Below are 144179 nucleotides of genomic sequence, written 5' to 3' on the forward strand. Positions count from 1 at the left end.
TGCATCATTTCCTCTCATTTTACCTAAGTTAAATGGAGAAACTATGTCTTAGCCCCAAACCCACACAACTAAGCTTTGTACACTACGTAATCCTCTCTCTCTTGAGCTTTGCACACAACAAAATCCCCTCTCTCTCTCGTATTGCACTTGGTTTAGATATATTTTTCTTAGAATAGAAGCAATGCCTCACTAAATACCTTACATGTTAACTTATCATTGGATCCCATTACATTTTCCAAGGATTGAGGACATTAATAAAATTTCAAAATTCAATTTCACACTTATTTGATGTAATCACCATGTTCCATCAATTTTAGGTAAACTCTACAAACAAATGTAAGTAATTATTTTGATTTTTTTTTCATTGATTCTAAATTACCAAGTGAGAAAACTGCAGATGCATATTTATTTTTAAAGTACAATCATCCAAAAAAACTCATCAAAGACTAAAGATAGGTTTAAACCTTTATGGAGTGAAAATTATTGTTGTCATATTCCAGAATAACACTACTTACAGAAGCGAGCTTCATATTTTACCACAAATTGAGGAACCAAAGTGAGAAGCTTATTTTAAAGTTTTTATGACATGATGTGTTATAAAAAAAATTGAAGAAGCACACAATACAAAAAAGCTTTGTATCTAGTATCATTCTAGATAGGGAAAAGTATTCGTTAGGCTATATATGACATGAGTAAGAATTTCTACCCACCTACTTTCAAAATCATCATGGACATTTACAGATTAAAAAAGGAATTGATTAGGCTAGCTATGACTAACTAAGATTTATTCCCCATCTTTCCAAACTATCATGTACATTTAATCTATCATATTTTATCAACATCCTTTTTATGATGCAACACATTACAACTTTCCATTATATTTATCTATTATATGAGTTGATGTACTTGTAAGGTGCATAAATTCCAAAATAATTGTCCAAATACCCATGTTTCCACTAACTTAATTGTTTAAGTAAGAGAGACATTTTATTGTAGGAAGCATGCATCAATCGAACACTACTCTACTCATAGTTTACAAAGCCAACCAAATTTGCATACATGAACACATTCAAGACTAATCCACAATAAAAAATAATGCTCAAAATAACATTCTTCATCAAACATCTATCGATGCATAAACCAATAGGAGACAAGAGACACATCGAATATGTGATCAACCAAGGCCAAAACCTCTCCAACATCAGAGGAAAACCCGAAAAAAATATTCTTCTTATAGAGACTTCAATTGACAAATACCAAGACCATGGCCTAGACCCTTGACTCAGTGACCTCTCCAAGGCCAAGTTAGAAGCCTCCTTGATTCAACTTCCTTCTTTTTCCTTGAGTTAACGATGATTAAGCTTCTTCCTTCAATAACTCAACTATCCTTCAAATTCTAGTTCCATGGATCAGATCTGTAGTTCTCGGCCCTCCTACATAAACCCTAGAACGTGTGGTTGACCAACATTTTGAACCTTGATCTTCTTCACTCGGTTGGTATGCAATCTTATTATAATTTCTCTTGTAACCTTTCTTATCTTCTTCCTTGATTCGACTTCTTGGACAACAGTAAGATATTCGACATTTTCTGCATTAGATAGTTCTTCCTCCCTTCACACACATGGAGCTATTAGCCCTAAAACAGACCCATAAACAACACCAAAATCTTCTCTTTTTGTTTCCTTCTCTTGGTTGGTTATCTTTACACTTCTTATTACGGACATACTTAACCAAATTTGCTTGTCCAAAAATGGATGATGAGCTTCACTATATATAGTTCTTTTTCCATAAAAAACACATGATAGGAAGTGTTAAGGAGTGCTAGGGGAACAAAACGGAGCAATAGGTGAAAATAATGCATGCAAATGAATGATTAAGGGTTTGTGATAGGAAGTGTTAGTAAGTTCCAGGTGTGCTAAGGATGGAGTGATAAGGTATGCTAGGTAGTGTTAAGGCATGTGAGAGGCCAGGGAAACATGCCAATATGTGTCAGGTGCCAGGGTATGCCAATGCATACCAGAGAGTGTTACGGAGTTCTAGGGAGACATAAGGGAGCACTAGTTTCAAATTCATGGAAATGAATGACTAAGAGTGTGTGCGAAGGAGTCTTTGCGAGTTCTAGGTGTGCTAAAGAGGGGACAACAAGGTATGTTAGGAAGTGCCAAGAAATTCTAGAGTGTTAGGGCGACATGCCAGGGTGTGCCAATGCATGCCAGGGAGTGTTAGGGAGAGAGACATAAAAAAAAAGGAAAACTAGTTCAAAATTCATGCAAATGAATGAATAAGAGTGTATGATAGGGAGTGTCAGTGAATTCCAAGTGTGCTAAGGAGGGAGTGACAAAGCTATATGATAGGTAGTTCCAAGGCATGCAAGAGTGCCATGACATGTAAAGGAGTGGTATGGTATGATAGATAGTGCTAAAGCATGCAATGGAATGCAGGGAATGCCAACATGTGCCACATAGTGCCAAGGGATTGTTAGACATGCTAACAGTTATGCCATGTCAAGGTGTAAACCATGTTGCTTAGTTGTTTTATGGCCATGGTTGGACGTGAGCCTTGACATGGTAACTTGTTAACTAGGATGATTTAAGATTGGGCATGAGTAGCCTAAGATGAGTTATAGGCCATTCTTAGGTGAACAAGGCATAGTATAGTTGTAGTAACTGTAACTTGGTTAAGATGTTGTAGTCGAGGTACGACTTGGTTGGTTCCCACATCTTAAAACCGATAATGGTAGTTATGAGGGCATGATAGCTAAGGAGTGCTAGGGCATGCCAAATAGTGTCAATGCATGTCGAGAAGTGTTGGGGAGTGTGAGGGCATCACAATAGAGAACTAGGTCAAAGTGCATGGAAACGAACGAATAAGAGTGCCTTCCAAGTGTCCCAAGGATGAAGTGTATTAGGAAAATTTCAAAATAGGACTTGCAATAAGTAAGCCTATGATTACGATAAGGGGATGGAAAAAGAAATTTTAAACAAAAGGAGACTTTTGTCTAGGAACAACACTATTTTTTTTCAATGACCTGGTTGGGTTCCCATGTCACAAGAAAAGTAAGGCTACCTACGAGGGCATGAAAACTAGGGAGTGCCAAGGTGGGCAAGGAATGCTAGGAAGTGACAACACGTGATAGAAAGTTACAAGGCATTTTATTCATTCCAAGACATGCCAAGTGGTAAGGCATGCCAAGAGTTGTTAGGTGTTACGGTGTGGTGCCAACGCATGGTAGGGAGTGCCAGGGAAACATAAGGGAGCACTAGTTTCAATTACATGGAACTAAATGAAAAAGAGTGTGTGATAGGTAGTGTTAGCAAGTTTTGGGTGTGCTAAGGAGGAATTGACAAGTTATGCTAGGTAGTATGAGGGAAACACAAGTGAGGACTAGTTTCAATTGCATGGAAATGAATGAATAAGGGTATATGATAGGGGGTGCCAGCAAGTTCTGGGTGTGCTAAGGAGGGATTGACCAGGTATGCTAGGTAGTTTCAAGGCATGATAGAGTGCTAGGAAAGCATGTCGAGATGTACCAAGTGCTAGGGTGTGCCAATATGTATGAAGGAGTGTTGAGGTGTACAAGGGAAGCTCAAGGGAGAACTAGGTCATAATGCATGGAAATGAACAAATAAGAGTATGCGATAGGGAGTGTCAGCCAGTTCCAAGTGTGCTAATGCAGAGTTAAAAGCCATGCTTGGAAGTGCTAAGGAATGTTAGAGTGCTAGGGTGGCATGTAACCAAGATGTGCCAACGTGTGGAAGGACCTAGTGCCTCATTTCCTCTCATTTTACTTCAGTTAAATGGAGAAACTAGGCCTTGAGCCCCAAACCCACACAACTAAGCTCTGCACAATACAAAATCTTAGGACTTGCAATAGGTAAGCCTACGATTGTGAAAGGGGGATGGAAAAAGCCGTTTTAGACAAAGGGATACTTTTTTCTAGGGACAACACTATTCTTTCAATGACTTGGTTGGGTTCCCAAGTGACAAAAAAAGTAAGGCTATCTATGAGGGCATGGGAACTAGGGAGTGTCAAGGTGTGAAAGGAATGCCAGGAAGTTATAACACATGCTATAAAACATAAATTACATTTGAAATCAAGTGTTATTGAACAAAGTTACCTATTTCTACTTGTCATTTTCTAGATTTATACATGAAATGACTGATTTTGTGACCTTAACCCTAACGACCTAATGGTGACATTGAGCTAAATGGAGACCATGATCATGTGATTGAAGTGATACTAATGATGTTTTCATGATGGTAGACTTAACTGAGTGATGAAAGTGACTGACATATCAAACTGTTGAGAGAGTGGAAATAGCCCTAGACACAGTAGCTAGTGACCAAATTTTTATTTGAAGACTCACTAAAATGACAAAAAATTGACTTAACACCCTAAAAGCACTTTGTAAGAGCATATTTGGTCATTGGTGACAAATTGAGCTGAATTACACTAACACCCTCATAGATAACCTTACTTTTTTTGTGGCTTGGGAACCCAACCAATTGATTAACAAAACAATATTGTGCCCAACCCAAAGTATCCCTTTCTTTGAAATTTCTTTGTCCACGACTTATGACAACCATAGGCTTGCCTCTTGCAAGTACTATTATGAAATTCTCCTAAAACACTTCATCTTTGGGACACCAGGAATTCACTGACACTCCTTGGCACACACTCTTATTTGTTCATTTCCAAGCATTTTGACCTAGTTATCCCTCTTGTTCCCCTGACTCTCCCTAACACTCGTCACCATCCATTGACACTGTTTGACATGTATTAGCACACCTTTTCATTCCTTGGCATGCCCTAGCACTCCTTAGCTATCATGCCATCACAACTACCCTTACTTTTTCTAGACTTGTCTGGAACCCAACGAAGCCCTGCCATGACTACAACAACTTAACCAAGTTATAGTTACAACAAATAAACTATTCCTTGTTCACCTAAGAAATGTCTATAACACATCTTAGGCTACTCATGTCCAATCTCAACTCATCCCACTTAACAAGTTACAAATTCAAGGCTCACGTCCAACCATGGCCATAAAACAACTAAGAAACATAGTTTACATATTGACATGTCATAACACATGGCACATCTAACAATCCGTTATCTCTATGTGGCATGTGTTAGCATCCCCTACATTTCTTGGCATGATTTTCACTTCCTAGCACACCCTAGCACTCTTTGATATGCCCTCATAATCTAACATGCCTTGGAACTTACTAGAATATAACCTTTTCACTCACTCCTTATAACACTTGGAACTCATTCACACTCACTATCACACACTCTTATCTCTTCATTTCCATGAATTTTGAACTAGTTCTCCCTTGATATTTTTTTCACTCCCTAACATTCGTTGGCATGCATTGACACACCCTGGAACATGGCACATCTTGGTATGTTTCCTTGGAACTCTACCACTCCTTGGCACTACCTAACATATCTTGTCGTTCCCTCCTTAACACACCTAGAACTCACTAACACTCCCTGCCATGCACTATTATTCATTCATTTCCATGTATTTGAATCTAGTTATCCCTTTTGTTTCCTTGGCACTTCATAACACTCCCTAGCATGCATTCACACACCCTAGCACCTGGCACATCTTGGCATGTTGACCTGGCCTTTAGCATGCCTTAGCACTACCTACCATACCTTGTTACTCCTTCATGACACCTATATCTCATTGATGCTTCCTATCACAAACTCTTATTTGTTCATTTGCATGCACTAATTTTATCTAGTGCTCCCTTGTGTTTCCATGGCACTCCCTAACATGTCCGAGCATATGTTGACACACCTTGTCCACTAGCACATCTGGGCTTCATGTCGCCCTATCAATCTAGCATGACTTAATGTAAGCTAGCATACCATGTCACTCTCTCCCTAGCACACTTGGAACTCGTTGACACTCTTTGCCACACACTCTTATTCATCCATTTCCATACATTTTGACCTACTACTCCCTTATGTTACTCTGGCACTCCCTAACATTCCTTAGCATGCATTGGAACACCTTGGCACTTGGCACATCTTGGTATGCTTCCCTAACACTCTATCATGCCTTGGCAGCAATGCATAGCATACCTTGTCACTCCCTCCTTAGCACACCTAGAATTCGATGACCATAATGTTCCAAACTAGGAAAAATAATGTTATGCAAAGAAGAGAATAAAAATAGCACCATAAAATTAAATCAAACCATCAAACCACAAAATTGTCTGGCATGTGTTAGCATGCCTTTTCATTCCTGAGCACGCTGTGGCACTCCTTAGCTATCATTCCCTCACAACTACGCTTAAATTTTTTGTAACATGGGAGCCCAAAAAAATCCTACCTCAACTATAGCAACAACTTAACAATAACAATAGCTTGAACAAGTTACAATACTACAACTAGACTATGCCTTGTTCACCTAAGAACTTCCTATAAATCATATTAGACTACTCGTGTATAATTTCAACTTATCCAAATAAACAAGCTACGAAGACAAGGCTCACATCCAACTGTGGTCATAAAATTAAACAATTAAGAAACAAATTTTACATCTTGGCATGCCATAACATCCGGCACGCCAAATAATCCCTTAACACTATGTACCATGTGTTAGCATCCCCTCCATTTCTTGGCATGCTTTAGAACTCCCTATCACTCCATAACACATAGCAAACCTCATACTCTCTATATAACACTCTTTTTCACACTCTTACTCATTCATTTCCATGCATTTGAAACTACCACTCCCTTGTGTTTCCCTGGAACTTGGCCCTAACACTCCCTAGCATGTGTTGGCACCACACCTTAGTGCTTGTAACTTCTTGGCATGTCTTGGCATGCCTAAAATTCCTTGGAACTATCTAGCATGTGTTAGTACTTCCAAGGATTCCCTGGAACACCATGGAACTCCCTAGCTATCATGCCCTCATAGATAGCCTTACTTTTTTTATGACTTGGGAACCCAACCAAGTCATTGAAAAAGCAATGTTGTGCCCAACCCAAATTCTCCCTTTGTCTAAAACTACTTTATACACACCTTATCAAAACCATAGGATTTCCTCCTGTAAGTCCTATTCTAAACTTATCCTAACACACTACATCCCCGTAGCACCTGGAATTCGATGACACTCCTTGGTACACTACACTCTTATTTGTTCATTTCCAAGCATTTTGACCTACTTCTCCCTTGTGATTCCTTGGCACTGGCTACAATACCTTTTCACTCCCACCTTAGCACACCTGGAACTCATTGAAATTTCATTTCCATGCATTTGAAATTAGTGCTTCCTTGTTTTTCCCTAGCACTTGGCCCTCACACTCCCTAGCATTCATGGATAAAATATTTACAAAATTTGCCCATATCCTACTATATAGGGTTTGGTTTTTGACTAGATAAACATGTGATAACTGAAGAGCTAATCATGGGATATGATAGAAAAATCCTCAAGCTTCATTATTCGAATAGATTTGAGGTCAACTATGCCAAGTTGGAGGTTCACTAAGTCGAATTTCAAGAAGTTGTAGAACCCTATAAGCAATTATAGCCTAGCGAAATTGTGAAAAATAGGGAAAATGTCACATAACATTCCTCCAAGAGGAAAAGGAGATGTGGGATCTACATTGGAGGATTTGGGTGATTTCCTTCCCTTTTTTCATCCATGTTTATCATCCTTAAGCCCTTGCATAATTCAAAATTACTCAAAAGAACATTTCAATCTCTGAAGTTTGAACATGCCAAAAAATGATTTGTTTCCAACCCATTTTTTTATAGTTGAACATCACACAACATTGAGTGCAACCATCATTCTTCCTATGTGATGGGACTTAGGTATGAACACCTTGAAAAACATAAAGGCAACTTGTGTACTAAGGCTTGGTTGGACCAACATATAGCACAACAATTTCCATCTCAATTTGGCAATGAGATAACGGAAATTGAATTTTTCCCACTACTGACATTTTTCTTGGCATTCCCAGCTAACAAACAAAACATCCTCACATGCTAGCTAAAGAATAGTGAGAAAAGGAGTTACAATCATAAATGCATTGAGCATAGAAGCAACAGAGAAATCAGGTAAGAGTCTTCATATGAATCTAGGGCACTTTGAGGCATACAAGAGCATTATCCTTAACATTGTACTAGAATTTGTCTGTTTGTGTAACTATAACATTAGGCTATATCATATTTGTAGTGCATACAAAAACTAGAGCCAATAAGTTTCTCATTATCCATGAAGCTACCAATTATAAGGTCGAAGGCATTAACATTTATTTCATGCTTGTTATGGTGTATAACACACCCCAACATCTTATAGTTGACCCATACACGAAAGTTGTGACAACCTCGAATTACCATTTTTTGCTTATTGTAAATTAAATAAATTAAACATGGTTGAGTAAAAGAGACATTGATTCCAAGGTTGAGAAGGAATTTATGCTTAGGACATACCTTGCTTTTTTTTACAAATATAAAGACTGATAGATGGCAACCAAGGGGGTAGGTGGTATTGGGGTGATTGGTCTACAAGACCAAGCAGGTAGACATGAAAAAGAAAAGGCTGACAAAGCTAACCAACATGAAAGAATTTTGGGAACAAAAGGTCAGTGGGGAAATGTTGATTGACACACACAATTTAGGCGAGGATCGGAAATAACAAGGTGGAAGTGGAAATCGAACAACTACAAGAACAAGGAGGGGATCTTCAGTTATAACTCTCATCTATGTATAATATACATATAAACATATCCTATTAGAAATCACAGGGGGGGATACTCATTGTTAAAATATTAACACTACTTGGATGAGGCAAACCATAGTTACAATGGGACTCTGGTGGGAAAATAAGAACGATGTTATCCAATTAGTGAACCTATGCTCTGTTAGCATTGTACATCAAAAGTTTAGTATCACACTGGTCTGGCTATGGTTGTTAAAATGTTATTCCTTTATATGCAAGTGAAATTATCTAGATATAGATCAACCTCTTGCATCGAGCTACGAGGAGGAATGGCCTCTTTGTATAACACATTATATACATACTATATGGTCATCTCATTCCATAACAAAAAAATTGGTTTGTATAGTGTATTAAAAACCTGACTTGTGTTCAGTAAGCCACCACACATAGTATACATGTGAACAAATTTTGGGATTAGAAGCTAATCATGGTTGAGACCATGAATAAGGCCTCAAGCATAGAGTTGGTTGAGGATCGAATGTTGGCACATGCTTGTAAAATAAAATAATGTATTGGAAGTACAGGGTATATGAAATCCTTCCTGTTTGCATAGAGTGTTGACAAAGTGAGTTGTTGTTTGACTGTGGCCAAGGCAATTCTCAATGTATTGTGAAAGCGACTATGAGTTGGCCATGCATAGGAGAATTGGGAACTGAGAGAATACAAAGGCTAGAATGGGATGCAACCATACCTTGTTCCCACTTAAGATGTATTAACTCGCTGCCAAATACTAGAACAATATGGGCATGAGGGTTGTGAAACAAGATACTTGATGTCTTCAAGAAAATTCTACAATAGTGTGGGATAGATTAACTGAGTGACCTACTAAGTGCAGTTCAAATCCTATTGGGGCATGTCTGTAGATGGAGCCTAAGATTGTTACATAAATTACTAATTATGTTTCTCACAAGGTTATGGATAAGTACTATGACCAACCTAGTAACCAATGGTGAGTGTGATTCTTATGACAACATTCTCCATCATAAGCAATCCCAAATGGGCTGGATAATTTTGAACAAAGGTGAAAATATCTCAATGTTTCTCCCAATACCGTCACCCCTTGCAAAAGCTAGGATGTTTCTTATAATGCTTTGTTTGGTAGGGTGGAGGTAATGGAACCTCTGGAATCCCTGGTTCAACTAGTAGATTAGTTTTGTCCCTTGAGAAACCTTCTCAAGTCTTGGAATTTGGCTCGGGGGTGATGGTTGCATGAGAGACCTGGTTGCAGCTCGTCTATGGTTGGGAGAAGAGTCGTAGTCCTAGACTTGGTTGTTCAGTCTATACCCAAGATAAGTTTCCATTCCATTTAAGGTGTGTCACGAATTTCATGTTATGATTAATAGTTTGGTATTTTGTTCTCTAAACACTTAAGCAAGGTCTTGTTTAAAGGGTTATTAATGTTATGCTACACCTGAAGTAGACACATGATAATTTAAGCATTTAATAATTCCATCGTTAATCTTGGTTTAACAACAAGGTTGATCACTTATTGGTGGCTTGTTTTCACAACTAGACTCTCACTCCCTCTTCTACTTGAACTCTTCTCCATTTGACTGTATATTTGTAAGCTTCTCCCAAATAGTGGATATTCAAAAGTTGTATCTCTAACTGGATTGTTGTGGCATTTCAAGTCCAAATTCCTTTCTAAGTCTTAGATGCCAAACTTTGTATATAAGTTATGGAATGCATCCAAATGTCCCACACAGATTGACCTTGACCATGACAGAGTTATGTTCCCCCCTTAGGTAGGGAAGATAGTTTCAAATATGGGACTGTTGGGTTGTACTCTATTGTAGCTTGATGAAAACTATTGGTTGTCCTCTATTCTAGCTTGTTAACAATAGATGCCTTGACCACCACCTATCCTTAATATGGAAAGCCTCTTTCAACATGGAGAAGGTAATCTTCTCTTTATCTGAAAATCTATTAACATGAAGTACCCTTTTCTGCAACCTTTGTATCTATTTAGAGGAACTCTAGTAGATTAATCCAACATTTGATCTTCCTGTCGCTTGAGGGCTTCTTGGGAAACCTTTTAATGGAATTCCTTGCTCTTGAGATTTTTGCAATATGAGGTTGTTTGAGTTGGTGTCGAGGAAGGTTCTCCATGGGTCTTATGTCTATGAAAGAGGAGATGTCTAGCATGCTCATGTGCCAACAACCAAAGAACTAAGAAAGCATAAAAGAGGGATACACCCTTATTTGCTCCTAAATTGTAGGAAAATAAGACAAGAATCAAAGAGACCTTTTTGTTATGAAATGATTTTTATACATGATGGATGAGAAACACATGATGATAGAGGAAATGTATATACTTTTGATGCTTCTAAATCCTTCTTAATGTTATTGTTAAGATAATCCTTAGTGAGATATGACTTGTTGCAAATCAATTAAGAATTGTTGAAGGGCCTATCACCAACTTTGAGTAAGTGCAACTCAGTTTTAATCTCTGATTTGTTTTCTTACGATTTGTTGTCATATCTCTTGCTTGCTTCATGATAAAATCACTGTGCTTGCTTGGAATAGTAATTGTTCACTTGAGGGGCCCTGACCCAGGTTTAGCATTAGTTAGCCAAACAAATCCATACACTACTAGCCCTTTCAGCATCAGCCTATGGAGAACGAACTGAAGTCTCACATGAAGTAGTATGGGGGGATGTTGGAAGCAAGTTTCTGCACCCTTGAGATGGTTGGGATGTTAGTTTTATTCGAACTATACCTGCCTTCGCGCAGGTGGCTTCATTGTCTGCTCTATCCTTCAGTACCTTTACAAAGTGTTACAATCGGCTTTCGCGCAACCCTAACCAAGGGCTGCAGTCCTTTCGTGATTCTAGAGCAATGATCTGCACTATCTCTCAAGCTAGGTTAAGTATCTTACTTATCTTATTAGGAGATCTTAGTTAGCTTCGCGTAAACAAATTCTCTTACTTCCATTCAATTAACCAATATATTTATACACATTCACACATCATATAAGCATTAGAAGTGAAATTCATACCCAATATAATAGATGCATAAACAAGAAATAAATATGAAGAATGATAGAAAAATTACCTTTATTAATGATTCCTGATGGTTACAAAATCGACTGTCCTTGCACACTCAACTGCATAACCTCTACCTATGCTACAACCCAAAACTTAAACTTACACTTTAGAGCTATCTCACATACATCTTCATTTCTTAGACAGTGTGTCTCTTACTACTTAGAGCTTAGCTCTGTTTATACAATCCTATGGTCTGTCGACCATGGGTAGATCTTCTACAGATGAAATTACATTATCAAAATAAGGGCAGACAACCCTATGACTCTTTAACAACTATGCGCTCCACTCCCACAAAATGCGGAGTCTCTACATTGGAATTACAAAATTGGACCAACATGTGGGCTCTAAGCCCCAAAACTACTCTTGGGGGATCTCGTGTCTAATAGGCCCCCAACAAAAACATCATGAATCACCCTGGAGTCACTCTGCAGGTGAGAAGATCTTAGCGCAAAGACCTCCTAGCTCTGTTTGGATAGCTACAACTTCGGCAACACACTGAGAGGCTACCTGCTAGACTTCCTCCACGCACTGTTTAATGACCGTTGCTATTGAACTACTGCCTTCAATCCTCTCCTGAGTTGCTTGCAGCTGCGCGAGCTTTGCTTCAATGTAGGATGCAATTGTATACGCCTAATTGATCCATGGCTATAGACGCACTTTTGATATCGCTTCTTTGTGCTGAGCACCATCCACCTGTTCCTTGTGAGCACTTGCCTACTGCATCCATGCAAGCATTTATGTAAGGGAGATCAGTTGCGTGATCCCTTTTACCTCATTGTATTTTTGTTGTAGCTTGCAAGCCTCTATCTCTAGGCACTCCATAATCAGGTCCTCCTGTAGGGTGGTTAGGACCTCGAATGATTGTTCGAATAGCTTCATGCAGTCTATCACTGCACTGTCAACCACCACGATTTCTGTCATAACCGCGGTGGTACACTGTTCCTTATCCTTTGGAAGGGTTGAAGGTTGAGCCTTCAACTATATTTCTGCGATCTCTAGGTTTAGCTCTAGCTGAACCCTAGCCATTCGTGCTCTAGTGACGCGCACCCCTATGGCCAATTTGCAGACGCACACCTCCATCGATACTTTTTCCTGAGTGTCCAACTTCGGGACCATTCGGCAGGCTTCCTCTATCACCTGCATAATCTTTTGATTTTTCTTGATTGCCTCATTGCACTGTAAGCCCAACTCTTTAATGTTGATGCATTGCTCACTCATCACCTACAATGCCCAACTCTCCCTGGCTCGAAGTTCTTCGGTGACTCCATCTTGTAATAAGTGGAGTGTCTCCCGAGGGAGCGCAACCATGTTCAACACTACCCCCTTCAAACGTCTCACCATGGGTCTGTTAGGTTCCCTTTTTGTAGTAAGGACCCCATCTAGTAGCACAATCATATTGGTTACCCTTGTGCACAACATTTCCTCAGTAGCTGAAGTGCCGACTGTGAGGCTGGTGGACACTATGTCAGCTTGTGGAGTGTGAACTTGCAGCTCCTACAACTCTATTTGAAGAGTCTCCAATACTAGCTACTGCTATACTTCAAATTGTTGGAGGGCCTTCCTCGTGATATCCATCACCATTTCTCTTATGTCATGCAAATCCCACTCAGTGAGGGTGATTGGGTCGAAAGATGTCTTTGATGCCTTTTTTTCTTTCACAGCACTATTTGCTCTCATGGTCACAGATGCTTCAGTTGGATGGATGTTGTATGTGGGTTCATGCCACCTTGTTCTGTGTCTATATCTAGTTCGGGCGAAGGTGACTTCTTTACTTCACACTCTTCTTCTCCTATTTTCTGTTGTTCTGTTAGCTTCGCAACGTCACACGCTACCTGGGTCTTAGCCGCTACTTCCTCTTTCATGTGCTTCTCTGCTAGCTATGCCATTCGAAGCTTCGTTTCTTCCTTCTTGTGCTGCGCAACAGACTTATCCATTTCCACATCGAAGCCAAATCAAGCATGTCACTCTGGCGGCCAAGACTCAAGGATTGTGAATATTACATCGATGTGCATTAGGTATGGTAAACCATGCCATGTCTTGGTAGGGTCCTTCTATGCCCTGATGAAGACATGGTGAAAATCTGCTTTGAACTCTACAAAGCTTTGCAAACTATTGTAGATTGTGGGCGATAACCATGGCTTTCAATTAATCCCAATCCGAATGTTCATCTCCATTAGCACCCAGAATACCTTTCTAGATCTACTGCGAGTCCTTGGTCGCCCATAGCGAAGCATACTTCACTGCCTCTAGAAGGTCCAGCGCGACCGAAGGGAACTGGATATCTTCGGGAAACTCTCATGCCACCGGTATGATCGACAATAGGAGCAATGCGTAATGAATTGTTTTTCCCTACTCCTGTGCCTCATGGAAATTCGCAAGGAACTCACCACATAGATAGTTTACACAGTTGAGCTGGACCCCTTCTGCGCATTGCACCGCTAGTGCAACCACTGGCGTTCAAACCTCATCTGCACGACACTTTCACATCACCTTCCCTGCCAATATTTCTGTCGAGACCGTAACTACAGGGTTGTTAATGTTGGAGATGGCATACCCTCGCTTCTTCTTCTCCAACTTCAACTTCCTTTTCATTGCCTCCATGAGGGCCAACTCGCCACCTTTCCCCTCTGAATTTTTTTTTGGGTCCTCTCCTAAGCAAGGTAGCCATGTAATCTGGTGAATCAGATGGTCTGTGATGGGGATGGGCTCTTGCATCCATAAGCACTGATCATGCATCAAGCAGAGCAGCTGCCTGATGATGAAGACGGTCACTAGGGCACTGTGGTAATGTGGTACCTAGAGTAGGTTTAGCGACTCGACCTTCTCTACACCTCTGAGACATTTGGGCAGCTCCAATTCAATTATTTTAGTTGTTGCTTAAATCTTCTAGTGCATTAGCTTCTCGGTCGCTAAATGCAAGAACTTCTCATGGTCTGCGAGGTCCCTATCTTCAACATTCAACATCGGAACTCGCCCCAAGTGTGGTCCCTCAAAGATAATATTGTCTGGGAGAAATGGATTTTGTAGAGAGATCTTGCTCTCGTCTATATCCTTCGGCACCTTGGATTTACCCTTTCGCGGAGGAACATATTCAGGTAATCAGGTAATAGGGTTCACACACTGGGTTTCAACTTCCATCTCTTCATCCTCCTCCTCCACTAAGATTTCTTTAGATTTCTCCTCATTGACCTCCAAATTAATGGCCTTCCCCTTTTCCTGCAATGTGAGCTTGGTCCTTAGTGGATTTCTGGGCGAGACGCGCACCATGATCATGGTGTGCTTATCCTTCTTAGGTCTTGCTGTTTGCAGAGATTGGGGCTTCCACTTCCTCAATTTCATGCGCGGCTTCTTCAGATTTCACTACTACTGTGTTCATGGCTTCTTCAGGTGCTGACATAGCACTACTCCACAATTCCTTCAGTGTCTCTGGTAGTTGCTCAAATAAGGAATTCACTTTCAGAGTCATGAATAAGTCTTGGTTCATGAATACTTGAGCACACAACAACTCAGTTCTCAAATTGCCATGTGTTGTTTTTTTGTACAACCACTTGTAATTTATAGTGCCTTCTGAATTTGAATTCGATCGTTCCCCCCACATTTGTTCCATTAATGCTAAATTGGTGGCATATTTCCAAGAATATAACCCATAAAGTTCACCTTAAATGCCTTTTTCCTGCTCCATTTGGCCTCAAACCAACCATCAAATCATGAATAGTGACTTTAACGGTCACTTTCTGGTAGACCTACGCACTACAGCAACTATCTTCACGCTATTGCGGACCCTATGACACTTCGCTACTGCGTGCAGTCCTGACATCACGTAGTTCCCGGGCAGAGTAGTTTATAGTCCCGCGCCTCCTTTGAGCTTCCTGGAGTGCTAAGACTATGTCACCTTCATATAGTCACATCGTCGGATCATCGGTGTATGGCTTCAAGTGACTGCCATTCACCTTTCCTGGGAAGGGTTCTCCATTTAACTTAACCAGCTGTACCCCGCCTCTGTTGGTAATATCATTAATAAGATACAACCCTAACCACTGCATCTTGATTTTTCTCGAGAATTTATTAAACTTACTATCATACAACAGAACCATATTATTTACCTTGAATGTGTGCAACTTGATGTGTTAGTTGTGCCATTCCTTTTCACGCTATTTTTGGACCTGCTCATAAAATCTAGGCAAAAATCGTTCTTCTTCAAGATCATCCAACTGCGCGAGCCTCTCCTCCAGGGCTCCGAGATCCGTCATACCTATGAGTGATAATATGCACAAACTAGGAACAATGTATTCCATAGGCATTATAGCTTCCACTCCATCGACAAGCGTCAAAGGTGTCTATCCCATCAGTTTCTTACATGTCATCTGATAAGTCCATAACACTTCAGGTATGCATAGGTCCCAATCACTTCGTTGTGCATTGCATACATTGGTAGTGTGTCTTCAAGCACTTTTTTGAATGCCTCCATTGCCCCGTTAGCCTGTGGGTGATAAGGTGTACTTTTTTGATGATACACCTGAAATTCCTCTGTTAGTGCATTGATCGTCTCATTCATGAATTATGTACCATGATCGCTCATCAAAATCTTTGGGCATCCAAATCGCATCAATACATGTTCAAATAGAAAATTCACTGTAGTTGCGCTTGTGCAATCCTTCACCAGTTGTGCTTCTGCCCAACGAGTCAAATACTTTGTTGCAGTGATAATACCTCATGCCTATCTTTCCTTGAGGTTTAATAGGTCCTACAAAATCTATTTCCGACTTTTTGAAAGGTTGCAACATCATTTGTGGATTCAAATGAATTTCGTCCCTCTGTGATGGCCTTCCTATCCACTGACATACATCACATGCCTTGCATATGCTTTTGAATCCTGATGAAGGGTTGGCCACCACAACCTAGCATGAAGAATGTTTTGTGCGATTTCTATTCCTACATAATGTTCTCCTGCGGTGCCCGCATCTGCGAGGATGATGCTTTGTTCAAACTCAGGTACATACCTTTGCAGTATTTCATAATTCCCTATCTTATATAGATGCCCAACAATGATAAAGAAATCTAGCATGTGTACCACTAATTCCCTCTTTTGCTGGATAGAGTATCCTTCTGGCATAGTTCTAGTTGTTAGAAAGTGTATTATATCTTCAAAATGTCCATCCGCTACGCAGACAACAAAGAGCTACGCGTCAAGTAATCCATCCTCTAAACTAGTAGGTTCCTCCCCTGTATCGATGCGGATAGGTGGTCTTGTCCTGCATTCAATTGTTTAGGCTTCATGACAACTTCAAAATCGTATTCCTGGAACAATAAAAGCCACCTGAAAATTTTCCCCCCGATCACAAGCTTATTGACCAGTTACTTTAGCGCGGAGTACAAGTGCACCTGCTTAGGTAGGGGATTTTCGTCATAGACGTGCATCCATGTGCGTGGATCATTCTGCCCATCATACTTGTATGTCATTCACACCTTAGGCTTCCCTAATTATGTTCGCATCATTCTCCTACATTCATGCCAATCTTCAAAGCTTCCTCTTTGCGTACCCCACCTTATTATGGGTGTAGCGCATAATACCCACTCCAAGCCCTGGAAGCATTACTTTTCTAGCACCTCCCTTTTGAATGCATTTAAGAGGGTATCTACCTCATTTAGACCATCATTAGTGGATAGATCTCTTACTTCTATCGACACATAGTGCAACGACCAGTTCATCATGTTGAAATTCAATGTAGTTACTTCGTGTAACTGATTCTGCCATCGTTCTACTTTTTCATCAGAATCTAAAGTGCAGAAACTCTCACACTCCCATGTAATCCATCCATCCGTGGTGGGATTCGCCCAGTCTTGGCCTCTCGTTGTTATCTTGTAGATGTAGTCCAGATGATCATCACTCTCATTGTGGCGGACCGGTTCCGTATAGGGTGATCCTTTGGTAGGATCCATGGGTACTATTATGCGCAATGACTTCTTCTCAAAGATCATCTTACGCTTACTCAGGTTAATTACCCCATTCACATTAGTGGCCTACTCAATTCCTAGGATTGCGGAGTAGGGATTGTTGTCGTCAAAAATATCTATCACTTAAAAATTTGTCAGCACGCTCGCTCCCTCAATATCAACAGTTATTCCCTGCAATCACCCCATGGGTATGATTTTCTACTGGTTTGCCATTCTCGGATAAATTGGAGATAGTTGCAGTGTGGGTCTCCCCATTCGCTCACATTTCTACTTCAAAAGAACATTCGCATATGATCCCAAATCCAGAATGACTTGATCCATCTCGTATTCTTCGATCTGTGTGGTGAGTCTCATTTCATGCCCCATCCTTGTTTTATGTTTTTCTATCTTGCAGACTATGCGCGGTTCTCCTGATGTGGTCCTAGCACATCTGTTGATGAGTTCCTTTAACCCTTTCACAGCCTTATTTTCATGCAGTAACTTCATACATGTTTCCAAGAAATTTAGGAGCATGGAGGGATCTGTTTCCAACTCAGGCTGATCTTCACTTCTTGAAGTGGAGGCCTTAGTGAAGCTCTTCTTAGCTTCCATGAAGGTTTCCCAAGTGCGCTCCAAATCAAAAATAACTTCTCTCATCAGGGCTTTGTGAAGCCAGGTACTGTCTTTCGGCTATTTCCAATTGTCATATCCCATCATGATTCCACTTCGGAGCACTATATTTACGTTCGGATCTTCCTCACACAACATAGACCTCATCATCTGTAGGTTCTGAGTCTGGGGAGGTGGTAGCGCTCCTTTGTCACGGATCCTAGCTATCAACGTAGGACAATCTTTTGTCTCATGATCAAACAGTGTGCAATACTTTCACGACGGGCATGTTGGATTAGTGAAATCATGGGCATAGTGTCCTAGCCCTCCGCAATTGTAGAAAATCAACTATCTACGACCTCTACCAGGTCCTCCTCCACCTCGGCCTCTTTCGCACCCTTGAAATCTTATCCACGCCATTCCTGCATTCTGGTCAAGGGGTCGTGTTTCAGCCTGAACACTATAGGTGAGCATTCTATCCATCATCAATTCATATCTCTTGCAAGTATGCTCATCATCTCCCACTAACCTACAAAAGTTATAGAACGACTATTGTGGAGTTTGTGTATACTTCTGTAACAAGTGGCAGTTATCCGTGGCATGCTTTCCGGCTACTTGATAGATAGCGCACCACAAAGTAGGCACCGTGCTAGGTCTTGCTTGAGCTTCTTGCCTTAGAGGCATCAGTCCTCCTCCTACAAGGTAATTTGTAAAGACTGAACAATGGTCTTTTTCATGACCCTGACTCTTGCATTTCATGCACCATACTTCTTCGCGTACTTCTGGTCGAGCTGTCCTATCTTGCATCAAGCTTTGCATCTCAAGGCACAAATTCTTCAGCTATACATGAATCTGTTGAACTCCTAGATTAGGATCTTCCATCGTGGTCTCATGTAGCCTTATGAAAATCTCTATGGCCTCTTCCCGAGTTGTTATCTTCTGCTGTAACAACGCACTCGTCAAGTGTGGTAGTAGCGAAGCTACAAACCACTTGTGATGTTCTCCATCCGTCAGATTGATGTCTGCTTCGTGAATTGTACATTTCAGCCTCTGATCTAGTTCCGAAGATATCTTGCCTGGTAGCATCATGTTTTCTTTGAATCCAACAATTGACTGTGCTTTAGATTTAGGCCTACGAAATTCCCTATTCAGTGCTACTTCAATGTCCTCTACTCTTGCATTTGGGTTATCGTTGGGGTATTTAATATACTAGGTCAGCACACGATCTTGCAGGGTGCTAACCAATGTTGCTTTCTTTATATTGTCATTTGTAACATCTTGAGATTCCCATACAACCTTCACTATGAACTATAATTGGTCTAGATCCTTATTTCCCAAGCCTTTGAACAAAGGCAACTTCACTTTGTTCGCCATACTAGATTGCAATGGTGGTGGAGGTGGTATGGGTGAAGATGGAGGTGATGGTGGTGAAGCCAGTGGTGGTGTGGATAGAGGTGGGATTCATGAAATTCATTGTCTTATCACATGAATATTACATCACGGAGAGACCTTGGGAACTCTTCCTCGTTCCCTCGCAGAGGTGAAATCAAGGTGCTATTTTATGGACCCTTATTTCCTTTGTTCCTATAAACATTTCCTCGTTGTGTAGCCATGAACATCAAGGTAACTGCATAACCCACTTTTCACACAACAACATTTTAATCCAACTATTCAAAGACTTTACGTAATTACCTCATGGTCCTTTGAGAAATCAATGCTCTCCCTTGCTGTAGCTATTTAAGGTGTCAGCTACGAACTCAGTAACAAATCCTCCTATAATGCAATCGAGGCAATGATTGATGATGTGCATGATCTTATCCTCTAATGCTTCCAATCTTTGCACTAGCTCCGGCGTCCACACAATAGGACTGTCAAGTTTCCACCTTCTTTGGCTATCTGCTATCTTCGCGATCCATTTGTATAGCTTAGTAGGGAAGGAAACGAAATTATTTTGTGAATCTCCATAGACAGGTAGCTATCTAACCACCATTCTTTTGACAATCGCAGGTTTACGTTTTCATGTGCCGCGAACTCGTCAATTCCTTTGTCCAACCAACCTTCAATTTCTTTCTTAGTTGGATTCCAATGATACGACATCACACATCTCTTATGCAGATTTCGGTCCCGACAACGGAACCATTTGTTGGATTGAGGGGGCGTGACCCAGGTTCAACATTATTTATCCAAACAAATTGCTACACTATTGGCCCTTTCGGCATCACCCCGTGAAGCACGGATTAAAGTATCACCTGAAGCAGTATGGCGTGATGCTAGAACCAAGTTTCCACACCATTGAGATGGTTGTGATGTCAGTTTTATTCCAACTATACCTTCCTTTGTGCAGGTAGCTTCTCTCTCTACTCTATCCATTAGTACCTTCGCGAAGTGTTACACTCGGTTTTTGCGTAGCCCTAACCAGGGGCTGGAGTCCTTTCATGCTGCTAGAGCAGCAATTTGCGTTGTGTCTCGAACTAGGTTAAGTATCTTACTTATCTTATTAGCAGATCTTAGTTAACTTTGCGTAAACAAATGTTCTTACTTAAGGTTCACTTAACCAATATATTGATACACATTCGCACATCATATAAGCATTAGAAGTGAAATTCATACCCAATATAACAGATGCATAAACAGGAAATAAATATGCAGAATGATAGAAAACTTATCTTTATTAATGATTCCCGATGGGTACAGACTCGACTCGCCCTGTGCACTCAGTTGTAGGGGTTCACGCACTCAGCTATGGACTACTAGGCCTCTGCAAAGCCTCTACCTACACTATGACCCAAAACTTAAACTTACACTTTAGAGCTATCTCACATACATCTTCATTGCTTATACAGTGTGTCTCCAACTATTTAGATCTTAGCTCTGTTTATATAATCCCATGGTTTGCAGACCATGGGTAGATATTCTACAGCCGACATTACATTATCAAAATAAGGGCGGACAACCCTATGACTCTTTAAAAACTACGTGCTCCTTGCCCACAAAATGCAGAGTCTTTGCATTGGAATTAAAAAATTAGACCACAATCTGGGCTCTAATCCCCAAAACTACCCTTGGGGGATCCCGAGCACAACATAACCATTTCATTTGTCTTCTATGCTTAGAGTGGAATTAGACATTTCAAGTGTGTGTTAAGAAATGGTCTCCTAGAAAAGGACTTTTCCATGAAATTAAGGCAACAAAGAAGTGAAATTCAGTTTGAATTTCGAGAGTAATACTCTTGTAGCATGACATCTTCAGAAAAAAAAACTCAACTATTTAATCCTTGCCGCAGAGAGCACACACACCATCTATTATACCTTCTTTATAAAGCCTATTCTTAACAACCAATCCTTGTTGGAGAAGAAGCTACCCCCAAATTGTAATTGGAATCAAAACCTTAACACTAAATTGAATTCAATATTTTTATTTTGATTTAGCTATATTTAAACTAAGAAACAAGTACTAACTACTATGTAGCACTTTTTATTATATTATAATATAGAATAATAACTTATATCCAAATAATTTATTACACATTATAAAATAATTTATTTTATATAGGAAAACTTCTCTCCACAAATCAAATCTTATCTTAAATTATAAATGTCAATAAGATAAACATGACTCCCATCTCTTTATAAACATTGACTTTGAACTCGAAATATTAACAAAACCTTTTTTAATAAACATTCACTCCACCTTTTAACAAGCACTTAGTGCCAAATTAGAAAATGAAAACTCTAAGTTGTCACATTTAGATGCATGCTTTAAAAAAACATAAAAAAAACTTCAAATTTTTTTAATAAACATTGACTTCACCTCTTCATAAACACTTACCCCAATTAGAAGATGAAAATCCTAACTTAGACATTTAATTAGGAAAACCCATATTAAAAGTAGAAAATTAGGGGCTATGTGCATGACAACTTGTTTGAAGCTGTGAGAAGGGAATCCAAGTGACAAAAATGGCACGTTATGATGCTATAAGCATCTGGGATGAAAAATTTTTTGAAGTAGAGTGAAAGGTGAGAGGTATTGAAAAGCGAAATCCTTCAATCGGACTTATGCCCTACGCCCTATAAAAGAAATATTGTCAAAGACAACAACCACCATTTAATCTCCTGCCCAACCGAGCCATTCAAATTAATCCCACATCCCGTCTTGGTTTCAATGAAAGTTAGTTTGGACTCTATAAGTAGAAGTTGCGGAGCTGTACAACAAGAAATTGATGAAAATGGCCACCAGGTTGTTGATGTCTCTTACCATGTGCAAATAAAATTTAAACACCAACTTTACAATATTCAATTCCGATGTTACATATTATAGTAGATGAAATTCGATTCAGGGAGGAGTTGTCCTCATTTGGACAAATTCTTTACAATCAATTGTAAACTGATCCATAGACATGCAAGAGGGGCATTAGAATCTGGTGATCACAACACACAAAACTACAACGCTCAAGCTTTCAGATTGCAATGGATTTCTCAAAATGAAAATGGTGTCTTGGAATTCACTGTGAGAGATTCCAACACTCTCCCTGGTAAGTCTTTCATGGCCTTAGAATAGGTGCCCATGAATTTGTATTATTTTTTTCAATTCTAAAAACCAATATGATTTATTTTAAATAAAATGCGGAAATCCCAACACATTTGTTTCAATTAAATTCATGTTGAATTACCAAAGGAGTCTTGGTTTGCTGGAGAAGTTAGGGAGGATTAAGCCATCCACTAGTGTTCCATTCTAGTATAGTTCCCACTTCCTTATCTGAATGACAGTGAAAAGATGGGATGACGTGCAAGTCCTGGGTGGATTTGGCAGAATACATAATTTATGCGAATCCATATAAAAAAGGATGATGCCAGGGGCAAGTCCCGACAGATCTCAACAGAATAAGTAACTGTTGCCTGGGTGACTATGGCAGAACAAGTTACTTTGCCACCCAAGCCTAAAGGAACTCCCTGTTATGGAGTGAAAAATCATATTTTGGAAGAAATGTGGGTGTAATGAGCATAATCCACTTGATCCATGAAACCATTTTTAAGCGCCTTTGTTTAGGAAATTAGGTGATTGGGGTTTGTTGGTTGCATGCAAGTTCTTTTATAGTTTTGTGTCTAAGTTGGACCTGTACTATTTGTGCATGGTTGGATTCCATATATTTCGGTCTTGATAGCTTGATGGCATGCATCTACAAGTCATCTTTAGATTGGTATGCCTATTATGGTCTTTTTCTTTTCCAAGGAAAACCTTCCAGGGAAATTCCTGGCACTTCCCCACATTCTTGAATGGTACCTGGTGCAAACCTGTTCATGGTGATTATGGCACATATACCCATTACCACCTAACGTATTGAGGTAGGTTTTGACCTTGTGTCCTTTTTTGATCATTGATATTCCTACCGCCTTGTGTCCACCCAATAGAATAGCAATGATTGAAACATGACACAAGGTCAAAACCTGCTTAGAAAAAGAAAATATTTTATATTATCCATGCCTAAGGTGGGAAGATATACAGATTTACAAAATTTGTTGAGGCCTCTATACAGTTGGAGTCACGAATGCCCTATCATTATTAAATAACTTCTTCATGGCTTTCATCAACAAACATAAACATTCAGAGTCTTTTTAAGTTATTACAAAAACTTTTGACCATAGAATGCCAAACTCTAATGGACTCCAACTGATAGTTGCTTCAATAAATCCATATTTAAGGAGACCATATAGTAACATACCATAACATAAGATATCTAAAACCATGGAAATGAAATAATGCACCTAATCCAGTCATTGGTGAAGTGGCATTATTCTTTTCTTCAATATTGAATGACTTGTACATGATTTCATCAAGCAACATATCCAGTTATCTATCCACTCACCTGTCCACTTCCTCAATCATGTCATACTTGTCCACTGTGCCCTTTTAATAGTAACTTGCAAATCCTAAACCCTGAGTTTGATGCACACATATTCCTTTTCTTCTGTTAGCTCCTTCTATTGTCTTCATTCCATTTCTCCTTCTCCTCCAAATAAAGTACCAAATTCTAAGCCCTGAGTTTGATGCCCACATATTCATTTTCTTCTGTTAGCATCTCCAGGTTTTCTTCATTTCATTTCTCCTTTTCATCCAAACAAATTCTGCAATCCATAAGAGACTGTTAGACCTCTTGCTTCATGGTCATGGCTACTACATAAATACTATGACAGGGTTAAGATTGTTTGTGGTCTTCAACACACAAATCCCTTTCCTCTTGAACTAGTGCCTTCAAAGCTTTCTGAATTTGTCACTAGAAAACTTCTCCCTTCTTGCTGATCTCACTAGGCTCCCTCATGAAACCTTTTTTTCTGCACTAGAGTCAAGGTGGAGGACCCCCTTTCCACATCCTCACCTCTTTCTGCTCACTCTTCTAGGAATCCCCTGACATTGCCACAAACTCAAATGAATCACAATCTCAGAAGTTCATAACAAAATAATTTCTTTCTGGGCTGCCACCCCTTTTTACTGTACTACAAAATTCTTTAAATTGCAACAATTCTTCATGGCTATATGATTGTGGATTTGTAGATGGAGACAATAAGACCTCTGTAGGTCTATACTGCCAAAGGGATGGGAAAGAAATAAATTTGGTATCCTGCAAATCTTTCACTACCCTCTGAATTAATTGTAGAACATTTGGAATTCTGACTTTTAATGCAACTCTAAAATTTCGACTCACATTGGATGTTTCCTAGATCCAATTTCTATGAAAATTCAGTCTTAGGGCTGAGCCAAGTATAAATTACAGCAACAAATAGTTGACAATATTTCGATTCACTTCAACTCCAATCCACTGGGCAAATCAAGAGTAAGGATACCAAACATATGCCAACAAATTTCAGCCTTGGGGCACACTTTCACTATAATAAATGCATATGTACATTAGTAAATCTTCCCTATTATCTTTTATATCAATGTGTAATCACTTAACAATTTCAACCTTCACTTATGTCAAATCAGCATGGCAAAGTTGCAAACTAGCACTAGAAATTAACAAACCAAGATGATGAATACTGAAAATCAAATTTTCAATTGAGACAATTTTGGACAACCAGAAATTTCATATTTATGTATAAAAATGAAGTATATGTACATACCATAGCCTCATCACAATGTTAGTACAATTTTCTAGCTCTCTAAAACCCTAGCTAGAAAACAATGAAAACCCTAGCTCTACTAGAGGTCATCTACAAATTAGTATCAAATTATCAAGACTTTTGGCTTCAAGCAAGATGTCTCCTCTTTCCTCTTCAACAGTACCACCTAAGGTTTAATCATAAAACTCTAATCTCCAAGGGATGAACCCTAACCCTAGTATTAAAGATGTTCTAAGTGCTCCAAGAAACCATAGCACCTCCAATACAAGAGGAGAATGTACCAAGAAAAAAACCAGAGAGAGAGAGAGAGAGAGATCAAAACAATCTTTTCACCATATCCTTCCTAGGGTTATCTCATGAAACCCCAGTGCTCCATCTCTAAATAGAAGTTGAACAATAATGATTGAGTGAAAGAAAAGACTCTCTTCTTCTTTTATATATATGCCAACAAGACACAAGTGGGCCTAAATCATTACAAGCAATCTACTACAAACAAGTAGGTCTGCATGTGTGAAGTGCTACACTCTAAAGGTACACATGTCAATCTCCAAGGATGATGTCCTACAAAATCAAGGTTCTAAGGTGATGTTGCTACACATGGCATGTCCACACTTTTTTTCCATAAGCCCACATAGACTCTATCCCTCTTCCTAATCCATGTGCTCCTTTTCATCCATTCCACTTACTTGATCATTGTTCCAACCTAGGTGTCCCTAAGTCAACTCCAAGCCTCAATGAAAATATCCAAGCAACCCAATGCCATCTAGGGCTAAATGCATTGCTTTAAAGTGTCCAATAGTCCTCCTCTAGTGTAAGGTGTCCTCCAAGCAAGTAACATGTTTTGACAAGATCTCCAATGCTCTAGAGAAGGAAGCCACATGAGCATTGAGTTTAGGTCTAGAAAATCAAGAGAAAACCACCTCCACATGTGCATGTTCATTACAGACCAACCAAGGGGCCATCCATATGTCATATACCTCATATCATATGGTCCAAATTCCAAGGGTTAAGTGCCCAATGCTCCTCTTCTTATGCTAGCACCTCTCCTTGTTGAGTAATCGACTCTCCCAATGTGTGCACCCAGTGGGTTACTTAGCAAGCTAATTGGAGTGTAAACCTCCTAGGAAAGAGCACCATATTGGTATTTTAACCAAGGTCAAGCATCCACTTGAACTAATCCATTCATGTGCCCATGAAGCATTGCCGAGGGGCTAGGAAACATGACGCTTTCCTAGTAAGGTGAAACACTTTTGGAATAATATGAAAAGCTAACACTTCCTTCTCATGAGAAAAGTGTTTTATGAACACCTATCAACTCCCTCTAGAAGTCCACCAAGTCTATTATTTGCAAATATGTAGTTGCTACACTCTCAGAATTAACCCAAACACCTCCATCGAGGTATCACACCTCTCCTCCTTAAGATACTTGGAAGACTCAGATGGAAGAAGCCAATGCAACATGGCTAAAATATCTCGTGGGAGGTATACTTTCCCTCATTAAACATTTGGGTGTTCCTACATGCTTTGGAGCCTCCTACAATGTCTAGGCAAGTCGTCTTCATCTTGTACATGCTAGGATAGTGGTTGAGGGCATATTTACTCTCAACCTCACCTCATCTATTTCCAAATTTGACTCATCTTGAGTCTTTGAACCTATCTTTGGAACAACAACCTCCTCTTAATTCTTCTCAATATTTGAAGGAGAATCACATGAATTGGAAGAGCTCACATCCTTATCAAACTTCACATCTCTACTCACCATAGTCTCCCGACGTGTCAAAATATAGATCTTGTATGCTATAGAAGTATCACCATATATTAGATCTTGTATGTTGTAGAAGTATCACTATATATGTTAACACAAGATGTTATCGTAGCATCTCAAACCTCCAAAGAATGTTGACCACCTTTGAATTTGAAGGAACATAACTTTGGATCATAAGGCACATGCCAACCTCCATCGTCCCTCAAGTCATCATCACGGGGAAAAATCCTATGGAACCACATCAAGAGCTACTCAAGATATCCTACAAAGATAACCATATCTTCATAGAGGACCAAGACAAGTAGACAAGGTCCATCAAAGCATAAGATGAAATCTGCATACATCTCAACTCTTTGATCCTAAAATATCAAACTCAATGGAAAATGGAAACAACAACAATAGAGTCATCATCAAATATGAACATGAGAATCCTCTCATGTACCTCAAAAATGCTATTAGGGAATCTCAAAGCAAGATTAACATCATGGTCAACTCCGTTTGTCTGAGAGAATCCAACAACCCTATCCCTAGTACTCATCACTACTTCCAACAACTACAAGCTTGGTATCAGTGATTGATTCCACCACCATAGGAGTAGATGCAAAAGTCACCAATATCCTAACATCACACTAGCTATCTATTGAAAATGTAGCGAGTAAAGGTCTTCTGTCTTGTGCCTTAGCCAGTGAAGACCTCAATTTGTCTTTCTCTAGCATGAGTGTGAGCTCATGTGTTAGACTTTAGTTAGGAAAATTAAGCATAAACCAAAGAGACCAACATTCATATGTATCTGGAATCCCAAACTCAATAGTCAATATCTCTTCTATATTACATAAAAGAAAAGAAAAGGAAGAGCATCCAGAAGCCTTCTTCCTGTTGTTGTTTTTGATTGCCCCCCCAATAAGAGCAATCTAATGGAAAACAAATAGTCGTTAGATGCTAGGGCTCTCTTTTGAGTTGACTTGTAGGAAAAGGCCAATTATGAGACTGTGCTAATGGAATTTAGAGGTTCCTTTGAATGATAGTAGAATAAACTGTATTGTGTACCATTTGAATAGAATTTCAATTGATCAAATGAAATCTGTTAGTGAGTGTTCTACAAGACAATATACAAACAAAAGAAATATTTACTTGTTGACAATTCCAAGCTTGATGGTAGTGACCATGGAAAGTACTTCTATTTATTTGATGCCTTTCATATTTAAATAAGAAAAATAGGGAAAAATAACTATGAAACCAACCAAATGCAATTCACTATGACCTCACTACATACTGCTAACAATAAAAATGTATGATGCATTTGTGTACATGCCTACAGGATAGAGATAGAGACCAGTCATCCTAGTAATGTGGATATTCATTATCATGATTGTAGAGTATTCCAAGTTGAGATGAGTCCTGTACAAATCTCTGAACTGTAGAACAAATGAAGAAGCCACCATCAGGCATTGATATTATATAGTATGACTTTGTTGTGAGATTCTTTGATGCTGGATAAAATTCATGAACCTGGCAATCAAACGTATCAAAAGATGGATTCAAGCCACTACTTATGTACCAGTTTCCACTAAAATCTGCTTCCAAAGAACCATGCTTTAATTTCTAGCAAAAGGATCAACCTTTGAAAGCTTAAGTAGTTATTTTGAGGATCATATCAAACATATCTAAGTGGTTAATACCAGACTATTGTCAAGCAATGACCTAAGAAATTAGTGTTGTCAGCTCTGTTAATGAAAATAAATAGTGCACTTATTGTTTGAATGTGCACTTCCAAATTGCACATATATCAATTATAACTTATAATACACTATGGATTGAAAGTGCATATGCATCGCTCTACTTTGTTGTGGCAGCACAAGGAACCATCTGTAATTTTTCCCATCCACACATATTTTTCATAATCTTAGTGGACAAAATGCATGATGTTTTTTCTATCCTCGTTAGTAAAAAAAAAAATTCCACTTTAGCCTCCAAAAAGTGAACAATGGAATAACTCTAAGGCAGTTCCAAATCCCTGAGAGGGTTGAGAGCACAAGATACTAGTAATTTCCAAAGTTTGCAGTATCCAATGCACTTTTTACTAGAAGAAAATTGATTGTTGATCCTCAATGTCCTATTAGTAGTCTCTTGCAGATAGGCAGTCCAACAAGATGTGTTTCACTTGTCTCTGGTTTGCCACAAATATAGCAAAGCCCATCTGTCAACATGCTCTTATCCAAATAGGTCTTTGATGGCCTTGGATGGTTGCTGACCAACTATGCAAAGGCCCATAGCCAAACACTATGAAGCCTGTGAATCCACTTATCCTTGAGATTGAAGAGTTGAGAGCAATAAGAATCAACTCAAACCCAAAATAACTAACAAAAGCACAACATAAAAGTGAAAAGGACCCCATAAATGATAAGAAATAAGGAACCACTAAATAATCCCCCTAATGGTTGCCACAAATGCCTAGTTATACTATAGAAGTATGGTATAACTGACCAATGAGAAAGATAGGATTCTTATAGTAGTACTTTGCAGCACATTGGGTAGTCATTTTTGATGCCCTGTTTGATGCTATGCCAAGGTAACTTGAGGTCTGTGAAGTATTTAACACACTTATCGACATTATTTCTCATCATATGAGACGTTGTTACCCAATGAAATATTCTTATACCCAGTTGCAAGTTATTACATTACAATATATGTAGCTATGGAATCATACAATTTCAAAATAACCAAGGATGCAATGTAAACGTATCCAAGTGTTTTTGTATGTCTTATGACCCACTCTTTACCTTGATAAATGGTAGAGACAAGCGGGCTTGATTCCTCACATTGGTCTTGGTTCCTCACATTGGGCTTGGTTCCTCACAGTGATTGAAGGTAGAGGATCATTCCAATAAGATTATGGTTAAACAAAATGGAAAAGAATAACATTGTAGGTCGTTAACACCTTTTTACGTATTCTCCTGCAATGTTCAACCATTTTCAAACTATTGTCAATAATCTAAACTTGGAAATTAGCATAAATTCCTTGACAAGAAGTGTAAACTTTGCCTAATACGGCTTGCTGTGAAGCATATGAATTCTAGTCAAATTAATCAATCATTATATAGGTGCATCCATGTTACCTGGTATGTAGATATCGGTAATGATGAGTTGTCTCGGAGAAGCTTAATCACATCCAAATAGGGCATAGCTGGCCTGACCTATCCTTGAAAACATTAAACCCATTTGAATCTCACAATAGAGAGCTTGAAAGTGAAAAAGAGTAACAAGATCATGTTTGTTAAGGAAAAACACACAATAGAAGCATGCATACTATTAGAATATCAACTCCCTTGTCTTCATCAGTACCAGATTCAATAAGAGCTTCTTAGTGGTTTCTAGGATTCATCTGATAACTGCTTATTGAAGTTGAATTAGATGGAAGTATTCATTCAAAAGTAATCCTGAATTCTTACAGCATACCAAATAAAACTTAGAAAATGGTAAGACATCATATGTTTTCTTGTCTCCAAATCGTGGGTTAGAATGAAGAGCTTTTTTGAAAGGTCCATAATGCACTTGCATATCTGTTTAAAGACACAAGTTCATAACATTCATGGAACTGTGATCTCCATAAGTCTTTATTGAAACATCACATTCTACAATTAAGAGTAGGAAGTAAGTGTAAGAATAATAATGAGATGGTTTAATGAAAGGTCAAGAAGGTACTTTGTTGTATATGACATAATAGACACATCTTGAAAGCCTTCTCTATCTAATGCAACTCGAATGGCTTCAACACACCCATCCATCATATCACTTGGACTTACAACATCAGCTCCTGCCTGAGCCTGTCTCAACATACCATTTGCAAATCACTAGTGCTATGCAATCAAGGAATAAGAGTAAGTAAAATAAAAGTCAACAAGAATATTTGAACACAATGCACATTAAATGAAGTGAAAGAACATGAGGGAAGAATATTTACCTGGGCAACGACCTGCTTACATAGCTGATGGATTGTTTCATCATTCATAATCACCCCTAAACAAAACATGCAGATGTAGAAACACTGAAAGTTACATCCCAAGGGAAAAGTAATAAACATAGAAATGGAAAAAGAAGAAATTAAGTAATTATAAGGCTTACCATCTTCTCTAAAAATTCCATCATGCCCATCAGACAAGTATGGATCCAAAGCAACATTAGTGTAAATCACCTAGAAACAAAGAAGCATAAATTCTTTGTGCCCTACATATTATACACCATGTCAAGTTTTGAAGAAGAATTAAAGTGTGATGGTAAACACATTAAGATCCAAAGCTTACCAAATCTGGATACTTGTCCTTGAGAAGTATTATGGCTCTAGGTACAAGCCCATTTTCATTGTAGGCTTCATCCCCTATGAGTGACTGATTAAAACAATGTTCAAGAAAAGAACAAACCATGCACAAAAAAATACTTAACATTCAAACCTTCAAAGCATTAGAATTTTTAGGGAAAATTTCCACGCTATTAACACCAGCATTGCGAGCCTTATATACTTGAATAATACTAGTGAATTTGTCCTTATATTCAACAGTGTCAAAAAGGTCAAAATGAATGGGAAAAACTCTTGTGAACAAAATAAATTGAATATTCTAACAAATTGACCAGCTAATCATGCATGAATATGAAAGCATGACCATTAAATACAAAATATCCATTAGAAATTAACATTCTTAGAATGTATTCTTGTGAAGAATCAAAATAAACAATCTACATGGTGATTACCTCAAATATTTATTATATCAAAGATACCATAGAAACAAATTGTTAAATTATATCAAAAATACAAAGCAACAAATTGTTCACTAACCTTCATGAATGGAAAGGGGAAGGATAAAATTTTTAGAAGATATAGTGGTTTCTGAGAAGGCATCTCTCAAAGTAGATGATTTGTGGTTGCAATCACAATGATTTTTCTGGTCAACATATCAATTGTTTTCCTTGATGAACAGATCTGAAAATGGTGTTTGAATTCCCGCTGGAATTTCAAGTGAGAATTGAACATTGAAACAGATTGGAGAGAAAGCCATATCCTCTTCTCATCAGTAGAAAAATTGATCACTCAACACTTAGAATGCATTACAACTGCTACTATATCTCATGTTACCTTTTTTTTTTCTAAATTCTAAGTATAGTTTGTTGGTAGTTATTAACTGTTAACTAGTGCCTTGGCCTCTTAAAGTGTGTAAAAACAGATCAAGCTGTCCTCAAATATTTTCTACAGGTTGTATAATTTTTTTTATTTGTAAGAAGTGATGTGTTGATCTAGAAGCAACCCTCCTACACTATTTTAATTTCCACATCTGATGAATTCAAAGTAGTATGGGCCTTCTTCATTTTGTTTTGGATCTCTTAGCCTACATGAACTTTGTCTTGTTTTTATTTTTTTTACTTTGAAAATTTTTAGGAAATTTTCTTTAGTTATTTTCATTGGAACTCATTAGGCTCTAGAATATGTGCATAAATCTTCTCCTTCCATGCTTGAGAGTTAGTTTTGATTGTAGAAAATTTCCAATTTTTTTCCAAAACTCTCTTTTCACAGCATGCAAAAACTTGCATTCCCATGCATTTTGCGAGAGTAGTCAATCAACTAGTAAAATACCATAGTCACTAATGTCCTCCTTCAACAAACTATATGAGTCAGCTTCAAATACTAGAATAAAATAGCTTATAAAATGTCCCTATTAATTAGCACTATCTACTCAATTCATATACCGCACACTTCACAGTCTATGTTGGAATTTTACAAAGGTTTTGTTTTTGAAAAAATAATAACCACACTAAATATGAATCTCCATTTCCTTCAAAAGGTTTTAACTTACAATGTGAATGAAATCCATTCTACCAATTAACAAGGATATCAAATTTAGAGTACATAACTTCTTAACAAGTACTAAACTTGTGATTGCAACTATATTGCAACTATTGATTGATCAGTGGTGAAAAATAAAGGGACATCTAATGCATGTCATCCCCTACCAAACAATAAATCTAAATTTTTGAAACTGTATTGTCCATGAAGCTTTGTCTTTTCTCCTATTGAATGTTTTGGAAAATTATCTTCAATGTTTGTATGTCCTTCTTTCCTTTTCAAATTTCTATTGTTATTCCAGACCCTTCAACATTTGTTGCAACTTAAGAACTATGAGCATGCTGACAACAATTAGTGCAACCTTTTCCTAGTTTCAATATTCTCTGCATGGAATACAATAAAATATTACCACTCAAAAGTACTCAACAACTATATAATAAAGATAACAATATTATGTTGAGATCACCTTTCTACTCCAAGAAAAATCATGAAAATATGTTATAAAAGACTACAATAATTCTCTCAAACGACCAAATCCATGATACAAGTCAACAATAACATGATAATGGAGTTGGTTTTGCAACAACCCTCCTAACATGGCACCTTGAAGTAGGGTTCCTCCTCCAAGTGGTTGACCATTTATCTACCTTCAAGAACAATGAATGAATCCTACATAGAAACATGTGTGGCCTCCTCCAAAGTGTATTCATTGTTCAAACCTTGAATGAATGCACAAATATGATGCAAAACTCCAATAAAGTGGCACTTGTGGCATTGTGAGTAGAAATTTCCATCACTAGTCAATGCAGAAGGCTCCATTTGGCAAATCATAAGGTAGAAGTACAATATAAGAAGGAGAAGATGAAGTAAAATTAGCAATAGATGGATATCCTCATCATAACATCTTGGAAATGTGTGTAACGTGACTTCCTCTCAATATATAAGGTGTCCTCTGCATTTACTAACAAACTCCTCAAAGGGGTAATGACCCTCAAAATATTTGTTGAAATTGTGAGTGCATTATAATCATATGTCTGGCCAACATATCAATTGTTTTCCTTAATGAATAGATTTGGGAAAAGTGTTGAATTTCCACTAGGGATGCAAGTGAGACTTGAACTCTAAAATAAATCTGAGATAAAGTCATATCTTCTTCTCATATGTAGAAAAATTGATAACTCGACACTCATAATGCATGTGCTACTACTACTATATTTCATGTTACCATATTTGTTCTAAATGTTCAGTATAGTTTGTTGGAAGTTATCAGTTATTCACTAGTGGCTTGGCCTCTTCAAGTGTGTAAAACCACATCAAACTATCCTCAAACATTTGCTACAGGATGTATAAATTTGTTTATTTGTAAGTAGTGATGTGTTCAGAAGAAAAACTCCCCTACACTATTTTAATTTCGACATTCAATGAAGTCAAAATAGCATGGGACTTCTTCATTTTGTTTTGGGTTTCTTAACTTACATGAACTTTGTCATGTCTTTATTTTTTTACATTGAAAATTGTCATGAAATTTTCTTTATTTATTTTTGTGAGAACTCATCGGGCTCTAGAATATGTGGATCAATATTTTCCTGCCATGCTTGAGAGATATTTTTTTCTGTAGAAAAATTCCAAAATTTTTCCGAAACACTCTTTTCATAGTGTGTAGAAACTTGCATTCCCTTGTGCTTTATCACACCTTAATTGTTTTTGGTTGTCACTTATAACATCACTATAAATCTTCCAAAAAAATCTTTTTGAATCGTGTAGGAATTTGGTTTACCTATTATGTATCACTCCTCAACCCCTTTTGGTCACGAAATATCACATCACTATAAAATTTCCTTGGTTGTCAAATTTCAATCTTCGAATATTTCTTTCTTAGTGATGTAAATAGGCTCTAATGCCTCCTTCCTTCTCCTATTGTGTCATATTTGTACATCCTTCAATCCTCTCCCAAGGTTTTCTTAAGGGGGGATGTTAGGAAATTCCCACACATAGGAAATAGTTAAGTATAACTTGGTCTAGTGTAGAGTTAGGTAAAGTGTGCTTCTTTACTATGTACATTTGTAACTTACGATTTGATGGTTCATTCTCTCCTCGGTATTACAGACACTTGATCCATGGCTGAACACCCGATTGGTCCATGATTTCTATTTAAAGAGCATGGAGGGTCATTTGTAGTGTAACTGCTCATGAGAGAAGCTTATGTAAATTTTCATTCTTTTATTAATAAATTTCCTGAAGTGGGCGCGTTGGCTCAGGCCGTGGACTCTTTCCCTCTTTGAGGGTTTTAACCATGTCAAGAATATTGGTGTATTGATCTGTGATCTATTTGCGAGTGGTCTAATTTGGTGTTATGTCTGAGGAACTTACCCTGCAAATCCCTACACGATATCAGATCTATTTGAGGGCTACATCTATTGGTGATCCAAATCCGAAGCTGATATAACTGCATCTGATTATCATTTCCTAGATCTATTATTTCTCACTACTTTCATGTCAAGAGAACTGCTCCATTGTGTTAGGAGCATCTGTTCCAGTGAGGGACCCCTTTCGTTTCACATGAAAAGGTTTCCGATTGCCCTAGCTACGTTAGTTTTAAGATCTGGAGGTATACATTTTTTTTTGCAGTTTTAGTTATTCATCTCTCTATTTAATTCGGTTTATTTAGCTCTCTTTTTTTATTACTAGATCTATACCTTTCATTTCTAGATATGCTCTTTGCCCCACGACTCTGTTCAATATGAGAAAATCAGAAACAAAAAGGAAAGATTTTTCTCATGTGTATGCTCTTTTCTGCTGTGCCTTAGTGTGATCTCGGAAAATCAAAAACATTGAGGATACTATTTAGTTTCTAGTGAAAGCTAAGTTCAAGCCATAAGGATTGGTCTTTTTGTATGTTCGTGTTGGGTTGTGTGTTTTTTTGTTTTCTAGCAAAAACAGAGCTTTTTCAAGTAAGCACGCACCCTAAAGCTTCAGTGACTAAAAAGAAAAGAGAAACCCATTCCTCTTTTCCAGAAATTACTAACCTTTTAAACTAGCTCACTTGGTCCAAAGTTACTTTACGAGAATAGCGGTCTTGGGTTCAAGTCTTTCTTCTTGTTGAGTTACTTTTTCAAAAAGCACATGTAACTTATGTTTTAAAGTTACTTTATGGAAAAGTGTTCTAACCCATTATAAAAAGTGAGTCACTTATAATTCTAAAGTCTCTTTATCTTTTATTTAAGTTACAATTTATTGAGTAGCTCATAAATTACCATTGTAAAAGTGACCTTCAATTATCTATAAATGTGGGTCACATAATTTTTTTTTTTTAAGTGAGCTAATTAGATTAAGTTTGGAAAGGGTGGAGATTTTTTTAAATATAACATTATCATTCACTTCCGCACATTCACGTGCTTCGTCATCATATTCAACAACTTTTTTTCAAAAAGCCATAACTTCTTCATCCAGAAGTCATTTTCAGAGCCGTTCCTTTTTAATTTGCCTAATGTTTCGAGATCTTTCCATTGGAACACTTAGTTTCAACATCTAAAACTTCAGTTTCTGTTAAAATGGAAAGTCCATGCCAAGTTATTCTTGACAGCACCAACTACTTCCAATGGTCGTCCTACATTGTTGATTTACTTAGAAGTAAATGTATTTACAGAATAGCCTCAGGCCAAGAAACTAAACCTAAAGATGAAGATAAGGCATCCAAATGGGAAAATAGGCAAGATCAAGCACGTGGGTTGATAGGGATGTCTAGTTATCCATACCTTAGATTCCATATTGCAAAACTTGATACCCCTAATGAAGCATTGAAATAGCTCACTAAAGTTTTTGCAATTAAAAATGAAATTAGGGCCCATCAACTCAAAAATGAGTTGCTTATGTTGGACCCCAATAATTTTTCTTCTATTGAAGATTTTTTTTCCAATTTCAAGACCCTTATACTTCTCTTGGAAGGTCTTAAGGTTAAGAAAGAAGATGGTAGCCTTATCTATTCCATTCTTACTATGTTGGGATGAGCCTACTCTGTGTTTGTTTCCACCTTCCATTCTACTAGAGAAGCCTTTATTTCTCAAGGACAAGACTACAAGTCCCCCTCTTTTCATTCTTTTTGTGATTCTTTAATAAGAGAACAAGAAAAACTCTTACATCTTGGTCTTCTTAATCTTGTAAACTCTTCTAAGAAAGCCTTAGCTGCCTAGCAACAACCAAATTCAAAGAATCCTAAGAAGCAATATCCTAAAAACAATGGTCCTAAACGAAACAAGGGTCCTAAGCAGTTTCATTCTCAAAATGAAAAACCAATTCAACAAAATGATAAGCAAAATAAAAGCAAAGGGAAGAAGACTGATGGGCATTGCAACTTTTGCAATTGAGATGGCCACTTCGAATCCAAATGCTTTAAGAAGATGGAAGCCTTTAAAGCAACAATGAAGAAGCATAACATCCATTTGGAATACTCTTAAACTTCATCTTCAGGAATAACACTTTCCTCATGTGGTTGTCAAGCATCTCGGTTTGGTTATGCACTAAATGTATCTTCTTCTTCTCATTCTCATCAGTGGCTCATTGATTCTAGAGCTTCTTATCACATGGCCAAAAACAAAGCCATGTTTTCTTCTTTAAATGAATGTGACACCAAAAATATATATGTTGGTGATGATAGATCTCTTAGTGTTGTAGGGACTGGAACTTTTCATCTAGATAATGGTCAATTTAATGATGTATTATGTGTTCCAACCTTATTCTACAACCTTCTATCTATATATCAGATAACTCATTCAGGTGAAGGTAAAACCGTTGAATTTTCACCTCACGATGTTGTAATTAAGGACTTAAGAGATCATAAACATATTTTACCTACTAACATTGTTGATGATTCTACAAGGTTGTATAAGTTTAACAACTTTGGCTCGTCAACTCTTCCCTCTGTATTTTTTTCTCATAATGATGAAGTGAGCAAAATTTGGCATGAGCGATTTGGTCACATAAACTATCGTTCCCTTCAAAATCTATGTAAATAAAATATAGTGATAGGTCTTCCTATGGTGTCCTGCAGAGACGATGTTTGTTCCAGATGTGTACTCGGAAAACTTCATCAGGATAGTTTTGAAAAATGTGACTCTTGGCACGCCTCGGCCCCTTTACAGTTTGTGCATAGTGATTTATGTTGTCCACTTCCAGTTGTTTCATTCTCTGGCTACAAGTATTTCATAACTTTCATTGATGATTTTTCCAGATGCACTTGGGTATACTTCTTAAAAATCAAGAGTGAATTATTTAACATGTTCTTGGCCTTTAAGGCCTTTGTTGAAAAAAAATCTAGACATAAAATCCTTAAGCTAAGATCTGATAATGGTGGAGAATATGTTAGCAATGAATTCATCAACTTTTGCACTGAGCATGGAATTAAAATACAACATACTATTCCATATAATCCACCATAAAATGGTGTAGCTGAAAGGAAGAATCACACCTTAAAGGAAATGACTAATTCTATGCTTCAATCTAAAAAACTTAGTCCTAATTTTTGGGCACAAGAAATTAACTATGAAAATTACATAGTAAATCACACTCCTACTATGGTTTTAAAGAATATCACTACAAAAGAAGCATGGAGCTCAATTAAACGAGATGTCAATCACTTTAGTTTTTTTTGGAAGTGAAGCATGGGCCCATATTCCAAATTAGAAACATAAAGCCTTAGAACCTAAGAGTGAAAAATGTATTTTTGTTTGATATTCTGAAGATGTCAAAGGATATAGACTTATTCCACTTAAGTCCAAAAATGTTATCATTAGAAGAGATGTAATGTTTGCTAAAAACATATTGGCCTACGAGCCTAGTTCGACGAATGTGCCACCTCTCTCTATCCCTTATACTTCTGAAAATATTTCCTCTTCAGATGATGATAGCGACGATGATAATCCTCCCGGACCTTCTCAGGATCCTCCTTCATCTCCTCAGCTTCCAAAATGGGTCTGTCCTACTCGGGATGCAGCAGGTGCTCTTGCATGTGATTCTATAGATCAACATCACACTCATTCTCAATTTGATAGAGCCTCTTATTTATTAGCTCAAGCTCCAATGAATTATGATCCTGACACCTTTTTAGAAGCTCCAGGCCATCCAAATTGGGATGCAAATATGAATGAAGAATATAGTTCATTATTGGCAAACGATACATGGGATCTTGTTCCTCTTCCAAAGGGATGAAAACTTGTTATATGCAAATGGGTTTAGACAACCAAGTATGGACCAGATGGAAAAGTTTATAAACATAAAGTTGGTCTTGTTGCTAAGTGTTTTTCACAAATTGAAGGCATTGATTATACTAAAACCTTCTCCCCTGTTTCCAAAATGAACTCTATCAGACTTTTTCTTTCCCTTGTTGCCTCTTTCAAATGCGAAGCCCATTAGATGGATGTTAAATCTTCCTTTTTGCATGGGGACTTGCATGAAGAAATCTATACGGAACAACCTCCTGGCTTTATACAACCAAACTCTAGCATTGTATGTCAACTTAAGAAATCCCTTTATGGTCTCAAGGAAGCCCCTTGGGCTTGGTATGCCATAATGGATAGGTTTCTTCTAGATAATGGCTTTTCTAGGTGTCATTCTGAGAATACTGTCTACACCAAGAAAGTGGGTAAGTCTCTTATTGTTCTTTTTCTTTATGTTGACGATCTTATCTTTATTGGTAGTGATCCCAACCTTATAAACCATGTGAAGTATAGCTTTAAAAATAAGTTTGAAATGTCAGACTGAGGACACTTGCATTATTTTCTTGGTCTTCAAGTCTTGCAATCCAAGGAAGGTATTTCCGTCTCCTAGTCCAAGTATGCATGTGATATTCTACGCCACTTTCACATGGAAGATTGTATGCTAGCCCCTTCTCCCTTTCATTCTAGAGCCAAAATTTTTGTCGCTTGCACCTCCCCTGAAGTTGATGCTACCTTATACCATCAACTTGTAGGAAAACTTTTGTATCTGACCCATACCCATCCTAACATTTCCTTCGTTGTTGGCCTTATTGCTCGATTTATGAAAAAGCCACATGAAATTCATTAGAAAGAAGTTAAAACAATACTTTGTTATGTTCGAGGTACAGTTCATTTAGGATTCATTGCAGTGCAGAAGCATATCTCTATTGGCCTATTTCACTGATTATGATTGGGCTAGTGACCCTGGTGATCGGAATTATACTCCAGGTTATGTCTTCACTCTTGGTTCTGGACCTACTACATGGGTTTGCAAGAAACAAAGTGCCATTTCTCTTTCTTCAGTAGAAGAAGAGTATCATGGCACTGTAGAAGCTAGTAAGGAAGCCCTGTGGCTTCGTCACATACTGTCAAAGTTTGGCTTTCAGTAGACACATTCAACTACACTTTGGTGTGATAATCAAAGTGCTATTCAACTATGCAAAGATCCAGTCCAACATTAGCGTAGAAAATAAATTGAACTAAACATGTAATTCATCAAAAAGATCATTCATGACCATGTTCTTGAAGTGCAATATTGTTCAACCGATGATTAAGTTGCAGACATCTTTACAAAGGCTCTTAGAGAGGCAAAGTTTACTAAATTCGATTTATGATTGGAGCTCAGGAAGTTGTCACTAAGGGGGGATAGGCTCTAATGCCTCCTTCCTTCTCCTATTGTGTCGTATTTGTACATCCTTCAATCCTATCCCAATTTGTTCTTAAGGGGGGATGTTAGGATATTCTGACACAGGAAATAATTAAGTATAACTTGGTTTAGTGTAGATTTAGGTAAAGTGTGTTTCTTTACTCTGTACATTTGTAACTTACAATCCAACTGTCACAATATGTTCTAGACATGAAGTGATCCAACATTTCATTCTCTACTCGGTATTACCAACACTTGAACCATGGCTTATCACCCAATTGGTCCATGATCTCTATTTAAAGAGCATGGAGGGTAATTTGTAGGGTAACCATTCATGAGAGAATCTTAGGTAAAATTTCATTCTTTTATTAATAAATTGCATGAAGTGGCCACATTGGCTCAGGCCATGGAATGTTTCCCTCTTTAAGGGTTTTAACCATGTCAAGGATACTGGTATATTGATCTGTGATCTGTTTGTGAGTGGTGTCCTTTGGTGTTCTATTTAAGGAACTTTCCTTGTAAATTCCTACATCACATGTACCAAAATTTTCCACTTGTGCAATATATTTCTTCACAAACCATTCTCATTACAAGATATGACATAACTTCAGGCTTGGTTTGTGAATATAGAAAATAATATACCCTGGACGATTAAAAATGAAAGTGGAAACACAAAAGAAGGAATAAGAAAGAAAGGATTAGGTAATTATATATTGTACATGACGTTTAAATACCTAATTTGTTAGGGTAGAGAACCATACAACATTGGACATGGGGCCAGCAAGATGCCATACATTGCTAGGTTAAACTTGTCTGCAATAATTATACTCTTCATATTGTGGTGTGACCAATGTTATCTCTTAGACAAGAAATCCTGCTAAGGTACAACTTTGAGGAACAATAACTTGGATGGAAACCTTTTAGAAATGTCAACTCTTTGTTATGTTCTAGATAAAAAACAACTTATCAAATTTTCCATGAACATAGTGGGTTACTCTATAATGTATGATACTGAACCTCAAAAAATATATTTTTTTGGTGGAGTACTTGGAATTTGGAAATGACCATAATAGACTGTAGGTGTTTTTAGAACATAAAAAATTAATGCCATTTCACTACACATAAAATACAAATTTTAAATTAACATAAAAACGTTGTTACAATATTGCCACTAAACCAAAACATTTTTTCTTGATTCCAAGCATCAAACATAAAGATTGCATTTAATAAACAATCAAAGAAAAATCATTTCCTTTGGGAAGAGGTTCTTAATGCATGATTGCCTAGATTTCTGATGTCAATCTAACTAGACAAGAAAAAGACCAAAACTAATTTTTAGCTTTTCCAATTGTGTAAATAATAAACTCAAATCCCTAAGCATCATATCTATTTTGATTACTAAATCCAAGTATTGCAAAACCTCTACTGATGTATATGTTTCTTTTTCATTTTTTAGTCTTCTTTAAATAGGAACCAAACCTAGAGAAATTCCGCAAAATTTTGGGATGTAAAGGGGTAGTCAATCAGCTAGTAAAAGAGAAAACCAAACCTTGAGTGATTATGCAAAACTTTTGGATGTACAGTAGTTAATCAGGTATTAAAAGACCAAAGTCACTTATATCCTCCTTTGAAAAGCTCTATGAGGCTTCTTCAAATACTAGACTACACTAGATTAGAAAGTGTCTGTATTAATTATCACTATATACTCAATTTGTATACCGCACACCCCACAATTTGTATTGGAATTTTGCAAAGATTTTGTTTTTAAAAAAATAACTGCACTAAATATGAATCTCCCTTTCCTTCAAAATGCTCCCATCTACAATGTGAATGAAATCCATTCTACCAAGTAACAAGGATAACAACTTTAGAGTCTATAAATTCTTGACAAGTACTAAGGTTGTGATTGCAACTATTAATTGATCAGTTGCAGCAAATAAGGGGACATCTAATGCATGTCAGCCCCTACCAAATAATACATATAAAATTTTGAAATTGTATTGTCTAGGAAGCTTTGTCTTTTCACCTATTAAATGTTTTAGAAAATGATCTTCAATGTTTATATGTCCTTCTTTCCTTTTCGAATGGCTAGTGTTATTCCCAACCCTTGAACTTTGTTGCTACCACTTCTTTCTAGAACCCATGGTGTTGTTTCTTGTAACTGAAGCACTGTGAACATGCTCACAACTACTAGTGCATCCTTGGAAACTACACCAACCATTCCATGCATAAACTCTGAATTATTCATGAATTGGATACTAAAGTTAAGAAAACAAGGCCATTTTTCCATTTCTTTTGTAAGTTTTTACTATTTTCAGTCGATTTTATAATTTTTATTACTGTAGACTGTTTTATTTTCTTGTCTGGTTGAAGAATTTTGGAGAGAACAATGGTTCGAATGTATATACTCTACCTCATCTTTGTCACTAGAAAATGATAGAGCTTCTTGAATAACAATTAATTCTCTACCCCAATGTTCTCTAAGCCTTCTTAAAAGCATGAGCCGACTTTCTTCCAAACGCATTAGGTATGCACCTTCTTTTAGTGTGTTGCTGCAATTACAGGGTTTTCTAAAGAAAAGACAATTTTAGAATGCAATTCTTATAGAATACAATTTGTTATAAGGGTAATGGTGAAAAGTTGAAGATCAATTTATAAAGTGTGTGTTCTTAGGTAAATGAATATTCTGAAAATAATGATGGAGAAACACCCTCCTGAATAGATCTACCACATTGAGAAGCACTCCATTCTTGGTGTTTACTAGCGCTTTAAAATATTACATTACCATTCTGATATACTGGGGATTTACATTATCAATTTTAATGTTCTTGTGCTTTGTTAGGTATTGTCCATCCATGCAGTGATTTTTTTGATCCATCTGATAAATTTCTTCTTCCAACAGTTAAAAAAATAAAAATATCACTGTAAACTTTCCAATAGAGCATAATTGTTTATTACCTTGGAAACTATGTAGGTGCTTGATAGGGATGGTGGATTTCTTTCAAAAGGTAACCTGGAAAGTGGTGGAAGCTGGATAGTGGAATTGGGTCTTCAAACTATGGGGTGCCCTATCATAGTGGAGAATATGAGTCGGCCCCAAGAATTGCTTATATAGGTCAGTTAATTTCTTCGATTAACAGGGTTTTTATATTGCATTCAATAAATCATTTTTGTTATTTTGAGACATGTTTTAACATTTTCGTGTTATCTTATATTGGTTTTCACCAATATTGTAGATTCTTGGTGAGGAGCGGGGGCTCTTCCTTCATATAGATGACATAATTTGAGGCTTGGGAATTATGATTTTAAAGGGAGTCATGGAAGCTCACAGTGACAAGATCTGGGCTCGCCTTGTTGTTAAGGTAATGTCATGATTACAAACAAGATAATTAACTCTCAGAACTCTGATTGCATGTAAAGATTCCTCTTTCATTTTCTTTTTGGTTTCTTGAGCAGACCATAGACTTCAAGGATTTTGCATTTGGATTTATAATGAGAACAGGGTATGAAATTTATTTTAAGCCTATGTATGTTTCTAGAGTTAGAGAAAAGTGCCAAACCAAATCAATTGCTATGGTTGATGCTTAATAAACAATGATTAGAGATTGTTCTTTGGAATTTCATTATGTAGGTTTGTAGACAATAAGATATCGTAGCTATCAACCTCTATATTTCACCTTATGTTCTCTATGTTCTGGCATATGAATTCTGAAGGCACCCTAGCCTGATTTGTCATGTTGTGGAATTTGGCAGTTTCACAATATTTTTGCACAGTAGTGGCTTCTTGGATTGGAAGTGAAACTCTAACGATGTAAAAATATTAATAATGTTCTAAGAACCACACATAAATTTGAAAATCACAATTTTGATCTTTAGTGAGCCCTGGACATGCATGTTACTAAAGACTACTTGCACTTAGCAAGAGACAAGGTAAATCAGTGAAATTGTTTTGGTAGACTTAGTACTCTCACTTGAAGGTGTACATTAGAATTATGGAAGTGTAGGAATATGCACAAGGAGAAATAATGTAGCACTATATTTTATGACTTCTCCATAGGTACATCTGCAGGAGGTTGTGTGCAATTAGGTATGGATGTAATGCAGATTTTAACCTGTGAAATGCAATTTTTCCACTCGGAATGAAATTTTGACACGTTGGGATGCATTATAAGTATGGAATATGATGTCTCATGGCATATAGGATAGCCCATTTTCCTTATCATCCATCAAGTTTGCAATTTATGTACATGGCATGCAGTTTTTATGCAAGTGGACATTTTGGTACTATGAAATTAATAGGTAGAAAGCAAATTTGACCTTACAAAAAGAATATTTTGGCTCATGGTTATATCAATCACGGTAGGAATGGTGTTGGTGAATAATATGAGTAGGTTCCCCCTTAGACATGGCATGAAAAAAAATCAGCATAGAGGCTAACATGGAAAATTTCCCATTCCAAGGACCTCCAAGCATGGGATTCGTGATTAACTTTGACTTTTCCAAACTCAAAGATGACATATTGCATGGTAGGATACTTAACAGTTTGGGAACTTGTCTTTTAATGATTAAGGCCTTGGAGGAGGATTGTCATCTTTGACATTGTAAAAAATATCGTTGTTGAGGGCTGCAAATTACTTCATTAATTACCAATGGATGAGAGGAATGATGATCATCTTTGATTTGATCAAAGTGATAATATATATTTATTGGAAATAAAGTTTGACTTTGCCAGATGGTAAAGGTTAGAAATTAGATAATTGTTTAATACTTTTTTAAAACAATCTACATTGAGGATATTGTAAAATATGTAACTAAGGGGATGAAATGATTATGTGAGACAGATCTTAACGTGCCAGAATGATCACATCTTGATGATGCTTAGATTGCTAATAAAAATATATACGAATGTATGGTATAGCATTTATGAATGCATCTTTGAGTGTTGTTGTGTTGATGTGTATGTTAGTGACAATATATCTCCGAGTTGGGCTTTTATCTGTCTTGCTTACAGGGATTCCCTCAAAGATAAAAAAATTGGTGAACATAAGTAAATAATCTAAACTATAATGAAAAATCTGATATGGATCAGCTATTAATTAGGATTCTAATACCAATGATTTGAGCCAACTCAGAATTATGCTATTATAAATGAAATTTGAAATCCAAAAATTCCATAACTAGATATAAAATATGAAGAATAAAGCTCACCAAAAATCAGAAATTAAGAAGACGCAACTGTAGAAAAAACTTGAATAATTACAAAATAATAGCAAAGTTATGAAGACAAGCAACATCAAAAAATACTAGTGATTTCAAGAAAAACTGGATAGTTACTTTGAAGAACAAATGTAAATGCTAGCAGGTAGTAGTTTGTAGCTGAGTAACCCAGAAAATAAATATGATACAAAGGAATTCTTCTAAGAAGGTATGGATTCAAACTTAGGTCAAATCAACAGTAGAATAGATGTTGCCTACCCCAAATAGTCTCTTCCAAAATCCATGCAATAGCACTCTTCACAAACAACTTCATCAAGTTATGGATGCCAAGTCAGGACCAAGGCAGTATGGATAGGACCCTTGTTATGAAACCAGCTCACAAAAAGATAGAAAAGATAGATCAACACCTTAGAAATAAGACTCTTCGAGGTGGAAACCTCCTTTACATTACAAAAATGAACAATTCTTTGATGATACAAGTGACAAGACCTCCTTTCTATATACAGGAGTCTAAGGGGTCATAAAATAATTAGAGCCGACATAACAATAATAAAGTAAGGGCACAATAATAAAACGAGTGGACTTCTATGGGACACAATAATAACAATATGGGAACTACATGGGCACAATAATATAATAAGGGGGTTGTACCAATAACAATAAGTGGTTACAGTAGTAGTATAGGGACCTATCATGCCCCTCTCCTTAAAAAAATATTGTCCTCAACGCTTGAGTAGTTCTTGATGCTTCTGTATAAAATTCTTGTCCTCCCATGTGGAATATTCAATGGGTAAGTTCTTGCACTTGATGAGATACTCTAAAATTGATTGATTTCATAGCTGTCGGGTTCTTGTTTCGGTGACTGCTCCAAGTTCCAATATGAATTTTCCTTCCTCGTCAAGTTCTGGCAATATTGTTTGAAATGGGATCTTCTACAACTTTTGAATGAGTTGACATACTTCTTTTTCGCTCTTCCATTCGTTCCTTGCTTCGTTTATCCAATATGGTTGGATAATAGAAATAGCACAAAACAATGCTTCCACATCCTCATACTTTCTTAAGAGTGCATCTGCAACAACCTTGTGCTTCCCTTTTTTGTAGATTATTTCAAAGCCATAACCCAACATATTTGTGACCCATTTTTTCTGTTATTCTAAAGATAATCTTTGCTCTAAAGAGTATTTAAGACCATCATGATCCATTTTACCTTGAAGTGTCTTCCCATTAGGTAAGATCATCGTTTCTTAAGTGCATGTAGTATTGCCAACATTTCCTTCTCATAAATAGCTTTCTTAAGATGTAGCCGTAAAAATACCCAATATCCTGCATCAAAACTTCTTTCACTGTGATGTTGATCTACCTATTGTTTCATTCGATTCGGCACCAAAGTGTTGTTATCCTTTAAAGTTGGAGAACTTCTTGTTCATGATCGACGTGATCTTTCAGTGCTTTTACCTTTTTCTTCTTGATATGTCCTTCTGTCTTGAGAGTTTGAGGAGTGGTAATTTCTTCCAATGCCTTACAAGATATGGTTGGATTCATTTCTTGATGCTCGATGTGATATTCCACTTCTTGAACAATTTTCTTCTTGATATGTCCTTCTATCTTGCTAGCTTGAGGTGTGGTAATTCTAGCCAATGCATTACAAGATATGGTTAGATTCATTTCTTCTTTCTCGATGTGATCTTTCACTTCATGAACCTTTTTGTTCTTGATATGTCCTTCTATATTGAGAGTTTGAAGAGTGGTAATTTTTGCCAATGCCTTACAAGATATGGTCAGATTCATTTATTCTTTCTCTGGGGTTGGTTCCTGGTGTATAACCTCTTCTTTTGATGTTTCTTGATCCTTTTCTTCCTTCTCTTCATAATCTATGTAAAATAATTTCTTCTCAACACACTTATGATCTTTAGTGTATTTTCTATCACAATTGTAACAAAGCCCTTTTTCTATTTTTTCTTCCAATTTTTGTGGAGTAAACCGTGTATGTTGTCGAGGGCTAGGAGAAAAAACACTTCCATAATTATAGTCGTGAGTGGTGGGATTCCTTGTTTCCATAATTTCTCTTTCAATTTTTCTTGCCAACTTGAATGCCTTCTCTAATGAATCAGGTTCCCAAAGATGAACCTCATGTTGAATGTTATCCTCTAAAGTCCCTATGAAAACCTCAATCATTTTCTTCTTTGAAATATCATTTACCATTATATTCAATTTTCGAAAGTCCTCAATGTGCTCTTATTGGCTTGTAGGGGCCTAACCTAGGTTTAGAGGTGATTTAGCCAAACAAATCCAGATAATACTGGCCCTTTTGGCAACAGTCCACGAAGTGTGGACTGAGGTCTCACCCGAAGTAGTATGGGAGGGTGCTAGAACTAGGTTTCCACACCCTAGAGATCTCTGATGATTTTCAGTGGTCCGCGGTTTGACCCTACGTGCACGTTGCTATGCGTACCTATCAGTACCTCGTAGCCTGTGATGTTTCCCTCACGCAGCCCCAGTCAGGGCTCACTCCACGTTAGTACCTAATCCCTTACTATTAACCCGATATTAGTTGATCACTTAGCTTATCTGCATGGGTTTAGTTATACATAACAGTGTTCATCATTCATACCAGTGTGCGTGATAAATAAAATAGTATAAATGGAAAAGATATCAAACAAGAAATAACACAAGATTAGATGCATGAAATTTAGATAAAACTTCTCTTTATTATTCTTCCTCCTTGGTTACAAACTTGACTGCGCCCTACGCACTTAGCGGCAGGGGTCCGCGTACTCGGTTGCGGACTCTACTAGGCCTTTACGCACTCAGCTGCAGAGCCTCTTCCTACTACTATGACCCAAAGCACTTAGACCTTTACTCTATGCTCGCTATCTTCTAGACTCCATTCACTACTCCATGTATCTCTAATTTTATTTACAGCTTAGAGCTTCTCTCTATTTATATAATCCCATGTTTCGTGGACCATAGGTAGGCCGACATTACATTAAAAAACTTAGGGCATAAAACCCTATGACTCAACATACATTTCGCGCTCTGCGCCTACAATTCGCGAAGTCTTACAACATTATTTGACCAAAACTTGGGCTTTGAGCCCCAAAACAGATTGTGAGGAGATTCCATGCCCAACAGGCCCCCAACACAAACATCGTGACTCATGATCGACTCACTTTGTCAATGCGGTGATCCTGGCGTAGAGTCCCACCCACTTTTCCTGTACGATGCTGATGTCTGCAGCACACTGAGCTACTTCTTGCTGAACCTACAACATCCATTCTTCAGAGAACTCTGTGTTTGATTTGTGTCCTTACATCTATACCAACATCTGTTATGTATCTTTATAGTCCCGCGCCCTTGTCTGACTCCTCGGGTTGCGAAGACTGTGCTTCATCTGGTTAGTCAGATAGTTGACCCACCCATGTAGGGCTTCAGGCAACTGCCACTTACCTTTCCTGAGAAGGGTTCTACATTTAGTTTGACTAGTTGGACTGTGCCTCCGTTTGTGACCTCCTTAACCATGTATGGTCCCAGCAAGTGCATTCTAAATTTTTCCAGAAAATTTTCAAAGTTACTATCATACAGAAACACTAATTCGTTTACATTAAAGGTGTGGAACTTGATATGGCAGTCATGCCAGGCTTTTTCACGCTGCTTTTGTACCTATTGATGAAATCCAGCCAAAAACTGTTCCTCCTCGAGTTCTTCCAATTGCGTGAGCATTTCCTCCAGAGCTTCGCGGTCCGTCATACCTATGAGCATTTCTATTCGCAGACTAGGTACGATGTATTCCATCGGCATGGCAACTTCCATGCCATAAACTAATCGGAAAGGTGTTTGTCCCATCAATTTATTGCACGTTGTCCTGTAAGCACATAGTATGGTAGGTACGTGTAGGTCCCATTCATTTCACTGTACATTACACACTTTGGTCAGCACAGTCTCCAGTGTTTTGTTGAATGCCTCTACTGTCCCATTAGCTTGTGGGTGGTACAATGTAATTTTCTGATGATACAACTGGAACTCTTCTATGACTGTGTTGATGGTTTCATACAGGAAATGTGTTTTGTGATCACTCATTAAGATTTTCAGATAGCCAAATCAGGTCAACACATTTTTGAACAAAAAATTTGTAGCCATAGCGACCGTGAAATCTTTGACTAGTTGCGCTTCTGCCTAATGTGTCAGGTACTCCGTCACGGTGATGATGTAGCGTGCACCCATCTTTCCTTGAGATTTGATCAGTCCCACAAAGTCGATTGCCCATTTTTCAAATGTCTACATTGTCATTTGTGGATTTAATGGCATCTCGTCGCTCCACGATGGTTTTCTAGTCCTTTGACATATATCGCAGGCCTTACAGTGCGCTTTCAAATCCTAGTGCAGGGTTGGCCACCATAACCCTGTGTGAAGAATCTTCTGTGTGGTCATGCATCTTGCATAGAGTCCTCTTGCAATGCCCCCATGTGCTTCAGCGAGGATCTGGGTTCATTCGAATCCAAGTACATATCTTTGTAATATCTCATCATTTTCCATTTTATACAGGTGCCCCGCAATGACAGCAAAATCCACCGCACGCACCACCAATTCCTTCTTTTGTTGGACAAAATATTCCTTCAACACCATCATTATTGTCAGAAAATGGATTATATATTCGAAGTGCCCGTTCGTGATGCACACCACAAAGAATGGACGAAATTAGTTTTGTGATGTGTGGTTTTCCCAATTTCAGTCCGTACTAAGAGAAACATAAAGCTCCCTAAGCACGTTTTTCTCAGATTCATTGTGGTGGCCGTTTTCCAAATTATCTGCGCTGCAACAACAAATATGACCTGTTCCTGTTGAATGTTGATGGAAATATATTTCAGATATGATCTTGTTGATCAATTTGTTGTGAACAATCCAATTTTGTAATGTAAATCACATTGTAATCATCTCTGTTGTAAGAGCTCTCTGCTCTCTATGTATTTAAATGAAAATAGAGATCAAAGCAGAGATGGGGAATTATGGGTTTTCATGATGGATGATTAGAGAGAGAATTATATGGATCATTAGATTAGAGATAGATAGGATATAATAGGAGGAATGGGAGAATTGCTATTGAAATTGTAACTTTGATCATCAACTCTTGCTATTCAAACAATCTATGATTGCTTGTAAACAATTTCACATGATTAATATATAAGTTGGTTATTGTTCATTTCCTTTATATTGAAGTAGTCCGGCTATGCTTCACTAGCGGCTAAGAGCTTGGTCTTGGTGGATCCACTTGCTACCTGTAGCATTATTTTACAGTTCTAGTTGTGTGATGGTTTGATTTAATTCTTGTTTCTTTGAATCGTATCCCTTGATAGTTTCTTGCTTTTACAGTGTGTTGTTCCAACATTGTATGAACTTTCTTTATTGCATAAGTTGTGGTTGAATTGCGTTGTTTTTCCTTTCCACCATAACAATATTACTATTCATTACAACTCAAATTATTATGATATTCATTCTAATTATAAAGCTTTGTTGTTCACTTCAGATTATGTCGTTCATTATAGATTGTTGTTCATTTAGTTTTTCTATTCATTTCCATTAATTTAGTTTTGTTGTTCATTTCCATTAATTTAGCCTTGCTATTCATTTCCATTAATTTAGTGTTGCTATTCAAATAGGATTTGTTGTTATATCTTTCATGCAATGATTTGGTTTCGCCTTTTAAATGTTATTGCAGCAAGTGTGTTTATTCCATTTTTACTAGCAGCATTATTGATTGAATTGTCAATTTTCCAGTTAATTGTTTTGGTGTGCAGTGTAAGATCAACAACTGTAAAGGACATGGACTATCACTGTCTAAGTTCTCAAATTGAGGATCTTGTTTTATTTCATTTGTATTAGTGGACAGCGGAAAGAGTTACTACTGTTGCATCCTTCACTGATAATTGTTGTAGTTTCTTGAGGGAGTGATTGAGTTTTAGAGTATTAAGTTTCTTGCCGTTGCAATTAGATTGTATTTCAAGCATCCATTGACTCTTGTATTTGAAGCACTGTACTACAATTTAGAAACATTAATCTTGAGTAAATGACTGCCTCGGATTGAGTACACTCTTGAAATAATAAATCGTACCTGGATTGATAATTAATGTGAAGATAATTAGGAGTTAAAAAGACACCTTTTATCACTCAACATTTTGATGTCATTGCTAGGGAGAGTGTAGCCATTTCTAAAGTGTAGTGTACAACTGATGGGTTCCTGTTAGGAAATAGTTGGGTATTAATGACGGAAGGTAAGAACCTACGTACGGAGCATGTAAAAGCCCTTCTCCCCCAGTAGAAATAAATGTTTGAATTTCTATGTGAATGACTACGGAAAAAAAAAATAGAAATTGTGAAAAACAAATCTCATGAGTTCACTTAAGTGGTGATGTAAGCACCACCCATTTCACTAAAGAATTGACAGGAACATTTAAAGGAGGAGCCTCAAATAAACACATGAAGAACATGTTATATTATGGTAAGAAATGGCTCAAATTTCTACTTTTTAATTCCCTATCAAAGATCTAGGAGGAGTGACACAAATGCACATAACTCCCCCATGTTCTCTACCAAATTTTCATGGCTTGATAAATGAAGATCGAGATACATTCTTATTTGAGTTTGAAATACTTTGTAGAGGATATGATTATTGTACTAATGATCAAAGGTTGAAAGTGTTTTCTCTTACTCTAAAAGGAGTAGCTCTTCGATGGTTCATGAGCCTATGTAGGAACTGCATCCAAACATGGGAGGACATGAAGAACATATTCTTGAAAAAATACCAAGACTATTGCAAGGCCGATGAAGATATTTTCGATATGATACAAGGGGGAGATGAAAGCTTGGAGGACTATGTAGAGCAATTTCATTACAACCTTCAAAAATCAAAGCATAAGGATTTGAAAAAAGAGATCTTAAAAACTCCTACTCAAAGCAATCAAAGATGAATTTTTACAACTCTTAAATTTGATAGGAAAAGGTGATGTTTTTCAGTTGTCATATGATGATGTTTGTGAATTGTGCATAAGGTATTCAAGAGGAATCTCCAAAGCTGGTAAGGATTCTAGAGAATTTTCTTCTTTCTTTTCCAAATCTGCTACAAGAACAAAAGACATAAGAGCTGAAATCAATGTTTTATTTGAAAATTTTAAAGTTTATTTTATTAGCTCTCTAAGTTCAAAACTGGATGTTTTGCAGGTTCAGAAAAATCAAGAATTTGATAAAGTGCTTTGCCCTCATGATCGAAAGGAGCATCCCATAGATAGTTGTTCTTCCTTATCTAGGATGGAAGTAGCATATCAAAGAGATGAGAAAGTTGCAACAAGGTCAAAACCATGGGAATCAGGGCCTACAGGTATGGTTCAAAACATTTATTCTCCATTCTATTACTTACATAATCCACTATGGAATACTAATGTGTTAGGGCAGCCATGTCAATCTCAAGATAACCACCACCAATCTTGTCTACAAATTTGCCATGGTTCATCTTACGATTGCATGACTACTCTCCCTCATATTGTAGCACAAACACATTCTCCATATTCTTCACGAGCTCTTCCATAACATCATGCTTGCATATCAAAATCATTCACCCAACCCAATCATCTACATCATCAAAATGATCCATTCCATACACAATTTCCTGCTCAACTCATTCGACACCCTCGCCATAATAAGCCAGCAAAACATGCTTACAATGTTGAACTGCAAAATTTACCCACCCATCCCACCCATTCTATCTCACATGCACCATTGGAGAAAACTCATATTGAGATTCAGAATGTTTCAAATTTAAAAATTGTAGAAGTTATGGAAAAAAATGAGGTTTCTTCTAGTTTGCATCAACAAACCATTTTAAAAGCTCAATAACTTCATGATATGATGGATATGGGAAATCAACAAATTAAAGGATATATTGAAGATTGGTTTCACTCCATCATTTGTTTGCAGCATCACTCCATACTTCAACAATTTTTGACACCATCTTTTCAAGGGAAGTTGGCTTCTCATACCCTAATATTCATTAATATGCAATTTTCAAATTTGGGTATGTGCATAATTGAAGCCTTATTTCGAAAATGGCTCCACCGGAAGTACTCTTATACGTAATCATATTCTTTTTTCAAATCAAAGCAGGTTAGTGTAAAAAAATAAAATAAATAAGGACATAAATAAATGCATTTTGTTTTTAATGCAAAAATAGTTGTTTTTGTTCCAACACGTTTTGGAAATGAAAATTGGTGAAAAATGTTTTAATTCATTTGTGTATGTAGATGAATTATAATGGAAATAATAGTTCCACAAACACTCATATTCATTTTTATCACTGATTTGGAAAAAATGCTTGAATATCATATTTTTTAGCTTGTGGGCTTGATGAAATTTCTGAAAACACAGTCAGACAGTCATGTTTTGAGAGACCAAAAGGGAATAATTTTGAAACCTATTTCTATCATAAGTAGTGGTTGATTTCTACTTTTCAACCTAATTTGAATCACTCAATTTGGATTTCAAATGAAACGTTAGAACCAAAACATTGACAAGGTGTCTAGTATGGATCTCAGGAACAGAGTTGGGATAGTCCATTTTTGAAGGCCTAAATGACTACATTTTGAAAAACCTATTCTATGGTATATTCCCCTATGAATCTAGTCTACAAGGAAATTAGAATCACTCATTTTCAATATCATATGAGGAAGTTATGATCAACAAACTGACTGTCTATCATAAATCAACACTCTTAAAACTCTTGTCTTTCTGGCTATTCCTTAGAGTATTTGACCTATCAAGTCTTCATTTCTTCAAAACCTATTTCTATTGGAGATAACTAAATGAATCTAATTTCATTTCCAATTAGAATCATATGAATCTGACATCAAACGAAAAATCTATGCTTAAAATATCGACTGTTGTTCTAAGTGGGGTAATCGAAAACGACTCTATTATGCAGGCTGTTATAAGTAAAATGGACATATCATATCATTAAATTTTTAAAACTTGTTTCTGTTGGCGATATACCTTTAAATTCACTCTCGTCTGGCTTTGGAATCACTTAATTTGGATGAAAGACAAAGAATTTGTGATTAAAACACCGTTGGTTAGTATGGTCGACTACTGCTCTCCCACAGGTGACAAATAAATTTTACTTTATTATTTTCTCCGTGGATTTGTTTTACAGAGTAAATACTTGTTATTTTTGCATAGTTATTGAATCAGAGAAGCTCGATCACCTCTCTTTCTCCATGATTTAATGTTTTATTGCAGGTAGACACTCATTTTTTGCAGGTCCTAGGAGAATAAAGAAGGTCAATTTATGGACGAGTGATTTTTGAAAAAAAAAAATTAATGAAACAAGAAAATTTCATCCAATTCATTACCCAACGGATTCATAATAGAAGAAATGAATTTATTTCCATTTGAAGATTCATGTCATGTCACTGCTACCAAAACATTTTTCAAAGAGATCAATTTTTCCCTTCCCTTAAGAAATAACATCATAGCTGTTGTAACTTAATTTATTTATTTACATACTGTTTTTAAATAAAATGTTGTTTCTTTTCTGATTTATCTTATATTTTTGTGTTTTAGGTGTTGCTTCCTTCAAATTGTAACCCATCCCCAGCATCAATGCAGTGAACAACTAATTCCTTTTGCGTGCCTGCATTTGTTGTGCAGCTGCTGTTCCTCTTAAGGAACAACAATCATTCCTCTTAACGAAAAACAATCTTGATTATTCAAATTTATTTGTTGTTCCTTTTAAGGGAACAGTTGTTGTTCCTCTAAAGGAACAATAACAATCCCTCTTTAGGAACAACAGTTCTGCACACTTTATATTTTTATTGTTCCTCTCAATGGAACAACACTTTCATATGATTGTGCATTTTTCTATTCCTTTCAAAGGAACAACACTTTCGCATTTCTGTACATTTTTGCATTTTTGCTATTCCTTTCAAAGGAACAACACTTTCGCACTTTTATTGTTCCTTTCAAAGGAACAACGCTTTCACATTTCTTTTGTTCGTTTCAAAGGAACAACACTTTCACATTTCTGTTGTTCCTTTGAAAGGAACAACATTTTCGCATTTCTATTGTTCCTTTCAAAAAAACAACATTTTCAAATTTCTGATGTTCCTTTCAAAGGAACAACCTTTTTGCATTTCTGCTGTTCCTTTCAAAGGAACAACACTTTCATGCTTTTTCTATTCTATTCGAAGGAAAAAAACTTTTGCACTTTCATTGTTCCTTTCAAAGCAACAATACTTCCACATTTTTGTTGTTCCTTTCAAAGGAGCAACACTTCCACATTTTTGCTGCACTTCTAGATTTTTGCTATTCCTTTCGAAGGAACATCACTTTCACATTTCTCGAATAGCACTTTCACATTTTTGCTGTTCATTTCAAAAGAACAACACTTTCACATTTTTTTTCCTTTCAAAGGAACAACACTTTCGCATTTTTGCTATCGCTTTCAAAGGAAGAACAATTTTTGGGCAAACTGTTCAAAAACGCAGTGTCGCTTTCCACCTACTTTTGGAGACCTTCCCCTTAGCCAAATTGAGTGTAAAATAGCTCGGTGGAAATCTTTTCGAGTCTAATTTCTATAACATCTTCAATTTTTCAATTTGGAATTCATCTAGCCAGCCAAACGTCCAATCTCCCAAGACTGGTCAAAATGAGTAGAATGAGGCTGCCAAATGCATGGTGATGTTACAGTCAGCGTTTTAAGGCCTTACACAACTCCAAATTGAGCTCAGGATAGATCATTGGAAAGCTATTTGTATCTACGTATCATTTGACTCATCAGGAAAGTCATTTGGGCATCTCATATAGGAGAAAAATTGATTTTACCAAGGTCACTCCAAAGGTGCACTAACCCTCTTGAGGCAAATGATGTTTTTGACATTTCTCCCAAACCATGAAACCTATGTCAAAAAAAAGAGAGGTGTTTTCTCATAAATCAATTATGGACAAAAACCTCTATTACTTTTTTCAAATTCATATTTTCTTTTGCAGAAACACAGTTTGAAGAAAATTGTCCCTTATGTGTGGTGAATGGTTTGTTCCTTGTAATGACTTCTTGACAAATGATGGAGGCCTAATGTTTGATGATATGAAATGGCATCATAACTTCTGATATCCATCATATCTCCTATGCTTAGATATATCTAAAAAGCACTTTTGTGTGTATTTTCCTTTGTTGTTTCCTACAAGGAACAACACTTTTTTGAGTGTTTTTATTGTTCCTTCAAAGGAGCAACACTTTGGGAGTATTTTCGAGAACAACCCTTCCTTCCTATTGTGAGATTATTCCTAGTTCATCTCAACCCCATTTTACTGATTCCCTTTCATCGCATAAAGTACACTACTTTACGAGGACAAGAGCTATGGAGTCTATTGAGGCAGGTGAATACTCTTAACGTTATGATCCTTAACAAGACAACTCCTGGATGAGAGATTCTTTTTAAGAAAATGGACACAGTTATTTATATACTACTTTACTGCATCGATTTCTGCTGTACATGATAGCGATTGATCCTCTTAAAACCATGCTAGTTACACCCTTCCTGGTTATAATATTCTCTGTCTGTAATAAATGAGATTATGGGTATATTTTTTTCTATTGACGTCTTCAACTTCTTCCACCATCCCTACTCTTAAGGAGTACTGAGCCTCCCTCTTTTTATCATAAAAATGTGTAATAACAACAAAATTTTGTTTCCAGATGGAGGATAGGGTGTCTCATTACGAGCCAACATACCATGTTCATAAGGCTGTAACAAAGTGACATTCCCAATATGGCCATCACACGAGGGTTATGATCCATTGGATAACCAAATTATCATTGGAACATGAGGTCTCATTACAAGCTGGCTTGATCACTTTTTGCTACATCCTAGTGAATGGTAGTGTTGTTATCTGGTTACCACGCCATCACACTGATCTCTTCTATAGAACAACACTGGAACTCTCCATTTATAAATTGAGGATCTTGGCTCATTTGGGTTAAAAAAAAAACATTGCCGAGGCTATGGATGCCTGCTTCCAGCAGAGGCTCTGCTTATGGTATTGAAGTTATATCTTATCGTCAATTATTACTGTTCACACCTAATCTTCAACGGTTGGGTGAACTGGAACGCGAACAGTCATCAAGAAGATGAACTGATCTGTCCCATTTTATGTATATAAATGATAGTTAGCTAATGAATTAAGCAATCAGTTTTCTTCTGCCCATTCTGGAGTTACCGTGGCCTGACATGGTATCAGAGCACAAGTCCCAGATTCCTTGTAACTCCTCTGGCGCCTCTGCCTGAACGTTTGCCTGGCGCCTCTGCTTGAACGTTTGCCATAATGCCTCTGTCCTGCGCTGCTCTACCTCTGTCTGATATTCCTCTGACAGATATCTTTGCGCTCTCTGACTAACATGAACACCTGAGACTGCGCACTGCCCGGTTGAACTCCTGCGTTATTTGATATGCTGGTTACCGTTGAACACACTCCTTGTATTCCCATTCTATCAGTAAGAAGCTCGTAGGCGGTTTGTATCAGAGCTTCAAAGAACTTTTCTGCCTTTTCTTTTTTCCCGCTCTCGGCTTCGACCTTTTCTGTTGGCCGTCAATGCTTCCAGGACCTTTTTCCGGTCCTCAAGCATGGTTGCAGTAACGTAAGATCCCTATTAGCCGATAGATGCTTCTAGACGCTGGAATTGAGCCTGAATTGTTCAGATATTCACCGCGGAGACGAGATAATTTGCATGCAAAGACTCGAAGCTAGCTTCCGACCAAAATGAAAAGATACCAAAATGCCAGTCTCGTGACTACAGCCATGCTCAGATAGTCGTAACCCTTTTCCAGAGCTCCAGTGAACGAGCACCGACGAGACAGCGCATTTCCTTCTGCGAGGAGGTATAACGTGTCCCCAGCCTGGTAAGCCTCTGCCTGAGGTGTTGCGACTTGGACATCACATGGTATCCATTCATTTGATCTCTGTTCTGTGTATATAACCCTGACATGGTCTCGGATAGATCCGCATAAAGATATTGGTTACTGAGGGGGCTCGGATAGGTCCGCATAAAGATATTGTATGTGATTCATAAAGATGATATTATTGTATGCATTATCATCTATGTATTTGAAACGAGTTATTAGCTGTCAGCTGTATAGACATTGAATATTATAGTATGCAATATCATCTATGCCACACAGATGCTTATACTTGGAGCGGAAAGGATCGAGAGGGTCGTTTTCCATGCATTCTTGACACGAAGCTGCTGGGATAGTTGAAAGTGTTCAGTATTGTTCAAAACATTTGTATCATTCAAAAGTTTTATATATTGCGCTGCTTTCTTAATAGTTTTGCATTGATATATATATATATATATATATATATATATATATATATATATATATATATATATATATATATATATATATATATATATATATATATATATATATATATATATTGAAGTGATATATCCCTTGCGCATTTTTAATATATTGAAGTGATATATTAATAGAATGAAGTGATATATTGAAGTGATCCATTGCGCATTTTTCAAAACATAGTAATATGGCAGTGATATAAGAAATGTTGATGCTTCTATCAAACGTTAGAAGAAAATAAAGTGCATAAGGCTGTGGCATAAGGATTTTTTTAGCAGAAGTTTTTTTTATCAACAAAAGTTTTTTTTTTTAGCAGAGACATTCTTTTACAGAATGCATTCAATCATTTCTATGGTAGGAATAGTTCTCACTGGCAAGGAGAACTATCCTGAATGGTCCCGGATGGTAAAAAACACCCTCATCTACAATGAGTTGTGGAAGGGAGTGTGTGTCGGAGAAGAAGACAAAGACCCTATGCAGCCTACATCAGATAAAGAACTTGTCATTTGGGAAAACAAGAACAGAAAATCCTATGCATTGATCGCAGCATCTGTGAATGAAGAAGTAAGTCGTCATATTTCATCCTATTCCACTGCCTTTGAAGCTTTACAAAAGCTGAAAGAACTCTATGATTCACATTCTGCACTTGAAGTTGTTCAGCTCATGATTAAACTCTTCACTCTTGAACTGAAAAATAATGATCCTCTTGCTCTTGCATCTGAAATAAAGTCTATAATGCATGATATTAAATCCACTAAGGTTGAGCTCGATATCTCTCTTATTGCCTTTCTCAAAGCACTCTATCCTACCTACTCTAATTATCTTGAGTCTTTACAAGCAAATGGAAATCTTAAAGACATAATCTTTGAGTCTCTTGTGAAAAAGTTTGCTGAAAGAGAGAAAGCCTTTGGAAATAAAACAGTCCCTGAATCTTCTGAAGAGACTATTTGCCTTGCTCATAAAGAAAAGCATCCTGCTCAAGATTCTACAAGAGGAAGAGGTGGACGAAGAGGAAGAGGAAGATACTTCAGAGGCAGGGGGGGCAGACATTCTCAAGGAGAAAAGGCAGATCTGCATTGCATTCGCTGCAAACGAAATGGATCACATGATGCTTCTACATGCAAGCTACCATGGGACAAAATTGAGCAGAGAAGAAACCAACAGAAAGGTAAAACTGATGACACAGACAAAGGTAAAGCACCTGAATCCGCTCACTATATTGAGGCACAATGTAACATCGGAGTAAATGAAGATTTGTTTAATGCTTCACTTGCTTCTTCGAAAAATGACTGGTTGCTTGATTCAGGAGCAACCTGTCATATGACTCATAGGAAAGATTTTTTTGAAGATTTAACTGACAATGTTGATGGAGCAGTATACTTTGCAGATCAGTCAAAAATCAAGCCATCAGGGCTTGGCACAATGAGGCTTAAACTGCCTGGTCTTCCAAACTTTCTTCTGGATCATGTTCTATATCTCCCACAACTCAAGAGAAACTTGTTGTCCCTGGTCCACATCTGCCAGCAAGGTCACTCCATTCATATGTTTGATGGAAAGCTTGAGGTAAGAAAGGCATCTGACCACTCACTTGTCATGAGGGGTATAGAAGAAGAAAGACTTCTTAAACTGCAAGGAACCTCTGCTCATACACAACATTTCTCATATATTTCTCATCATGAAGAAGGTACACTTTCGTCAAGTTTATTATGGCATGCTAGATTTGGACATTTAAACTATGATAGTCTCCGCTTGTTGAAGAAAAATGGTGTTGCTGGTTTGCCTACAATTCCTAGAAAACATAAGCAATGTGATGTTTGCATTCTAGGAAAGCATAGCAAACAGTCTTTTCATGATTCACATTCAAGAGCACATAGGAAGCTTGAACTCATTCATTCACATTTATGTGGTCCAATGACTGTTCCTTCTGCAAATGGAAATAAATATATCATGACATTTATTGATGATTACACCAGAATGTGTTGGGTTTATTTATTGAAGAACAAATCTGATGCTTTCCAAACATTCAAGAATTTTCATAAATGGATTGAAAATGATGCACAATCTCATATTGGGTCTATTCGCACTGATAATGGAAAAGAATATACATCAAATGAATTTGAACACTATCTTCACCAACATGGGATTAAACATCAAACAACTGTGCCTTATAATCCTCAACAGAATGGTGTAGCTGAAAGAATGAACAGAACAATCTTGAATATGGTACGATCCATGCTTTTCTTCAAAAATGTAAAGATAATGTTTTGGGCTGATGCTGTTCTATGTGATGCATATATAAAGAATAGATGTCCATCTAGTGCTATAAGAAACAGGACTCCTTATGAATTGTGGTATGGACATGTTCCTTCCATAAAACATCTCAGGATTTTTGGTTCCACCTGTTATGCTTTAATACCAAAGGTACATAGAAACAAACTTGGTGCTAGAAGTCGTAAGTGTATCTTCCTGGGGTATTCAAACACATCTAAAGCATACCGCCTCTATGATGAAGTAAATAAAAAGTTTGTTTTATCTAGAGATGTCATTTTTCTCGAATCATCCAAATCTGACAATGTTGTTGAGCGGCAACTTGATCGCTTGGAAAAATTCGCAAAAACAAAATCATTTCAAGAATTTGATAATCAGATTCCACATCTTGAAGGGGGGATTCCTATACTAAAACAACATGTGGAATCTTCTTCTGAAGAACAATCTCCTCTACATGAAACTCCAACAACAGATGATGCTTTAAGTGATGTAATTGATAGAATTGGGAGACTCAATCTTGATTCAGTCCCAACTCAATCAACAGAGCAGCCTGGACCATCTCAGAAAGGTCCCCCAAAGTGGCTAACAAAGACACTTGAAAGTGTTCATCCTGATGAAATTGGAAAAACAGGAACCAGAAATACAAACCGACAAGATGGAGGTGATGTAGATAACTCTAATTCACCTGTTGATATGGATGTTACTTATGATTGTGAATTGAACTTGTCTACAGATTTTGAACCAACTTCCTTCAAAGAAGCTGCTTCTCATGATGAATGGAAAGAAGTGATGTAGAAGGAGTATGATGCCCTCATAAAGAATGGCACTTGGAAGCTGGTTGATCCTGCATTTGGAACCAAACCAATGGGCTGCAAGTGGGTCTACAAGAACAAGTACAAAGCTGATGGCTCATTTGACAAGCACAAAGCTAGACTTGTGGCAAAAGGTTTTGCACAGAAGGAAGGGGTCGATTATGAGGAAAATTTTGCCCCCACAGTAAAATGGGCCACCATCCAGACACTCTTTGCACTAGCTGCTCAGAACGGTTGGAAAGTCCATAAATTGGATGTAAAAACTGCATTCTTGAATGGAGATCTAAAAGAGAATGTTTTTATGTCCCAGCCTGAAGGATTTGCTGTGAAAGGACATGAACACAAAGTATGCAAACTTGTGAAGTCCTTGTATGGCCTCAAACAAGCACCACGAGCCTGGTATGAAAAACTAACTGAGCATCTTCTGAAACTCAACTTCAAACATTTTGATCTTGATGATGCAACTTTATTTGTCAAGAAAGTTGGCAAAATAGTTGTATATCTTGTGGTATATGTAGATGATCTTTTAATGACAGGGAACAATGAAAGCTATATTGCATCCATAAAGAAAGAATTAGGAAAAAGTTTTGAAATGGCTGATTTGGGCTATGTTCATTACTATCTTGGCATTGAAGTAAGCCAACATCCAAAATCCATATTTATTTCTCAAAAGAAATACATTGGAGATTTGTTAAACAGATTTGGCATGACAGAGTGAAATCCTCTTTCTACTCCAATGGAACAAAACTTGAAGCTCACATCTATTGAAGGAAAGGAATTTGAGGATGCAACAAAGTATAGACAGCTTGTAGGAAGTCTCATCTACCTCACTACTACCAGACCAGACATTTCATTTGTTGTTGGAATCCTTTCCAGGTTTATGCAAAAGCCTTGTGAGGGACATTGGTCTGCTGCAAAAAGAGTTCTAAGGTACTTGAAGGGAACTCAAGACCTTGGAATCAAGTATACACAGGTGGAGGACTTCAGCTTGATTGGATACTCTGATTCAGACTTCGATGGAGACAAAGAAACTGGGGTATCTACTTCAGGATATGCTATGAGTCTTGGATCAGGAGCTGTCTCCTGGAGATCATGCAAACAATTAGTTCCAGCAAATTCCACAACAGAAGCAGAATACATGGCAGCAGCTGAAGCAACGAAAGAAATTGTGTGGCTCAGGAAAATTCTTGAAGATTTGCAGGTAAAACAAGTACAATCAACTCCACTCATGATTGATAACACCTCTGCAATAAAGTTGGCCAAGAACCCAAAGTTCCATGATCGTACTAAGCACACCAATACTAAATATCATCTGATCCAACATCATGTTGAGGCCAAAACAATCCATCTCCATCATTGTTCCATAAATGAGCAAATTGCAGACATCTTCACCAAAGCGCTTGGAAGAGAAAAGCTTGAAAGATTCAAAACGATGCTTGGACTCACCAACATCCCTTCATATTAAGGGGGGGAATGTTCACACCTAATCTTCAACGGTTGGGTGAACTGGAATGCGAACAGTCATCAAGAAGATGAACTCATCTGTCCCATTTTATGTATATAAATGATAGTTAGCTAATGAATTAAGCAATCAGTTTTCTTCTGCCCATTCTAGAGTTACTCTGGCCTGAAAATTACTATAATACCTTTTTCTTATTCTCTATTTTTATCGTAGAAGTTATTTCCTTAATTTTCCTTGTTTTGAACCTTTATGCATGAGAAATTGTTTTATGATCAATCACATCATTTTCAGCTCGAATACCGTCAATAAAGCATCTTTTTGGCATATTTCTATCTTTTCTCTTTTCCATAACTTATCATCAATCCAAAGCGTCCTATCCCTTATTCATAACTATCTTTATACACTCTACTCTCATTATATCCGTAACTCTCACTGTCCTAACATTGATATGTGTACTCTGCTTCATTTACTGTTGTATTGTTCATTCCCTTGCCTTGTCGTCAGCATAACACCTTTCGTAGGTTGTATGGTCATGGAATCCCTCTTCAAATTGGAGGGGGGAATGTATGCATTATGGGATAGCATGCGATATAATTACTACACTATGCCATAACTTGTTGATTTGACAAAATATTATTATTGCATGTATAAAAAGTTTTTCTGATTGAAATTTTTGCATGCATCTTATCTATTGCTATTCAAAACTAACATTGTGGATTCAAGAACATTGTATGCAAAATAGTGATTTCTTTACAAGAGAACAACAAGTATTGGAGAGGGGGGGGGGGGGGGGGGGGGGGGGGGGGGGGGGGAGCGGAACTCTATTCGCAGCATGACCACACTATCGCAACTAACAGAAGAGTCTCAAGCAACTCGCGAATGTGAACAATTCTTCAGACATGATGTGCTTTTCTGAATTCCAACTTTTGCATCACTTTTAGCATCAACTCTACCTACATCAGATTCAAAAAATTCCAATCCATACATGCCATTCCACATTTTTCTTTTTGGAGGTAAAACTTGAGGTAAAATAGCATAATTTTATGATTTATTACGAATGCAGGAGAATTTCATGACAATCCATTGAGCATCATTTATTGTCATACATTCCACATCTTTAACACTTCCCATTTTTCAAAGACATATCATCCTTCAGTTTGGGGGAGTGTTTGTTACATTCACTTCTTTCTTATGACCCTGTCATTAATATTCTTTATCATCCATTGATCTTCTTATTTATTCTCAACATTGTCTTATTCCATGTTGTTCTACACCAAGCATAGATTTCAACAGATTGTGACAACCACTCAATTTGTTTTCTAGCAATGCTTGAGGGCATGCTAATTCTTCAGTTTGAGGGAGGAAATGCTACGCATGATGGATGTTTTCTACTTTCTTTCTCATTTAAGGCATACAATTTCATTTTTATATAGTGCAAAAATTGATTTCCATATATTTTTAAAACTCTAAACTCAATTTTTGTGATTTGTGGAAAACACACACGTATTATTAAAATACACAAACCCAGATAATTTCAAGTTAAATTAGTTCATAAAATTTCTGAAATCATACACTATCACCTACAGCCATTTTTTTTATCTCATGATCCGTGCATCAAAACGATTTGATTTTTGGATCATAGAGGCATTCATATATTATAAATTCCCTTGCAACATTTCAGTAAAATCTAGTTTGTAGTTTTTGAGAAAATGGTTAATGAAGTTTCTTGTTACTTATATCATATTTTGCTGCAATGTTATATACACATAAGTTGAATGTCAATGTAAAAATTGTTACGCCTTCATCAAGATTGCTAAAATTGAATATTCGTTATTTGAGGAAGAATTCATTTGTTCCATCCATTTTATGAGTTGGGATGAACATTTTTTTATTGCTTGGTTAACACAAAGTCTTTGGGTTGCGTAAGGACATGCAATATATTCAATTTTGGGTTGCATGAGGACATGCAATATATTCAGCTTTGGGTTGCATGAGGACATGCAATATATTTAGTTTGGGGGTATGTTGGGCCTCTAATATGTCATTATTATTATTACTTTTTAACACTTATTTCATCCATTTCTACTCTTCTTTATCATGTCATTTATCATGGTTTATCATATACTTTCGTCTTATAATGATATACGCTCTTATGGATAAATATTATTTCTTTTCCTTTATTTTTAATAAATTGATGATTATGACCCATTCACCTAAATAGGGAGATATCATGCGGAAGGAGCGATGGCGGGTTCTCGAGAGATCAGGGTTTCAGAAGGTCTATTATGTGCCGCCGCTGCCCTCAAAGATCAGCATTACCTTGGAATGGCTTGGGGCCTAGTAGATGGGTTCGCAGTGATTGATCTTTCCCTTTGGGTTTGGTCTGGATCTTCTACCGGAAAGGAGTATTATGATTCGAAACAAAGCAAACAGAGTCTGGAGATTCTCCTTCCCTTCTCGGCTCAAGATGTTTCTCTCAGGATGGATCTGGGTACCATTTTTCACTGCCTTCTGCGTTTTGCCTCAAATTAGTCGGACCCCAACTAGTATTCGATAGTTGCGTTCTCCCCAGCGAGGGTTACGCCTTGGATAGGAAGTATTGCCTGCGTCCATAAGGAAAAGATCTGGCAGACTGTTCCTCTACCCCCTCTCGGAAAGTTGTGGGCCCTATCTGTCACATTCTGGAAGCCCTCAAATGGATTGTTCGAAGACCAAGCATGGGGCGAGAGCTTGGGTCTGGATTCCCTGAGGTTTACAGTACTGGATAGGGGAAGAATAGAAGGAACCTGGAACGCGGCAGGGTTGGTGATTGCAGTTTTCCAAAATGATTCAGTTGTTGCATTCAAAGAAGGGGGACTGCATGTTGCAGATCTGCTCCCTCTCACAATGGATTGGCACAAATACTGCAGATCCGGGCTGGATCCATTCGATCTGACCAATATTCAAAGACAACCAGAACCCAGGTAGCAGATCGGTGGAAATTTGCATCAATCGAGCAGAGGGGATGCAGATCTTGACATGCAAATGGAAGATCGACCCAATAAGAGGTTAGATCTGGAAGACTGCCTACAACCAGAGCACATGGCAATCAGCAGTGACATCGGCTTAGGCAGATCAGGAACTCAGCCAAAACCCAGACTTCAGGTAACAACAACTCGTTTTCAGATTTTTATTAAAACCCCTGAGGGGAAATCCTGTATAGTATGGGTACATGCAGGAAGCACTATCATGCAGCTGAAACAACAAATTTGGGCAATGATCGGATATCCTATTCAGATCCAACACTTTGTCAGTGGTAGGTGGTCTCTCCAGGATAGTATAACTTTGGAAAGCTACGAGATTAGTTCAGAAAAAACCATTGTTTTAAACCTCAGGCTGAGAGGAGGGGCTCTGCCTCAAGGACAGCCAAGCTTCTCAGGAGGAGACAAGGGGAAAAAGACAGCATCTCAGCATCAACCCAAGGGAGGGTTCTCCTACAAAAACATTCTGCAAGGTAACAGAGATTTAGGGTCCTCTCCAGATCAAGGCGGATATATATCCAGGCCATACATAGTAGATCAGCTAGGGAAAACTCCAGCCCTTAACTTTGATTCTACAGGGCTTGATGATTTCATTAAGTCTTATGAAACGCAGGCCCTAATCTGTCGTTTCAACAGTTTTTGGCCAAAACCATCGGATCTATTTCACTGGATTTTCACCAGTTGGACCATGGAATGTGATATACATTTATGCTCCAAGGGGTTCTTCATAGTTATATTTGCATCCAGGGAAGTCAGAGACAAAATCATCAGTGATGGACCTTGGTTCTGAGGAACGTCGTGGTTGTTCATGACTCCATGGTTTCTAGATTTCGATCCAAACAAAATGACTGTATCCAAAGTGTCGGTCTGGGTCCATCTATACAACCTTCCCCTTCAATTTTGGAGTGAACGAGTTTTGGAAGGAATTGGGAACAACATAGGGAAATACATCAAAACAAATATGGAGAGGATTGATGAAAGGGTCTACACTTTTGCACGCATTTGTGTGGAAGTAGATCTAAGTAAAGGGCTGCCAGACAACATAAGGCTGATCTACAAACAAAAAAATTGGCTTCAAGCACTAGACTATGAAAATACAGCTTTCAGATGTAGGCTATGCAGGTAAGCAGGACACTTGCAAAGCACATGTCCATAAGCCAAGAAAGCAAATAGTAAAAGAAAGCAGAAAGGGAAGCAGAGGAAAGGATGGCAATTTTCTCCCCCCAACTCTGAAGACGAAGAATCAGAAGTAGAAGAGGAAGATACACCCGCAGAGAATGCTGAGGTATCCCAAGAAATGGAGACACAGAAGGAAACTGCATCAGACAACAAGGCTTTACAACTTCATCCAAATCAGGCAGAGAAGACAAACGAGGATCAGAGCATGGGAGGGATCAAACGGCATCACCACTCAGATACTTCGGATTCAGACAAGGAAGCAGGATCTCAGAAAGCAGAAACACAGTTAGTCATAGCTTCGATCGAGCCCACCCAAGGAGAGTGGCGCAAGGTTGAAAAGAAAAAGGGAAGAGAAACTTGAAGTGTGAGTTTTTACTCACTACCGAACTCAGTTTTTCTTGCCTCCTCCTTTTTTTCTCTTTTTTCCCTTTCTTCTTCTTCATATGCACGTTAGCTTTGTAACGTTGCGTGGGGTGCGAAAGCACTCGAGCCCAATGGGCGTCTTATGGAAATGCTTCAAGCATCTGCTAGTGTAACTTTTCATTTTTTAAATAAAAAGTTACCGATTTTTCCGAAAAAAAAATAAATAAATTGATGATTATGGATAATTTTACTAGTGGTGGTTTATTAATAAATTGGTTGTAACATCACTCGCCGTTTTATCCTTCAAGATATTTTCCAGATGGAAGATTTGATCTCTAGCTCATCATTAAATGTGCTAACTCAAAAATTCACTGGAATAAGAAGTGACAGTTTTGCATTGGACGTTTTGGGAAAATGGAGAAAATCTGGAAAATTCTAGACATGGGTTTTGTCCAGAACGAACTAAATTAGTTTTTTGGTATGCAATTTTCCGAAATTCAGTCTCTACTAAGAGAAATGGAAGGTTCTCTGAAGACATTTTTCTGAGATTCACTGTTGTGGCCGTTTACCAAATTATCTCAACTGAAACACCAAATTCAACCTGTTCCTGTTGAATGCTGATGGAAATATATTTCAGATATGATATTGTTGACCAATTTTTTGTGAACAATCCAATTTTGTAATGGAAATAACATTGTAATCATCTCTGTTGTAACAACTCTCTGCACTTTGTTTATTTAAATTAAAACAGAGATCAAAACAAAGATGGGGAATTATGGATTCTCATGATGGAAGATTAGAGAGAGAATTAGATGGATCATTAGATTAGAGATAGATATGATAGTATAGGAGGAATAAGAAAATTGCTATTGAAATTCTAACTTTGATCATCAACTCCGACTATTGAAATAGAGTACGATTGCCTGTAAACAATTTCACATGATTAATATATGAGTTGGTTGATGTTCCATTCCTTTATACTGAAGTAGTCCAGCAGTGCTTCAATAGCCGCTAAGGGCCTGGCCCTGGTCGATCCACTTGCTACCTGTACCATTATTTTACAGTTCCAGCCATGTGATGGTTTGATTTAAGTCCTATTTATTTGAATAGTATCTCTTTACAATTTCTTGCTTTTACAGTGTGCTGTTCCAACATTGTATGAACTCGCTTTATTGCATAAGTTGTGATTCAATTGCATTGTCGTTCCTTTCCACCATAACGACATTACTATTCATTACAACTCAAATTGTTATGTTGTTCATTCTAATTATAAAGCTTCGTTGTTCACTGCGGACTCTGTCGTTCATTACAAATTGTTGTTCATTTAGTTTTGCTGTTCATTTCCATTAATTTAGTTTTGCTGTTCATTTCCACTAATTTAGCTTTGATGTTCATTTCCATTAATTTAGCTTTGCTATTTGTTTCCATTAATTTAGTGTTGTTGTTCAAATAGGCTTTCTTGTTATCTCTTTCATACACGGATTTGGTTTTGTATTTTAAATGTTATTCTAGCAAGTGTTTTTGTTCCATTTCTGCTAGCAACATTATTGATTGAATTGTCATTTCCAATTAATTGTTTTGGTGTGGAGTGTAAGATCAACAACTGTAAAGGACATGGACTATCACTGTCTAAGTTCTTAGATTGAGGATCTTGTTTTATTTCATTTGTATCAGTTGATAGAGGAAAGAGTTATTACTACTGCATCCTTGACTGATGATTGCTATAGTTTCTTAAGTGAATGATCTAGTTTCAGAGTATTAAGTTTCTTGCCATTGCAATTAAATTGTATTTCAAGCATGATTCTGTTTACTCTTGTATTTGAAGCATTGTACTGCAATTTAGAAACATTACTCTTGAGTAAATGACCACCTTAGACTGAGTACAATATTGAAATAAAAAATATACCTGGATTGGTAATTAATGTGAAGATAATTAGGAGCTAAAAAGACACCTTTTATCACTCAACAGAAAGCAGCCCCATTCTGTTGCGAAGGTTATTTTGCTCTTGTCTTCTGGTGTGATATTAATCTGATGGTACACTGAGAACCCATCCGTGAATAAGTATGCTTCCTGACCGCAAACATTCTCCAGTACTTCATCTGTGAACAGTGTCAGGAATGGATCATGTACACAGGAGTCATTCAACTTCCTGAGGTCCACACATATTCTTATTTTACCCTCCTGCTTTTTCTCTTGTACTACCATAGGACTCACCTACTTGGATTCTTCCACTAGCTCAATAATTTCGGCTGTGATCATTTTGTCTAATTCTTCATAGAACTTTTCCTTATATTTTGGATTCAAGTGGTAAGGTCACTGCTTAACCAGCTTCGCGTCGGGTTTTAGGGTGATCATCATCATCCCTAAGTCACCAATGATCCCTTTCAAGTACATAATTTTGGTTGGGAACAAGTCTTGGTATTTGTAGAGTAACTCAGTGACCTTATCCACCATTATATCATCCCAATAATCCCCAATCAATGCATACTTTGGCTCCGCCGCTGTTCCAATGTTTACCTGCTTTTTTTTTAGTGATGCGATGATGTCAGGATCCTCAATTGATGGTCCTCGAACCTCGTGATAGCCTTCTATTTATGGAATGTTAATATTTCGTGGGTCCTCATCATCCTCTTTAACATTTACATTGTGACACTCTAGTGCGCAACTCAGTTCTCTCACCCATTCTGGCTGAAGTAATTCCATTGGTTCCTGTGGTATTTTGAAGATAGCTGCTTTTACTGCCTGTAGCGCATCGTCAACAGTATCCCACCAACAATATTCAAACATAAATGTTAATAGAAATATCTCGTGTAATATATCCCATTCGCTCATACCATGGTGGAGCTCTGTCTCAGTATACCAATTCATGGGTATGACATCTAAGGTATGATAGAATAAATGTACCCATTCAAGCTGTGGCTCTTCCCCGTAGACCTTGGTCCATTTTGCGAGGTGTGTACATGCGTCATCCCGTCCATCATACTTATCTACTAGCTGCATCTATGGTTTCCAAAATCGTAGGTGCATCATCCTCTTGCATCCGTGCTAGTCCTCACAACTTCCTTGATGTGTCCCCACCACCTTGCAGGAGTCGCACGTAGTGCCCATTTCAGAGCATCGAACCGCTACTATTCTAGTACTGTGCTTTGAAATGTGTTCATGAATTCATCCAATGCTATCATACATAGGCAAATTCCTTACCTCTATTGTCACCCAGTGCAATGATCTAACCATCATGTTGAAATTAAGCATTTCTACTTCGTGCAACCGATTCTTCCATAGCTCTATTTCTTCGTCCGAATCTAACATGTAGGAGCTTTCGTGCTCCAACAAAGTCCTATCATCTATTGTCAGATTCACCCAATCCTCTTCTCACATGGTTATCTCGTAGATGAAATCAAGATTGTCATCACTATTATCGTCATGCACCGGTTTAATCATAAATTTGAAGAAGCGCAATCAGTTTCACGTCCTTGGTGGCCCAGAGCGAAACGTACTTTGGGAGCATACAAAAACACTAAATGTATTGGACTATATCCTTGAAAATATAGTGAAACGGGATCTGAAATTTGGGACTGAGTGTCACCACGTTTTTCGTTCGAATGGGTTTTAATTTCAGAGTCTGAAACTTCGTAAAAAGACAATTATAGTGAAAATTCTATGATGACCTATTTGAGATGGAATTCTGGAGCTTGAAAAAACCTTAACTTCCTCATATTAAGTCCCCGCAAATATAGTGATACAAGATCTAAAATTCGAACCCAAGATTCAGTTCGATTTCGCCTCAAATGGGTTTTTGTTTTAGCTTCTTAAACATCGCAAAAAAAATGTTATAGCGAAAATTCAATGATGACCTATTTGGAGCAGCGAAACCATGGAATCCAAAGCTCTCATATCAAATGTTATGAAACAAGCTCACAAATAGATAGAAAAGATAGACCAACGCCTTAGAAATAAGCCTCTTCAAGGGATAAACCTCCTTTATATTACACAAATGAACAATTCTTGTATGATACAATTGACAAGACCTCCTTTCTATATATAGGAGTCTAAGGGGTCATAATATAATCAGATCCGACATAACAATAATAATGTAAGGGCACAATAATAACAATATGGGGACTACATGGGCACAATAATATAATAAGGGGGTTGTACTAATAACAATAAGGGTTTACACTAGTATTATAGGGACCTAACAACCCTTGCCCCAAATGGTCTCTTTCAGATCACCTTCATTAAAGGCCTCTACTCCAATTTCTAATGGTAATTTTATAGTTTTTCTTCCCACTTTTTTTAGAAAAGAGAAGCTGCAAACTTTGATTGGTGATACTTATGAGTGAAAGTTGTAACCAAAAATGCATGGCGTTACAAAGGATTTTATGATGAGAGGGACATAATTTTTAGCTTTTCAGGTTACTTTGAAAATGTTTACAGCATGTTTGGGCCTTCGGGGTGCTTTGTGAGATGTGGGGTGTGTTATCACTCAAAAAGTTTCCCTAGAAGTTTTCATAAGAAGGAAAGGACAGAGGTAACCACAATCCAACTTTTAAGCATAGGCTCTAGCCAACCTATGGCTCAGAGAGGGCTCTCTCTATATGATTTAGATTTATTTGCTAGGATTTTAGGCTAGTTCTGAAGGTTCAAGGGGTTTTGATTTCTATTGAAGGTTGGATGGTGGAATCCTTAAAACAGATGGATAGAATTACGTCTTTGGACCATTGGGATATGGAGTTAAAGAAGGATAGCAAAACTGGAATTAACTCACTAAAGGGAGTGTTAAAAGGGCAAGCTTATAGAGTAAAGTACAGGTCTTTGGGCCAGATGGGTGAAATGATCTTAATCAGGGTGAGAGAGCACTTAAGAATTCTTAGAACGGGATTAAAATGAGGAACAAATGATAATCATGAACCAAGGGCAATTAAGCATCCTTTGCTATATATTATAGGGAGACTACCTAAACTAAGGAGCAATCAAGAATTGCTTAACTTAGATAATTAGTAGAAAACATTAAAATGCATAATAGTTAAAATAGAGTGTAATGAAGCAAATTCTGAGATATCATTCCATATTATAGCATTCAGATTTCAGATACATTAAAGATTGTGGAAAAACTTTTAAATAAGGATAACAACACAAGAGAAAATAATTCTCTGCACTTCGCTCTACACATGAATCCTATTAAATGTTTTGTCTTTATTCATTAATCTAGCTTGCTGGTCCAAACATTGATACAATAGCTTACAGTCTTTTGATCAAAAAGGTCTATAGAAATGTCTAAGAACCCACCCTACATACTTCGAATTGTGGAGTATTTATACAAAAATTATTATAAAATATCTCAAACTAACATGAGATTAAATCTGGGAAATACAAATATCTTCTTGCAAGAAGATAGAGATAAGTATTGAACTGTTTCATGTTGTCCCTTTTATGTGGTACTGTTGGCTTTTATGGTTGGATCTGTAGCCCTTTATGCTGGCTTGCAGTTGTCATGTTTTACGCTGGAATCTTCTTTAACTTTTATCTTTCAGCTGATACTCTTTGACCCTAATAATCTTTAACCATGTTGTCCTATTTTCATCTCTTTACCTAGCTATTCTACTTTTACTGTGCAATAACCTTTTACTGTAAATTTCTTACAGTAAATCAGTCATCTTTTCCCACCATTTTGCATCAGGTAACTTGACATTCAACATCTGCCTCTATACCTCATCGGCCTCAGTATACTTGGCAAAATTGGGTTTAGTGGAACGAGTGTTTTATCTCGTGCTAGAGAAAAAACAAGTTCTTGAAGGTGTTATACAAAACTTTGCCTATTGGCAGTGCTTTCATAGATGAAGTGATATCTTATTCTTTAGCCATCTTCCTAAGTCTATTATCATATTCTAGTTGTGTCATAAGTTTTTCATTAATGACCAATGGACTAGGAAATCCTTTCTCCCTCAAAATTTGGAATTTGGCGATGAATCTATCAATGGCCACCTGCGTGTTGTGACACTTTTCTTCTAAGTTCAACATTATGTTTCTCTTCGACAAGACCTTCCTTATTTGAAAAATGGTTTCCATCTTGTCTTATATATTTAGCTACTGAAGCTCATATATGTTTTTGTTGTTAAGGAAGTGGATGAGTCTATTGGCATCCTTAGGCATGTCACCCAATTCCTCCTTGACTTTCTGAATAGCTACTGTAGCTATCTTTATCAATTCTATCTGCTCAAAAATAACTTGAATAGATGGCCAAATATCCTTGGCGGAGTCAATGATATGGGCCCATAATAGTTCCTTGGCTTGCCGAAGGGGTTTCTCTAATGTCAAGTCTTTCTCCATAGCTTTGACTCTTTCACTCATTCTGTTGGCCTTTTGTGTCTCTTCCTTTTGCATAATTTGGGAAAGTTTTTAGTCAACCTCTAGACTTGCCATCTTTTCCTTCAGTTTGTTCATTTATATAGCCCGAATTGACATCTCTTCCATGGCCCTAACCAACTATGCTACTTTTTCTCCTGACGTACTTGCTGCTAACGTAGACTCTGTTGTGACTGGCAATTCTATGGCAGGTGGTGTTATAGGTGGTAGTGAAGCTTCCAGTTTATAAGGGACTATTGTAGATACTATAGGGATGACATTTGTAGAAGTTGTGGCAATGTTAGTTTTCTTTAATTGGATCAAGCTATCCAATTCTATCTTTATCTTTCTTAGTTGATCATTAAGTTTTAGGACCAAGTCCATCAACTCTTCATGTCTGGTTTGGCTGTCTAAGAGTTCAAGTGTTTGAGGATGTTGCAGATGAGGTATCTTCAATTACTTCTTTAGTGCATCAATATCATCATTCTTCTTCTTTATCAGCTACTCAATAGCTTTTATATCTTTGGGATCATGTCCCAACTCAATAACCAAGTCTTTCAAAGACTTAATCCTTGTATCCTTGGCATGTGAGGAGGCCTTCTCCAACTGAAATTGTGCCAAGATGTTGTTTAATGAGCTTTGTCGCTGATGGACAACTATGGCTTTACCTGTAAGGGTGGAGTATATCACTTATATAGCCTATTTGTGTAGTTCTATCTGGTCTATGGGATGAATATCCCTTGCGAATACTTCAAATTCAACCCTCTTGAAATCTGAAGATGTCTTTGGCTGCTGTGTTATAGGTTTGATGAAGGACATTTGAAGTTTTCCTTCCTTGATGTCAAAAGTTGACATTAGTCTTGTTTGATTTGTGGGAGTGAGTTTCAGATATTATGCATAAGTCTGAGATTTGAGTTTCTCATTCCCCATTTTGATTTATTTATACTTGTCCTTTATGTTTTGGTCTTTGTCACCAGGTCTATTGAAGGAATACACTTCCACACTAAGTTTCCTTTCCAACATCTGAGTTTGTGTTGTGGAAGGCTCTTGTATGTCTTCAGATGGAGTTGTGGGCCTGCTTCTGTCTACCTCTGTGTTGGTTACCTATGCTGATCCTTTTGTATAGTCCTGTTTAGAGGCTGAATTGAGCCTTTGTATCTTGCTGTGATTTGTTTCCTCCTGCAAATTAGAGGTGTCCTTTCCTGAAGTGGAAGCTCCCTCTTTGTTTCTTTTAGGATTTTTCTCGTCATTCTGAGGAGTCTGCATGACTGGAGAGGTGCTCATTGTTCTTTCTTGCTCTTCTGTTACGTGCAGAAAATGTCTCTCATCACACTTCTTTTCCAAATCAATCAAAGAATTTTCTACATCTACCCTTGTGCTGTCCCTGTCTACTAAGGTATTTTCCACCCAGTTTGTCTGATTTGCATATGCCTCTATTTCCTATATAGGGTGGTGGATAAAAGGTACTAGCTTAACCTTTTGCCTTTTCTTCATAATGAACTATAAAGGGTCATATCTCCATACAAAAATCCTTTGGAATTTCATGCCTTGCAGGGTTAGGTCTGCCTCTTTCCCTACCTCCCTGGAGTTGCATATGAAGGGACCTAACTGGTCTTTGATTTTGAAATAGGCCTTCTTCTTGGTAGTGACAAAGTTGAATTCATCTACATTGATGATTTGTCTATAATATTCTAAGGCAAACAACCTCATAGGGAGGTATCTTGGCAATTTATATGGCACAAGTAGGCAACCATATATTCTGATTTTTGTGTGGTTTTGGTAAAGGTACCAATCTCCCACTTTGGCTTGCTTGGAAAGTTGGAGGACACTTTTTATCTTTGGACTTATCCTAGGTGGAGGATTTCTAGTGAGCATAGTCATGATTGGATACACAAAAGAATCTATGAAGTCTGAGTATGTATATGGTGATCTAAACTCATGGAAAAGTGGGGTCCAAAAAATGACAGATCTAGGCTAGCCCCTGGTGTCAAGCTTCTAGAGAGTAAAAGGAAACCTATCCGACTGATAATACAAAAATGGATGGTACAATCCATAGGAGTATTTGAATACTCTCTTATTGCTCATTCTTTTGAACTGCTCATGCATTCTATCAGCTATGAATTTCCCAAAGTCATATGTGGTTTCAGGAGGCTTCCCTAGGGTATAAATGTACATGAAGGCAAGAATAAGTTCATCAATGTATTCACTTGTAGTGTAGCCCAAAACACATGATATCATGGTTACAATGTACTAGCCCCATTTAGAGAAAATAGCTGATACATATGAAGGGGGCTCCTTAGGGATGTGTTTTTCCTCTACAATGAAGGTTTGGAACAACTGGCCCAATCTTGATGGGCTTAGCTTCAGATACTGGTCCAACAGGTCTCTAATTGACAGTGGGGTTAGGTTTGGCATTGGTTGGAACTGTAGAATTTCATTAATGGACTCAGCTGTTATAGTGAATAGAACCTTCTAGTCATGAGACATTATGGCTCTATGGTTGGGGATGTAACATGCATAGCACCTATGAACAACTTCTGGAAAGATATGAACTTGGGGGAACTTGTATCTGTGTAAATTGGACTGCCAGAGGCCAATATCATCTGTATGGTTCAGGTGTCTGTCTTTTCTTAAGCAATGAATTTTGAGCAGCTCCAACTCTGTTGAAGTTGTATCTTTGATTTGGAAATCCCTATTAGCCAGTGGAAGGTGGTCCAGGTCTAAGTGTGGATTGGCAATGGGTCTAATGTCCATGGCAATAGGGGCAGGCATAATTCAGTTCTTATGGATTTCAATTAGGATCTGCGGGTTTTACCAATGGTTTTGGTATTTTTAGAAGGTTTAGGCAATAAACTCTTAAATTGCTAGTATTTTTAATCAATTTTTTTAAATTAAAACACTGCATAGACTGAAAGGTCAGCTAGGCTGTTTACAGTGTCTTCTATAGCAAACTTGGAAGTCTGTTTAGTAAATTCAGTGTTTGCAGGGATTGTAATCGTTCACAGAGTTTACAAAGAGAATGCGTGAAAAAAGGGTGAAAGAGGGCTTGGTGGCCTTCTATGGAGAAAATGGTTAGTTTTGGCAGGTTATCTTTTGGATGAACAGTTGATAGTTTTTTGGTTAAGTGGGGCAAATGGTTTTAGAGGACCATTGCATCGCTTTTGTGGTGCGAGCGATTTTTGGGAGGGTTCGTCTGATGTACCTTAGAGCATGATACATAGCATTCGGGGGGTCAGGGAAAGCTACTTTATCGGGTGGTTATCGTTCGACCATCGGGCGCGGAGGATATGGCGTGCGCCATTGGATGAGGGGGAACGATGATCAAATGGTAGTCTAGCGGAAGAGTTGTGCGGACGGAAATGAACAAGAGTTTATGGGGGGTCCATGGGTTTAATCACAATTATTTGGAATTAGTTTAGGGATAAATCACATGTTTAAAATGATTGGGTCGGGCTTAATGAGGGATTGGGGAGTTTGATGAGATTAATAATGGGACTAACTTAAGTTTACGGGCATTAGGTAAACTAAGTAAGGTTATATCGAGGTATGGGTAATTTCTATTAGTTTTTATTAAAACCAAAGGTTGGGGTATTTTATATAAGGATTTAACTATTATACAGGAAAAGGGTTTATAATGGGATTTCTATAATAATGTTAGTGATTAATATGAACATGCGATGGCAGAGTGGCTTTTTTCTTAGTACAAGGGTAAAGTAAAACATTCGAGCACTTATCTTTATACTGAGGAAAAATGGCTTTTTTGTGGGTTTTTTTCTGTGAAAAGGGTTTTATACGGGGGGGGGGGTATTACTTTTCCTAGGTAAAAGGTGTTTAAACCTTAGGAAAAGGGATTTACATGGGTGTTTCCACTTTTCCTATGTAAATGGTCTCAACCATAGGAAAGTGGGGTTTTATTAGGGAAATGAGGGGAAATTAAAGGAGATGAATTTTCGATGAAGGAGATTCTAGCACTTGTGCCCATAAGTCATCAAGCCAAGGGTATGGTCCCTCAAAAAGTCATAGAAATGCTCTGAACCTCTCTGAATTAATGGATTTGAGGACTTAAAACTTATTTGCGGTAAATTAGTAGGTAAAGGGGTGAAATGAATGAGGGGATGTTAAATAAACTAAGTTATGATTTTTTTATTTTTTATTTTTACTGCTTATGCACATTTGAAATATGCATTTAAACATGACATAAGTGCTTTAGTGTAGTCACTTGATATTTTTTCAACCTTTCTACTCCTTATCCATTTACTCATCCTACCATTTTTTCTTCATTTTATTTGGGTGCATTTAGGCTAGGAAACCCTTATCAAATCCTTTTCTTTTACAGAGAAAACTATCTACTTCTAACCTTATATCATCCAAGGGCTTAGATTAAACCGATGAGATCCTTTTATTTACTCTACCTATCTAATGATCTGCCAAGATTAAACTATTCAGACAGATTTTATTCTCTAACTATAAACATAAAATTCAAAGCATGGTATAATCAAGATTAAACAGTTTGATTGTCATGGATTGTGGCATGAATAACAAGCTCGACATAATCATTATTATGCATAGAAGTAAATAGTAGTGTCATTTTGACTTGCACACTTTCATGGTCTCTTTTGTCTTTTGGGGTTCATATATTTTCATTTTTTGACCTTTTCTTATTCTTTTCGTCCTTTGATTATTCTTTAAGGAGATACACTCTTTACATTTTCTAAGTTTTTAATATGGAAAACATTTGCAGAAAGCAAAGGTATGTACAATATTACAAGGCTTAACCTTAGTCATTCAAAACTATGACTCCTATTGGTATAGGAACCTAATAGGGTGCATGGTGTATGGTTGGACCCTTCTCTTCCATGATGAACTTGGACATTGGAGGTGGTTTACTATTTTCTGCTAGACCTTGTTCAGATGTTTGAAAGATGTTCTTCCTCGAAGTGTTGGATAAGTATGGAGCTTGGTGACTTCATGTTGTTGATGCATGAAGGGAGTTTATGTGCTTGGAGTAGAGTTAGGTATTTCAAAGGAGGTTATTGAGCCCTAGATACCATGGGGTTACTTGGTTGCTTGCATGGAGGTTTACACTAGACACGTGGATTCTTATGTTGAGGAAGTGGATATGTAGGCATGGGAGTCCTTAAGGTGACACATGACCTTGGATATGCATTGTCATTAAGGAGACACATGACCATGGAGATGCATTGTAGCTTTGGACCTTTGGAGGATTGTTGGACCTTGGGGAGTAGTGCTCATGCCATGGAAGCCTTGCTTGTTAATCATTTTCACCTTTGAGCCTCACACATGTCACTTAGAGTAGAGTGGTCCACATGGGTGGACCTACTTGTGTCTTTCAAGTTATCTTGTAGTGGACTAGGTCCACTTGTTTTTGTAAAGCCCCTTTACCTCCCATATAAATAGAGGAATGAGTGAGTTTCTATTATAGTCAAACATGCACTTGTGCATATTCCATTTCACACTTGGGTTAGAGACATCAGAGTAGTTCTACTTTATATCTCTCTCTCTTATTCAATGTTCTTTGTTCTTTATGATTTTTTGTCTTAAGGTGCTAGTGTTTCTTGGAGCATTCACCCGAAAACTTCATATATATAAAGAAGAAATGAAAGATGTGGGGTGCATGGTGTATGGTTGGACCATGCTCTTCCATGATGGACTTGGACATTGGAGGTGGTTTACTATTTGCTTCTAGACCTTGTTTGGATGTTTGAAATACATTCTTCCTCTAAGTGTTGGATAGGTATGGAGCTTGGTGACTTTATGCTGTTGATGCATGCATAGTGTTTATGTGCTTGGAGTAGAGTTTGGTATTTCAGAGGAGGTTATTGAGCCCTTTATAGCACATGGTGGCTTGGTTTCTTTCATGGAGGTTTACACTTGACACGTGGACTCTTGGGTTGAGGGAGTGGATATGTAGGTGTGGGAGTCCTTAAGGCAACACATGACCCTAGATATGCATTTTCCATAAGGATACATGCAACCATGGAGATGCATCGGAGCTTTGGACCTTTGGAGGATTGTTGGACCTTGGGGAGTAGTGCTCATGCCGTGGAGGCCTTGCTTGTTAACTATTGTCACCTTTGAGCCTCACACATGTCACTTAGAGTAGAGTGATTCACATGGGTGGACCTAATTGTGCCTTGCAAGTTTGATTGTAGTGGACTATGTCCACTTGTTATTGTAAATCTCCTTTACCTCTCATATAAGTAGAGGAAGGAGTGAGTTGTTCTTATAGTCGATCATGCACTTGTGCATATTCCTTTTCATACTTGGGTTAGAGATGTAAGAGTAGTGCTACTTTCTCTCTGTCTCTCTCTTGTTCAATCTTCTTTGTACTTTATGTGTTTTTGTCTTAAGGTGCTGGTGTTTCTTGGAGCATTCACCCAAAAACTTCATATATATATAAAGAAGAAATGAAACCCATGAACACAATCACAACCTATCATATAATTGTCCATGATTTCAAAAATCCTAAATAGGGAAAACCAAGAGAAACCATAGCTCCACCAAAGATACTCCAACAATCAATCGTTTTGAAAATATTTTTGGTGGAGTTAAGGTTTCTATTGGTTTTCTTATCTAGGGTTTTGGAGAACGTAGAGCATTACATGACGAGTTGTGACTCTGTTCATGGATTTCAGCTCTTATATACACATATGAAGTTCTCAATTGTCCAAAATTATGTTATTTCAAATTTGACTTCCAGCTTACCACTGCCATAAATTCTGTTATTTCAAAGATTTGACTTCCATATTTTCATAAATAAAATATCCTCAAAAAGATAGCTGAACACTTCCATATTCATAGTTAGATCATAATCCAAGAATATATACATTTGTTGTATGGATCAACAATTGTCTCACGAACGACAATCACATCACAAGTGGAAATTGAACTTTGTTGGGGAGGATACTAATTTATCCTCTCAAGTTACTGAGTTCTTTCTCCTATCAAATCAGATCGGAACTAGATAAAAACCAGATAAAAAAACTGGTTGACCAAAAAATACATAAATTATTCAAATTTTAGAAAAAAAACATATATATTAATGTGAATCCATATGAATCAAAACCATTATATAAAAATTCTCCATTTAACTTGAGCTTTCCTAGAAACAGATTTGGAGGTTTCCCAAAATGAAATTCCTAAAGAATATGTTGTCTTGAAGCTAAGCGTGCACCATATCATAGTTAAAATCTAAACTCTTTGGCACCCTTAAAACTACCACTAGTCTGAGAATCCTATACCATACTAAGAGCATATTTGCGCTAAGATATTTCAGCATGCATTTACAACCACATTTTTTCTTAAGGGTGAAAGTGGTTCGGTGACACATAACTTTATTTGAAGGAAAAATATCCATATCATAGAGGCAAGCTCGAAATGCTTGTTATATAGCTAGAGATATTGTTATGAAATTGTTCACAACTTTTAAGTACTTTCTTGAAGGACTTCAAAAGGATGTAAAAGTGATTTAGTGGGTTAGAATGTTCAATGATGGGAATTATTGTGAGATTATTTCCCCAACATGCTCCTACTAAATTGAAAATGGGTTTTTCTTATTTCTTGTTTGGGCCAAATATTGTAACAATAGCACTAGTGCATCAACTATGCTAAAAGATCACAAAAAAATAGATAAAATATTCAAATTTAGGACAAAAACATTTATATTAATGTGCATCCATATGAATCACAACCATTATATAAAATGATTTCCATTTAACTTGAGTTTTCCTAGAAACACATTTGGAGGGTTCCCAACATGAAATTCCTAAAGAATATGTTGCCTTGAAGCCAAGTGTGAACCATATCATAGTTAAAATATAAAGTCTTTGGCAACCTTAAACCTGGCACTAGTCTAAGAATCCTATACCATACTAAGAGAATATTTGTGCTAAGAGAGTTCAACATGCATTTACAACCACATTTTTTATTAAGGAGTGGTTTTGTGCCACATAACTATGTTTGAAGGACAAATATCGATATCGTAAAATAGAGGCAAGCTTGAAATGCTTGTTCTATAGCTAGAAGTATTGTTACGACATTGTTCACAACTTTAAGTACTTTTTTGGAGGACTTCAAAAGGATGTAAAAGTGATTTAGTGGGTTAGAATGTTCAATGATGGGTATTATTGTGAGATTATTTGCCCAACATGCTCCTACTAAATTGAAAATGGGTTTCTTCTATTTATTATTTTGGCCAAATATTGTAACAGCGGCACTAGTGCATTAACTATGCTAAAAGGTCACTTTCTTGTTAATTTGGCCATGAATATCTCTTTTACAAAGCAACATTAATTAGCTTTGTTTACGTTAGTGGTTTGATAAGAATATTTCTACAGTCCCTTCACTGAATTTCTTAAAGTTTTCACCTTTATGATTTTTGACCAAAAAGGGCTAACATTTTACCCTGGATAAGTAAGGATTCTTTAAATAACCTTCTATCTTGCTTCATTTTTCTTCCATCTAAACTTGGGAAAGTGTCATGAATTTACGTTGAACAATGTAAGAATCTAGTATTCTCGAGAAACAATCAAGCCAACTCTTTCATTTTGCAAATTACCTACTAGTTTTGGACATATTCTTTGAAATTTCTATGCTGAAGGTGTTGTATTTAGGTAAGTGATGTAGAATTCACACCTACAGTTCTATTGTCACCTATTAGACCAGTGCAAACTATAGGAAAACTTGGAAGGGTTGGACATTACTGTTCCAACCATACTCTTATTGGCCTGCAATACATATATTCATAACACATACCTACAATAGTATTCTTCACCTATTTGGCTAGTGCATATTGTAGACAAACTGTTAAATGTTGGACTTCGTTGTCTCAAGTTCACACACCAACACTAAAGATGCAACATATTGTGTGCATCCTTATATATGTTTGAGATTGCAAGCTAACTGTTTAAATAAATGCATGTATAAAACTTATATATTAGTAAAATAACCATTAATATTATTTTCTAGCATTTTGGGTTGAATTCACAATAGTATGCTAAAAAGTGTCATTTCAATGTACGGAAATTAGGATATATAAATGTGAGATATATACTCTACATCTTTGGGTTATCTCCTTTTCAAATCTAAGATTTTTTAGGTTACATGTTAATTGTTTGAACTTTGAACTTTGAAGAAATTCTTTAATGGACTTCGTAAGGAAATGATACTATAAATTGTGTTATTTCAAAGATCTGACTTCCATATTTTCACAAAGTACAATGTCCTCAATAAATACTTATATGTATAGATACTTATGTTTAGGATTATATATGTGTTGGAGTGGTTCCTTTATGTTTTACTATAATCCTCATGCTAACAAGATTTAGGTAACATTTTTCATCAATTGTTCATAGAATATGCAAAAGATTTCATTGTCAAAATGTGGAAAAAATTACATTTCTCCTGATTTATTTTTTTATTGTTCATGACAAGATAATCATGTTGCAGGAATGAGGTATCTTACAATCTGTTTCAATTTGTGGATTATTTTTCCCCCCCATTTTCTTAGAAGGATGTAATTTCATTTTCATGTTGATGGTTTTTGCATGTATCTTATCTAGCCCCAAATGTTGGTAATGGAGTGGATCTTGAGAAGTAGTCACGGAAACAGACTATCAGAGATTAATTTTACAATACCACTTCCACTTGGTATCAGAAAAATTTTAATGGTAAGTAACATAAAGAAGAGTTATTTAATGATAGGATTGAAAGGGAAACCTCATGTCTTAGTTCTAAGTCATTTATTTGTGTTTCTTAGTTGTAAGTCATATTTTTTTGAGCTTTACCAAATCAATTATTTAACTAATCCAATATGCATGGCTTCTATTTCTCACCTGATGTTAGTTACTTGACATGGCTGATATAACATTCAATTCTAGGTCACTTTTGCTTTAAGTCAGAGATTTTATTGATTAAAAGGATGTTCATATTTTCATTCCTTTACTTGGAGCTTGATTTAAAAATCTTTTGCAAATTCCACGTGGATGTCATTTTTTCAGGGTGAGCTCTTTGCACCAGTAAGGCTAGATGATTCCTAGAGCATAGGTATATGACAAACACATCGTTGGCCTTTGTTGTGTATCCGTTATTCTTTATATCATTGATGGATGGTTATTGATGATGTAAAACAGAGGATGGGAAGGTCCTACCAATTCTCTTGACAAAACAAAATAAAATGGATTGGTAGAATTATGTTTTAAACAATGAGCCAAAAATCAGTGCTTGAAAGGTAGAAGTTAAGAATGGCAAGCTATTTGATCTAGATCTAGAGACACAAGAGATCATGGAAAAAAATCGTGGTATTGACGGGTCTTCCCAAAAAATAAGCTCTAACTGTTAGGCCACTACCAAAATTTTAGTTATCTGCAATAGCAATAGTGACTAGATTTATTTGTATGAATAGCGAATTTGGGTATTGTCCTATTCATTTCCTATGAATGATTTTTATTTTCAAACTCCAACTAGTTTTTTGTTAAATTATTTAAAACTTTGATGAAAAACTTATAGTTTTCAAAGCTCTTTTCTAAATCTATTTTCTTGAGAAAATTTGTCCTTTTACTTTAGGTACTATAGATTGCTACTGTGTGACATATGCTATAATATAATTTCCTAGATTAATAGATAGAATTGTTGTACAACATAGTCTTTTTTAAATATAAAGAATAAATATTTCCAAATAAAAATTTTATTAATTAAGAACATATTTTAGATTTCTTTTCTAAGTTATGATTATATTTTGCTAGGGGATTTTGTGTTTGATATTGTGTTGTCTCTTTGGTTTCTATCAGGTAACAATGGTTAATAAGGAATGTGTTCTTGAGCAGCGGGAACATATGTTATTCTACTATTGAATGGAAACTCCATGGTTTTTAGGCATGGTAACAAAAACATAGATGTCAGTGGGATATCCAAAGTCTGTGTTGGATGAATTTAATACTAGTGATGATTTTGATTCCTTGTCAGATAAATAATGTCATGAGTCAAATTCAAATAAACAAAAGCAACTCTAGAATGAAGTTGAAGATATTGCTTTATGTCCAAGTCAATTTCTTTTATTTGTTGGTTGCTGTCATGTTTTGAGTGTGGACTTGTGAAATTCCAAATTTCATATTGGTTTATGTAATGGGGGAATATATATATATATATATATATATATATATATATATATATATATATATATATATTATATATATATATATATATATATATATATATATATATATATATATATATATATATATATATTATCATATGTCATTCGTGGTTTCCGAAGATCTGTGTTACATTTGCATAGAAGTTTAGATATCATTCAGATATCTAAACACAAAACAACCACAACATTGAGATTTTTCTTTCACTCAACCTATAACATATTGCATCTGTGTTCATCAATGTTCTTCTTCCACATGCTATCCACTTATGAGATTTCCTTTGCAATATTTGGTGCATTTTCTAGTTATAGGTCACTTATAGATTATAAATGTCTTTAGAGTTTCACTTCTAATTAAGTATCAACTGAACATATTGATTCTATTATACATAATTATTTTTCCCTCCACTCCCTTTTCATAACTTCCATAACCATTAGGAAGGGACCTGCATCTTCTATTTCTTTTGCTTGTTTAGTAAAATATTTTTGAGACTTTAGTTTATTGGAAATTGTAGAATTTAAAATTTATGAAGTTTCAAGGTCTAATTTTTAAAAGTGTAATTCTTTAAAGGGTGCTAACTCAATGGAAGGGTACCTGCTTTACAAGCAGGATGTTGGTGGTTCAATTTCATCGTGCCCTGACATCCATATGGAATGGCGGCGATCAATTTTTAGTGACCAAGGCTCTTTTGACCATCATCAATGAACTTTGGTGACATTTTTTGACCCTCACCAAAATATAAAATGGTGACGGTCAACGAATGCCACCATATATACGCATCAATAGTGACAACTCTTAAAGGTCTATAACCATAAATATTTTTGTTGTTGATATGAAATGGTGATGGTAGTTGTCCACAATTATAGTCATTATTCATAATAGACCTCAAATTTCACCACAACACCTATACTTCTCGCAATGCAGCTTTTGGTGACGGTCAACGATTGTCACCATATATATGCACCAATAAAGATGGCCATGAAAGATCCATCACAATAAATTTTTGTTGTTCATATGAAATGGTGACGATCACTATCCATTATTATAATCATTATTCGTGACATACCTTGAATGTCACCGTAAAACCTATACTTTTGGCAATGCCACCTTTGGTGAAGTTCAGTTTTTGGTGACGAAGGCTATGGTCTATCACCATTCCTCATATGAAATGGTGACGCTCATTATTCATTAATATAAATCATTATTTGTGACGAAATTTGAATGTCACTACAACAACTATACTTTTGGCGATGCCACCTTTGGTGACATTCAATTTTTGGTGATGGAGGCTATGGTCTGTCACAATTTCTCATATGAAGTGGTAACAGTCGTTATCCATCTTTATAAATCATTATTGGTGATGGACTTTGAATGTCACTACAACACCTATACTTTTGGCGATGCTTATTTTTTGATGACGAAGGCTCTTTTGACAATAACCAATGAGCTTATGGTGACATTTTTCACCCCTCACCAATGTCCTTTTTTATTGTAGTGTGTAAAGGGATTATGGGCTGAGCTTTTGACTTAGGAGCATAAGCTTGGGAGTTTTGAGCCTTGGCTTATCTGTAGCATAGAGGGGGTATCCTTCTTTGCAGGAGAAGGTGTTGGCTTCATGTTCTACTATTGGGACTATTGGTTAGTTAATTGTATACGTATACTTGGGACTTTTACATTAATAAAACCTTAGAGCCAACACGTTTTCATTCATATGTTGTGAATATAGTAATATTATTATTGTTATGTTTGTAAAATATTTCATTTCATTTATGCTAACGCTTATGAACTATTTCATTTTCATTATTATGAATATTGTTGAGTGAGTTCCATTGTGTATTTCGATCATGGATAACTTGTGAGCTATTTTGCAAGATAACTTGTGATGCCTTTTTATTCTCATGTGTTCCTTTCATGTTGCGTACTATTATAGGCTTCTAAGGGGCTCACTCACTTTCATTTCATCGTGTTAGAACCTTTCATGGATTTCACTTGGCCCTTCACAAAGTTATAGAATTATTTCACCAAAGTCACGAATATGTCATTCTGTGCATTATCGCACCCAAGGAATAACACTAAATCCCACTATTTTGGAAACCGATCCATATTCTAGATGGCACACCTATTCCAAACAGTGTGAAGTATAATTGGGACTTCATATTGGGGAGACCCCCTAAATGTTGGTGGGTCCAACACTGTCAACACTTTGATACCCTCATGGAACATGGAGGGACTTTCCCGAAACCTAAAACTTATACCATTCCCTCAAGGTAAATGAAGGCTTCTAAAACAAAGGTCATAGGTTAGATAAACAGATACAGTTTGAACACATTCAACATGTGGACTGGTTTGCTCATAAATAATTAATATGCTTCAGTCAAATGTTCAATCTTGGAAGAAAATCACATCAAGGCTCCAAGTAGGTCTTCATGTTGAATATCACTAATAGTTATGGTTTCTAAATAACATAGTTGAAATTTCATCTACCATCCAAAATAGGTGTGAGATATTCCTTTGGAAACAGTGAAATAGTGTGAAAGATATTTCAATTCCCTTAGATATGAAATTATCATGAATTGAGGCAACAAATAGCCTAACTCTTTGTCCCACTACCAATGTTCATCATACAAGTAGAGTGTAAATTCGTCTGAACTTGAGCTGGAGTGAGCATAGTTGATCATGTGATGTCACAACAACATTGGTGGCTAATACCAATCTATGCAAGTCAAAAGAAAAACAAAAGACGAGGAAATATATCCCTCCTACCTAGATTAAAATGGTTTTCAATGTAACGATGGGAAAATTGCAAGTAGTTGCCTATTAAACCCATCAAAATACACGAGTAAAATTTATCCTCCTAAAGATGAGAATAAATCTCACCTCTAAGGCAAAGAAAAGTTAGGACTATATGATTTTAGATTTTTTCATCGTCGAAATATATTTTTTGCCAAATATTGACCTTTGTTATTTAAAATTTCTTTTTAACTCCATGTATGTATTTAGTAGCATGAAAAACCATTGTAGCACTCAAACTTTAGATTCTAACAAATACTTGTCAATTCTGGTAAAATTAGACTGGAAAATACACTGAAAATCCCTCTGAGACATATAATGACATAAATATCACTCTCATTGACTAGAAAAATAGTTTCTAAGTTATGTATATAAATGCATAATGACTACAATAAAATATTTCTATTCGAATTAAAGATGGAATGAATTTACATTCACTTCATAATAATTTTGTTTCAAAATTAATATCAATACAAGCTGAGGAATCATAAGAATTATGTCTTTTCTCTGTGCACAAACTATATCAATTATTCTTCAAATAGATACGAATCTCTCACAGACATTGCTTATATGGTGAAAATTGTTCCTATATTCCTAGAGTGGTAGCTATAATTCTTTGATAGGGGAAATCTCTTACGAATTTAAGATGGCAATTTCACTTTCTTACAATTTAGATTTCTTGATGGTGGCTTACAAAACACTCACACAAGGGGCGTTTCCCTTATCCTAAATGTGAATCAAACATGGTGATGCTATTACAAATAATAACAACATTAACCTTGTTCTAGATCCTTTTCACAACATTCCAATAGCATGAAAGAGAGTTCAATTTCATGAGATATGGGATTACCATGAATTAGGACAAAAAAGGCCTAACACTTTGTCTCACCACCATTTTTCATCATACAACTGAAGTATATATTAATCTCAACCTCAATTGGAGTGAGCACAATTGAACATGTGATCTCACACCAATGTTGTAATTAATTGCAAGTGAAATTCCAAGAGTCAACTGTGGAATGTGAAGAGTCATTTTCAAATGAACTCCAAAGGTCATAGTTGAAGGATGTCAAGTAGTCATGAGGGAAGTCAAAAGATCACAAAGGGAGATGAATAATCACCCCTTTTGTTATAAAAATACCCTCATTATTCATGTAAATGGATTTTTGGGCCGGACTTTTGGCTTAGGAGCAAAAGATTGGGAGTTTTGAGCCTTGCCTTTTCTATAGCATCAAGGGAGTATCTTTATTTGGAGGAGATGGTGTTGGATTCCTGTTCCACTATTGAGAGTAGTGGTTTGTCATTTGTATATGTATTCTTGGGACTTTCACTTTAATAAAATCTCAGAGATGTCATGTTTTCATGCATATGTTGTGAATATAGTATGACTATTATTGTTATGTTTGCAATATATGTCATTTCATTTACGCTAATTCTTATGAACTATTTTTTTTGCATTAGTATGAATCTTGTTGAATCCATGTTATTGTATATTTCTATCATGGTTAACTTATGAACTATGTTGCAAGCTAACTTGTGATGCTTCTTTATGCTTGTATGTTCCTTTCAAGTTATGTTAGAAGCTTCTAAGGAACCCACTTCCCTTCATCATGTTACAACCCTTCTTGGATTGCACTTGAACCTTTACAAATATATACACTTGTTTCACTGAAGTCATGAATACGTCTTTATATTGGTTATCATAGCCAAGGAACAACATTGAATCCCACTATTTCAGAAACTAGGCCATATTTGAGATGAGGCTTCTCTTTAAAAGGGTGTGAAGACTAATTGGGACTTCATATCAGGGAGACCCCCTAAATGTTGGTGGGTCCAACACTGTCAACATTTATGGTGCTAGAAGGAGGGCTAGATGACAAGCTGAGCTCATGAAGTCTATTGCCATCTTCCCTATATTTGAATGACTTCCCATATCTTAACCCGAAAATTTTTCTCCAGAACTAAAAGTCTGAAAGTGCCCAAGGGGATAATTGATGATTTCTCAAATATTATTTTTAATGGCAAGGGTAGAAGAACCATTCTTGAGCACAATGCTTGCTTTCTTAAATTTTTCACTAATCATGAAGTTCAACGTGAGGGTATTCTTGTAGGTTGTTCATCCTTATGTTTGAAGCACACATAAAAGAAGGGTGTTACACTTTACCAACCACTTCGATTTACTGCTTCGAACATCTTGTGAAGGATATCTATCGCACCTTTGACAGGGATGATTATAAATTTTTTTATAGAAAAATCATGTATTTAATAAAATCACTTGATGAATCTCTTAATGATTTCCATGATCACTTCATTCATTTTTGTTATGAATTTTCTGAAGATGTAACAACCCTAGTGAAAATTTCATGAAATAAATGTCAATAAAGGAAAAATAATAACAACAATTGATGGGACACTTATTCCAAGATGAAGTTGTGTTAGAAGCTTCTAAGGGACCCACTCACTATCCCTTCGTCATGTTAGAACCTTTCTTGGATTGTAGTTGACCATTCATAAATATATACACTTGTTTCACTAAAGTCATGAATACGTCATTATATGGGTTATCATAGCCAAGGAATAACGTTAAATCCCACTATTTCAGAAACTGGGCCATATTTCAGATGGGGTTCCTCTTCAAAAGGGTGTGAAATCTAATTGGGACTTCATGTAACGGAGAACCCCTAAATGTTTGCGGTTCGAACACTGTCAACATTTATGGTGCTAGAAGGAGGGCTAGTGTTTTTGGGAAAACTAGTATTCCTAAAGAATGTTAGCCCTGTAGGTTTGGCAGCTACCCTAGAAGCAACAGTTTAAAGCAATTCAATGATTTCTCCTTTGTGTAACAGATAAGAGAAAGATAATGGAACCAACCTGGAACTTCCACTTAATCCCTTACTTGATCTCTCTCTCCTTTGACGGATCCCATAACTCCTCCCAATACTTAACATGCTTGGAGGGTACCTGCACAAGTACAACAGCAAAGAACCATCAGAGCATCGTGATCTATTACAACATAAACATTACAGAATTAGATATATAATGAACTAATGATAGCATTCACAAATGATAACATTCACAATTGCACAATCATATGGAAGAAAACATGAAGAGCTTTATTAATAGAAAGCAGAATTACAACCCAGTTGCCTGATCTAGCATCATCCTCCCAGCTTCAATCTTCTTCACCTCGTGAAATAGCAAGATCATTCCAACAAGAATATAATTCTTTCTTAATTACAAACTATCAACACTTACTTGCAATTCACAACATTCCAGCCTCTAGATCTCTTGGATGAGGGATCCATTTATAGATGTTTGCAAGGGTGTGAGTCATCCATAGGGTTTGATTAGTGTCATTCCACTTGTTACAATTGGTTCCATAAGAGAAAGAATAACAGATGGTTTTAAATCCCTTATTCATTCTTGGGTGAATTTAGAGAGGCAAGTGGCACATGATAAGTTTCTAGAAGATGCCATGAGCATCCACTTAGGAATTTGTCTCAGAAATTTGTCCATCCTCGCCCATCGCACCCTATAGAAGGCCTAAATAGTATGCATCACACTTTGGCAGTGTACCACTTAGTATGCACATGGTTCAATTTATGAAATTTCAGGATGGTTTCTCAAATGAAACTTTTGGGGAATGATGTATTCATATGACTATGTTCTTTTAGGGTATGAAACAACTGTTTTAGGGGTTGATGAGCCCTAATACATAGACATAGAAGTTTGGGGTTGATGTGCCCAAATATGTCTATAACATTTTCCCCCTAAAGCATGAGGTCGTAAATATTCATGTCGGGTGAAATGCTTTATCATGAGGATCTGAAGTTTCGAATTGGAAGGTGACCTGCATTAGTTACAGTACAATACATTATCATAATATGATTTTCATGATCTAGCTGAGGGAGGCATTCCCATGCTCAGCTTTATAAATTCCATTTCATGTACATGGATCAGATAGTCGTCTATGGATACGGACTGGTGATTCTTCAGATATAGAGTCATCATCCACGATTTGGATGACCATCTATGCAAAGCCTTTTTACTTTTCATGTTTTTATATCCCTGAATATATCACAGCTCAGATGGATGAAACTAGTCTGGGGTATTCAAAATCATTCAATCTTCACTTGATGTACAAGTCAATCCATGTGAAGAGATGTTCTGAAGTTGAACATGGAAAGACATTGCTCGATTACCAGCCAATGATGTGAGTTCTTAGCAAATGCGAGAGGAATCTTCGATAATGGTAATGATCCTCAAGGTACTACAGTACAATTCACATGGTGTGAATACATGATCCGATGTCGAACACCATGAAAAATATTTCGGTCGAAGGCCATTGATGTCAACTTGCCGTCGGAAGTGAGAAACTTGGCATTGATGTATGCAAGCTTCAAAGCACTGAAAGGATTGTTTGTAAGTCAATTTCTTGGATAATGAGCTGATGTCGACAAGAAGTGACTCATCATAGGAGGGCCTTGATGTATCCCACATCTACAACACAAAACAAAGAAAATGATTTATGGAGGTGAAAATGAGCTGACGACAGAAGGTTTAGGAATGGCGATCATGAAAAAATGAAGGTCGGAGGTATTGCAGTATATAAGACATTAATTGGATTGTGATTTCTCAACTGAATGACTTCTCCTGAACATGTCGGTGAAACTAAGATGAATTGGTAGCATTAACCCCAAAATATGGATGGTATGAAAGACCAATGGTATGATGATCAGTGAATGGAATAACCCAACCCAACTCAATAATGGAGATGAAGAAAAAGTGTCATGTTCAAGAGTGACTTGCTACCATAAATTCTTCAATTTTTTTCCGTTTTTCCCCAGTCATTACTGACCAGTGCTCTTTATTTTTTTCAAGCCTGAGGAGGATAACATATGCTTGTTCTATAATTCACCCTTCAAGAAAACCTATCACTATATAATGTTTTAATGATTCTAGCGACAATAAAACTCGGTCTCTTCTAGATGGACAAGTTTGTCGCTATCTTTTTAACAATTTTAACGACAAGGATAACTCGGTCCTTTTCATGTTTAGAGAGTTTGAAAAGGGATGAAAAGAAAACTCCATAAGTTATTTTTCGTAAAGTAATCCCTCAGGTCCAAAAAAGGATAAAATAACACAGGAGGGATGACATTTCCAATACTTTAACGAGCTGGAAAAGACAAGCGCTCGTCAATCTTTTCATGTTTAACGAGTCTGAAAAGGGTTTAAATAGGACTCTATTTTGAGGAACGAGTGGCATCTAGGGTAGCAACTGGTTCCAGTGATGTTGGAACTTCTCTAAATAGGGTGAAGAGGCTAGCTAATAAGACTACTCATTGCAACTGTTCCTGAAAACGTGTAAAACAAGCAAGTGAAAGTGTATGATCGGCTAAAGAGATGGTGGTGATGAGGTCAAAAAAACCAAAGCTCAACTGACAAAATGGAAATCACACAATCATTACATATTTAATGAGCCTGAAAAGGGTTTAAAGAGGACTCTATAGTTTTCTTTTCATTTTTTAATCAAAGCTCGAATAGAAGAGAAAAAGTGTGCTTGGTGGTTAGAGATGTTCAATTCACTATTTAGCACATCATATTCTTTCATCGGTCGTTTGACCTGCTCAAAACTCCATCAACTTGATTAGATATATATATATATATATATATATATATATATATATATATATATATATATATATATATATATATATATATATATATATATATATATATATATATATATATATATAGATATAGATATAGATGTATGTATGTATGTATGTATGTATGAAAAATAAAATAAAACTAACATTTCATTTCAGATTCGGGATTCGGAGCTCTTAAGCGGTTTCCCCCTCAAATTTCACTAGTCGATTTTGAGATATCCTGTGGACCATTCTCCACGCCGTCAAGACCAGGTAGGAGCTACCCTCAAGCTCTTCATTTTCATTTTCTCTTTTCTCAATTTTGGGCAATTTTTTTAACTTTTTTGTGCCCCTAGGGTTTAAAGATTTTGTTACCCAATCATCACACCTAGCTCATATCAAAAGGTGCAATGCATACTGAGCTTCCAATAGGCCAGTTAGTATGCATCTCACCTTGCTCAAAGGCAGGGTGCGATGGGTGCAAAAGGGAAACTTTATACAGTGTTTTTTCATCAAGCTTTTAACTGTTTTTGCTCAAAATTGGATCCTAACTCATCTATTGTTTGCATTTTAGATATTTTTTGGATCAAGTTGGTTATCACATGGCGTGAAGGAGAACATGAATAGGAGGATATAATTTCTTTACATGACCAGGGCACAACAGATGCATTAAGAAACTGTGGTTTACTGAAGCTTTTTCTCATATCCAGCATTAGACAATAGATCAGTTTGTTCTAGTATCTTCTCAATGATTGGGATCCTATTGACCAGGTATTCTAGATTAGAGGTAAATATATTCCTTTCACAGTTGAGGATATTTATTTTCCCACAGGTTTGTCAAGGAGTGGTGCCCCTCTTTCACTATCAGGATTTGTTGGTGGGGGCAAATATGTGAAAATTACATTCGTCATTTCTAAAGGGATGGATCTCAACCCAGTAGAGATGGTACGATTAATATTTGGGATGTTACTAATCGACCTTTGAGGACCATTCTATTTACCTTTTCTAGATTGGCTGGTAGCATGGCCTTACATTTAGCGAAAAAATCCTACATGTAGTATGCCTTGGAATGCCTGGAACTGATAGTGTTCAATTGGTGTGAGGTGATACTACCCATCATAAAATAACAACTATCCAAGGTAAAGAATGGAATAACCAAGAACTTTGGTTATGGATCCATTGACTACTTTTTATTTGGAAAGAATTCCACTGATGCAACCTTAAAACATTTCACTGGGATTGCCGACACCTAGGAAACCCCAGATGCAGAGATGGGTGGACCTTATGGCTAGACATGTTGGCCAGTCATAGATCTCCTTCTCAGATGCCTCTTTCAAGTGGTTCAACCACCAGGAGATGGTATTTTCGAAGTATCCATATACCAAGATGGATTTCCAAGGCGATCTAGATTTGGCTTTACCAGTTGGTGAACAGTGGAGTGCTATAGGTAAAATGATTTGACCACATCTTTGTTTTTCAGTTTCATAATGTTTTCATGTTTTTGATGTTACCAAGACTAAACAAACTCATATGTGTGTGTAGATATTGGACCAGTGTGACCAGTGGAACGTCCATGAGGCTGTAGGGAGGGCCATCCTTCGAGATCTAGATGTATCAGAGACCCTGGCAGTGCTGCAGGATCAGATCGAGGGCCTCACTCTTGGCATTCAGGATGTCAGGACAGATGAGTTACCTTTGAGGTTACAACACCATACTACTGGTGTACCGAGTCATTGGACTAGGCACCTGTAGATGGTAGCATAGGCGGTGACATGTTATTACCAGGATCACTAGTCTAGGATGTCTTTCTGTGTTTACTTTAAGTTTCTTGGTTAGATGACTGATTTTGTCTTGGACACGAAACATTTTGTGAAAACAATATGTTATATAAATTTTTGGGCACTACAACCCCAATCATTAATGTCCATAAACCAAGGGCTCCTGAGTCCCTAAAAGTGTTGTTCCAACCCCTAAAAGAACAAGGTCAACTAATTATAGCATCTCCCAAAAGTTCTCCATGAAAAACTACTCAGAACTGGTCAAAACTGGACCATTTTAGCTGCTCCATGGTCAAAGTGCATTGCATCCCACCTGAATACACACATTAGGTGCGATGCATGTTGAAATGCCCTTCTATGGGGTGCGATGGGCGAGAGTGGACAAATGCCAGGGTCAATCCGCAAGGTGGAGGATCATGAAATCTTCCAGAAACTTTTCCTGTGACACTTGCCTCTCTGCATTCGCCCAGGGATGAGTAAGAGATCATCAATCTCCAAGTGGAATCAAGAACTATCAGAGAGAGGACACTAATCAAATCTCAGAAGCTGACTCACCTCCCTTGCAGACATTTATATATGGATCCCTCATCCCAAAGATCCGAAGGCTGGAACTTTGTATCTTGTAAGGAAGTGTTGCTGGTTTCTTGGTGTAACATAATAGTGTTGGGTGATCTAAGCTTTTCATGAGGTGAAGAAGGGATTTCTTTCAGAGAGGATGACGTTGGGTCAGAATAATTGGTTGTAATCCTCTTTTCGCTTTCTTGATTATCAATAAAGCTATTCAAGTTTTCCTCCACATTCTTGTATGATTGATGATTTATGCATTTGTGTGGTCAATATACATCTGGTCCTATATTGTTTATGATAATAGATCTATATTCTTGGATAGTGTTATGCTGCTTTGATTCTATAGGTGCTCCTTGAAGCTGGGTAGACGAAGAAGCGAGTGGCAAAGATCTATCAGAAGGGAGAGGAAACAAGCGCAAGACAGAGGTTGGTCTCCTTTATTGACCTCCTATCTATTTCTCATAGAGGAAAACGAAAGTAGTTTTAGTTTGTTTGTTTCTAAGGTAGCTACTAGCCTTAGTGGGACTAGCAGCTCTACATAGACACTAGCTTTCCCGATAACAAAATGGCGACTCCGCTGGGGACCGAATAGGTTGTTTGTTTATCTACATTTGTTTACTTTATAAACTTACAGATGGAGCCTGAAGTCAAGCCAGCTAGCCTTCGAATTGCATTTGCTATGCAAGTGCAAAGTAGATCAACGCTGCTTTAGTATATCTCTGGGTTTTGTTTATGAATTAAACCATTGATTTACAAGCTCTCTAATTGCCCTTGTGGTGGCTCTAGTAACCTCCTTAGATCTACCCCTGTGATTCATTTACTGATTATAACTTGCCCGACCTAAATCCCTGAACTGAGCTGCAAGCTGTGACCCGGAACCCAGCTAAAGTCTTTTCCTTGGTCCATCGCACTGTCTCTTCTTTGAAACCTGAATGCATCACACTTCTCGAGTGTAGTAGGTGCGTTGCATTTCAGTTTCCCTGTGCTACAGGGGCGCTGATCAGACCTATTCTGCTCTTAGATTTTAGCTTCTATGTTCACTCTTTTCAGCTCTATTCAGGAGTTTTGTTGCCTATAGTCAGTACACCTCTGTTGAAACCCCCTTCCCTGCCATTATTCCACCTCCATTGTGCAAATAACTGTAATTTTTTTTTATGTATTTTGAGTCATTTTCAGTTCTCCTTTTTGTTGCCTATAGTCAGTACACCTCTGTTGAAACCCCCTTCCCTGCCATTATTCCACCTCCATTGTGCAAAGTGTCGCAAGTGTCATTTTCAGTCATAGAAGAGAATCTAATTGTTCTTGATAGTCGATTACACTGTTAATCTTGTATTTGATTTGCATTAGTAGTTTTTCAAGTGTCTAAAGCAAGTTTACGATTCCGAATAGCAAAGTGTCGTCATTGTCCTCATTTTGTCTTGAAAAGAAACTTGTTAGTAATGTCGCTTTGAAAAATAATTCAGATTTGCGCTTAGATTTCTTTTATCATTCACACAATAAGAAGGCTGAAAACAAATACATGCATGTGAATTTGCATTTAGACTGTTTGTTGGTTTGATTTAGGACAGTGCATATAGTGTGTGCTCTCTGCTCTTTGTTGAAAGAACGCCATCTCTGTTTCCTTAGTAGCTAGGATTTTCATTGCAAAAAGAAGATTAAACCACTGTTTATCATCTTAGATTGCATTTTAGGAATTGTACATCTACATCACGAGGTGAACCTGAAAGTCAAATTTCTTAAGCAAGATCAACTATAAAATAAATTTAATGAATCTAAAAATGCTTTGGAAGCTAACACACAACATCTAGAAGTCTAGGCTAGAGACGTATTCTGGCGTCGTAAAGCCTGGTCACTGTTGTTTTCACTGTTGGTTGGGTGATTCCTCCACTTTGAGACGACAAGTGCCAGTACGAACTTGTGCTCCCATGTATCGTCGAGTATATTTTGGGAGACCACAATAGGCTTTATCCTTTATCCATAGGAAGCCGTGTCTGCTGCCCTATCAATCGCAATGCATTGAACACAACATTCGGGAAGATTGAGTGTCGTACCGTAAAAAGTATTCTGTAGTTTTGTGATTGGTTTGGTAATCCCTCTGTCTAGATTTCCAGAGCAGTCCCTTTTGTTCCTTCTCAGACTCCTTAACGGAAAAGGTCCATCTGAGCACTTGTCACTTCAAGCTCATTAAAAATCGAAGGTGACTAGTGTCATCTTTTGTTTTATCTCGACTCTTAAAAATTGAAAAAACAAGTTGTGTCAAAGCGTCTAAAATTTATTTTAATCGGAATAAACATCACCTTTCCTACGTTGGTCTTAGGTTGAGAAAAATGGAGTCCACCAACCAAGGAGTTCCCCTTGGAGGAAATCCTAGTCCCTTCTCCTCTTGGGGAGATGTTGGTGCACCCCATATGGCCACATTGTCTCTTCCAGGATTGACAATTGGCTTGCCCGTATAGATCTTCTCAACTTCTGTCGTTCAGAACACCGTGATTCCTGAACAACCAAGTCAGCAACTAAACGATACCAGAGTCACCCCCCAACCCTCTACTTCGTCCAATTCTTCCTCTCCTCCTTCCTCTTCGCTTGATGAAGCTGGTAAAGCCAAAAATCAAGTAACCAAGAAGAAGAAGGAGAAGAAGAAGAAAGAGAAGAAGAAGAAAGAGAAGAAGAAGAAAGAGAAGAAGAAGAAGGAGCCAAAGGCGAAAAGGGGCGACCAGGCATCTTCTAGTGAAAATCCACACACTGCACCATCCAAGCCTAAATCACCATGTGTCATTTGCAAAGGAGACCACTATCATCAAGATTTTCCTTGCATCACTCGGATCTTAAGGGACTGGTCTCCTCGTTTGCATAATCCGGTGTCATCAACCTCTGATGATCATGTTGGAAGTACACCGTCAACTAGTGAAAGTGAAGCCCCTAGACAAAAAGGGAAATATAAATTTCCTTGTAAATTGTTTGAAGGAGATCACGCCGTCCACCATTGTCCCTTCTTAGATGAAGCTAAAAGAGTCTTGAACGACCGTCTGGTTTCACCGTTACGGCTTCCTCCTAGATATAAGAAACTCTTGCCGAGTCCATCACTAGTTCAAAATCTGGCTGACACGCCCTTGTGGTTGGCCGAAGCGTTTATCATTGAAGATAAACCATCTGAATCCACACCAGACGAAAGAAAAAAGGCCGAGGCGGCAGTTGACCTGGTCTTGCCTTCAGAGGATCAATCTTCAGAGGATACAGTCACCAAAGTGAACAAGAACGACACCGTTCAAATTCTCTTCATAAGCACAAACTCCGATGAACATGGGGGCAGTCTACCTATTCCTTTATCGCATGAAGGAAGTTCGTCAGATTCATATCCGGTCATTTATTCGATCCAACCTCCAAGCAACCTGGTTGTTTCCTTTGACTGGAATCTACTAGGCAGACCCCATTTACCGGCTAGTGTACCATTTCGAATCATTGCAAAAAGATATAGAATGGTCACAACCGGTACCATCATAGATGAAGGGGCTTCTGTGAGTATCCTTTCCTCAACTACTTGGAAAGCGCTTGGTTCGATCGCTTTTGTTTGAGATGAGAATTCCAACAGGCTTTGACAAAGGAACCAATCGACTGTTTGGGATCCTTCCCAATGTGCCGATAACATTGAGAGGGAAAACCGTTCACATGAATGTAATGGTAGTACAAGGACCCCTGGATTATAATCTACTTCTTGGATGAGACTATATTTATTGCATGGGAGCCATTGTCTCCTCACTGGTTAGAGTAATGTGTTTTCCACACGAAGGAAGAGTGGTCAAGCTCATAGACAACCTTTCATTTCCCGGTTCACACATAGCAAATAGTCATATACGAACCCTGAATGGTCTTTTCATGCAAGGAATGTCTCATCAGTCCCCAGACCGTCCTCCTTATGAGTGCGATTGATTCAGAGGATATGACTGAAACCCAGGGGGCATGCACCCTAGCCTGTTTCGACAGGAAACCTTAGGTATAGGGTGGGTTTCCGCGGAGAGTATATGACTAGTCTGACACACCCGTCCATTTTGGAAAATGGGATTAGATCGGAATAAGATACCTCTGTTAAGGTAGGCCTTTCCTGATATAAAAAATGTTTTGTTTGCAAATTGAGGGGTAACCTGAAAATGTAGGCCTTTCCCGATAAAACAAATGTTTTGTCTGCAAATTGAGGGGTAACCTGGAAACTCTACTTTGCTATACCTGTGGGCATGCAAACCTTTTGGCGTGAAAGTGAAGAGAGACCATTTATTTTTTTTAAATTTATAGGTCCTCTAACCCTTTAAACTCATAGGATTAGTCATTTCCTAACTTGCATAAAGAAAGGATGCGGGGCAAAGCTTTGAAAATATGTCATTTATATATGAGACATCCTTATTATACGACTGGATAATCGAGAAGTTTCAACGTGGAATTCAAGATCGTTAAAAAATAAACATAAGCAATGAGCAAATGTTCCCCCAAAGTTTAAGCTCATTAAAAAATGAACCAATTTCCGGTAAATAACCATCCTGAATGTATTATCATCAGCCTCTGAAGCCTTGGTCATGTTCTCATCATCACCTCCACTCTGTATTGGCCAATCATTCAGACCCATTTGATTTTTTACCCTTTTTGAGGAACAGTTGCGAAGAGTGATCCTGTTAGCCATCCTTGTGACACTGCCATGATTGGAAAATTCCAAACCTTACATGGAATCAGCTGCTACCCGAATCTATCACTCGTTCCTCAAAAAACGAGTCTCCTTTAAGCTCTTTTCAACTGACTCATAAAATATGAAAAGATTGCCAATCCATTGGCCTCTCCAGCTCGTTAAAGTGACCAGAAGTGCTATCCCTCCTTTAGATTTTAATCTTTTTTGGACTTGAGGGATTATTACACAAAAAGATCGAGCGCTTGTTTTGTTCGGTTCGTTAAAAGTACCGAAAATTCATCCCTTTTGTATTGTTTTATATTTTTTCAGACTCAAGGGATTATGCGACGAAAAAGGATTGTTGGAGTTTTCTTTACGTCCCTTTTTAGACTCTCTAAAATTGAAAAGTACCGAGTTATCTTTGTCGTTAAACTCGTTAAAACCGAATAGCGACAAACTTGTCCATAACGGACAAGAACGAATTTCACTATCACTAGGCTCATTAAAACATAGTGATGGTTTTGCCCGAAGGGAAAATTATAGAAAAAGCATATGTTATCCTCCTCAAGATTGAAAAAAATAAAGAGGTACTGGTTAGCAATGACTGGGGAAAAATTGGGAAGAAAACATGAAGAAACTTTATTGGTAGCAAGTCGCTCTTGAACATGACACTTTCACTCCGCATCTGAGTCAGGTTGGGTTGTTCCATTCACTGGTCGCATCACCATGGTTTCATCACACCATCCATATCTGGGGTTAATGCTACCGATCCATCATGTTAGTTTCACCGATATGTTCAAGAGAAGTCGCTCAGAGAATTCACCTGTGTCTCACCCACTACAATACATTTACGCTCCATTCTTTCATAATCACCACCCTGAACCTTATATCACCAGATTGTTTTCACCTCCATTAAAATCATTTGCTTCATTCCGTGTCATTGATGTGGGATTCACTAAGGCCATCCTATGACTGATCACTTCTTGTCGACATCGGCTCATTATCCAAGAAGTCAATCTAGGAACAACCCTTTCAGTACTTTGAAGCTTGCAAGCCTCAATGGCAAGTTTCTCACTTCTGGCGACAGGTTTACATCAATGGCCTTCGACCGAAAGATTTCACGTAGTGTTCAACGCTAAGTCCCTTATTCACACCACGTGAATTGTACTGTAGTACCTTGAGGGTCATCATCATTATCGGTGATTCCTCTCGTGGCTGTTAACAGCTTACATCATTGGCTGGTAATCACGCCATGTCTTTCCATGTTCGACTCCAGAACATCTCTCACATGGATCGACTTGTACTTTGAGTGAGGATCGAACGAGATTGAAGACCCTGGATCTAGTTTCATCCATCCAGGCTGCGATATATATTCAGGAAAATAAAGACATCAAATGTACATCATTGCTACACAGATAATCATCCAATCTAAGGGATGATGACTCGACCAGAATCATCAGTTTACACTCAGACGATTGTCTGTCTCATGTACATGAAAATGAATTGATAAATCTAAGCATGGGAATGCCCGCCTCAGCTAGATCATGAAAATATTATGAAGATAATGTATTGTATTGTATCTTATTAGAGGTCGCCTTCTAGCTTGAAAAAACTTCGGATCCTCATGATAAAGCATTTCACCCGACATCAAAAGATTAATGACCTCATGCTTTAGGGGGCAACTGTTATAGACATTTTTTGGCACTGCAACCCCAATCATTAATTTCCATAAACCAAGGGCTCCTAAGTCCCTAAAACTGTTGTTCCAACCCCTAAAATAACAACGTCAACTGATTACAGCATCTCCCAGAAGCTCTCCATGAAAAACTACTCAGAACTGGTCAAAACTAGACCATTTCACCTGCTCCATGGTCAAAGTGCATTGCATCCCACCTGAATACACACAGTAGGTGTGATGCATGTTGGAAAGCCCTTCTATGGGGTGCGATGGGTGAGAGTTGACAAATGGCAGGGCCAATCCGCAAGGTGGAGGATCATGAAATCTTCCAGAAACTTCTTTTGTGACACTTGCCTCTTTGCATTCACCCAGGGATGAGTAAGAGATCATCAATCTCCAAGTGGAATCAAGAACTATCAGAGAGAGGACACTAATCAAATCTCAGAAGCTAACTCACCTCCCTTTTAGACATCTATATATGGATCCCTCATCCCAGAGATCCGGAGGCTGGAACTTTGTATCTTGTAAGGAAGTGCTACTGGTTTCTTGGTGTAACATCATAATGTCGGGTGATCTAAGCTTTTCATGAGGTGAAGAAGGGCTTTCTTGCTGAGAGGATGATGTTGGGTCAGAACAATTGGTTGTAATCCTCTTTGCTCTTTCTTGATTATCAATAAAGCTATTCAAGTTTTCCTCAACATTCTTGTATGATTGATGATTTATGCATTTGTGTGGTCAATATACATCTGGTCCTATATTGTTTATGATAATAGATATATGTTCTTGGATAGTGTTATGTTGCTTTGATTCTACAGGTGCTCTTTGAAGCTTGGTAGAAGAAGAAGCGAGTGGCAAAGATCTATCAGAAGGGAGAGGAATCAAGCAAGGAACCAAGAGGAAGAAAGAGGTTGGTCTCCTTTATTCCCCTCCTATCTATTTCTCATAAAGGAAAACGAAAGTAGTTTTAGTTAGTTTGTTTCTAAGGTAGCTACCAGCCTTAGTGGGACTAGTAGCTCGCATAGACACTAGTTTTCTCGATAACACTATAAATAAATATCTATTTTTTATTTTTGGAGTTTTATTTGGGCTAAGTGATGAAATCCTAATGCAAATGTTGATGTGAAATGCTTTCTTTACAAATGCTGCAAATGTCTATTTAACACATAGTTCGTTATGAATTAGTCAATGTGTTTAAGTTTTTGGAAATGTGTTGATATTGAATGGAATCAAATTGTCTTTCCAAAATCCTAACTCTTAGGAGCATGCAATGAATAGCTGGGTTCCGAACAGAATAAATGCCAGTAAGCTGTAGAATGAGGAGTTGTGAATCTAGCTTGACAATGAGTCAGTGTATGCCATGTGAAATGGCATCAAAGAGAAGTTCAATCAATGCACTATACTTAGCGATGTTGTTCATTTATTGACCAATACATACCCCCCTAAAACTTACTAACTCGCCATTTGGAGAGAAAATGGCCCAGGCCACAGAAGATAGGTTCTGTGTACTACGCCTAGCTCTGTCATCATACCCAGCAAATGGTTCCAAAAATTCTGACATCTGCAACAAATGTGAAGTGGATTACCTAACCAAAATGAAAATTTTAAAAGAAAACACTAAAAAATGCAATAAAGGCATATGTATAATGACTTTGCTATACTTAATCAAGCATAGTAACGTTTAAGATACAACCCATTTTGGGGCTACGACAGTGGAATCCCATCATAATCAACTAGCTCGTAGGCCACTTTTCTTAATATTAATTTAACAATGTAAGGGCCCATACATAATGGTTCAAATTTAGCTGCTCCTAATTTGTTAGAGTCTTGATCGTAAAGAAAGACCAGGTCACCTTCTGAGAAGACACGAGGCTTGACATTTTTGTCATATTGTGCCTTGATGCGTTTCTTATGTGCTTCATTAGCTAATGCGGCATCACGACGGGTTTCATCTAGATGGATTAATTCCAAGAAACAAGCTTCTTTTTCATAAGTTTCGGGAAGCAAATTGATTGCAATCTTGAGGGATGAGATTTCACACTGAATTGGTAAGATTGATTCCAGACCATACACCAAATGAAAGGGCGTAAATCTGGTCACATTTCTCACCGTAGTCCTATATGCCCATAGAGCTAAGTACAAGATTAATTGCCAATTCCATTTATGGACTCCAATCATTCTCTGCAGCATGCGCTAAGGACTTTGTTGATTGCCTCAACTTGTCTGTTAGCCTACGGATAATATGGAGTAGAACTATCATGGGATAGTCCTAATTTGGCAGTTAATTCGAGCATCATCTGATTGAAAATGTGACCCATGATCTGTGACTATAGCTTGTGGTACACCAAATCTAGAAACTACATGATTGAAAATGAAAAGAGCAGTCGTTTTGTCGCTGTTGTTCAATGTAGGCATCACCTTGGCCCATTTTGTAAAATAGTCGACAACGACTATAATATACCCATGCGCCCTGGCCGAGGTGGGGTTACATTTCATGAAATCAATGCCCCATTTATCGAATGAGCCAACAACAATGACTAGATGCAGTGGCGTAGGTGGTAATCTGGTTTTGCGATAAAAAATCTGACAAGCATGGCAACTTCTGACTGGAATTATGCAATTTTTGAATATGGTGGGCCAGAAGTAACCAGCTCATAAGATTTTTTGTGCAATAGCGTAACGAGATAGATGCCCCCCACAAGCAACTGGATGACAATCATTCAAAACTTTCTTAGCCTCCTCATGCGTGAGGTACCTTCGTAAAACCGCATCGACACCACTATGGTAAAGTTTATCACTAACGATCAGATAGTCTTTGTCTTGGTATCAAGTACATCGTTGTTTAGAGTGAGAGGTGCTAGGCCTAAAATTTTGGCTCTGGAGATAGACCAGTATATCCCCGTACCATGGATCACTTGATGATATCAGAAACAGAGTCTCATCCACAATTGATGCTTTTGATGTTAAATCGTTGGAGGACAAGGGAAGGTCGCAAAGTAACTCTGCAAAGACGAGAGACTTCTTTGATTTGGATTTGGTGAATTCTAGATCAAACTCCTGCAAAATGGCTATCCATTTGGAATATTTTCCCCCCAGCAATTGACGTGACAAAATGTATGTCATAGGGTTGCAATCTGACACAATGGTAGTTTTGCGAAAGAGTACATAGTGTCGAAATCTCTGTACTACTTGAACGGCTGCTAAAGCCAAATTTTCAACATAAGAGTACTTGCTTTCTGTATCATTAAGATTATGACATAAATAATATATAGGATGTTCAATTCCATCATGTTTTTGTATTAAAACCATAGTGATGGTTGTATTTGCAATGGCGAGATACACATTGAAGTCTTTTTGATAGTCAGGAGCATACATTAATGATGCTTTTATCAGGGAATCTTTGAGAGCATCAAAGGAATCTTATGCAACCTGATCCTAATGGAAGGGTACCCCTTTTTTCAAAAGGCATGTATAACCTTTAGCGAGCTCAGCATAATGTGGAATGAACCTCCTCAGAAAGTTAGCTTTCCCTTGGACTCTCTGAATTTGAAGAAAATTTGAAGGTGGAGGCATGTCAAGGATTGCCTGAACCTTAAATGGATTGAGTTGAATTCCGCCTTTAGAAACTACAAAACCAAGCAATCGACCAGAACCAACAAAAAACACACATTTGTGCGGATTGAGTCATATCTTGTAGTGTCGGAAACATAAAAATATGGCTCTCAAATGCTACAAACAATCAATATGTTTTCACGAATGAGCAGGCAGATCATCGAGATATGGTTGAACGATGTTTTTGATGTCATGGAAGGCATAGTTAATTGCCCTCTGAAATGTTGTCCCTACTTTCTTCAAACCAAAAGGTAATTTATGATATGCAAATGTGCCCCATGGACATATAAATGCAGTTTTTGACTGGTCCTGTGGACAGATATTGATTTGATTATAGCCCAAAAATCCATCCATAAATGAAAATATTTCGCATCTGGCACATTCATCAATAATCTGGTTGAGAAAGGGTGTAGGATAGTTGTCCTTCAGACATGCTTGATTTACATCCCTATAATCGACGCACACTCTAATCGTTCCATTTTTTTCCATCATAGGAACAATATTTGATACCCAATCAGTGAGAGGTACAAGGTAAATGAAGCCAACACGCAAAATTTTTTCAACCTCTGCTTTAATGGCAGTGGCTTTCTTCGAATGAACAGGTTGAAGCCATTTTTTTACTCGTTTGACATCTAGATACATCTTGATTTTCTATTCAACAATTCTGGAGTCAATGCCTGGCATTTCTGCATATTAACATGCAAAGACATCTCTGAATTCGCGAAAAAGAGCACAATACTTATCAAGTTCTGATGGAGAACAAGATTTTCCGACGTGAATATTCTCTACAATATTAGGTTTGGTTGAAATATTAATTGTCATATTTTCTTCAATTTTGGAGAGATTTCGCTTCGAATCCACTATATTTACAAAATTTAATTAAAAATCAACAATCGAAGGGTGATTGAGGTCGTTTGAATAATCTTCATTGTCATCTCGAAGGTGGGAACGATGATGATATTCTTCCCATAGAGTCTCTCCTATCATCATTGATTGGATGATTCCTTCATCTGTAGAATGTATACGAGAGCAATGATCAGAAGAGGTACCATATTCTGAAGACCTATCTACCCAAACACTTGTTGAATGTGGACTCTGATTGGTCATACAAGCCCAAAAAAATGATTGCTACAAAGCTTCGATGGGGCTTGGTGGCAACTCCTCATGATGATCCTCACTATAAAGATAGTCGGAACTCTTCTTAAACTCAGATGATGTAGAAGAGATCATATGACAGGTTTCCACTGTGGCCACTTCCTTGAAACTACATGGAGATGGGAGGGCAAAAGTACCCATTAAAGAAGGGTCTTTTAGGAGACCTACTCCAACATTTTGAAGTGATTGTGAACTTCCATGGATCAATGGAATGCTTCCAGTAGCTCGTGAACTGTTAGCAAAATAGGCTAGTTGGTCAATGATTGTGATTCAACCTATTAGGTTCCTATACAAATATGTGTCATATTTCATGATTGACTATGGAAATGCCAAATATGATCATCCTTTCCATACTGAAAAGGTTCCATATTTTCAAAAAAATCAAAAAATTTAAAAAATGTAAAGAGGGTATACCCTAAAAGAAAAATCAAATGGCAAGAAGAATGAATTGGTCATGAAAGAAAGAAAATGAACCCCAAAGAAAAGACGAGGAAAGTGGCTAGTCAAAATGCCACTACTGTCTTATTTTTTGCAAAGAAGTTCAGAATGTGCAATAACTAACTTTTGTCACACTTGATGGATGGCCCAACAGCTTAATCTTGGCCAGTCCATGTTTAAATTTCTTGTTTTAGCATTAGAGAATAAGGTCTGTTCAAACAGTTCAAGCTTGGAAGACAAAAAGCTAGGTAGAGAAGCAAAGGGTCTCAACAGCTAAATCTGAGCCCTTAGAAGAAATAAGGGCAGACTTAGATAGGAGGGCAGCTAAAAGAAAAGAAGAGAATCAAGGTTTTCTAGTTCAAATGCACCCAAACAAGATAAAGAAAAAATGTTAGGTGTAGCAGAATGGGTAGGTAGTTTTGGTGTTGCAGAAGCAGGTTCATGAAGAATATTGTCTTTTGAAGATGATTCATCTCAAAGGTATCATATTTACCTAGCAAAATATGATGACAAATCAGAGGTTCCATGTCTAACTTCCCCTTATTCCTCTCACAACAATTACTCACTAACCTCCCCTAAAGAGAATGAGATCTACTCAATACTCTCAAGTACCTTCCATCTCCATGTAAAGATTTAAGTAAAATGACATTTTGCTTAAAGAATAAAGCCACATTTCTTGTGTAAAACATTTATCTTCTCTTAAGCCTAAGTTATCCAACTTTGTTGCTTAAAAACCCTTTCATTTTCCTCAAAAACCTAGGTTTTACCTTATAAACCTAGTGTTCTCCATTCATAAAACCATATTAACATCCTAACTCTATTTATATAACTCCTATGTATATTTCCCCGCCCCTATTTTATAAAAAATACATAAGAAATCCCAAAAATATTATAAATACCCCCCCCCCCTTGCGGCTAAAGTTATGGCCATATTTTAATTTTTGTCGGGATTATTGGTCCACCCGGGGCCAATAAGAACCCTCCACGCACTCCACCGGGATTTGTTTAACATTTGGTTAAACAAATAACCAAAGCCGCCCACATAAACCATACAAAACCTCGATAAAAAAGGTTTTATAACCCAAAAACATTACAAAACGTTGAAAATATATGGGCAGGACCCATGCCGTACCCCTCTGCCAACTTACCCCTCCGCCAACTGTCGGATCCGATCCCCCAGATCGAACGGCTCACATCCATATCAGAACCCCTCCGATGTCTAACAAATAGTGTGCGATAAAAAGCGGCTTTCCCGCCGTACTGTGGGATGCGTGTCACTCCCACATTTTATTGCATCCGTTTGGTCGAAACCCGCCGCCGTACATAAAGCGGTGCGATAAAACCATAAACCGCCTCCCATTTCCCACTGCTGACGTTGTCACCCATGTCAGCGCCCACGTCAGCGCCCTTATTAGCGCCCACGTCAGCTGCCACCTCATCATTGTTCCGTCTGTCGCGTCCGCCACGTCAGTGCCAAGTCACCTTCCGTACTCCCTCGCTACCCGAAAAATATGATGTCATGCTGACGTCACCCGACCAAAGCGCGCCAAAAACCCACCAAAATCAAAATTTTGTTAAGAAATCGTTTTAACATTGTTTTTTTCCATTCTTCTTTGTTTGTTTTGCATGAGCTTTGCATGGTCATTTACGTTCAAAACACCATTTTAGCCGCACAGTCCACCACCCAGGGAAATTCACTCCTCAGCTCGGCCCCTCAGCTCAGTCTTCTACCTGCATTTCGCACCAGGCGCCCATAGAATAGGTATTTACCTGTAATTCGCCCATAAACCCTGTTTTTTCGAGTTTTCTGTAAAAATCACCCGATGAACTAAAATTCTAGTTAAATTGCGCTACTACCTCTACACCTCTGCATTATAAATCACTATTTTACCCATTTTTCCAAAGAAATCTTGTGAATTATCTTCTCCTTTGCGAAATTGTCCATTAAACAAAAATTCAAGCCTTTTCGCCTGCAAAATCACCAAAAACGCCCAAATATTGAACTAAATTCATCAAAACACCTACAAAAGGAGCACCATTTCCACTGTTTTTATCCAGCTTCCCTACTAAACTCTTCAAACTCTATCTTCTACTGTGAATTTTACCGAGCTGGGCAGTTTCTAAATAAAACTCAGTCTACAATTTCCTGGGAAAATCCCCAGAGCTAGTATTCCATTTTTTATTGCTGCAAAAGCTCTAACTCCAACTAAAAGGGTCGTAAAATAACTTGAAAATGGAGGCTTCAGTGGCCTTGAATGTTACCCCCTTGAATGCACCACATAAAGAATTGGAATGGATACCCCTTGCTGACAGGGATTTCCAGATTAAGGATATGATGGGTTACAAGCCTCACCTTCAAGCCTTTTGTGAAATTAGAAATAGCTACAGAAGCAACACCGATATCTTCAGAATTTGAGAATCCAGCATGCCTATCTATTGCCTCCCTTCAGTGAATGTGCTCCCTGATTTCATCCATTTATGCTGTGAAAATTATGATCCCACACAAAGAGCAGTTATGGCTCCATCTGGGACTGTAATCTTCTATATTACTCCTCAATCCATAAATGAGATGCTGAACTTTAGGCCAATTGAGCCTCTGGCTCCTCTCACCATGAAATTTTTGCTTGACCAAGGGGCCAAACTGCCCAGTTAAGAGATAACCAGAATTGCTCAGTTATTCATGAAATGAAATTGCCAGCCCGAGCAGCCTCCTCCTTATCTCCAATGTTGGTTCAATGAGGCAGGGAGACTCATTGTAGACATGATATCATACATTTTAGGATTCAAAACCAGTGAGTTTGTTGATGAAATTGTTTTAGTATTGATATCCATATTCGCTCCAGGACAACCCCCTTCTGTCAAGTATGATTATGCCACCTTCATAGAAAATAAAATGCATGAGCAATTCATGAACTTGGACAGAGAAAGAGTGTTCAAATACACATCCTACATATATCATTTCCTGTTGTACTATCAACCTGATAGTTTCCAAATTCCTCTTAGAAGATTGGACCTCAAAGGAGAAAGCAGGTCTGTAATTTTCTGGACCTTAGTATTCCATGAAGTCCACAACTCCCCTTATACATATTGTGAGTTCATTGACCTATTCATATATCCAGCCACTTCTTTGTTGATGACAACTCCTCTTGCCAGGCTCTCTGCTGAAATGCAGAAAATTCTACATCTCTCCAAAGACTACAGTATAGGTGACTGGTATTTTTACCAAAATCACAAAGTGATCAGTATTTATGACTGTGAATTACACCCATACAAGCTGCCAAAGTATGTCCCTATGAGACTCTTTTCCCTAGAATACTTCCGGAAATTTAGTAGTTCAGATTTGACTCATTTCTATGGTGCTACGAAAAAGGCACAGCTCAAGATAAGACATCAATTGGGCCCTTTTATCTTCAATAAAGGGGAAGACGCCTGGGAAGAAGCAGTTAAGATTTTAAGGGAACAAGTTATGTTGAAACAAAGTTTTCATTGGTCACCATATGACCCTGTACATTTCATAAGTTTTAGAAGAGTCAAAAATAAGCGTACAGGATATGTTCACCACAAAATCCCTAAAATTCAACAATATGCTAATCAACAAGAATGGGTAGAAGGCACATTAGTTGAAGAGGTTACTAAAGAGGAGAAATTAGAAAAAGCAATGAAAGGGCTTGAAAAAGCACTTGACCTAGACTCTTTTGGACAGGTCTCTTTCATATTGCCTCAACACATTGGAGCGGGCACATCATCTGCCACAACTTCACAACAACCTGCCCAAGAGAGTACTCCACCTGCAGGGACATCCAAAGGCAAAGAAGTACAACATTCAGAACAACAATATATAATGGTTGATTGGCTAGATACAACAAAGCAGCAAAGCCAAGGGAATGGTCCTTCAAGATAAACAAATGTACCTGAAATCCATGTGCTACAAACTCCTCTCAATGAGGAAAGAGCCAAGAAAATAGACAGACAAGAAGACACACCTTTAAGAGGATTAGCAGAACAACAAGGTGAAAAGAGGCAAAGGTTAAACCCTTACTCTGAAGAGGAACTGGCAGAAGAGACAGCATGCAACCTAAGGGGTGAGGGAACAACTGAACAACAGATTCCTCCAATTTTGGAAACATCAACTAGCTCATATCAGCAAGAGCAAGAGAGGCAGCATGGTGTGGAGGTTACATCCACCAGGCCACAGAGCAAACAAGGCTCGGATATCAAGAAAGCCTTTACTGAAATAAAGGCTAGAAATGACCCAATAAGGATCCAACTTTATAATCAGTTGCTGAGAACAACCCCCACAAATCAATAAAGGCTAATGGCAGCCTATGATATTCAAGAAGGGAAAATGACTCTTAGTCACTTTAGGCCCACAATGCAGTAGCCACAGTCAGCTGCTAATTATATTAGGACCAATCTGGAAGTTCTCTCTAAAGAAATCCACCCAATGGACCAGATTGAATTACATAAAAAAAACTAGAGAAATGGTGTACTCCAGCTTGGCAGACAAGGCATTATTAGCTCAAAAATTGCAGAATTCATTGCACAATACCTCTGCCCAATTAAAGTTGGAGAAGGCCTCTTCATTATCCAAGGATAACAGGATCAAATCCTTGGAGGAAATTATTATTGAGCTGGGACATGATCCCAAGGATCCCAAAGGCATACAGGCCTTAATAAAAGAGAAAGAAGAAGTTATTGCAGCCCTCAAGAAGCAGCTCAAGCTGCCAATTACAATGCACCCTCAAACCACAGAAGTTGCATAGCAGAAATAAGAGGAGGACGTGGTGAGTTTGTTGATGAGGATGAATGAGAGACTGGCAGAAACAGAGAAGGCATTGGAGGAAGAACTACAAGGGAAACAGGGAGAGTTGGCCTCTCAGCCATCTCAAACGGCTCCAATTGTCACAACAGCTCCTCCAACAACTACAACAGTAGTCCCTCCTACTGTCCCAGAATCAACAGCAGGTACCTCACCATCAGCAACAGTTTCAACAACAATTGCAGCAACAACAGCAGTACCAGATACTAGCCTGAGCATGGAAGAGATGATGAAGGAAATAAAGGCTTTAGAACTCCAAATGGCAGAGCTAAAGGAAGCCAAAGAAAAACTGGCCAAGCTAGAGGTGTGCTATGATAAATCAAAAACAACGGTGGCTGAGAAAACAAGAGAAGTAAAGGCCTTGGAAAATAAGGTAAAATCCTTGGAGAAAGACCTTACTCTTCACAAAACTCTGGCAGAAATCGAAACAATTTTGTGGACAAAAATTGGCCAGTCCATCACTGATCAATGGACATAAATACAGACTATCCATGACCAAATTGAATTGGTAGAAATAGCTCAAGTTGAGATTCAAAAGACCAGAGCATTATTAGCAAACAAGCCCGAACAAGCCAATAGACTAATTCATTTTTTGAATACTCATACCAGAGATCAACTAGCAGCTCTGGATATTAAGGACAGAGCAGGCACCATTTTGACAGTGAAAAAGGTGCTGACCATGAGGAATTTTTTACAAAATATGGAAAGAAAGTGCCAAGAAATGCAGACATAAATAAATGCCTTTACAGAAAAGTTTGCAGTCTTGTAGAGCAAAGGGTTACCCAGCTTATTGACTAGCAATCAGAGACTATTGGCACATGAACAGTATGCTGGCAGGGTTAATACCTATGTTACCAATCAAATTACAACACCATCAAGCATTTCAGAAGACACAATACCTCCCTCTGGACATAGCTTATATGACAAATTAGAAAATTTCTTCTACATTGAACATGAGATGACACATCTTTTTGAAGTCCATCACAATTACTACAGGTATACTGAAGTTGATGAAACATTAATAAAATTACAAAGGCACCAGCTGCCAACAGACCAATGGTGGCAGGGCATGTTGGAGATTTTACCACCAAGGTAGTGTTAGTGCTTTTTCTTTTTGATCATCTGCATTAAATCAAATTCAATGCACATGCCACCTATCAGAAAAATGAAAATAACAGAGAAAGGAATTCACGCTAAAAAGCGTTAAGGCAGAATCAGGCACAGATGGAAGGGTCGGGACAGCAACGCAGGAACGCGGAATAAAGAGACAGCTACCAGCCGACTGGGTGAGTCAAAAAGTCAAATATATCAGACCACCTAAGGCAGCCAGCACAACACAAGTTACTCCTACATTCATTGTGCTCTGTTTTCGATGTCATTTATTGCCTTTGAAGAAGTAGATGGATAAATTTATTGCTTGATATTTTCTCTATGAGATATTTTGTAACTCTTTTTATAAATACCTCCTCAAGATATATATTGTTGTTGGTTGGTGAATATCATTCTGGACCTGCACTATAATTTTGAGAACCCTTCTGAATAAAGATTGCTGGAATGCTTTGCTGATGAACTTCCTGGTTGTGGAATTAATGGCAGAAGAATATGTTACAGAATTCTCGTGTTACCTCATGGATCAATAAGTTTTCTAACTCATGTTTTACTGTTTCTATTTTTTATATATCATCTAAGTATCATGCTCTAAATTGTAGGAAAAAAGCATAGCCCAGAATTTACATTGATGTACTCTGTGTTCAATTCCTGTCAATTTTTATGTTTTCTTCAGGACTAGCATAGGCAGGAATTCTTGACTGCTCCTGTCTCCCTTGTTCTTGCACCCTAAATACAGTTAGGGAATTCTTAACTGCTCCTTGATATTATTTACTCATCTTCCCTCTGTCAGCATAATGAAAGATTCTTAACTGCCTCTCATTCCCTGACCTCATTTCATCTTATTCCAGCTTGACAATTGTTCTATGTTTAATTATCTTGTTCTATAGTTCCTCCTTTTGCCTAAGAAACCATACCCAGAAATTCATTTTCATTGACTCCATTAACCCAATGGTCTGAACTTCTCTTATTTTGCAGCCCTGTTTATTGAATGTCACCATCCAAACGCCAAACAAACACGTGTGCTTCATAACTAGCCTAACACATAGCAAAACAAAGCTAAATCATAAAGAGAGAGCCCTCTTTGGCTGTAGATTGGCTAAGATCTGCATCCGAAAGACTAGGCAGTGGTTACCTCGGTTGTATTCCCTTTTCTCATATATTTTGACCAACAACCTGAGTGATAACACCACCTTGGAAGGGAAATGAAATCTTTTTGAAATATGTAGAAACAATGGCAGCCATAGCATAAACCCAGGGCCTTCCTAGTAAAATATTATAGTCAAGGAGTCCATCAATGACCTTGACTTAAATATCTACTGTCTTTCCCCCTAGTTCAACTTGCAAGCTACTTAAAATCCCATATGGAGTGTACGTTCTTCCATCGAATGCTTTTAATGATTTTTGGTGATCGTGACAAGGGTGGCGAACCGAGAGTTTTCCAGCAAATCATTGACATAATACAGGTAGATGCCCCCTCATCAATGATGATTCGATGAACATTTTTATTGAGGGCTTTTACCTATATAAGGAAAGTGAGTTGGGTTGATAACTGTGGTTTATATCTGTTATGATCAAAGGTCACAAGATTGGAATCTGTTGGATCGATTCCACCTATTGTTGATAACAAAGCCTACTTTTGGGAGGGACAATTTTGCAATACCTCAAGTGTCAACATAGTGGATGGCGATTAAGCTAGATCCTCCACTATATTATAATTCTGAGCAACTCGAGCATGAGGATTAAATTTCGATTTATGTACAACTCCCTTTGGTGGCTTTATAGTTAATTAAGGAATAATTGGTGGAACAACTTCTGGAAAGGTCGTTGTTGAAGCACTAGGTTGATCAGTAGCCCGGTTGTTTGACGATGATGGATTCACATAATCTTTACTCCTTATCGATACCAAAGCATAATTTTGCTTGTTTGCGATGGAGAGCTTTAACACTTGGGATGCAGAAGCATTATCGGTAACAAGCATATTAGTTTATGGGTTTGGAAATGGATCAGTCAACATCGCTGAGGTATTCGAAGCCTTCAAAAATTTTGAAACCTCATATTGATGTGGATAGTCTCCCGTAAAATTCTCCTCGTTACATATGAAACATGGATAACGAGGAGGTTTTCTGATGATTTTTCAGGAGTGGAATTCTCCTGTTTCTTCTTATTATTTTTCCCTTTCTTCTTACCCCCTGGTTGCTTTGTATTTTTTCCTTTGTCAGATGACACGACATTAATCACCAAGGCAATAGAATTGTCATTTTCATTTTGACTAGAAATAGCAAGAGCTTGATGAGATGGACCTCTTGCGATTTGCGTGGTTGATGCACCGATCACACCATCACCGGCATGAGAGTCCTATTCAATTTAGGAGGAGGTGGAACAGAAAAAGCTGTTCTAGGAGCATCATGAATTTTGTCGTAGAGTGTGCCAAATTGAGTATAGATCAAATCTAAATATTGTACATGAGAAATGACTTGCTCTTCAGTGACAACTCCACCTTTCGCCGCGTCCTCAGTGATAGATGGCAATAAGGACTTAATAAACCACTCAGCTAAAAGCTGATCAGGAACATATGTTTTTACCATTTGACGACGATGTCACCACTCATTAATATGATAAGATATGTGAGTGGACATGGTCTGTTTAAAATTGGTAAGGAGTTTTTTTCTAGTTTTGTACCTGATGGGTAACTGAAAGTGGGTTAGAAAAGTAGTGGCAAGGATGGTGAAGTTATCAAATGAAGCTCTAGGCAATTCAATATACCATTTCACTGCTGGACCAGTGAGCGTTCTCTTAAAAATGTGAAGTCTAATCGAATCATCATTCAGAGTGTTAGATGAGCACCACAAATGAAAAGTCATTACGTGATTCAGTGGATATTCACCTGGATTTCCACTGAACTTAGGAATATCATAAGGGAGTTTATGAGGAATTTCCAGCCACTAAGTGGTGTATGCAATTGGATCATTCGCTAGCCAGTTCAAATCTGGTAATTCTAGAATTGCTACAAAAGGCAACTCATGATTCAGGTTGGGTGCAACATACCTAGGATAAGATGGAATTGCCTGAGCAGTAGGTCTTTGAATACGAGCATAATGCATCTATTGCTAGTAACTTTGATAAGGTTGTTGGACATAACCAATATAGTGTGGTTGTTTGTTGTGGGGAAAAGTATCCGACTCGGAATGACCCTATCCCTACTCTAAGGGTGATAGTTCCTTAGCAACAACTGAAAGTAAAGCTTTGATATTTTTCCTTTATGAAAGTATAGAGAAGGAAGAAAAGATTGACCAACCGATGTCTTTCGCTTTTGTCGATCATGTCTTCTCTCTTTGCCTCTTGTTCCCAGCTCCTTGCTCCCTTTGCCGGCCCAGCTACACAAAGATCCTGCAAAAACAAGCGAGGGAAACTACAAGAAACATGTACTCATAACTGATGCATGGATTAGAATGAATCAAATATACAGATAAAAACAATACATCATTGCAATACAAGTATATAGGAGAACATCAAAGCTTTATTGATAGAAGAAAAAGGTTCTGAGAAGGTTACAACCATAAATGGCTCCAATCCAGCAGCACCTCCCCAACAACAAGAAATCTCCTCTTCCCCTCTATAAAAGCAATCACCCAATAGCTCTAACTGTAAACCAACAACACTTCCTTGCTTTGCACAAAATTCCAGCCTCTCTAGACCTCATAGAAGAGCTCTATATATAGGAGATTTGGAGAAAGGATGAGTCAGCTTGAGACTGACCTAAAGCTGCCTTGTGTCCTCTCCCTCTTCAGTTAAACTTCAGTTCTTGAGTCCACTTGGAGATCCTTGCTTCCACATGGAGATCAAGTACCTTTTACTCATCATAGGGCGAATTCCTTGAACCAAGTGTCAGTTTGGAAGCTTCCTGGGCAGTTGACACCTTGCAGAATGACTGTGCCACTTGGCCAATCTCGCCTAGCGCAGGTAGCCTTCATTGGTTTTGACTTTCAGCGCAGGTACAAGGAGGAGCAGTTGACATTCAGCGTAGATGCTCAGTGGAGCAGCTGACATGATCCAAAAATAGCCTGTTTTTGAGTGTTTTCAGGTGGAGAACTGATAGGAAGTGCTGTGGTTTGCTGACCTTGTTCCTCTAGGGGTAAGAACAACATGTTTAGGGACTGGGGATCCCTGTAATTATTGACATTTCATGCTCCATGCTGCGAGGCACAAAAATGTCTATAACAGTTGCCCCCTAAAGTATGAGGTCGTTTATCGGGTGAAATGCTTTATCCAGAGGGTCCGAAGTTCATTCAAGTGCTGAGAGGTGCCCTGTAATACAATACAATACAATATATTATTTTTCATTCTGTTTTCATGATCTAGCTGAGGCGGGCATTCCCATGGTCAGCTTTATAAATACATTTTGGTACATAGAACAGACGATCGTCTGATGGTAGACTGATAATTTTCTGCTGAAATTATCATCCTTTGAATAGGATGATCATCTGCTGCAATGATGTACATGACAAATGATTTTATATTTCCTGAATATGTATCGCAGCCCGGATGGATGAAACTAGATCTGGGGTCTTCAAACTCATTCGATCTTCACTCTAAGTACAAGTCGATCCATGTGAGAATTTCGCTGAAGTCGAACATGGAAAGACATCGCTTGATTACCGGTCAATGATAAAAAACCATTAACAAGCGCGAGAGGAATCACCGATAATGATAATGACCCTCAAGGTACTGCAGTACAATTCACGTGGCGTGAATAAAGAACTTGGCGTCGAACGCCACGCAAAATCTTCTGGTCGAAGGTCATTGATGTATACCTGTCGCCGGAAGTGAGAAACTTGCCATTGAGGCATGCAAGCTTCAAAGTACTGATGGGGTTGTTCCTAGATCAACTTCTTGGATAATGAGCTGAAGTCGACAAGAAGCGATCCGTCAAAGGAGGGCCTTAATGAATCCCACATCAATGACACGGAACGGAGCTAATGATTTTAGTGGAGGTGAAAACAAACTGTGACATATGATTCAGGGTGGCGATCATGAATGGATGAAGGATAATGTATGGCAGTGGATGGGACACGGTTGACACTTTCAGAATGACCTCTCTTGAACATATAACGACACTGATGCGATGGATCGGTAGCATTACCCCAAAATGTGGATGGTTTGGCGAAGACCATGGTGAATGAAACAACCCAACCCGATGTGGTACGGAAGAAAAGTGTCATGTTCAAGAGCGACTTGCTACCATTAAGCTTTGATGTTCTCCCAATTTTTCCCCAGTCATTTCTGACCAGTACCTCTTTATTTTTGTCAAGCTTGAGGAGGATAACATATGCTTGTTCTATAACCTGCCCTTCGGGCAAGCCCATCGCTATGATTTAACGAGCTTAGCGATAGGGAAACTCGTTCTTGTCTAAAGACAAGTTTGTCGCTATTTAATCATTTTAACGAGTCTAACGACAAGGAAAACTCGGTCCTTTTCATTTTTAGAGAGTCTGAAAAGGTACAGAAAGTTAACTCCATAATTCCTTTTTCGTCATCTAATCCCTTAAGTCCGAAAAAGTATAAAACAATACAGAAGGGATGGGTGTTCGGTACTTTTAACGAGCCGAACAAGACAAGCGCTCGATCTTTTTGTGTAATAATCCCTTAGGTCCAAAAAGATTAAAGTCTAAAAGAGGGATAGCTCTTCCGGTCCCTTTAATGAGCTGGAAGGCCAGAACTCGGCAAACTTTTCATATTTTACGAGTCAGAAAAGAGCTCAAAGATGACTCATCTTTTGAGGAACGAGTGATAAACAGGGATAGCAACTGATTCCAGGTACAAATTGGAATTTTCCAATCACGGCAGTGTCACAAGGATGGCTAGGTGAAATCACTCTTCGCAGATGTTCCTCAAAATGGGTAAACACACAAATGGAAGTGAATGATCGGCCAAATGACGGTGGAGGTGACGGTGCACAAACACGACCAAGGCTTTTATGGCTGATGAATTTACGATCTCAGAAGGTTATTTACCGGGATAGGTTCTTTGTTTTAGATAAAAATGAGCTTAAACTCTGGAGGGAACATTGCTCACTGCTTTTATTTATTTTTTAACGAGCATGAAGACCGCGTTAAAACTGCTCGGATCTTGCGTTTATTTTTTAACGAGCATGAACCATGTGCTAAAACTGCTCGAAATACCAGTCATAAAATAAGAATGCCTCCTCTAAGGTTCCATTTTTTATAGAGCTTGCGCCTTACCAAAGCTATGCTCCAACTCATCCTTCCTTTATGTAAGTTCGGAAAACGGTTAATCTTAAAACTAGATAAATAACCGCCCCTAGCTTACACTCCAAAAGGTTTGCATGCCCCCAGGTATAGGATAGAATTTCGAGGCTGCCCCTCTTCTCCCCCACTTCTGCTCTTCTTTGGGTGTTCCCAGCTACTTGTCACCTTGCTAATCTAATGTTTAACGATACTAGTCTTCTCGTTATTTTAAGGGGTCTTACGCGGTACTTGTCTTCCCGTCGGCCCAACTTTTAACGAACAGCTGTTTGTGACAAGAGAAGAACACTTCTCAAAGACAAAACATTGGTGTTATTGAAGGAGGCTTGCCTCTTTCTTATTATCCAAAGACGGTTCTATTTGCTGCCGCAAATCAATCTCTTTCTTTGGCGATGTCTATCATTAGGTTACTCAAAGATGGTTACCCTATGTCACAACAATAGAATCTCTTTCTTTGGAGGCTGCCCCTACTTATCCTTCAAAACATTTGTTTTAATGGGTGAGGCTTGCTTCAAATATCGTTACTGCTTGTCGCAATAAGGGAATTCCTACTTGGGCATTGCCCACTTCTTTAGACAAAGGTGAATGACTCTTTTGCCAAACACATAACTTTAACAAAAGAATACTATTCTAGAACAACCCCTCTTCCATCCACGGACGGGGTACGGACTAGTCATATTCTTCTGCGGAAATTCTACCTTATACCCAGGGTTTCTTCTGCCCGAAGCAGAACAGGGTGCATGCCCCCTGGGTTCCAGTCTTTCTTTCCAAATCACTCGCACTCATCGGGAAGGAGGACTGGGGGTGGAGGCATATCTTGAGTGAACAGACCATTTAGGATTGGTATTTGACTATTTGCGATGCGAGATCCCGGAAATGAAAGTTGGTCTACGAGCTTGACCATCCTTCCTTCGTGTGGAAAACACATTACTCTAAAGAGTGAGGAGACTATCGCTCCCATGCAATAAATATAGTCACGTCCAAGGAGTAGGTTATAATCCAAGGGTCCTTGGATGACCATCACGTTCAAATTAACGGTCTTCCCTTTCAATGTAACAGGCACATTGGGGAGGATTCCTAATGGTCGACTGGTTCCTTTATCAAAACCTGAGAGATTTCTTAACTCAGGTAAAAGCGCCGGGGAACCCAGTGCTTTCCAAGCAACAGAGGAAAGGATACTCACAGACGCCCCTTCATCAATGATAGTACCAGCCATAATCATTCTATAGATCTGGACAATGATTCTGAATGGTATACTGGCTGGTAACCGAGGTCTGCCTAGTTGATTCCAATCAAAGGATACAACCAGGTTGCTTGGTGGTGGGACCGAATATACGGCCGGGTATGACCCTGATGATGTTCCTTCCTGCGATAAAGGAATGGGCGCATTGCCCTGACGCTCATCAGAGTCGGTGCTAATGAAAAGAACCTGGATGGTGTCATCCTTATTCTCTTCAGTGAGGGTGTCGCATGAAGATGACTCTTCGGCGACGGTGTCATTTGAAGATGAAACTTCTGAAGGTAGAACCAGGTCAACTGCCGTATCGACCTTTGGACTTTCGTCCGGTCTGGATTCAGTAGGTTCATTTTCAGTGACTGACGCTTCAGCCGACCACTTGAGCGGGCCAGCTGTATTTTCAACCAACGAAGGACTTGGCACGAGTTTTTTGTATCCAGGAGGAAGTTTTACCGGAAACCGGACGATCTTCCAAAACTCTCTTCGCTTCGTCTAAGAAGGGACAACGGTGGATGGCATGACTGCCTTCACACAACTTACAGGGGAATCTTACTCCCCCTTTTTGTCTTGATCCTTCACTTTCGCTGGTTGACGGAAAGCAATCAACCTGATTGTCACAGGTTGATGCCCCCGAATTGTGCAGACGAGGGGACCAGTCCCTTAGTATCCGGGGAATACAGGGACAATCTCTATGGAAATGGTCTCCTCTACATATGACACATGGCGATTTAGGCCCGGTCTGTGCAGTGGGTGGGTTTTTGTCAGATGTCTTTTGCTTGCCCCCAGTCGCCTTAGGCTCCTTCTTCTTCTTTTCTTTCTTCTTCTTTTCCTTCTTCTCCTTGGGAGGCTGACTTTTGCCGGCTCTACCTTGCGAAGACGAAGGATCGGAGGAAGAACTTTTGGAAGTAGAAGGCTGGTGGGCAGCTCTAGACTGATCTAACTGTTGACTCGATTGATCAGGAACCATGGTGGCCTGAACTACATTGGTTGAGAACAGCCAAACTAGCAGGCCTATTGTCAGTCCTAGAAGCGACAATGTGGCCATATGGGGCGCACCAACTTCTCCCCAAGAGGAGAAAGGACTAGGACTTCCATCTTGTGGACTTCCTTGGTTGGGGCGTTCCATTTTCTCAACTTACAGATCAACGCGGGAATAAGAGGTGATTATGTTCCGTTTAAAATGAATTTTATAACGACGCTTTATTAGACACAACTTTGCTTTTTCATGTTTTAAGAGTCGAGAAAAAGCTAAAGATGACTCTAGTCGCCTTCGATGTATTAACGAGCCCGAAGTGACAAATGCTCGGTTGGACTTTTTCAATTATAGAGTTTGAAAAAGGCCAAAAGAAACTGCTCTGGAGATCTAGGCAGAGGGTGTGCCAAACCTTTCGCGAAACCGCATAATACGTTTCACCGTACGGGTGGTCGATCTTCGTGAATGCTGTGTTCACTGCATCGCGATCAGTAGGGCGGCCGACATGGCTTCCTAAGGATAAAGGCTTTATTCCTATAGGGGTCTCCCAATATACTCGACGGTACGCGGGAGCACAAGTCCGTATTGATACTTATCGCTTCACCGTGGAGGAATCACCCAACCACTCAACGCTAAGATATCACGTTTAACGACGCCAGAACACGTCTCTAGCTTAGACCTCTATGTGTTTGCGTTATGTTTCAATGCGTTGTTATGTAAATTCAATTCATTTTAATGTTGATCTTGCTTAGCAGTTTGCCTTTAAGGATCACCACGAGATGTATATATACAACTTCCTAAATGCAATCTAAGATGAGAAGCAAAACTTTTCAATCTTTCAACTTTGAAAACCTTAATCTACTGAGGGAAAAGAAAGACATCAGCTTTTCACACAGATCATAGAACACACACTAAATGCACTTTTTCCTAAATCAACATGCAAACTGTCAATAATGCACATGCACAATGCAGATATTTCTTTTCTTTATCCTTAATGTTGATGTAAGACAAAAAGGAAACTGTTGTATAACTTTGAATCTAATTTCAAGCAAAAGTAAACAAGCTTGTCCAAAATCAAAAGACACCTTAAGATCGACTTGTTTAGACACTGGAAATGTATAGATCAAACCACAAAATGAAAAACAAACAAACTCAAACAGCCATGAACAGTAATAAAACTAGCTCTTAAGATCACAAAGACACTTTTACAGTTCAGGATCTAAGAGGCCACAGCTATACTGGTTTGCTTTTCACAATGGGAAACTGTAACTGAAACAAGAAATACTGAAAGAAAAATCACAGTTTCATCACACAACTGAGGCGGAATAATGTCAAGGAAAGTTGGTTTACAGCAAGTACAAATGACAAGCAATCAGCAGCAAAATAACAGTGAAAACAGGGCCAAGACTCAGTGGGAAACCTCAGGAAGACATAGCCTAACTGGTTCAGCGCAGGCTCTGGTCTGTCAAACTGACTCTCAGCATAGTTCCCGAAGGGAGTACCTGCGCTGAAATGCAGACTGCCTTTGGACAGCCTGCACTGAGACACGAGAGTTGCGTTTACAAGGGTTTCCGGGTCATAAAAAGCTCAAAAATTCACTGTTTTTGCTGAAATAAAAAGCTATAGGTCAAGTACAAGCTAAGGGATGATCAAGAGGATGAAAAGCTATCACAAAGAGCACAAGAGTCCTTGTGGATCAGCTCTTCAAATCATAAACTTGCTCAGAAACTGAGCCAGAGCAGCTGCCCTCTACTTTGCAATTGAAGGACTCAATTGCAGTTCGATTTGGTGCTCTCCTTGTTTATGAGATGAATAGCAAGAAACACAATAAACCAACAAGATACTAGTTCCCCAGCAGAGTCGCCAGTTTGTTGTGGGGAAAAGTATCCGACTCGGAATGACCCTATCCCTACTCTAAGGGTGATAGTTCCTTAGCAACAACTGAAAGTAAAGCTTTGATATTTTTCCTTTATGAAAGTACAGAGAAGGAAGAAAAGATTGACCAACCGATGTCTTTCACTTTTGTCGATCCTGTCTTCTCTCTTTGCCTCTTGTTCCCAGCTCCTTGCTCCCTTTGCCGGCCCAGCTACACAAAGATCCTGCAAAAACAAGCGAGGGAAACTACAAGAAACATGTACTGATAACTGATGCATGGATTAGAATGAATCAAATATACAGATAAAAACAATACATCATTGCAATACAAGTATATAGGAGAACATCAAAGCTTTATTGATAGAAGAAAAAGGTTCTGAGAAGGTTACAACCATAAATGGCTCCAATCCAGCAGCACCTCCCCAGCAGCAAGAAATCTCCTCTTCCCCTCTATAAAAGCAATCACCTAATAGCTCTAACTGTAAACCAACGGCACTTCCTTGCTTTGCACAAAATTCCAGCCTCTCTAGACCTCATAGAAGAGCTCTATATATAGGAGATTTGGAGAAAGGATGAGTCAGCTTGAGACTGACCTAAAGCTGCCTTGTGTCCTCTCCCTCTTCAGTTAAACTTCAGTTCTTGAGTCCACTTGGAGATCCTTGCTTCCACATGGAGATCAAGTACCTCTTACTCATCATAGGGCGAATTCCTTGAACCAAGTGTCAGTTTGGAAGCTTCCTGGGCAGTTGACACCTTGCAGAATGACTGTGCCACTTGGCTAATCTCGCCCAGCGCAGGTAGCCTTCATTGGTTTTGACTTTCAGCGCAGGTACAAGGAGGAGCAGTTGACATTCAGCGCAGATGCTCAGTGGAGCAGCTGACATGATCCAAAAATAGCCTGTTTTTGAGTGTTTTCAGGTGGAGAACTGATAGGAAGTGCTGTGGTTTGCTGACCTTGTTCCTCTAGGGTAAGAACAACATGTTTAGGGACTGAGGATCCCTGTAATTATTGACATTTCATGCTCCATGCTGCGAGGCACAAAAATGTCTATAACATTGTTGATAACCATTTTGAAAATGTGGCTATCCATAACCTATAAAGCCTTGTTGCCCAGGTCGTCGGTAGGCTTGATATTGACCAAATCGAGTCTGAGCTTGTTAAACAAGTCCATACTAAGGTTGGGTTTGCTAGAATTGTGGTTGTTGATATTGTGCCAGCCATGGTTATTGGACCATTCGCTATTTCCCAATACCACAGGATTGATCAAGTTGCAGATTAACAATACCCATTGGTGCTTGAGTCATTCCAGATAAATTAGCACTAACCTGAGGTTGCAGTTGAGTCATTGAGACAAGTGGCTATTGTATCCCAAACTGAGAGACTTGAGTCTTATGCCTTGAAACTTGAGGTTGTGAGGAAGAAGGAATAGGTTGAGGTTGAGGCACAATCGTAATAGCAGGTGTAGGGGGAATATTCGACACAGGTCGGATCGGTTGCATTAGATATACAACCCTTGGTTGTTGTGGCAGTATTGGTATCCAACCACTAGATGTAATTCCAGCTTGACCTAAATATTGTTGGAAACTCTCGTATTGTTGTTCCCTAGGAGGAAACAGTGAAAAGGCATACTACTCTCCATATGGCGGCAGCGCAATATTTAAAGGATATATCGGTCTTTGAAAACTGGTTTGCCCAAATTCATACTGGTTTGCAAGATCAAATTGCTGAGTTTCAACATAAGAAAGACCAGATGGGACTCTTGAATGAACAAATAGGAGTAGACCATGGTGCCGAAGAATTCCCTGAGTGGACTCTAGCTAGTGATTGATAACCAGCTGGAACAGATGGTGTGATGTATAAATATGACTCAGGTGCACCAAAAAACATTGTAGGAATAACAGCAGGAGGTTCTATCAAAGCTGCATCAGCTGACACATTCCTAGATTTTGATGGTTGCTCAGACATATTTAGTCTATCCAAAAGCTCTCCAAGTTATTTGACAGGAACTTGCGATGAAGCAGGATTAAAAGAACCAAACTCATGAGTAGAAGGATACAAATGAATCCCAGTTCCAAAATGAAACGGGGTACTAAATGGTGGATCGTCTACTATCTCCTCTATAGAAATCACACCAGGTGGAAGAGGTAGACCGTCAGGTCCATAAAATATTTCTGGAGCTGAAGACGGTATAACTTCTGCAGTGACAGGTACTGGAGGGGTGACACCTTCTGAATATTGAAACTCCATGTCCAGATGTTTAGGTAAATGAACCTCAGTCTCAAAGGAAGGTTCTTGAACAACTACTAGTTCCAATTTAGTGTCGGTTTGAACTGAGATGGGTTCTGGATCAACCTTACATGGAGTCGTTTTAGGTACAGAAGTGTATATTGTTACACTAGGTTCAGTTCTAATGTCCTCTTGTAACTGTGGAACTTCTTCTGTGAAGGAAGATGTACCAAAAATAATTAGAGTAACTGGAGTCTCTGACGATGTTGAAACAAATGTCTCAAATAAACCAGATGAATTGGACTCAGTTAAATGAGACCACTTTTTCCGGATTGGCTTCGCTTCTGGGGGAAAAGATGGTTGACTCGCTAGTATCTGTGAACGACAAGGTTTTTATTGACTTTCTTTCACGTTTGCGGATTATTTGATCAACTCAAAGTTAAGGGGAAAATGATGTTATTCCAAATTCAATTAATTTTAATGACGCTTGGACACAACTTTACTTTTTCATTTTTTAAGAGTCGAGAGAATGCTAAAGATGACTCTAGTCTCCTTCGATTTTTAATCAGCCTGAAAGTACAAGTGCTCAGATGGACCTTTTCTTTTAGAGAGTCGAAAAGGAACGAAAGTGACTACTCTGGAAAATCTAGACAGAGGGATTACCAAACCACTCACAAAACTACAATATACACCTTGGTGATAAATTAAAAAGAAATTACCAAGGACTTATGTACGGCTGTCAATCTTCCTGAATGTTGTGTTTAGTGCATTGTGATCAATAAGGTGGCATACTTGGTTTCCTATGGATAAAGGATTTAATCCTATTGTGGTCTCCCAATATATATGCAACTGTACGGGGAGCACAAGTCCATGCTAGCGCTTGTAATTTTAAGGAGGAGGAATCACCCAACCTTCAATGAAAATGATAGCCACTAGTTTTAACAATGCCGAAACACATCACTAGCCTAGACCTCTAGATATGTTGCGTTAAGTTCCAAATTGTTGTTAGGTTCACTGAAATTTATTTTAAGGTTGATCTTGTTTAGAGTTTTCCTTTCAGTGGTTCACCACGTGATGATGATCTAAAATTTCTAGAATTCAATCTACAATGATAAACAATCTTTGTTTATTTGAGCAATGAAAACCCTAGCTACTAGGGAAAGAAGATAACAATGCTTTTAAGCAAAGAGCAAAGAGCACACACTAGTGCATTTCCCTAAATCATCTTTCTACACACAAATCAAAAAATGCTAAATGAAAATGCATGTATTTTTTTTCGTTCTCCTTAATGTGAAAAATGTCAAATGGAAAGCTAAATGCAGTAAAGATCTGAAATATTTCACTCAAAATGACATTTTTGACAATTTCTTTTTCAAAAGAGAAAGGAATACTAAAAAAAAAAACACTTTTCAATTTTGAACGAAAATGATTTCGACACTTTGAATGTAAGTAAATCAAATCAAATGCATCAAGAAAATTTCAATCGATAATCAAGGGAAGGAAGAATTTACGAAACTTCTCGTTTCCACAAAAATGACAATTACAACACTTTTTGTACCAAAGTGACAAATCAACTAAAACAAATTTTCGACAAAGGATTGTAAATGATGAAAAAATACACAAAAATAGTCACTAATCCTAATGTACTTTAGGCTGATCTAAGTCATGCAAGTGAGGTTCAGTAAAGAGGCACTATTCATATGCAGCAAAACAATCAAACAAAACCAAAAACAAGGTCAAAAAACCCTCCATTTCTAGATGGAAAAAGAGTTCAATCAATCATCGCACCTGGGCTTCATAGAATATGAGATGCATCGGACTTATTGCACTCAAGAGGTGCTATGCATACTTTGTCATAGTGGAAAACAATGTGATGGTCCAGGGAGCGCAACTGAAATGGGTTTCAGCTCAAATGTGGAGCTGTTTTCAATGAGTTAAGGTGGGTTTTGATGAACAATTATGAGCAAAGTATGATGGAATGTCTTGAGAGGTCACTAAGCTACCAAAAGGGCATCTAGATGTGCTTGCAAGTCAAATGTTTAATTCATAAAGATCAACTGAAGTGACATTCATCTACTATGCAATTGCAGAGCAAAAGCAGTTCAAAGGCTACCTGGATGACTTCAGACTCTGTCTATAGTTTATCAAATTGAACATAAAACAAACAATAACAAAAAATGAACATCTGTTCACTCCCCAACAGAGTTGCCAATTTGTTTTTTGGAAAACTATTATTCCAAAGGAATGCTAGCCCTCTAGGTTTGGCAGCTACCCTAGAAACAACAGTTTAAAGCAATTCAATGATTTCTCCTATGCGTAACAAATAAGAGAAAGATAATGGAACCAACCTAGAACTTCTGCTTAATACCTTGCTTGATCTCTCTCTCCTTTGACATATACCGCAACTCTTCCCCATACTTGACACGCTTGGAGAGTACTTGCACAAGTACAACAACAAAGAACCGTCAAAGCATCATGATCTATTACAACATAAACATTACAGAATCAGATATATAATGAACAAATGATAGCATTCACAAATGATAAGATTCACAATTGCACAATCATATGGGAGAAAAATTGAAGAGCTTTATTAATAGAAAGGAGAATTACAACCCTGTTGTCTGATCCAGCATCATCCTCCCAGCTTCAATCCTTCTTCACCTCATGAAATAGAAAGATCATTCCAACAAGAATACAATGCTTTCTTAACTACAAACTATCAGCATTTACTTACAATTCACAACATTCCAGCTTCCAAATCTCTTGGATGAGGGATCCATTTATAGATGTTTGCAAGGGTGTGAGTCATCCATGGGGTTTGATTAGTGTCATTCCATTTGTTACAATTGGTTCCATAAGAGAAGGGATAACAGATGGTTTTAGATCCCTTATTCATCCTTGGGTGAATTCAGTGAGGCAAGTGGCATAGGAGAAGTTTCTAGAAGATTCCATGAGCATCCACTTAGCAAACTATCTTAGACATTTGTCCATCCTCACCCATCGCATCCTATAGAAGGCCTAAATAGTATGCATACTCTTGGAGTGTACCACTCAGTATGCATGCACTTTGCCAGTGGAGCAGTCAGTACAGTTCAATTTAGGCAATTTCAGTACGGTTTCTCAGATGGAAAATTTGGGGAATGATGTATCCAGATGACTATGTTCTTTTAGGGTATGAAACAACTCTTTTAGGGGTTGATGAGCCCTAGTACATTGTCATATAGTTTTGGGGTTGATGTGGCCAAATATGTCTATAACAGTTGAACATAAAACAAAAAACAACAAGAAGCAAACATCTGTTCGCTCGAAAGTGGAGTCGCCGATTTGTTTCTGGGAAAACTAGTATTCCTAAAGAATACTAGCCCTCTAGGTTTGGCAGCTACCCTAGAAACAATAGTTTAATGCAATTCGATGATTTCTACTATGTGTAATAGATAAGAGAAAGATAATGGAACCAACCTGGAACTTCCGCTTAATCCCTTGCTTGATCCCTCTCTCCTTTGACAGATCCCGAAACTCCTCCTTGTACTTAACACGCTTGGAGAGTACTTGCATAAGTACAACAACAAATAACCATCAAAGCATCATGATCTATTACAACATAAACATTACAGAATTAGATATATAATGAATAAATGATAGCATTCACAAATGATAACATTCACAATTGCACAATCATATGGGAGAAAACTTGAAGAGAGTTATTAATAGAAAGGAAAATTACAACCCAGTTGTCTAATCTAGCATCATCCTCCCAGCTTCAATCCTTCTTCACCTCATGAAATACCAAGATCATTCCAACAAGAATACAATGCTTTTTTAATTACAAACTATCAACACTTACTTGCAATTCACAACATTCCAGCCTCTAGATCTCTCGGATGAGGGATCCATTTATAGATGTTTGCAAGGGTGTGATTCATCCATGGGGTTCAATTAGTGTCATTCGACTTGTTACAATTGGTTCCATAAGAGAAGGGATAACAGATGGTTTTAGATCCCTTATTCATCCTTGGGCGAGTTCAGAGAGGCAAGTGGCACAAGAGAAGTTTCTAGAAGATTCCATGAGCATCCACTTAGCAAACTGTCTCCGAAATTTGTCCATCCTCGCCCATCGCAACCTATAGAAGGACTAAAAAGTACGCATCACACTCTAGCAGTGTACCACTTAGTATGCATCGCACTTTGCCAGTGGAGCAGTCAGTATGGTTCAATTTAGGCAATTTCTGGATGGTTTCTTAGATGGGACTTTTGGGGAATGATGTATTCACATGACTATGTTCTTTTAGGGTTTGAAACAACTCTTTTAGGGGTTTATGAGCCCTAATACCTTGACATATAATTTTTGGGTTTATGTGCCCAAATATGTCTATAATAGCTAGATGACAAGCTGAGCTCGTGGAATCTATTTTCATCTTTCCTATCCTTCAATTGCTTCCCATATCTGAACCCCAACATGTTTTTGCAGAAGTAAAAATATGAAAGTGCCCAAGGGGATAATTAATGACTTCTCAAATATGAAGTTTAATGGAAAGGGTATAAGAGCCATTTTCAAGCACAATGCTCGCATTCTTTAATTTGCACTAATCATGAAACTCATTGTGAGGGTATTGCTTGTAGGTTGTTCATCCTTATGTTTGAAGCACATATAAAATAATAGTGTTACACTTTGCGAACCAATTTGATTTACTATTTCAAGCATCTTGTCAAGGAGATCTATCGTGCCTTTGATGAAAAATCATGTATTTAATAAAATCACTTGATGAATCTCTTAATGATTTTCACGATTGCTTCATTCATTTTTGTTATGAATTTTCTGAAGATGTAACAACCCTGGTGAAAATTTCATGAAATAAATGTTAATAAAGGAAAAACAATAACCACATTTTATGGGAAACTTATTCCAATATAAATGTTGGGAAAAATCCTAGTGATGGTGATCACTTGTGATTGGTTTACGGCTAAGGAAATTGGCAAAGGAAATGGATAAGGCTTTGAAAAGAAAAAAATAGAATTTTGACACATTTAGTTATGAAAATAATGGAAGTTAGGAGAAAAGGGAGGTAAAAGGTAACAGGTTTCAAGTCAGGAGGAAAATGAAGGAAAATAATGAAAAATGAAGAAAAATAATGGCCTCATTCATAAAAAGGCTTCTGTGGATCAGCTGGTAGCCTTTTGTCAGTTCTATTTTGGAGCTCTCTCATTATTCTCTCTCTCTCTCATATTCTTGGAGACTTAGATTTTTCTTGGAGCATTCTTGGAGGGTGTGGCATACTTGGAATTTTGGAGCAAGAAGGAAAAGGATGAGTAAGAAAGTGCAACAGGACATCAGGAGCAATAACTATAGTGGGATTTGCTTGCAGGTACCGAGTTGCATGTGTGTTTTATTCACTAGTTATGGCATTCATGGCATATGCCTGTGGAGTTTTGGTCATGATCTGTCACTCGCATGGAGGATTTCCTCTATTTACAGTGGATTTCCTAGCATTTCCATTTCCTAGATAGTCATGGAGATTATGGGTTCATTTCATTGTTTTGTTTTGGCTAGTTCTCATGCTTCATTAGCTTGGGTTGAGTTACTAGTTCTCGAAGCCTTTGTTAGACAAACGCTTTGGAGCATTGTAACAACTTGGGTTGAGTTACTAGTCCCATCGCCTTGGCTGGACAAATGCTCTCGAGCCCTGGGTGGGTTGAGTTAGTAGTCCTAGAGCCTTTGTTGGACAAACAATTTAGAGCCCGACAACAACTGTGGGTTGAGTTACTAGTCATCGAGCCTTGGCTGGAACAAATGCTCTAGAGCCCTGGATGGTTGGAATAGACATCGATCTGATGATGGTTTTGGTGATGTCCAACCATGAGGTGGAATATTCGTTTGATGGGTTGAGGTGGATGGCCTCTGGAAGCCCTCGATGGTTTTGGATTGATGTGTTTTATGAGATCCCTCATTCATGCTTGGAATATGGCATGGGGGTGAATGACTAAAGAGAGATTTGGCTCAACCATTCTATGGTTGGTTGGAACATGGAAGTCCCATCCCAGGTTTGGATTTTGCATCATCAATATACGTTTATTTATCCTTGTATTTCTATGAGTATTATACTGGATTACATGTGGTTTATATGGCTTTGATTTCATGAATATTTCCGCTACTATTATGTGGGTTATTTATTTGTTTTATGAGAGAAGCTATGTATGGATCTCATCATGTTTTTACTTTTAAATGAATGATCAATATATCTATGACCTAATGGATGAAATGATAGTTAATATGTTGAGGCATAAATGTATCTTAGTGAATCTCAACTATATATGAGACCCATATGCTCAGATTTGTTATTTGCACATGTAGATTACATATTCATGATATTTTTGATGAAATTCTTGTCATGGCTAGTACGGGTCCACTCATGGTATTATTCAAGTAATTTCTTTTGCACTATCATTTCCCTATTCTCTTACTATTCTAAATATGTCATTCAATTCTGGGTAGTGACCTGGGCTCTCGACCTGAAAAAGTGGCTAAAATCCTGGGGGTGCTGGCACAGAACTAACAATAAAAGTCCCTCAATGCTAGCTTACAATTCAGTGAGAGCATCCAGAGGTCCCTGGATGTTGGCATCAGAGCATCCAGAGGTGAAGTTGTCCAAAAGCTCTGTGGGACCCAGGGGATGGTTGGCAAAAAGGTTGGATTGGTTCCTGAGGGTCCTAATGATGATGTTGAATGTTTGTAAGATGTGCTTCAATCGGTTCCACTTCCTTAATGTGACTTAGGAGGTTGAATCATATCATAATGGCCTCTCATGGCATGTTTACCCTGACTGGCCAGTTGCTTGGGTAGATGTGGGAGGAGGGTGTTACATATTGGTATCAGAGCATGGTTCACCCCTCATATTAGATGGGCTTTATCTTGGTCATGCATGTATGTGAGTTTCATGTGTCTCTCTTAGGCTTGCATTTCATGTGATTATTGCATTTTCATAATGTTGATAATGGTTGTAGTGATGTTGCCATGTGGAAGTTGATGTTGTTATTATGCAATGAAATTTCATGACTGTATGACTAGTTACATATTGTTATGTGTCGCTTACATGTATCATTGTTGTATGCTTGGTTGCATGTATCATTTTTGGAGGTTTGGTTTCAAGTATTGTTCATTTATGCTTGATTACATGTGCTTATGCATGTGTGTGGTTGGTTACGCATTTCTTATGCATGTTAATGTTTGCATGTGGTCAGGTGTACAATGATGTAGTGATTGTCGTCATGAATGGGTTCGTAGTGTGTGTTGTTGTTAAGGTCATGCAACGATGACTGTACCCTTTTTAGAATGATCATTGCATGGTTATATACATATGTGTTATGTTTCTATATGTTGTCATGATTATCTTATACATGTATCACACTGATTTGGTGTTCTTGCAGACAAGGTATCCTCTGCGAGCTACATTAAGGTACATTGGTTTATTGTGATTTAGTTTAGTTGACATCATATACCTTGTAGGAAGAAATATAAAATGGTAAGAAATATGGTAGACTAAAAATACTCTCCCTATGAATCAGAATACCAATATGGTGTTGGGAACTCTCCCGATTTGGCAACTACACTAAGAAGCTTAAAGGAAGAAATAAGGAGTTGTAAGGTAGATAATGATAGAATCATGCAGGCACAAGAGAAACAAGCAGAGGTAAATGCAACGATACCTTAGAGTTTGTCAGATTTGTAGTGACAGGGAGCACATCACACCAACTATGAGAATGAGGAAAAACCTAATGGGGCATATGGTAGTAGGTCACATGGTGGTCACAGGTCAGATAGAGATGACACAGTTAGAGATGGAAAAATGTTGGATACTCTAGAGAGGAGAAGGGATATAAACATGTATTATTCTAGTTCTAATTCAAATAGGCACTATCATCTTCATCATTATCATCCTTACAGGAGGAGTGATAAGGGATACTTTCTAGATGACTTTAATAAAGGAAAGAAACCTACTTTTAAAGGAGAGGTGAAGAGAGCATAGGATGTAGAAGAATGGTTGCTTGGCATGAGGAATTTCTTCAGGTTACGTGATTATTCAGAGAACATGAAATCCAGAGTAGCTACATTCAGTCTCAAAGGTAAAGTAGACATTTGGTGGGAAGACGTGAAAAATGTTAGGTGTATTCATGAGGAAGACTTGACTTGGAGTGAGTTTGAGCAATTATTAAAAAAGAAATGTCCATTGGAGTGGTAATTTGATGATAGAGAGAAATAATTCTATGAGCTAAACATGGGATTGATGACAGATGAAGAATACACTAGCATGTTCTTGGAGCTACTGAGGTATGTGCCTTATCTCATAGAGAAGAAGGTGATTATTCATAGTTTCATTAGTGGATTACTAGTTGCATTCAAAGAGATGATTGAGTTCGATGAGCTTAAATCATTGGAGGATACCATTCTAAAGCTAAGGCATTGATATGAATAATTGAAGCATAGATCTGTGACTGAGACATACTGGAAGGGTAATGTAGGGAGCAAAGCGAAATGGGATGAGAAATGAAAAATAACTTAGGGTACAGATAATAAAGAGAATGTTGCGCCATCTAAGAAGTTTAATGCATCAAATAGAGGACAACAAGATCGATCCAAGGAGAAGAATATGGAACCCATGTCGTGCTAGACTTGTGGAGGGGATCATCATAGGAGATATTGTCCATAGAATAAGGGTGGTAGGCCTTGGATATATAGTTCACATGACATAAAGACTATTGGGGATGTTCATCAGAGTGTTCCTCATATTTATGCAACACTGGATAACAAACATGAAGACCATTAGGCATATATCATTGATATGGATAGTAAGCTTTGTGATCAAATTATTTCTATTTTGATTGACTCTAGATCTAATTATAGCTATGTTAGTCTTGACTTGGTTGATAAGTGTGGTTTGAGTAAGGAATTGCATGAAGAATCTTAGTTAGTGTAGTTGGCTACAAGTACAAAGAAGAAAGTTCACCATTGGGTAAGAGCTTGTGCATTTGATTTGAATGGTATTCCTACCACAACCAATTTGAATGTATTTAATATGGGATCATACACTATGTTTTGGGGCATGGATTGGTTGTATCTTAATAGAACCAATAAGGATTGTTATGACAAATATATTGAGTGTGTTGATGACAATAGAGAACCAAGAGTCTTATAGGGTAATAATGAATCCACATCAATTATGATGGTAACAATAGTGTAAAAGACAACCATCGACACGAAAGTGTTTGTGTTATTTGCAGTGCACATTTCTAGATATAAAGGTAAGGAAATTGAGGAAGAAAATGTGTTGAGTAGGTACCCAGTTTTACAATATTTCAAGGATATATTTCTTGAGGATATTTCAAAGTTGCCACCTCACGGCGAGGTATAAGTTTCTATTGATTTGGTTCTAGGGGTAACTCCAGCATGAAAATCACCTTACAAGATGAGCACACTTGATTTGGTTGAGTTGAAGCTACAGTTGCAGGAATGTTGGACAGGGGATACACTAGGCCAAGTGTATCACCATGGGGTGCACCAATATTGTTTGTGAAGAAGAAAGATGGTAATATCATATTATGAATTGACTATAGGTATTTCAACAAAGTGAACATCAAGAATAGGTTTCTGTTGCTGAGGATTGATGACTTACTCGATCAGTTGAAGGGTGTAGCAGTGTTCTCAAATATTTATATGAGATTAAGATATCATCATGTACACATCAGAGAGGAGGAAATCTATAAGACATCGTTCCATACCAAGTATGGGCATTATTAGTTTGTTGTAGTTCCACTTGTATTAACCAATGCTCCAGCTACATTTATGTGCTTGATGAATAGTGTGTTGTATCCATATTTGGATAAGTTTTTTATTGTGTTCATTGATGTCATATTGGTATATTCTAAAAATGGGGAAGATAATTCTAAGTATTTACTAGCAATGTTGAGGTTGTTAAGGGAGAATCAATTGTATGCTAAGCTATGTAAGTCTAGTTTATTTTAGACTGAGATGCGCTACTTGGGGCATGTTGTGTCCAAGGAGGGAATTGTAGTAGATCTACAAAAGATAAGGGCCATGACAGAATCAGTAGCTCCCAGGAATGTAGATGAGGTGAGATATTTCATGGGGTTGGCAGGCTATTGTAGTAGGTTCATCAGGAAGTTCTCACAAATTTCTTATCCTATCACATCATTGCAGAGGAAAGGTGAGATGTTTGAATGGACATAGGAGTGTGAGGCTAGTTTTGAGCAGCTTAAGCAGTTGTTGACACATGCATTAGTGTTAAATATTGTAGATTTGGACAAATATTTTGTGGTATGCATAGATGCTTGCAATACAAGGCTCGGGGGAGTCCTTATCCATTATGGAATGGTGGTATGCTATGAGTTACAGAAAATGAATGAGCACAAGATGAACTACCCCACACATGATCTTAAGTTGGCAATGATTATATATGCATTGAAGATGTGGAGACATTATCTTATGGTCAGGAGGTTTAAATTGATGAGGGATCACAGTGGTTTGCGATACCTATTTGACCAAGAAAATCTAAATTGTAGGAAGGCTCGGTGGTTGGATGCGATTAGTGAGTTTGATTTCAAGATCAAGTAAATCAAAGGTAAGAGAACAAGGTGGCATATGTTCTTAACAGGCAGATATAGGTAAATCACTTAGCAGCTATGAGCTCCTATGGGATAGACTTATAGGATAGGATCTTGCAAGGAGGCCAGTAGGATGTGGAATATACGGAGATTATGCATAGGTTGCAGTAGAGTATAGGTACAGGTATAGGTGATAGTATAAGCATAGGTAGAGGTATAGGTACAGGTGTAGGTGCACATGATATGGACTATTGCCTTACAAAAAATGGATTGGTTAGATTTAGATACAAGATATATGTGCCAAACAATAGTGAGACCAAGAAGGTGATCTTGAGGGAGTTGCATGCGAAACTATATTCGGGTCACCCAAGTTATTAGAAGACATTGATTGCAGTAAATATGTTTTATTATTGGTCGAATCTGAAGATGGATGTAGTAGAGTTTGTGTCTAGGTGTTTTGATTGTGAGAGTGTGAATTTAGAGTTTAAATATCCAGGTGGACTGCTATAGCCAATTGTGATTCTAGAGTGGAAGTGGGAATTCATTTCCATGGACTTCATCATAGGTTTGTTGAGGACAGTGAGACAACATGATTCCATCATGGTTATTGTGGACAAGTTGACAAAGGTTACACACTTTATCCCAACGAAGTCTACATTCTTAGCTAGCGATGTAGCATAAGTATTCATTAGAGATGTGGTCATATTACATGGTGTTCTGAATAAGATTGTGTTAGACAGGGATGCAAGTTCACTTCCTTGTTTTGGAAGGTGTTGTTTGTAGGTTTGGGCAGAGAGTTGGCCTTAAGTACAACTTATTATCTGGAAATATATGGACAGAAAAAGAGGGTCAACGTAATATTTGAGGATATGTTGAGGATGTATGTGATGCATCAACATAATATTTGAGGACATGTTGAGGATGTATGTGATGCATCAACATCGAAAGTTGAAGGAGTATCTCCCACTGGTAGAGTTTTCTTACAACAACGAGTATCAATTTTCTTTGAGGATGAGTCCATTTGAGACATTGTATGGGAGGAGTTTCAATACTCCTGTTAGTAGGAGTGATCAAGTTAAGAGGGTGTATATTGGACCAGACATGTTGGCAGACATGGAAGAATAGATGCAGGTTATAAATAAGAATCTAAAGGCAACACATGATATGCATAAGAGCTCGGCAGATCAAAATAGGTTGTTCAATGAGTTCTAGGTTGGGGAATAGGTGTACCTATGTATCAAACCAAAGAAGATCTCCTTAGGGATTGAACCATGTCCAAGCTGGCACCATGGTTTTGTGGACCCTTCAATATTGTTGAGAGGATTGGGCCAGTAGCCTATCTACTTGCACTACATCCAACTATGAAATTACATGATGTTTTCCATATGCCATTGCTTACGAAGTGTGTTAGAGATGCTCATCATGTGATTAAATGATCTGTATTATACGTGGAATGAGATGGAGAATTCTAGTGGAAGCCTCAATGTATACTACCGAAAAAGGTGTTCATGCTCTGGAACCAAGAAAGTGAGAAAGTTAAAGTGAAAATGAAGAACTTTGGGCTCGATGAAGCTACATGGGAGATGGCATATTAGATGCGCACTATGTATCCTTCTTTCTTTGTTGGTTGAGGAAAAGAAATTTTGGCATCGTGTTTTGACATAGTGTTTTGGTATCGTGTTTTGGTATATGTCCTTGTATATGTTTTGGTATATGTACATATGTATATGGATGTATATACCACAATGAGCTATGTTATAAAGCTCCAATAAGTGGTATGAATGTCATGTCATTATGATATTATTTTTGTTATGTTTTCATATTGGTTTGTTTCGAAGGAGGTTGACTATTGCAAATGCTGCAATGAGCTAAGTTATAAAGCTCCATCCGTAGTATGTTTTTCTTACAGAAGTTTTGTGTTTATAGGTGTTGTTGAACACCGAGGATAGTGTTCCCCCAAAGGGGAGGGTTCTATGACAACCCTTGTGAAACTTTCATGAAATAAAAGTAAACAAAGAAAAAATAATAACCGTGGTTGATGGGACACTTATTCCAAGTTGAATGTTGGGAAAAATCCTAGTGATGGTGATCACTTGTGATTGATTAATGGCTAACGAAACTGGAAGGGTAAATGGATAAGGCTTTGGAAATACCAAAAGGAATTTTGGCACATTTAGTTATAAAAATAGTGGAAATTAGTATAGAAGGGAGGTGAAAGGTCACAAGGTGCATGTGAGGAGAAAAATGAAGGAAAATAATGGAAAATGAAGAAAAATAATGACCTCTTTGATAAAAAGGCTTCTGAGAATCAGTTGGTAACCTTTTTTCAGTTATGTTTTGGAGCTCTCTCATTATTCTCTCTCTCTCTCTCATATTATTGGGGACTTAGAGTTTTCTTGGAGAACTCTTGGAGGGTGAGGAATACATGGAATTTTGGAGCAAGAAGGCAAAGGAAGAGAAGTGAAGTGCAAGAGGACATCAATATAAGTAGCTACAACAGGATTTTCTTGCAGGTACCAAGTTGCATGTATGTTTTCTTCACTAGTTTTGCCGTGCATGTCATATGCACGTGGAATTTTGGTCATGATCTGTCACTGGCATGGAGGATTTCCTGGATTGAAAGTGCATTGCCTATCCTTTCCATTTCCTGGATAGGCATGTATATTTTGGGTTCATTTCATTGTTTTATTCTGGTTGGTTCTCATGTTTCCTTAACTTGGGTTGAGTTACTAATTCCCGGAGCCTTTGTTGGAAAAATGCTTTGGAACCCTGTAACAACTTGGGTTGAGTTACTAGTCCCATAGCCTTGGTTGGACAAATGCTCTGGAGCCCTTGTTGGGTTGAGTTACTAGTCTAGGAGAATTTTTTGGACAAATTCTTTGGAGCCCACCAATAATTGTGGGTTGAGTTACTAGTCCTGAGCCTTGGCTGGAAAAAATAACCTAGAGCCCTAAATAGTTGGGATAGAGACCGACTTGATGATTTTTTTGGTGATGTCCAACGTGAGGTGGAACCACTGTTTGATGGATTGAGGTGGATGGCCTTTGAAAGCTCTTGATGTTTTTGGTTTGATGTCTTTTATGAGATCCCACATTCATTCTTCGAATATGGAACGACGGTGAATGACTGAAGAGAGATTTGGCTGAGCCTTTCTACGGTCGGTTGGAACGTTGAAGTCCCATACTTGGTTTGGATTTTTCATACTCAATATGAGGTTATTTCTTCTTTCATTTCTATCAGTATTATACTGGATTATATGTCATTTATATGGATTTGGTTTCATGAGTATTCATGCTTCTATTATGTGGGTTACTTATGCATTTTATGAAAGAAGCTATGTATGGCTCTCGTCATGTTCTTACTTGTAAATGAATGGTCAATGTATCTATGACCTAATGGATTAAATAAATGTTAATATGTTGAGGCATAAATGTCTCTTAGCGATTCACAATTATGTACAAGACCCCTATGCTCAGATTTGTGATTTACACCTGTAGATTACCTATTCATGATATGTTTGACGAAATACCTATCATGGCTAGTAGGGGTTGAATCAATGTATTATTCAAGTAATTGTTTTTTCACTGTCATTTCCATATTATCTTACTATTCTGAAGACGTCATTCAATTCTGGGTAGTGACTCGGGCTCTAGGCCTAAAAAAGTGGCTAAAATATCGGAGAAGCTGGCAAAACACTGACAAAAAGCCTCCCTAAATGCTAGCTTGTAGGCTTCTGAGAGCATCTAGAGGTCCCTAGATGCTGGCATGCCCATAGCATGAGCATGTCCTGAGGTCAAGTTGTCAAAAATCTTAGTGGGCCCAAGGGGATGGTTGGCAAAAAGGTTGGATTGGTTCCTGCGGGTCATAATGCTAATGTTGAATGTTTGTATGGTGTATTTCAATCGATTATGCTTCTTTAAGATGACTTAGGAGGTTGAATCATATCATAGTGGCCTCTCATCGCATGTTTACCCCAACTGGTCGGTTGCTTAGGTAGATGTCGGAGGAGGTTGTTACAATAGATGATATTGATTGGAATTTCATGAAAGAGAATTTCAAATTTCTTGTTCATATTTTGATGAATCCAATGAAATATCAATATTTTTAAAGTCTCCCAACATATACTGGTTATGAAGCTCTTAAATCTACAACAAATGAGGTTGTTGTTCCAAGTGACTCTTATTCTTTTTCTCATCAAACACCTCTATTTACGTAGGGTGAAGTTGGAGAACTTGAGAGTCCATCCATTGACCTACCATCATCCTCTCCCACCCCACATATTCAAAATTTAAATGCAAGTTTGGACTATTGATCAAATGTTTTGAGTGATGACCTTTCTCCTCATCCTCCATTCATTAGTTCCTTTGGTCCTCCTGATTGTGTGTTGTTATATCTACCTGTTTCAATTATTTATTCTAATATTCATGAGGACTAAATTCAGGATTGATTTAGTGCTTTCTAGCAAACTTGTGATTCCATTTACGAGGATTATGTGTGGGACTCCATTTTTGAACAAAATTTTGTTTCTCATTTTCTCATCTCCCTCATTATCATGATATCTTCCATGATTCTATCATGCCTATTGTATCTTTTAAAGGATCAATTTATAACAATGTTAATTCTAGTCGTAATCATGACTCGTAGAATGTCTATTTCACATCTCAACTTGGAGAGGGAAAATATTCTCTTCCTAACCTCTCCCATCCATCATCCGATCTTTGTGAAGAAATAGAGAGAAAAATTATTATTTTTTTCAGTCTCCCCCTCTACAATTAACCAAATCATGAGGATCATTTTTTTCCTCACGATGGATTTTCTAATCATAGCTATCGTGATCTATTCATCAACTCATACACTCACATATCTACATTTTATACTATTGATTTTTCTTGGACACCAGTTTTTGATGATGTACCTTCTGATGCCTTGGAACTACCGCAAGTTGTCTAGGAACTTCAACCTGTGATGATGGTTATGTCAGGTTCTCGCAGTATTCATGCTAGTTCCAATCATGATTAGTATATCACATTGTCTCTTAAGAATCCTCATCTGATGATGGCACAATTTGAAAACCAATCTTTTCCACATCCTACATCTATTTTGCATGATCCTATCTATTAATCACTGGAGGAGTCATAATTGGAAATCCCATTAGTGAAACGTCAGTTTTCTACTTTCTTTATTTTCCAATTTTGGACGTTCAAAATAATTCTTTTTCATCTTTCTTGTTGTAATGAGTGAACACCATCATGCATCCACATAATGTTTCGTATATTCTTTATTCATGTATTTTTCTACCTACATTTTGAGTCTTCGACATTTGCAGCATGTCATGATTTATCTTTCTTGTCTGGTGTTATTCTTGAACACCTTCCCAGTTGTTGATGCCCTCGGTCACTCAGGTCAAGTAACACTTCGGTGTTTACATTGGAAGTTTAATTTTACGTGAGACTGGCCTTGTCTTAGTTAGTTTAGGAGTAGGGGTAATTTTATTTCTTTTCATTTTTGTTCCACCTTGCCACCTTTTTTCCTTTTTGTTGCAAATGATTTCCACATTAGAGCTTGTTTGGTTTCCAAAGAAAGCATGGTCAAGTTTAAGAGGAAATTTGTTTAAGAATTTATCCCCTCTCCTTATGTGGGCATTGCATATTTTAATCAATTATACTGTGATGGAAAATAAGTTCTTTCTCGAAGAGAACCATAGTGGAATCATGATTCTGAAAACTATAACTAATACCACCTAGTGTAATCAGTTTTAATGATTAGTTGTTTTTTCATTGTCAACTAAGTTGAGTAGAGTAGGAAGGGGAGGAAAATTTAACAATTGAATTTTATTTTAGAGGTGTATAAATATCCTTCTATGAAGAGGAAACCTCCTATGCCCTCAATAAGTCGGGATCCCTCTTTCGCCCCATTAAATCAATGTGTTGGTGCACAGTTCTAAGAATAAAATGATAAAAATAAATAAAGAAATAAATAAATGGTGAAAGAAGAGAAATGATTCTTGTGCATGGAGGTGAAGCAAGAAACTCTTAGGGGTACTATCGAGGATTGTTGGAAAAACAAAATTTTTATGCCCCTGAAGTGACTATGTCAGGGTATTATCTAATTCTGCTGGTAGTAGAGCAACACCAAACATGAAAACCAAGACTCAGACAATCCTTTTTCACTTGTGTATCTATATACTCCCCATCCCCAATAAAAACAACTGAGTTTGACTTCTCTTTTTTTGTGTGCCACTCATGAAGAGAATGGTAGGGAATATATCTTTAACTCAAGATAAGTATGAAGTTAGGGTGATCAATGAACTAAGCAGTACGTCCTGAAGAGTTATACCTAGTTTACATAAGCTAATACCCATATAGATAGATGGAGTTCTATCAGTGTGTTACTAAGTGTTGTAGCTACTACAACCACCCTCCAAAAATTTTCCCATGCTTAGATTTTGGAAGATCCCTTCTATCCACGAGAGCTCATCATTCACTATCATCAACTATCTATGCTATCGTTCATAATTAGCTTTTGATGTCTTGTCTTGATCCCGATCAAAGACTTTTCAAACAAAAGCCATATTTTTGCTTGAATTTATAGCTTTGTTGGTCTTCGCTCCAGAATTTTCACAATATTGGAAGGTATACCATACTTACGGATCTTAATTGCACAATCCAAAGAAGAAGGCCAACCTTGAGCTAAGAAACAGAGCAATCCTGGGAGAAACTGCGAAATTCACTAAGGCAAGAAATTTACCACACCCTTGAGATTGGGAATTTCATAATCTCATTTTCCATTGTGAAAAAGTAGCTTCTCGAAAAAGCAGAGTTGAAATCCATAAAAAATA

At 37.7% G+C, this 144179-nt stretch overlaps 1 pseudogene; it reads right to left on the reverse strand.

Annotated features, from left to right (window-relative positions):
• Nucleotides 1–30160: 30160 nt before the first annotated feature.
• LOC149142528 (delta-aminolevulinic acid dehydratase, chloroplastic-like) lies at nucleotides 30161–113258 on the reverse strand (annotated as a pseudogene).
• Between the last annotated feature and the right edge of the window lie 30921 nt (nucleotides 113259–144179).

This window comes from Pinus tabuliformis, chromosome X (genome assembly GCF_031772625.1).
Source record: "Pinus tabuliformis cultivar Carrire ecotype Pingquan chromosome X, CPIR1, whole genome shotgun sequence".
Lineage (NCBI taxonomy): Eukaryota > Viridiplantae > Streptophyta > Pinopsida > Pinales > Pinaceae > Pinus > Pinus tabuliformis.